This window comes from Malania oleifera, chromosome 3, assembly GCF_029873635.1.
Source record: "Malania oleifera isolate guangnan ecotype guangnan chromosome 3, ASM2987363v1, whole genome shotgun sequence".
Lineage (NCBI taxonomy): Eukaryota > Viridiplantae > Streptophyta > Magnoliopsida > Santalales > Ximeniaceae > Malania > Malania oleifera.
In genome coordinates, this window is record NC_080419.1 from 126,372,500 (window position 1) to 126,495,014 (window position 122,515).

The 122,515-nt window shown below is 35.5% G+C and overlaps 5 protein-coding genes and 1 long non-coding RNA gene across 10 annotated transcripts; 1 reads left to right on the plus strand and 5 right to left on the minus strand.

Annotated features, from left to right (window-relative positions):
* The first annotated feature begins 2,660 nt into the window (after positions 1-2,660).
* LOC131150385 (ankyrin repeat protein SKIP35-like) lies at positions 2,661-9,221 on the plus strand. The gene is made up of 4 exons (XM_058101074.1): positions 2,661-2,847; positions 3,137-4,304; positions 5,305-5,737; positions 8,315-9,221. The coding sequence occupies exons 2-4, from the start codon at positions 3,661-3,663 to the stop codon at positions 9,119-9,121; spliced, it is 1,884 nt and encodes a 627-aa protein (XP_057957057.1). The 5' UTR covers positions 2,661-2,847; positions 3,137-3,660; the 3' UTR covers positions 9,122-9,221.
* Positions 9,222-10,603: 1,382 nt separating this feature from the next.
* LOC131150386 (uncharacterized) lies at positions 10,604-12,603 on the minus strand. Its single transcript, XR_009135528.1, has 2 exons — positions 12,116-12,603; positions 10,604-11,709 (listed from the first exon to the last, which is right to left on the minus strand). It is a non-coding gene; the product is annotated as an uncharacterized LOC131150386 (long non-coding RNA).
* A 17,576-nt stretch (positions 12,604-30,179) lies between these two features.
* LOC131150387 (uncharacterized) lies at positions 30,180-39,689 on the minus strand. Of its 4 annotated transcripts, none has more exons than XM_058101078.1 (3): positions 39,366-39,689; positions 35,284-36,243; positions 30,180-30,402 (listed from the first exon to the last, which is right to left on the minus strand). In XM_058101078.1, the coding sequence occupies exons 2-3, from the start codon at positions 36,235-36,237 to the stop codon at positions 30,397-30,399; spliced, it is 960 nt and encodes a 319-aa protein (XP_057957061.1). In that variant the 5' UTR covers positions 36,238-36,243; positions 39,366-39,689; the 3' UTR covers positions 30,180-30,396. The 4 variants fall into 4 exon arrangements, with proteins under 4 accessions (XP_057957061.1, XP_057957060.1, XP_057957058.1 ...); XM_058101077.1 differs by having other exon boundaries at positions 35,284-36,239; positions 39,366-39,586; XM_058101075.1 differs by lacking the exon at positions 30,180-30,402 and having other exon boundaries at positions 35,049-36,243; positions 39,366-39,678.
* Positions 39,690-41,255: 1,566 nt separating this feature from the next.
* On the minus strand, positions 41,256-46,359 carry LOC131150388 (RAP domain-containing protein, chloroplastic). Of its 2 annotated transcripts, XM_058101081.1 has the most exons (4): positions 46,105-46,359; positions 43,992-45,632; positions 43,792-43,874; positions 41,256-41,643 (listed from the first exon to the last, which is right to left on the minus strand). In XM_058101081.1, the coding sequence occupies exons 1-4, from the start codon at positions 46,157-46,159 to the stop codon at positions 41,551-41,553; spliced, it is 1,872 nt and encodes a 623-aa protein (XP_057957064.1). In that variant the 5' UTR covers positions 46,160-46,359; the 3' UTR covers positions 41,256-41,550. The 2 variants fall into 2 exon arrangements, with proteins under 2 accessions (XP_057957064.1, XP_057957063.1); XM_058101080.1 differs by having other exon boundaries at positions 43,992-46,347.
* Positions 46,360-58,532: 12,173 nt separating this feature from the next.
* Positions 58,533-61,637, minus strand: LOC131150389 (inactive glucose-1-phosphate adenylyltransferase small subunit 2, chloroplastic). Its single transcript, XM_058101082.1, has 9 exons — positions 61,446-61,637; positions 60,911-61,201; positions 60,484-60,753; positions 60,209-60,376; positions 60,019-60,122; positions 59,817-59,928; positions 59,483-59,581; positions 59,195-59,305; positions 58,533-58,796 (listed from the first exon to the last, which is right to left on the minus strand). The coding sequence occupies exons 1-9, from the start codon at positions 61,635-61,637 to the stop codon at positions 58,680-58,682; spliced, it is 1,464 nt and encodes a 487-aa protein (XP_057957065.1). The 3' UTR covers positions 58,533-58,679.
* A 1,648-nt stretch (positions 61,638-63,285) lies between these two features.
* Positions 63,286-97,787, minus strand: LOC131150390 (6,7-dimethyl-8-ribityllumazine synthase, chloroplastic). Its single transcript, XM_058101083.1, has 9 exons — positions 97,729-97,787; positions 97,325-97,653; positions 97,098-97,216; positions 94,812-94,907; positions 91,600-91,695; positions 79,859-79,937; positions 69,525-69,571; positions 69,270-69,329; positions 63,286-63,580 (listed from the first exon to the last, which is right to left on the minus strand). The coding sequence occupies exons 2-9, from the start codon at positions 97,452-97,454 to the stop codon at positions 63,539-63,541; spliced, it is 669 nt and encodes a 222-aa protein (XP_057957066.1). The 5' UTR covers positions 97,455-97,653; positions 97,729-97,787; the 3' UTR covers positions 63,286-63,538.
* Positions 97,788-122,515: the final 24,728 nt, after the last annotated feature.

The window sequence follows — 122,515 nt, forward strand, 5'->3', positions numbered from 1 at the left end:
TCTAGCTTGGCAAGCGTGGATTGGAGAATCAAATTCAGTTTTCTTTTATTGTCTTTATTTCTGCATGTATCCTCAGGTCACTGGTTCTGAGACCTTTATTTGTACAATCTTTGTACGTATTTTATTTTCAAAATTTCTTATATCATGATACTTTGCATCATCTTACATTCATTCACTATTCTCCCATTTGTATGTTTATATGCCCATATGTGCATGTGTACATAGTACACCTATGCTCCCTTTACTGAGCCGCTAATATCACAACTCCTAGCATTGACCAATTTTGACCAACAAGTTTGACCAATAATTTTGACTTCAGAGTTGACCACCTTTGAATACCAACAAAACAATGAATATGACTTTAATGACCCAACGGGACCTATCCTAAAATTAGGACCCGATTTCAAAATAGGTTAAGATTTTGGAAACTCTTTGAAAATTCTCGGACTCTTGGAAACTTAAAGGACTCGATTAACTAATCTAATTCTTAGGCTTTGAAGTTAAAATCAAAACTAAGAGGTTGAGACTTGAACTTATTATGAAGAACACTAATTTTAAAATGAAAGGACCTTTCTTAATTTGGGGATCCCAAACTAGTTTTTGGATTTTAAGTCTAAAATTACAAACTTAGAATAAGTCCTAGGCTTATTGTGAAGAACAAAAATTCTAAAATTAAAGGGCCTCAGAGCCTAACCTGTGATGGATTTGGAAACTACAAGCTCGACTAGGGAAAATCGATTTTGAAATTAAAAGCACTCAGCTCAAAGGGACTCAATTTTCAAGCTCCTAAGACTCAAACCCAAATACCTAAAGGAAGCCGACTTTGAATTTATAGTGTCCTATATAAGAATGAAGATCAATTTTGCAACTGAAAGAGTTGATTAAAATTATCATAAATAAATCCTAACACTTGGCCTAAAACCTAAGATTTGGGCTGAATATTTATAAGACTTAACTCTCAACCATATTTTGACTTTTTAGAGACTCGAATGAAATTATAAAGACTCGATTGAAGGATTAGGGTCTTAATTCCAAAACTCAGGGTCACTCGGGGTTCAAAGACAACTCCTGTTTCGTTGGGTTTCCTTGGGTTGGTCTGGTTAAAATTGGGGTGTCAACAAATGATGTACTACTCACTAAATCTAGGTTTATTACATAAATTCAAATAATTTTCTTTAAAAGTTTTGGAATGAAAAACATAAGAAATGTCTCATCATGCTGGGCATTGAAATTTATTGTGATAGGTTTAAGAGAATAATTGATTTCTCTTTAAAAACCTATATTAAAATATATAAAAAATGTTAAAAGATTTCATATTTATAGCCCCTAATATGTATAATTAAAAAATAAAGTTTTATAATGGAAGTGAATGAGAACAAATTCAAAATATTCCATAAGCATTTTTGGTCATAAAAATGAATTTTGCTCATAAATGTACTTGCACGAGTATTTCTTAGGGCAAAAGACACTCACCTCTCATAAGGTTTGACAAAAAAAAAAAAAAAACAGAGACTTTATTCGAGGTATAAAAAATGCTACACACTTCCTCTGATGTTTCAACAATGTCACATACATTCCCTAAGGTTCGCCAAAAAAAAAAAAAAATCCTTTAACAAAGCTTGTCCTTTTGCAAAATATAAGGAGAAATTTGTATATTTTTTGACAAACTTCAAAGGAGATCTTTAGAATTTTTGAAATCTCAGAAAAGTTATTGTCTTTTAATCAAATCTCTGTGGAGGTTAGTGTCTTTTGCCCTATTTTTATGCATTGGAAGTTGGATTATATCAGGATCTCTTGATTAATTTGATTGAGGAATTTCAATTGGGACATTGAATAATGAAATTTATTTTAAGGTTCATCAAAACATTATATGATGATTTTCTCCCTAAAACAACAAATGTTTAAGAAATTCAAAATATATAAAGTTAAAATATTTTTTTGTTAGAAAGAGGGTGCCACATAAAAAGTGTTGATTGAACATATTAAGTATCAAAATGATAATAATTGACTATTAACAAGTGTCGACTTTTAAATGCATAATGAACTTGTAAATTCAAATGGGATTAAGTCAATATATATATATATATATATATATATATATATATATATATATTATGCACATTATTGAAAGATGAAAGATGATGGCAAGTGATTTTGGTGTTTTGCATTATTGTGGAATCAATATATCGAAGCAAGTTCATTTTTTCCCCATTATGATGTATTTAAATAAATACTTAATGTGTGATACATGAAAAAAATTATGTTAGATTTTTAATATAAAGCCGTTGTAATTCACATTAATTACTTGTTTAATTAAGCATATAATGAATGTTACTAATGTGTATCATCTTCATGATCACATGATCGGGATATGTATGCCACATGAAATACATGTGTATGGTTTAAGTCATATATACTTAATGTTAAATGAAAATCAAAGCGTAAAGTAAAACCAACACATTTTCTATTTTTTTACTGTACAAAAACAAAAATAGAAAATCAAAATAGAAACAATATCAAACTAAACTTATTAGTTTCAATACAAAAAAATAATTTGTACTACTCTGTAAAAAAAGCTTGTTGTTTTAATTAATTGGGACAGTACAATCCTTCCAAAGTTGTCCTAATATTATTAATTACTTCGGAAACTCAGGCAAACCATGTGGGTATCCTTTACCCCAAAATTTTGGTTTTAAAAGATTACAGAATGCTTTAACGATGAATGGAGGATGGGACACCTCCTATTTGCCTAGATATTTTTTGTCATTTCTAAAAATTGTGCAAGACGAGCAGGGTTTTTCTCTTCGCACTGCCTCTCTCTCCATCTCTCCCTTCCCAATTAATCAGGTTTGCTGCTCCTTCCCTGCACTACATCTTCTCCTCTTCCTCCTCCTCCTCCTCCTCCTTAATATTCATCCTTCATCATCATCATCATCATCATCATCTCTCTCTCTCTAAGATTTTGTACTGTTTTTATTTATTTATTTCTTTTGAATACTATTTTTATCTTCTGCAAGGGGATTCTTGGCATGCTCATCAATTAATGTCTTAATTAATAGTTAGTTCTATCATATACTTTTTGTCTTCTTGTTTTCGTATCGATTGCGTATTGATGGAAATGGGTTTGTTGGCGTAGGGTCGATTCTGGATCTTTGATATTTCGCTGCGGTTTCTGCGGATTGGATAGGGGAAAGAGGGTTCCTAGGGTTTCGTATACCGATGGATGGTACTATTTTTTGGGCTCTTGGCGCCGAGTTTGTCTGTTTTGATTATTTTATGAGGTTCCTCTAAGCCGTTTTTTTATTGATTATCCAAGAAGAGGGTTTTCAGCGCTGATGATTGAAAAGTTGTTTCCTTTCTTATGTTCTCGGATTAGGCTTTGTATATTTTTCTGTTGTTCTTCTCGGTTGAAGCATTTCAAGTAGAGGATTGCGGAAGGAGGAAAAGATTAGACTCCGAAGATTTCGTTTTATGCACCAGGACATCTGTTAGTTCCTAGTGTGGAATTGAGATTCTGGAAAGTGAGTTTGACTTTGGCGGGTTTTTTCGCCATCACCATAAAGGGTTTAGATTTAGTGTTCACAGATATGACTCGCTTGTTTGGCTGCTCGAGGGCTTTCTAAATTGTAAAGGCAAGGTGGGATTCTCAAGTGGGGTAGGATGGATAAGGACACATTTTCTGTTGATTCTCTGGATGGCTTGCATTTGGGAAATGGGAGTAGTCCCGATGATTCCTTGTGCACTGAAATGGAAATCGATGACAGTGGAATTTCAAGTTCAAAAAATGAGATTGAAGTTTTTTCTATGCAAAAGGGCGATGGGAGTAATGTGGTATTCTCCAGGGAAGCCCCCCTTTTAGGCAGAGAAGACACTAGAGTGTCCTCTGGGACCTGTGGTTGCAGTGCCAATAAGCTCAAATCCAGGATGGTTCCGACGGATTTGGAGCTCGGGAAGGAAAAAACTGGGCATGAGAAAAAACTCAGCAGACAAGACAGGATCGAGTTGGGGCGACTGTTTCAGGGTGCCGTGACTTCCCGTGATTGGGAACTCGCAGAAAATCTGATATCATTAGCAGATCCACAGACCCTTAATGATGCCTTGTGCATTTCCTTGGATTCCATATGGTTCTTGAGCACACAGCAAGACCTATATGGGCTCACCGGATTAATAAAGAAGGTCATTGTTAATGGTGCTTGTGATTTCACCAGAGCAGCTCTCAGGACCTCGTTTCTTGCTTCATGTGTGTCTGCTTGCCAGAGCCGGACAATGAGCCTTTCAGATACAGTAACCATAATGGCGCAAAGGTAAAACTCATTATTTGACTTGCAAATGCAATCTTAACTGTTGAAGAATTTATTATGTAAAGAAGGCTGAAAGATGACTTTGAGGAGTTAATAGATCAACCAATTAGTGAGAAAATCAGACCTGAGCTAGCATTATTCAGTGATAAAGACCTATTATGCATGACATAGTTCTATAGCTTATGTTAATATAATCACGTGTAGAATCCATTATGAACTGGCCTATGAAATTTTGACCTATAGTGTTATTAGGACATTTGCTTCTTCCTTTGTTCTAGTTCAATCGATTTATGGGACAAAATTATTATTTGTTGACTGCGATAAATGATCTGAGATGCCTGCATGAACCCTAATTTGATGATGAGATCTTGGTTCTGACAACTGCATTTTTTTGTTTACCCAGTGTCACAGTACCATTGGGCACTTCTTTCCATCGGACAAAGTAACATTCTTCCATCATTCTGTTTACCCGAAGCGTTATTTTTTGATGAATCTGTCAAATATTATACAAATGAAGGGAGTAATTCCATCAATTGTTTTCCATTGATTAGTGAATGAGATGATGATCTCATTTTCCCCTTTCCTTTTGTTAGTTTTGTTCCTTCTGTTAACCGAGTTAATTTTATTTGCATTTAATGAGTAATCCATCTCTCCTTTTGTGTATACAGGCACTACTAGCACTTAAAAAATACTGCATTTGTCCTCAATAAATTTGTTGGAATTCTATACAAATAGATAAAAAGAATGAAAGAAAGAAAGAAAGAAAGAAATAAAAAAAATATCTGCATTTGGCACTTCATGGCGCTTCATGGCCATACTTAAAATTCAAGTTGCAATTTTGCTAATAATTTTTTTAGTTCATGCCTTCTAATGAAATGTACATTAATGGTTGTATCTTCTTTTCTATTTTTGTTAATTGTGAGTTTGTTTGTGCTTGTTACATTAGGCAATTTAAGCATGCAGTTGATGAGCCAAACCATCAATTTTTTAATTCTGTTTTCAGGTTGCATGAGCGTCTGCAAGAATGTAATGGGGATGAGGTCTTGAAGGCAGAAGCTGGTGCCAAGGTCCAAAAATTCACTGAATGGGCTCTGAAATGTATTGGTTTTCATTCTCGTTGCCATGGGAATAGAGATAGAGTGAGTCACAGCTCGGCTGTGGAAATCCAACTCCAGCTATCTGCATTCAAGACATTCCTGGATCTTGCTGGCAACCAACTTACTGGAAAAGATTTCACCGAGGCCTTTGATGCCGCTTGCTTCCCCCTTACTCTCTTCTCTAGCTCATTTGATCCTGGTTGGGCATCTGGGATATCAGCGACTGCAGTCCAAGGATTGTTGGGTATGTTGGTAGAGGGGGGTGCAGACAATGTCAACCAATGTTTCCTTGAAGCCTCACGTTTTGGAAGCACTGAACTTGTTCGCATATTATTGCAGGTAATTTTACTGTCTGTTCATTTGGCAAGATGAAGCCTGGTTTCTGTTTTGGATTATAGTTGCTTTTCTTTTCTCAATAATATTTTGTAAGGTTAAATTATTAAATGTCCTGCATTCATCTGTCTTGAAAACTATCTTGTCTTGTCTAGTTCTTTATATGCACATGTAATTTACATGATAGTAATTCTTTTCTTAAACGATGTTATGAGAGTACATGGTGTTGGTCCATTTGGATTTGTTTTTCTTTCTATTTATTACATACTTTGCAGATGAAAGTGACCTTGTTGTTGAATATGAAAAGATTTTTCGAATTTTAGTATTAAAGAATAAAAATTATAATATATTAAATACTGAAAGGGGAAATAAATTATACATTATGCTGTCACTATTGTGTCCTGAGCGAGAATCTCCTGAATTGCCCACCTTGGTTATAGGGTGCGTGTTTGTGTTGGGAATAAAGTGTCAAAGCTGTAAACCATAGCTTGTACATGCAAGGTACATGTCTTAATGATCCTTTAAACATGTTTTCTTCACCCAAGATTGGACTCTGTGTTAAAGATGCAAGGGGTTGTCCGAGTCCAGTCTAAAGAATGACTAGGAAATGTGAGTTCAAACTTGAAGCTATTGAACCAACATATAGAAAGGATTGGTTATATTGTCTTCATGCATTTCTATGAAATACAGACATGGACATGGGGATATGACCATGAGATGATATGACATGACACTGAGCATGAAAAATTCTAAAAAACAGGACACATTCGTGCAATAAATAACTATATGTCCGTATTTATGATGTTTTTTATACTATTTATGGCATGACCCATTCAAAGAATATGTTGTAAAGGATTCTTATGACAAACCCACTGCCACTGAAGGCTTGGTTGTTGTTACTGTATTGCAATTGTTGACAAGTATATTTGCTATAAAAAATGTTGACAAGCATATTAGAATTTAAAAAACCATTATTAATTATCTTAATATTTTTCTTCAATAGAATAAAATGACACTCTGATTATAGTATGTCATTTTTTTGTTTGAAGTGTGTTGAAGAAACATATAGAAGTATCAGAGGAATGTTGGTGTTCGACACATGTTTGGATGGACAAAGCAGGGGAGATCCTAAAATTTTTCAGTGGATGCTTGTAACATGGGGGTTTAAGGGATAACATAGATTACATGGCTTTTCTTTTTTAACAGCACACCTGATTTTACCCGATGATTGGCTTTACAATCTCACATTGTGGTGGTAGTCTAAAATACTAACCTCATGGATTGTGCTGCTTGGTGCTAATGAAAATCAATTGGAGGGAGATTATAAGTGAAAAGATTATAGTTGATATTATAATTATTCATGAGTTTAACTTATAAAACTTTCACTTTTTTGTAAATTTTTTGCGGGGCGATAAAAGATAGTCTTACTGGGGTAATTGTCCAATTTATCTATTAACCTTTACACCCCAGTTTGTTTTGAACTTTTTCAGTGGGGGGCACTTGCCCTTGCTGCTTACTCCTAGATTTGCTACTGCTGGCATGGTTTGAGCACGCATAGAGATTCTACCACACAGCTGCATTGCATTTGTAGGAACATAGGACTAGTTAATGCGTCAACTGATATTTAATAGGTTTTGTTGGCCTTCTTAATGAGATCATTTGACTTTGAAATTCGACAATTGATCTCACAAAATTCACCCCCCCTTATTAGAGTATCTCATTATCTATTATTGTATAAAATTTTAAGCATATTATTTATAAAAATTGATTTGGAATATCTCATGCTTTCATCTTTTCTTTTTTAACATAGTTTTTCTTGTCTAAAAAAAATCTGCTTCCATTTCTAAGTTCATAACCATTAAGGTTAAAACATTTCAGATCCCCCTTCCTTCTGTAGAGAAACCCTTGTTTTGTGAATTTGGAAAGTGGTATGGCCATGTAAGGGATGGGTGCATGCTTTATTTGAATTCTTAGAAACTTTGCCAGGTATCTTTTGGCAGCATTAAGGGTCTACTTGCTTCATCTTCTCCTTTTTAAAAGCAAAAGCTGGGTTGCACATGCTTGGTCTACAGCAAGTTTGTTAGATGAGTCCTGAGAACAAGTACCAAAAACAAGTATGCTATTTATCTCAATTGCGTTAATTTTGTTTGCTATTATCTTATCTTAGACATGATCATTTATTTAGTACCACCTTTTCTTTTTTGTTGCTTCTCTGATGCATAATCATTCTTCTAGTGGCCAAGGCATGCCCATGCATGCAAAGAACTATGTTTGTGTTTGTTGGGGGTTGCAGTGGGATGCTGCACTTGTCTACGTAATATTTGTGATTTGTGTGTGCAATGTGTGAGAGTGAAAGTTTTGTTTGAAAATTTGTAATTTGTCTTTTGTATTCATATGCGCCATTTTTTTTCCTTTTAATTTCTCTGTGGCATTTAGTTTTGCGTCCATTGCTTGGTGAATTTCAAGGTTTAGATCATAAAGGGACCTGTGGTTTTTGGTTGTTACTAATTGGTGCTCATCATGTAGAAGTTTGTGGGTCACTTATTTCTTAATTATGTTTGAATCTGTCTTATGCCTGTTTAGATTGCCCAAAGGAACAGCTTGGACGTTGATGTTGACCTGGCTCTGGGATTTGCTTCCCATTATTGCAAGATTGGCACAATGGAGTGTCTTGTAGAAGAGGGTAATGCCATAGCTTTCTTGGGTCCTTTGATGAGAGCTGCTGAGAGGGGCTGCATGCAGGTTGTGCAATGGTTCGTGAAAAGGGGTTGCCGAGATATGGAACTCTGCCTTGCGCTGACAGCTGCCACTTCTAGCAGCCAAATTGGGATTGCAGCTTTTCTCCTCCCCCATGTCCCTCAGCATGTACTTGCAGCTTTAAGTATTGAAATTCTTAAGGCTGCAGGTGAGCGAAGTGGCGGGTCTCTAGATGGGGTGGCGTTTCTACTACATTCTGATTTCTTGGGTGATCCAGCTGCAACTTATGCAGTGGCTGACAGTATTGCTAAGTCTGAGGATGAGGCTGTTGCTCCGGAACTAAGGACTTTTCTTCGGAAAGACTGGTCCGAGGCAGCTTTCTTGGATGGGCTGAGGCAAGGAGAAGAACACTATGTAAACATGTTGAGGATTTTCAAGTGGGGTGGTTCTCCTATTTGCTTAAGCGACCTCCCAGCCCCACTGAGGGTGGCAATAGCATATCTGCCATTGTATAGGGAGTGTGCCAAGGCTGCTGGGTCTCTGTTATCCCAACGAGCAAGGGGGCAGCTTGTGGAAGCGGCGAGAAGACTTGGAAACAGGGCTTTCGAAGAGGTGAGCCAGGGCAGAGAGCTTCTCGGTGTTTTGGAACATCATCTTCCTCCATTTTTGCTCTGCTCACGCAGCCTGCCTTAGCAACATGTTTATGTTTAAGCTATTGAATTTTCACCCCCCTGTTCTCTCTATCCGGTATATGTGACAAATAATAATAACAGTTAAAGCTGGGTTTAAGCGACGAAAGCTGTAATGATTTGTGAGTTTCTCTTTTGCATCATACATCTTGGGTCTCCCTCTCCCTCCCACCCTCTTCGCATGCGCGCACGCAAACACTCTGCGCCAGTGCACATAGCATTTTGTTTTATTCGTCCCTTAAATTTCTAGGAAATTATTGAAATTTGTCAAAATTTTTAATTTACATAACCCACGAAATTGAAATGACAGTCAATTTTTATTTTACGTAAATTTTGTCAAAATTTTAACGAATTATCTTAAATTTATCGAAATCTCTAAATTTTAGTAAAATTTATCAAAATTTTAATTATAGAATGAAATTTAGTCAGAATACAAATTAGAGATTTAAGAGAAGTATTTTATTGAAACAAAAGATTGTTACAAGAGCTTTTAAAATTATATAAAAAAATAAACTTAACATTTTATTTAGTCATTTATGTTTAAATTATTATTATTTGTGTTATAAATAAAATTTAAATAATTTATAAATTTTAAGTATTAATTGAATATGTTTAATACAAATATGTTTGATACACATAATAGTTTACAATTTTTTCATCTCATATAAAACATAAATTTATTTAATTTATAATATATTAATCTTAAAACCTATATTATTATGTTTGTTAACTATTTCAAAAGTTCTACAAAAAATTTCATACTTTCCTACTATTTATTTTTTGGCGTACTTTTGGAGCTTTGAAATTGGAATTTAAGATATTAGTTTTACGTCGGATATTGCAGGAATCATGCGAGACAGAGAGCAGCTACCGTAAACATAAGAAGGGAATGCAAGAGTTTTCGGCAGTATCTCGTGTTGATATTCATTGTAATTTGCAAATCAAAACTTGCCACCCCTGAAGGAAATGGGGGTTTATTAATGATGGCTGGCTGGCTTAGTTTATTAAAAAACTAGAGTAGAAATCAAACGTATATAGAAAAATGATTTGCAGATTCCAAATTAATGATAACTGAAAGTGGATGCGATCAACTTCATTGATAATTTGGCAGATAGCTCTAGGGGTTCTACTTCTAGTGTGACGGTCCGACTAAACAGAAACAGTAATCTATTTAACCCTCCATCTCCCACTCTAACAGGAGGTTGGCGATAAGTCCAAATGAGACACTTTCCTATAATTTGGCCGATACTGGTAGGGGCTCCAATACAAAATTTAACTCTCTTCTAAATCCCTCTCAGCATTAATTGGATTATACTGTGACACCGCCAAAAATCATCTACCCAGCACCTGCACGGCTGCACCCCTGCACTGCATGACCCATGGCCATAACTCATAATTATAATATCAAAACTTGGATGACATTTCAATGAAAGAAATTTAAGAAATAAAAAAGAACTCTTCTGTTCCTTTCTTCTTCTGCTTTCCCTTTTAAAAAAAATTCTACCTTTTTTATTTTTAGTGGGGGTGGGTTTGGGGGTTGTTTGAGCTTTTGCAGTTTGAACACTAGAGGATGTGAAGGCAAGAACAAAAAATTGGTATGAAACAAGCAGTGAAGTCGCAATGAACATGAGCATTGCAGTAATGGGAGATGGGTTTACACACAGGAAGAGGTGATATCTCGAACATTGGTAGGCATGAAAGCCAATATCAGTAGCACTCCCAGAATGCCAATGGGGAGCAGAAGCAGCATGAACGGCGGCGGAGGCAGCGGCGGAAGAATCAGCGGGAGGATCAGCAACGACGCCGTCAAGCACAGCAGCAGAAGCATCGACTCCAAGCTGAAGTAGCTCGCACGTAATGCTCTCTTTCCGTTGTTCCCTTCCGATGCATATCGATCATGATTTTTATCATGATATACTTCTCTGTTCTTTCCTTCCATCACCATACCGCTGCTTCTCGAGTAGTTGTTGTTCTTCATAATGCCGCTCAAAATCAGACGGTCTCCAATTCCTCGAAAACCTTTGGGGAGGGGCAGCTCAAAATTCATTTAAAATAATTTCACGCTTAAATCAGATTCTTCGCTCTTGGCACCGATCGAAGATGTTTCGATCAACTGCATACGGTAACCCTTGCTAATTGCCAATCTCCGGAAGAATTTTAATCAGCAAAGACTAGATCCTGAACCCGCTCCGCTCCCGGCCGGTAGATTAGTTACAAAAGCTAGGCCGCAGCGACGGATGGATTGCAGAGAGTAGTTGGTGTTGGGTGATCAGGATTTACGCGCTGTAAATCCTCCTTTGAAAATGATTAAATTGGAGAGCTTGATTCCGCAGCGTTCTGATCATCTTCCATGAAAAACTGGTTGCCCATAAAAACTGAAGCGCAGAAATTAAGAAAAATGTGTCTTTAGTTTGCAGCCAGAAGAAATACGAAACCCAGGATTCGTGCGGCAGCCCCTTAAGAAAAATCAGATCCCGTATTCTGTCTCATACAACTCACTCACCTACCTTCAAATTTCAACCCAGATCCTGCGCACGCGCTTTACAATCCACCAACAAGAAGGCGCCTCTATTAAATAGTTCGTCGATCCAACTGCACTCACAAATTCAGCAGCGAGAAGAGATTTCATTACAACTTTCCATCGAACGGGAAATAAAGAAATTCCTTGTTAGGCACAGATCGACAACCCTGTTTGTCAAATGGATTATTAAGGAACTGGATCCGCCATATATGTATTTAAAGATTGGAAAGGATCGCAATGAAATAACCCGCACGAAATCAAATTCATATATACACAGGTATCGCAAAAGAAAAGAAACGAAAATGAAAATCGTCAACACATCTAATGATGAATCAAAATAAAAATACTGGGTGCTGCAGACGATGTATCGTTTGGGCGGCAATAATACAAACATACAAGAAATTCGCGAAGAGGAATTAGGGGAAGAAAGAAACAAAGAGGGTACGGACTAGGGAGAGAGGGTAAAAGGACATATACCTGTATGCAGGAGGGAGGCGAGGTAGCCCCTAGGTAACTAGGCTGCTGCTGCTGCTAGGTGGTGTGCGGGCTTCAACTTCATGCAGCAGATGGAGTACCGTACTGAGAAGGAGAGAGATCACTAGATGAGAGATAAACGGTGAAATGGGAGAGACGATGGGTGAGGAAACAAAACTCTGCGTGTTGTAGCTTGAGCTGTCTTCGTACAGAATTTTTTGGTCAATCCGATGGCTGGAGTTGGGATTGCAGTGTATTTGTATCATGACGCCGAAGATGACGAAGACGCAGCTAGCAGAAGAGAGAGAGAGAGAGAGAGAGAGAGAGGTTGGATTCAGTGAATTGGGAAATTGAGGTGGGGTAGCTGAATGCTGACATGCTGTTTACTTTGATTGTTCCGGAAAATGAAAGCGGGTGGCTCCCCACAAGGTTCACCACCCCTGACCCCCAACTCTCTCTCTCTCGTCTGACACACGCTTACGCCTCTCTTTGTTTCACGAGGGCGCGTATGGACCTAGGAACGCCCCCATCTTTTTTTAAAAAATATTTTAAGGCTTTACATAAAAAATTTAATAATAAAAAGGAGGAAAAGTTGATAGCCAGCCATCGGAGAATTTCGTCTTTTAATTTAGTAAGATTCAGCTTTCTTAGACGTACTCGATATAATATAATTTAGCAACAGATGATATTTATTTAATTTCTACTCTTGTTTTTTGGAGGTTTCCTCAGTTTTACTAGGAAGGGGAAGGGCGGCGGCACAATCGCATTGTGGTTCACTGTAAATACATTGAAATATCTCCAAACAAAATTTATTATTATTTTTTAAAATTTTAATAATTGCCACTAAAAGTTTGTCGGGACGTGATCCTTGGCTCTCTATGCGCGACACTTCTTTGTTACTTTAAATAAAGCTTCGCGGGGGTGTGTTACGGGAGTGGTACCTTTGAATGAGGTGTAAATATAATTTCATTATAATTATCATACGAGACTAGACTATATACGTATTGTAGCTGAAGATTGAAATTTCACAATAGTTTTCATTTGATAGTGAAAATTACGAAGGAGCTTTGTGGACGAAGGTATATTATCAAATCAAGTACATTCGTGTTCTTTATCTCTCTTTTTATTTTCTCTATTTGTTTATTTGTTGTATATGTGTGCGCATAATTTTTGGACGTAATTTTATAAAAATTAGTATCAAAGCACCAAGTTTGTGCTAGGTTTCCTAGGATTTGCATTTGGAACAAAATAAGGATGAGCGGGGTGAAGATTAGATTCAAAAAGTTCAATGGTAAAGGAAACTTCTGTAAAAACCCGAACCGTGATAAATGAGTTAAAATGAATAAGAGAGGGGCAAATTAAGAATTTGACATATTTCGTCAACGAAGTCCGATTTCTTCGACGAAGTCTTTGTTCTTCTCGTCGACGAAATTTAGAGACTCGTCGACGAGGAGAAGCCAAGGAGTCTCGAAAAAACCGGTGATCTCAATTTCGTCGACGAGGCCACCAATTTGTTGATGAAGGCAGTGGAAGATTCGTCGACGGAGGCACCATTTCGTCGACGAATTGGGCTGTGTCAAAGGGCTATAAATAGAAAATTTCATTACTTCCTCACTAAGAAACTTCAAAGATATCTCTCTTTCTCTCTAAAACTCTCCCTACTCTCTCTCTCTAGATTTCTTCGCCAATCGTCGATGGAATCGGAAATCTGAAGTTACCACAAGGATCATGGAAGGATTTTCTTCAACTTCTGCGGATCGGAATCTCATTTCAGAGATTTTCGAGTTCTGGAGTAAAATCGAGGTAAGGCTCGGTTTTCATTTCTGATACGGTTGTTTTATAGGTAACAGTGTCGTGAGCATATTCTGTACTGTGATTTGTAGGTTTTGGAACTCGGTTCACTATTTAGGGGCCTTGAAGTTCGGGATTTACTTTTCGGGGAAAAGGTAAGGGGAACTGTGTTTATATCGGTTATTTTTGAAATCGAACTCGGTGGAACTGTGGTTAACAGTCCTGTGTGTGTTTTGACTACTCATTTGGGAGGATCTAACGGGAAAAACTATGGGTTTTTCATTATTACAGTTTTAAAAAAAAAGGGGGCGACAAGCTGCATCCTTAGTTTTGTTGAAAATCGAGGATATATGTTGATTTATACTGGGATATTGGGATGGCTGTGTCTTGACTTGGTTAAACTGTATTTGTTTGGAAAATCATGATTTAGATTACCAAATGGGTGTGGTTTGTTTGGTTATATGAGCATGCATATGTTGTATCTTGGTGAAATAGGAACGGGGTTCCGAATTGTTCCAGGTCTGATAATTCGGCTTTTTTCGAAGAGTGCGCAATACCACTGGATTGGCCGGCTTTCGAGCTGAAGGGTGTGCGAACACCAGATCTGCACCGGTTCAACGCTGATGCTATGTCAGGTTACCGGGGGCACTGGCGTTTGCCGAAGGGTGTGAAATATCACCAGACTACTGGCATTTGCCGAAGGGTGTAAAATATCACCAGACTGCCGGCGTTTGCCGAAGGGTGTGAAATATCACCAGACTGCTGGCGTTTTCCGAAGGGTGTGAAATATCACCAGACTTCCGGCATTTGCCGAAGGGTGTGAAATACCACCAGATCACCGATTTTTACCGAAGGGTGTGAAATACCACTAGATAGTCCGGCTTTGAGCCGAAGGGTGTGACGACACCAGATTGTATTACTTGGTTTGTGAAAATACTAGATGTAACGTCCCTCATTAAAATACGACATAATAAATAAAATGGTCGACCCGAACCCGTGGGTTGCGGGGACACCTGTCAAACACAGCGAAAAACCTAGTAGCAGTAAACATAAAAATCTTAAACATCCAATCATAAAACATAATACCAGAGTTTCTATTAACATCAATGTACTGTTTATATGTACAATCTCCCAAAAGTCAAAAACATCACTAAGACCATACAACAAAAATCTCTTAGTCCTAGTTCGACGCTTACCCTTCTAGTAGGGAAGCACCAATCACTCAACGGCGGCCCTGACCCGCCAGTCTCTCTGGGTTTCCGGAAAAGTTAATTAATGTTGGGGGTGAGACACTTTTCAGTAAAGGAAAATAAACTAAATACATCTGTGTGGCAACATGAACATTTAATGTGCTTATACATATATAGTACATTTCATAATTTTAGAAATAATCATAATATCATACTGGATGATCATGTACCTTCATATTTGTTAATAAATCATAACATACATAAGCATATGTTATCATCGTAATAACATACATAAAAACATCTGTTGTAACTGTAGTACTAAAAATATACCCAGGATGAATAGCTAGTTAATGTCATGTATTACCCCCCATGACGGGTTGTGCAGCCCGAAGGCGGGACCCGACAATGGCTAGCCGATCACTGCTGAATCAAATATGTCTGTAAGTACGATGGGCTCGCCACACCCTGGTCTGGACTGCCAGGTGGACGTCCACACTCTACTGAAAGCCACGTCGACTATCCATCTCCCATCCCCTCGTGGAATGGTTAGCACTAATACGGCCTCGCGCCAAATCTGATCTACCCATAGCTACGGTACCGAGCTCTTGGTCTGAACTAAACTAACATCCTGGTTGTAATAACATATAGTACATGATCATACATAATATCATCACGACCTCGTGCTAAAAACATAGATACGGCCTCGCGAAAATCATACATATGGGCTCGTGCCAAGATCATAGTAAATACGGCCTCGCGCCGATAACATAATAAATACGGCCTCGCGTTGATAATATAAGTGTGGCTCGCGCCAAAATATAAATACGACCTCGTGCCGACAATATAATAAATACGGCCTCGCGCCGCAATCGTTTCAGGTAGTTACATTCTAAAAATACATCGTTCATCATATAATCGTCAAAACTATCACAATATACTTATCGTTTCATAATATCTGAAAATATGCTTCGCTTGTAAAATCGTTCACATCATGATTCACTTCACATAAAAGTAATGTTCATGCCACACATATGCCGTTTAAAGTCATGCTTCATGTTTTAAAATCATCATTTCTAATATCTCGTACATACATATACTTTTAATCATAATAGCAGTATTTTCCAAACATACGTTTCATATATGATAAACAAATATAACATATGCTTTTCTGAAAATAAATGTACTCATAAATTATAATAGCTTGCATGGAAAATATCTGCTTTAGTTTATTCCCTTACCTGACTACTGAGAAAGCCCCCTAAAATCCTAGCCTGACCCCCATAGGATTTCCTACTCAATACCCTGAAACTCAAAATTCCCAGTATTAAACATCCGTATTTTCATGCTTACATCAATTTCTATAACTACCTCAAAGTCTAATTTGGCTTAAAAAGCCTCACCTCAACTCTAGGATGATTTCCAACTTCGTTTTCCCGACGATCCGCTCCGGCAAACTCGCAGAGAACTTTACCAGTAGCGTCGTGGTCGCCTCAAATCTTTGATTCGACGACTGTTGGGGCCAAAATTGAAGAGAGAGAGTGAGAGAGCCGAAGGGGAGAGAGAGGAGAGAGAGAGAAGCGTGAAAAGTAATTAAAAATCGGGTTTTTATATATTTATACAGGGGATTTCATCGACGAGCCCGACCTTCGTCGACGAGTCCTTCACAAATTTCGTCGATAAAATCCACTCCTCGTCAATGAAATTTAGTCAGCTCAAAAACCCCTCTCGGCATTTCTTCGTCGACGAAGCGCTGTGTTCGTCGACGAAGTCTACGGCCTTCTTCTGTTTCTGTTTCTATTTCTCTCCTTCTTAATTGGTCCAATTCCATTTTATTCGGGTTGTTACACTGGAACTGTGTTGATTGTTTTGACTATTGATCCAAGCATGTTAGTGTATCATGATAACACTCAAATGCCACACACCGATATAACTTGTGTTCTTCCTTACTGAGAGGTGTCTCACCCTTGCTGTACGTACATTTTTATAGGTCTTTCGAGTAACCGGAACTAGCGTCCTGGTGTAGGGAGCGTAGTGACCGATGTACTGCGTTTAACGCTTGGGTAAGTGTTAGGATTGTATTTTTAGTAGGTTGCCATTTTGAGATGTGTTTGGGCACCCGTTTGTACGTTTTGATAGAGCAGTGTTCTGATCTTGTATAGACTCTCGTATGGTACTGTATATGTTGTAATAGAATGACCTTTTTCCACTGCATATATGTTGTGATTGGATGTGTTTAGGATGCCTGGGAACCCACAAGGTCGGACCCTCATCCATTGTACTGTATCTTTGGATTGTTTTATCAGATACAGGGACAGGTTGGATTATATTTTCATCCTTGCAGGTCCCATTTGGGGGTTTGGGCCGTGACAACTTCAGTCTATGGCCAATGTGGGTAACCGACCTATTAGTTCAACAAAAGGTTTATAGGGCATTGAAAAAAAGAGAAATTGGAGAAAATGGATGAAGATGATTGGGTGGAATTAGAACAGATCACCTTTAGTATTATGAGATTTTGTTTTGGCAGTTTTGTTGTATTCGATGTTATTAAGGTTAAAATTGCCAAGGATTTATGGATGAAATTAGAGAGCTCGCATGTGTCGAAGAGCAATACTAACAAATTGCTCTTGAAGAAGTTATTGATGTTTCTTCATATGCCTGAGGGTAGGGATCTAAATCAACATATGAATCAATTCAATTAGTTTTTCAACAATTTGCTCAAAATGGATATGAGGATTGAAGGTAATGATAAAGCGCTAATATTGTTATCTTCTCTTCGTTCTTCATTTGAACACTCGATTAAGATACTACTCTATAGGGAATCCACTATAGCTATGAAGAGGTTTCTAGGGTTCTCAAGTCAAAGGAGGTTAGAAGAAGACTCAACAAAGAGGAAGACAAGAAAGATTGACCATCAAGCTCTGGAAGTGTAGTGGCAAATAATTTAGATGATGAAGAACTTTTACTGGTTGCTTCATGCAACAATTCTTAAATTTTCAAGATACTTGAACTCTGGATTCTTGTTGCTCCTTTCATTGTTGTCTATATAGGGAGTGATTTGATACTTACATGGAACATGATAATGGGTCACTACACTACAAAAAAAATTGATTTTTAGTGACGAAACTATTAGTGACGGATTCAGTTTCGTTGCTAATAGTGTCGTATTAGTAATGGTTATAGTAACCATTACTAATAGGACACTATTAGTAACAAAACTGAATACATTACTAATACGACACTATTAGTAACGGAACTGAATCCATCACTAGTAGTTTCAACACTAAAAATTAGAAAAAATCAAACAAAGAATAAAAAATTATCCCGGAAAAATATTAGCAACGATTTCTATGGTATTAGTGACGAATTAAATCCGTCACTAAAAGATAAACATTAGTGACAATTAAAAAACAGTCACTACTATTATTTTAAAAAAATTACAATTTTTTAGTGCAGAATCTTAGTGATGAATTTACAAATTCGTCACTATTGGTCCATTATTAGTGACAGATTTAAAAATCGTCACTAATACTTACCCTTTTAAAAAAATAAAAAATTCTTAGAGTAACGAATTTACAAATTCGCACTATTGTCCTGTTATTAGTGACAGATTTGAAAACCGTCACTAATACTTCCCTTTAAAAAAAAAAACAAAAAAAATTTAGTTCAGAGTATTAGTGACGGATTTGAAAACCGTCACTAATACTGCCCTTTTTAAAAAAAATAAAAAAATTTTATATATTAGTGACGAATTTGTAAATGCATCACTATTGACCTATTGTGCGGCCTGTAGGCGAGATTTACCCTGACTGGCTAACCAGGAATAAATCACTATACTCCATAGTTTGATTAGCCCTTCTCAACCCATATCTGATGGGGAGTCTGTCCACTCGTGGACTCTATGCAATCGACCTTTATACCACATATTATCTGAATAGGTGGTTGCACTCTATAAACTGTATGTAGCTACGGTATCGTGCTCTATAAACTGTATGGTCCAACAGGGTCTGATACTATATAATACATCTCTATATACAACTATCTGTTTTACCATGATTCTGTAATAACTGTATAAATCATGACGCTGTAGAAAGCTGTATCTCTATATCAACTGTATTTCTGTAATTAACTATGAATCTGTTTGTCATGGTATTGTAAAACTGTATAATTATGGTATTTTTGTAATTGCTGTAAAATACATTCACTGTCTATATATTCTGTAAAACACATCTCCGAAAATACTGTTGTGATACCCCATGGATGAAAAGACTTAAAAAGATTAGATGTTACTACCTATATCAACAAGGTGCACCTTTCTTTTCGGGAGCTTTCCCATAGGAACTCCACGGTTAAACGTGCTTGCCTTGGAGCAATATTGGGATGGGTGACCTCCTGAGAAACCTGTGTGAGTGAGGACAAAACACACTGAAAAGGACACGTGTTGATATGTGGGGCTATTCATTAGTCCGATAAGGCCCGCCCCCCTGTTGTCTGGTCCAGGTGGAGGAGGAGAGATGTAGTGCTCCTTGGCAGACCCAGGTTACAGATGGTATCAGAGCCAACACCCAACCGGAAGTGTGATGAGCATGTGATACTCCATGGATGAAAAGACTTAAAAAGATTAGATGTTGCTACCTATATTAACAAGGTGCACATTTCTTTTCGGGAGCTTTCCCATAAGAACTCCACGGTTAAGCGTACTTGCCTTGGAGCAATATTAGGATGGGTGACCTCTTGGGAAGTTTTCTCAGGAAGTGTGTGAGTGAGGAAAAAACACACTGAAAATGACACGTGTTGATATGTGGGGCCATTCATTAGTCCGATAAGGCCCGCCCTCCCTGTTGTCTAGTCCAAGTGGAGGAGGAGAGATGTAGTGCTCCCTGACAGATCCAGGTTGGGGCGTTACAACTGTAAATCATGTTTTTATACTATATCTATATTCTCAAGCCACACAGTAATTTTAAAATATATTAATCACATTTGATAAATTGTATAAATCTCTACTGTAAACAATACTTTGGTGGAACATTTATAATTTCATACTGAAAACATATTCATATAACCTAGCATAACATATTTCCCTTAACTGTTTCCTGCTAAAAATTTCCTACTATAACGGGTCCAACACCCGCAGGTTCTCCACTCAACACCTTGAAAATCATAAATCTCAGAACAAAACATTAATATTTCTTGGCCTACATCATTTCCTATAACTGCTAGGAAGCCAAAAACTGAATAAAAGACCTTACCCTGGATTTGTGATGAATTCTAACTTCGTTTCACCAACGATCCATTCTGGAAAACTTGAAGAGAACTCCGTTAGGAACGTCGTGGTGGTCTTAGATCGTCAATCTGGCGACTGACGGGGCCGAAATTGAAAAGAGAAGGGAGAGAGACCGTAGGAGAGAGAGAGAGCACTGAAATTTGAATAAAAATCCGAGTTTGCACTATTTATATGTCCAGCTTCGTTGATGAGACACGTCACCTCGTTGACAAGACACGTCACCTCGTTGACGAGTCCTTCAGTAAATTCATCGATGAACCTTACCATTTGTTGACGAAATTCAGAGTAACCCAAAATCCTCGCTTAGTATTTTATCGTCGACGAAATGGGACCTCGTCGACGAGATCCTGAAGACATTCGTCGACGAATCCTTGTATTCATCGACGAACCCTAGAAATTCCTTAAAATTACATTCTCCAAAATGCAATGTCGTCGATGAAGTCTACTGCCTCCTTCCGTTATTGTTTCCATTTCTCTCACTCTTTATTATTTAAATACCATTATTTTCCGGGTCGTTACACTATTGACCCATTATTAGTGACGATTTTTAAATCCGTCACTAATACTTTTATTTTTTAAAAAAAATAAAAAAAAATTTATCTGGCTTCGTCGACGAACCCTGGAAATTTCTTGAAATTACATTCTCCAAAATGCAATGTCGTCGACGAAGTCTACTGCCTCCTTCTGTTACTGTTTCCATTTCTCTCACTCTTTATTATTTAAATACAATTATTTTCCGGGTCGTTACACTATTGACCCATTATTAGTGACGATTTTTAAATCCGTCATTAATACTTCCCTTTTTAAAAAAAAATAAAAAAAAATTTATCTAGCTTCGTCTACGAAGCTTGCTCAAATTACTATTTTTCCTTTTTTTTTTTTATTCCATATCTCACGGGTCGGGTTCTTACATGAGTACTCTTCATTGAGGATAGTCAGTTGTCCAACATACGCTCACATTTCTAGTGAACTTTGACCCAAACTAGACCTTTAATACAAGAGGTGCATTTTCATTAGTTAAGAAAAGGGGTTAAAGGGCTCAAATTGTGGGATTTAGAGGATACAAAGGTATTTATAAGTAAAGATGTGGTGTTTGACGAGACATCAATGCTGAGGTACAAAGAAGATGGACAAGACAATAAGGTCTCCCTCTCCCATATTTAATGGACATGTAATTGAACAAAAAATAAATCAAAAGCTTAATCAATTAAATTTTAAAGTAATCTTAAATTAGTTAGGTATCTTTCATAGAACGGATGTATAAGAGGCAATGTTAGACTAATCAGGTATCATTCATGTAATGGGTGTATAATAAGTGCTAATACTTTTTTCTCACATAATTATACTCTTAAGCTCAACTCTAGTAATGCAAATCTTGAGTAGGATTGATTTCCTTAATCTTAATTTTGACTTAAATACCAACTAATCAATAGTAGTAATCAGGTGATCTAAACATACTTAAATAAATAGTTAAAATAATTCCTTAAACTTTTTTGATTGAATTTCTCATAATCATCATTGTTTCTGAATACATTACCCCATATTACATATTTTTCATCATCAAGATTGCCATCTGTCTGCATCAAGGTCATTTTAGATGTGTTAATATATAATAATAATTTTATTTTTATTATTTTATATTTATATTATTTTAAAGGTAGAAGACACTCACCTCCTTTGAGGTTTGACCAAAAAGACAGAAACTTTCTTTAAGATTCCAAAAATTTTATTAACCTTTTTGAGATTTTAAAAATATCACAGACCTCTCTTGAGATTTGTAAAAAGTCACCAACCCCCTAAGAAGACTTGTCATTTGTAAAATATAAAGAAAAAATTGTATCTTTTTGACAAACTTCAGGGAGACCCTGAAATTCTTGAGGGGAGGTTTTTAAAATTTTTGAAATCTCAAGAGAGGTTATTATTTTTTTACCAAACTTAAGGAGATGTTGATTTAAGGACAAAAAAAGGGTTTAATTAAGGTTTTAATTATTTTTATTTTATAAATACTAAACAAACATATTATTGATTTTATAAAGTTGGGGATTTATTTAGTTTTAAAATTTTTAGTGTTGATTTTTGTTTGATAAAGTTTGAGAATAATGTGAAATAGTAAATGAGAAGCGGGGAATAGGAGAAGTGAGGGGACGGGGAAGGGGCGCATGGTCCACACTTGAAGGACAAGACCAGGTGGGGCCAGCTGCTGGACCAAACACGCATTTGCGTTAGATGCATGAACCCCTTACCCCTTTCCCCCCTCCCATCAACCATCATTCATGTCTCATGCCCCCACACACACACACATACCCTCTCTCTCTCTCTCACACACACACACACACCACCCCGCCCTCCCCCTCCCATCAACCATCATTCATGTCTCATGCCCCCCGCCCCCCCACACACACACACCCTCTCTCTCTCTCTCTCTCACACACACACACACACACACACACCTCTCTCTCTATCTCTCTCTCTCTCTCTCTCTCTCTCTCTCATACACACACACACACACACACACACAGAGCCTCTCTCTCTCTCTCTCCAACGCATGCTTATACATACTAATACTAAATATCTCACACACGAACACTTTTGTGCATTATTCAACGTATGAATAAAGGCACCCTCAACTTGAAAACATGCATCCCCCCCTCCTCATTAGTCAATATATATGGCCCATTTAATGCCTCATTAGTGTAGTAATTAAGTTAGCTGAATAGATGTTTTTTCATAGTGATCACAATGTTAAGTAAAACAAGAAATAATTTTATTGTACATAACAATAGTGAAAAATATTGTATAATTAGACTTATTGTTATTTTTAAAATTTATGTATATTTTTATTTTAATTATATTTAATTTTATATAATTATTATATTTTAATGGGTAAAAGACATTGACCTCTACTAGAATTTAGTAAAAAGTCAATGGCCTCCCTTTGAGATTTGTCTAAAAGATACAAATCTCCTCTTATATTTTATAAAAAACAAGTTTTTTGAAGGCATTTTTAAAATCTCAAGTAAGGTCTCTGGCATTTTTAAATTTTTACTAAAATTTAGTAAAAAGGCAATGATCTTCCTTAAGGTTTTAATAATTTCAAAAACCTTTCTTGATATTTGTCAAAAACACATAAACTTCAGTTTATGTTTTATAAAAAATAAGTCTTTTAACGGAAGGTTCGTGTCTATTTGCTAAACCTCATGGAAGATTTACGATATTTTTAAAATTTCAAGAGAGGTATCTAACATTTTTGAAATCTTAAAGGATCGAGGCGCTTTTTTAAATATTTATCAAATCTCATGAGAGGTGAGTTAGAGTAAAAATGATGTCATAGCACAAAAACTTTTACCTTATAGTGTTGGGATTATGAATTTCAAGATTTGGATTTAAAAATTGTATGTTTTCAAATTAAATTCAATGTATTTTATATTGTATTTTGTTTAAATCCATACAAATTTAAATTTAATACTTTGAAATTCAAGTTCTCAAACACATGATTGAAGGAATTTTAACTTTACTTCATTAAGGTGAAAAAGAGGTAAAAAATTAGGTCCAATGAATAAATCAAGGACAAATTAAATATTATCATATATAGTTCTTAGTTATTAAGAAAAGGATGATGTAAGAATATTGGGATGGACAAATTCTTTTTTTTTTTTTTTATCTTTTCCTTTCCCTCTCTCTCTCTCTCTCTCTCATGATTTCTGAACCCAGAGATTCAACCTAACGCCAACATGTGACATGGGATTATTTTTTCTCTTCTCTTTTTTACTATAGAAGGGTCACATGTAGACCCTACTATTTTTTTAAAAATCATTTTTCCTAGACCCAGCGTGGAAACTTGGCATTTTTTTTTAATTTAATTTAATTTTTTTTTTGTATTTTACAATAGAGAGATACATGTAGGCTCTATTATTCTCAAAAACAATTTTCCTGGCAGATGCGGGCACACGTCACCCCACAATTTAAAAACCTTTTTAGTAGGGGCTCATGCAGCCCCCACTATTTTAAAATAATTTTTAAATTTATTTTTTAAAACCTTTTTCCATTTTCTTTCATTCCACACGAGTCCCACTAAATTCCTTTCTCTCTCTCTGATTTCTAATTTTTTTAAAAATTATTTTCAAAAATATTTTCTATTTTTATGGGCAAAATTTAAAAATTCCAACATTAATGAATTTTACTAAATAAGTTTTCATAAAATAATCCAAACTCAACAACTTTCCATTAATTTCTTTTTCAATATTTTATATTATAAAATTAATTCAAATGATTAGTTTATACTTTTTTGTTATTTGTTTATATTTGAATCTACTAAAAGTATACAGATAATTTTAATTATTCTGTATGTTTCAATGTAATGTTTAGTTCCATTATAAAATAATATATTGTTGCAATTTTGTATTTTCTAAGTTCTTCGCTAACCGAGGAAGTTAGGATTGATCTATTTTTGACGTTATTTAATTGAGATTTAATCTCACTAAAAATATAAAAAAAAAATTGTACTAAAATATTTTTTGTGCTATATGTGTTTTAAAGGTACTATTTAATGAAATTTTTTATTTTAGATATACTTTTCCTATATAACTTTACTAATAGTAAGATTGTATTTACATTCAAGCTCCATGCTATAATTATATATTGTCGTAATTTTTTATTTTTAACATTAATCTTGATATTTAGATTGATTTTTTTAACTTATTTCATATGTATTTATTCTTCTTTTGTATTACCCGGCCGCAAAGCGCGGGTAATCTTTCTAGTACACATAAAATTAAATTTTTTTTTCTTCTGATAGAAAAGAAAATTTAATATTATTTTTCCAAATCAATTGTTAATTAAATAAATTCTATCTTTACATTGTTTTGTCCCTTTTTGTTTAGTGGGGCATCTTTGATATTTTATAAAATGCAGCATGTTGGGAAGAGGACCACATTAGCAATGACAAGTGTGCGTAACATATGTGATCTAATAAATCTATCCTGAGATACTTAGCACATGTCATGCATCTGACCAGACCAAGCTGCAATGAGCTGAGAACGTAATGAGAAATCACCACACATTAACGTGGGTGTGGATACTATAAAAAAATTTCTGCGCTGAAAGGATGAAGGAAAGAAGGATCGGGATTAGGTTGATACCATGAGAACGTTATGAGAAACCACCACACATTAACGTGGGTGTGGATACTATATTTATAATTACAAAGAATAATTACAATTAAATGATACCGTATGTATAATGGAAACTAATATCCTAAAATAAATGAATTTATCTACAATCATGGGGTTAATGCAGCTATATTTGGAAAGCCTCGATAGAATGAGCTGTGTGATCCTCGACTACCTACCCTGAGGTGTTTCGAGCTTACTTGAGGAGCACATGCCTCGCTAAGGTGCTCCAAGTTCACATGAGAAGCACGTGCCTCACTAAGGTGCAACTGAGCTGTTTCCTTAAAGCAGATAAAGAAGTTGACCCATGGACTTCAATAGAAGAGTAACCCAATCTTTTCACGACAATTACCTGGAAAATGAGATGAGAGGAAGCCCCCGTCGAAACTACCAAAGCAATTAAGCATGCATGTGAACCATCCACATCCAAAGGGCTGTTAGGCCATGGGAAAACAAAGAATAAAGAAAAAGGTAAGTTCACTCAATCATACTCAAAAACTTTGGCTATGATAAATCGTCCTTTCATTTTTATTCAAGATCTACTCACTAAATTAAACATTAGAGAGATCCTTGAACCTAAAGGTCACTAAGACCTATCAAGAGTCTATTCTTATTTTTACATATCAAAGAGATGATGAGTTTTTATCAACTTTCTATTCAATCGACCTTTGAAGCTGCATTCTACTTTCGAGCATCAACACAGTGGAAGGTTGATTTCTTCTCTCTCCAAATCTCTCCGCTCTTCAAGAGATTCGAAAGACTAACATCTCTATTCCTCATTTTCTCTTCCTTTCTCTTCATTCATTTTAAAAAATACGGTCCAAGCAAGTGATTTGGAGAAAATGTTTTTTTCCCCCAAAATTATTGAATCTAAAAGTGGGTAAGAACAATTTCAAACATGGCTTAGCATAAGAATTGTTCAAACTCATTCCGTGTCTGTGATTTTGAGGAACAAATGCATGCATAAAAGGTGGAATAGCAAATGACAAGATGGGTTCAGATTAAATGCTCAATTTATGTGTGCACTTTGGAAGAGAAAGTGCATACACAGATTCGTTGATTGTCTCTTTCATAGTTCTTATTATCTCTTTAAATTAGATTTCAATTAGTTGAAGCACGTTTAGATTTAAATTCTATTTACAAAAAAAATATTATATAAAGTTATACTAAATTTTATTTAAATTTCAATAAATCTTAATTCAATATTTGAAATTTATGTTCTAATAAATTATGAGATTTGAATTTGTGAATTTAATGAAATTATTTTGTTAATAGAAAAATAAAATTTCATTAATAGGGAATAATTTACGAAGGGAAAATTGTTGGAATTCTATGTGATCATGAAGATCGCATAAGCGGCTAGGTGGGTGTATATATATAAATAAATAGTAAAAATTAAGTGCTTTAATTCATGTGTATGACCAAAGTTATGTATCCTTAATGGCTAATGAAAAATCTCTCAATTAAGATACATTGAAATAATAAAGATCTCCTTTAATCTTTGCATTATTAAGGATGTATCATAATCAGTCAAGGAATATTCACCTTTTAGGAAAGAAAATGTATGAGCTTAAATAAGCCATCGATGGCATCCTAAGGTTTATGACGCTACTACTTCCTTTAACTTCAAAGAAAATAATGTTGATGAATATATATAAAGATCAGTGGGAGTAAGTTTATATTTTTTATTTCTATAAATAGATGTTCTACTACTTACTAAATCTTAGTTTGTTACACAAAATTAAAGAACTTTCTTTAAGAATTTTGATATATAAGAGATGTCTCGTCATGTTGAACATTGAAATTTGTCGTTATACATCTAAAAGAATACTAAATTTCTCTATGAAGATCTATATTGAAAAAAGTTCTTAAAAGATTTAACATTTTCATGAAACCTGACAAATTAAGTAGAAGGGGAAAATATTCCATCTGCTTTTGGTGTTGAAAGCATGGATTATGCTCATGCATTTGCTTGCCTCAATAATGCCAGGACCTCCAATGTAATTTGGTTGAGAATTTCATTTTGGGACTTCAAATATGAGAATAGAAGTAATTCAAATAAAAAAAAAAACTATGATAAAAAAATCCTTTTGTAGTGAATCCTTTAATTAAAAAAATTGATAAACTTAATTTATTTCAAGGTCTATCAAAGCATTATATGATAATATATTCTCTAAAAATAACAAGTGTTTAAGAAAGTGAAAAAAAAAAAATACATAAAATTGAGACATTTTTGTTGTTAGAGAGAGGGTGCGAGATAAAAGGTTTTGATTGAACACATTTAGCGTTAATATGATAGTATACCTATTAATTGAAGTGTTGGTGCCTAAATGTGTAATGAGCTTGTAAATTCAATAGGATTGGCCTATGTTTTAGATTTTATATATGCGCACATTATTTTTAAAAAAAAAAAAATCAAAGATGATGGTAAGTGATTATGATGTTTTGACATTATTATGGGATCAATGTATCATATCAACTTAAATGAATAACTCATATTCTTCCTAACTACAACTTGTCTAAAGCAATGCTAATCACGTGATACGTGGAAGGAATTATATCAAATAATTGACCTAAAATCATCATGATCCATATTAATTATTTAATATATAGTGAATGTTAATCTAAATAAAAGATATATAATTCTTGATGTATCATTCGATCAAATGGTAAAATGTTAGAATTTCATGTGATCTTCAAGATCACAAGCGGTTGTGTGTGTGTATAAATAAATAATTAAAATTAAGTGCTTTAATTCATGGATATATGCGCATAACTGAAATTGTGTATCTTTAATGGTTAATGAAGGGTCCCAATTGAGATATATTGAAATAATGAAAATGCATCGGCCAAAATCATGAAACTCCTCAACCAATGTATTATTAAGGATATATCATATTAAATCAAGGTTTATTCACCTTCGAGCAAGGAAAATGTCATACTCTTTGATGGATTGAATCACTTACAAAATTCTATATAAAGAGCTTTTGGTACCTCTCACCACTCCATCTAATTTATAGAAACTCCATCACTAAACCAAACATAAAAATATAAAAAAGAGAAGATCAAGTAGGTTTTGCATTATTTAAACTTGATCGTAGAAGAGATATTAACATCCAAGATTTATTGACCCAGCAGAAATGTCACGAAGTATCTCATAGTTTATTTCCATATCCTTATTTGATAATGGTTCATAAAATAAATTAAAAATCCTTTCTTATATAAATTTCTAGCAGGATAAGATATCTCCCAATAAAATTCAACACTTCAAACAAAATTCAACACAACTTTTTTATTGCATTTTATTTAAATCATAACTTTACTCCAAACAAAGGGTTAGGCTGTTCTGAAAGAACATCTCTGTAAAGAATTCATAAAAAGCAAAGCAGTTCAAATTAAGAGCTACCTTATGATGCTTTAAACTAAGAGATAATTAACATTTCATGCAGATAAATAGGAGATAAAAGAAAAGAAATCATAAGGGTTTCTTTAATGAAGAAACAGAGAATAAAGGCATGATTTTTTTTTTTTTGTGTTGTTTGATTAAATACAAATAAAAGAAAAGGAGAGGAGAATGATTTCTCTCTTTTATTGTTTGAATATTTGGATAAAAAAAGAAAATTTAAATTGTCGACTAAATTAAAGGGAGGAGAATGATTTCTCAATTAATCGTTGAATAAATTAATTCTACCCTTATATTGTTTTTTTTTTAATTTATTTTTCTTTTCGATAGTGTATTTTTAACATGTTATAATTGCATTATAAAGCTGGCTTATTCTCTCTAAATCTCTCCACTTCTCAAGAGATATGAAAATGAATGCGGTTTCTCCCTCATTTTCTCTTCCTTTCTCTTAATTCATTTTAAGAAATACAATTAAAACTATTGATTTGAAGAGAAAGGAGCCATTTTTTTTTTTTCTCTTCAAATTATTCAATCAAAAACAAAGGTAAGAACAATTTCAAACAGAGGCAGGGTAAGAATTGTTCATACTCCTTCCACCCCACCCCCACAAAAGAAAAAGTACAAAACAAGCCAAGCTAGCCTTTGCAAAAGAGCTAGTTAGCTAAAATAGTGGACGTCATGTTGGTACAAGAGTCCAAAAAAATAAATCAATAAATAAACTTTAAAGCAGAAATCATAACATTTTTTGTCATGTCATGGAAACGTCGCATCTGAGAAATAAATTAATCTTTTCCCATGGAATTTCTCGTAAAAAAGATTTTCCTCATAAAAACCATTTTTTTTAGGGGGCCCAGGTGCTGTGATGACTATAAATTTTCAAATATTTTTACCCATAAGAAAAGGGGTTTCCCACTAAGGTGCGTCCTGTATCAGCACAAAACATCACGAGACTAGCAGACAAAATTCTTGAACTTCACACTACACGCTGCTTGAAAAAATTAGGTCCTCCACCAGCAAGGTCTTCCGGTCTCGATGAAATCATTCCAATAGTCAGTCCTAATCTACATGTAAGCCCTATTGGATGGGACTCACATATCGAATTATTTCATTTGATGGGATGGTTTGACTGGAGGATCATGTTAATCCATCCGGAGGACCCGTTTATACAACAAAAAATAACCCCAAACAATCAAATCCCAAAGAAAATACCATTATCAGATCCCAAAGAAAAGAATGAATCAACACAACAGTTCTCTTTATTAGGAAAGCAGAACCAAGCACCAGCTTAATGGGGATACATATCACAGACAGTGCAACACAAAATACAGACAATCCCTTAATAGCAGCTAGCTAATAGCAATATATAAAATACCACCTGGTTTCCAAATATCACGAGCTCAGTTGCCTTACAATCTACTACTGTCACAGGCGCCATTCCAAAGCCACCGTCTCTACTCCTGCATATGATAATAGTATTGACAATTTAGATTGTTATTATTATTGTCCTTGTATACTGGGCAAAACTTTTTGTTATTATTATTGTCGTTGTATACTGGGCAAAACTTTTGAAAGTTGCGCACCAAATATAAAGAACACTGTAGGTTGCTCATTTGCAGTTGCTCAAATGATGAGTTAAGAGGGGCATGTACACAACACTTCGATTACTTGAAGAGATAACTAAGGTGTAGAGTAGTTAGGCAACTTAGGCTGCTATAAACTTAATTCAAATGGGATTTGCAGATAGACGAAATGAAAGTCCAAGCTCCGTTTGAAGCTTGGAAAACATGAAGGAAATGAGAAGAAAATATAGAACAAGTTTCTTGTTTGTTAATCGAGAAAAATTAGAGAACAAAATATATAGCAAATAACTGCAAATGTCTTATTTTAGATGCCATTAGCCTTGACTTTTCTTAATTTCAAATCATATTTACAAATTTTCAGTTCGTAAACATATTTGAGATAGAAAATAAAATGAAAATTTGATTTCCCTCTCATTTTCTTTTCCTTCCCCTTTTTCTCACAAAATCCTTAATTCAAGCCAAGAGAGGGATTATTGACCAGGGGGTTGGATCCAATTTGAAACTTGCCACTCAAATTGATGAATTGATGATGCTTACCACAATGGGGCAAAAAATTGTAAGTATTTTATAAAGAAGGGAAATTTAAATTTCCAGTCTCTGAAGTGTATGATTTGTCATTTTGTCTCAACTTGGTTACTGGTGTATTCATTAGGGCACAAACTGCCAAAGTTTTAGACTTGTCTCACAAGTAACAAAAAGAGTAGAAGAATAATGAGGTGAAGGCAGAGAAGGAAGCTACTGAATCACAGAGCCACAGTGAGCCCAATGGCTGGTGTCTGGAGACTGCTGGGCTTTCTCTGTGCCTCTACAGTGTGATATATCTTCATAAAACAAAAAAAAAAAAAAAAGAGAAAGGGGTCTTTTCCACCTCAAGATGCTATTCTTTTCTTAGAAAGCACTCCCTCTCAATATTTTAGAAAAATATCAATGATACTCAAAATGAGAGAAGAAAAAAAAAAATGACAAGGGTGAGGGGGGAGGATAGACTGCAGGTCTGGTTCTCTGGTTCGGGCATGGCAGCTCATTGCTCCCCTTCCCTGTGTGTGTAGCATGGTGAATGACTGCTGCTCTTTAGCATACACCTGTTGTTATCATTTCTATCCCCAAAAACTTTAGACAATTAAGTATGCACCTCTAGGGTGTAATAGGAGCAAAAACAGGATTTATACTTCCAGATCCTCAAATTTTTAGGTGGAAACTTTCCACAGATGGTGTGGATAGATGATAGATGGTATAATTGGGGTTCAGTGGTGCCAATAGAAGCTGGTTTAATTAGGGGAACAGTTTACAATTCTCAGCTTCTGTGTGAAAGGAGTTCTATACAGGTAATGTAGGATAAAGCCACTATGAATATCCTATGAGTATTACTATAGAATTTCCATCCTACTCGGTTATCCTGTTTTTGCAACATCAATTTTAAACAGAAGCCAAAGACAAAGGGACTTTTGGACTAGAAAGGAAAAATTCAGGTGGTTACAATTTCATTCGAACATTACAAGGATGTTTAAACATGGTGACCTTCAATAAGAGAAGATCAAATTTTATTTCATTGGAAGTTAATTGTTTTTCTTCTAAATTTTAAACTATGGGACTTAGTAACTGAAAGATTCACAGATATCTTGAAAAAAAAGAAAAAAATTTATGAGCACCCAAGTGTGGAGGTATCATTTTCTTAGTTAAAGTCGGTTGGGTAAAATGGCTACAGCATGTAGAACGAAGTTAAAATTAAAAAGAAAGTTTTCTAGGACAATTATGAGACCAGCTACATTGCATGGATTAGAATTTTAGGCAACTAAGAAGCACCAAATCCAAAATGTATGAGCAGTTAAAATGACAATGCTAAGATAGATGAATGGTTTGACGCAAGGGTAAATCAAGGAATCAAAATATTCAAGACAAGTTAAATATAGCACCTTTAAAAGATAAGGGAAGGGCAATTAAAATGGTTTTGGCACTTGAGAATTGCAACATGGGCCAAATAACGCACTAGAGAGGAGTGTGCTGTTAGTGGGGAGGAGAAAAGGTAGACATAGGATAACTTGGACCAAGATAGTGAGAAAGGATTTACCAAAATTCCAAATTCAGAAGAATATTGCTCTAGATCTCATGAAATGACGTAAACAGATTCTTTTAATGACCTCGCCTAATGGGACTTGAGGCCCGGTTGTTTTTGTTGTAATGATCCTGCATCAAGTGGCATCAGAACACTAATCCAACACACCTACTGCTGACCCACATCCCTTTCCCTCTATAACAAGTCCCCAACCGGATATTGCTCTAGATCTCATGAAATGATGACTTGGTCACAGTTGTTCTTGGTGTAATGGTCCTGCATCAAGTGGCATCAGAACACTAATCCAACACATTTGTTAGGGTTCTTGACATTGCAATTTAAACTTAAATCACTACAGTTGCTTGCGAGTTTCCACTTGAACTCCTAGAATTCAACTTAAACATAAATTCGCATGTTGCCTCTTCTTCTTCACTCCTACTGCTGACCCACATCACAGTCCTGAACCACATCTTCATCCAACATCACTGTCACCAAATCCCTTCTCTTGATCACCCCAACCATTGTTCACCGCCAGAATGGGAAATGAATCAAAGCCCAAACCCTTCAACATGCTGCCTCACAAGCCATGGTACATAGGAAAAATAATAATTCCATGCAGCATTGGAATCCCCTTACCAACCCCAACACACATCAAATCTGAACCCGTTGTTGAATTCACATTGACAAAGCCTTGAAGCAATTGAAGGCTTCATTGTCGCTTAATAAAAGTCCAAGATTCTCTACCTTGTTCAATTCAGATGAACAAAGCCTTGAAGCAATTGAAAGCTTTGTTTTCACTTAACAGAAGTTCATTATCCTCTATCCTTTTCAAGAGCTCTTGTCATCATTTGTATGAGTCACCAAATCGAACAACTTATTATCTTTGCCATCATAGATCTTACTTCGTGGACTCATTACAGCCAATTTTGTTCGCAACTGTCACCTATTAAATCATGCTACTTGGGGTGCTAAGCATCAGGATAGAACAGGCCACAAGTCCGCATATTAACAAAGCTTCACCATATTGGTAAATTACTGCGTCATCAATGAGGATCCTTCGTCACTTTTGGCAATTAGATCTCTAACAAAAGCCTTTTCCACCCTGCAAACAGTTCTCCTTCCATTTGAAGAAGTAAGCCACAAGCCTCTTTTGATCAAATGAGGGGTCATATAAAGATCTAGACCAACCAATTCAATCAAGTCAGCCCAAACTAGTATAATCAAACAAATAATTGGACTGGCCTGGGAACTGAATGATCAGAAACGAAAAAAAAAAGGTGGAAACCAGTTTGATACTGTTGCTCACAAACTAGCTCAAATGTAAGTGGGGGCAAATGAGCAAAGGCAAATTCATGCAATGGCTCCATAGGTAGCTTCTATTAACTCTCAAGCTGTTATTTTTCAAAACTATACTCTAAACCTGGATTGAAAACAAAAGGGAGTTGTCGCCCAGATAGCATCTTGCTTATGTCCATAACATTACCTACTCCTATACAAGCATCTAATACGGAATCAAGGTCACTTTGCTTAAGTTTACAAAAAGAGGGAGATCCAAAGATGCTTTTCAGTTGGTTCAATCAAACTGAAATTATCTTTATCTATGAAAGAGTCTGACCAGAAGGAAAGGTTGGTGACAACTATTTGTATCAACAGTCTAGCATGGTGGCAGTCTTGTTCATTAGCACTAGCTCCAAAGGCAAGCTCCAGCTGATGAGTAGAATCTTGTGCAGCATATGATAGAAGAAAAATTCATTTCAATCGTATATGAGCAAGCGATGTACTTCAGGTTGTGTGCATTGGATTACATGATAAAGATGTTGATACGTAAACAATAAACACTTAAATACTTGAGTTTCACAAAGTGGTTACTATCATCATCATCATCATCATAATTTATTATGGACCTATGATTATTATGACATTGCTAATTTGAGCGCCAGAAAATGTTGCCTCCCCAGCTTTATCAACAGTCTGCGTTTTCGAACCATGCTACAAAAACCGTGGTGTTGTAGTGGAGAGTGCTCAAGATCCAAAAACCAAACCTAAAATTTCTGAGAACTTCACTGATAATCAACTTGTGAATGCACTTGAGAATACTAGGGATGAAGATGAGGATAATGTTAGCTAGCGTGGCTGTCCGCTTTAAGTTGATGTCAAGTTCTTTTTTTCAGCTAAGGGGGATGGATGCAGTTGCATGGAGAATATTTTAATTTTTTTTTTTTTTTTTTTATGTTATTTTCATTGGGATCATATCTTTAAATTTTCAAGATATTGGTCATATTTTTCATACTAAAATTGAAATCTTGTCCACAGCAGCTTCATTAGCCAAAAAAGGGAAGCCTTGTTCATGTCAGGAGAAATTCAGGACAAAGGCTTAACTGAAATATGGCTTTAGCACCATTACAAGGATTCATGATAAATATCCTTGCTCATAAATAATTTTGAGGTTTGAGGAACAGCATAATATCTCCAATAACTTGTGTGAACATAATACTAACAGCTTCAAACCCCAAAATAATAATAAATTAATATAAGTTACACAGATGTGCAAGAAGCAATGGTTCTTAACACACATTGTGAGTAGGAAGATTATAATTCAAGTTCTTGATAAAATCTATAGAACAAGTGTAGAAATAAATATATAAGCATGTGCCAAAAGAGGATAAAACTTATAATCTAGCAAAAAATTAATAAAGTATATCTACCTCATCATCATCATCTTCTTCGTCACCATCTTCTTTGTTCTTCTTGAGGCGGGTAGTTCCACCCTCCCTGCTGATGGGTAGTTTCATTGCTCCAAAGGGTGTGTCAACTTGAATATACCCTTTCATGGTGTAGCCAGTACCTTTCCCTCTGATCATGTCCCAAAGTGCAGAGCCAAAGTCCTTAGGACGAAATGTGATGGGAATATCAATATAACTGATCCCATTTTTATCAATTTTAGTAGATTCAGAGAGTTCAGCACCACCAATGCTCATATTAGATAGCCAAAGCTCATAGTCCAGTCCATTTACGCCCAACTCAAAGTCGTTCTTATTCTCCAATTTCAAATGAAGAACTGCAACAGTTTCTTCAAAAGAGAACGTCTGAAAGCGTATTTTCTCTATATCAATATCAGGCTTGTAAGGTATGGGGATCTCTCCAGTTTTCTCAAGTGGCAGCGTCAGCCTGCCAAAAACGGGCACATCTGCTATGAGGTCAACCTTGATCCTATAAGGAATAATGCTTCCGGGTTTTATATCATTGTATGTATCCTTAATGTCATCATATATCAGTGTCATTGGTATCTTGATAGTCTCAGAACCATGCCCATGGATTGTCCCAGCATCAGGAATTAACCCAGAAACTAGTTTCCGTCCATCACTCTCAATTAAATAATTTATATCAACTAGAGGGATAGGAACTGGGTTTGGATTTTTTATAAGCACATCAACAACTATTTCTGCCTTCTCAAGATTTATTGATGGAATGTGAATTCCTGTAACATCTGCAGTTGGCTTCCCAAATCCAATTGCTTCCTCAATCTTCTCACCAATGTCATGAATGAAATCCTTTACCTTTTCAATGAAACCTTCCTTCCCTTCTTCCTTTTCATCTTCCTTATGATCTTTCTCCTTAACATCCCTTTCAAGTATATCCGGCTTATCAGATGATGCCATACCTAACTGGAAAGACAGAACCGATATTGAAAAGGTCAGGCTGTACAATAACTGGAATTTTTTTTTAAACATGCACACAAAGAAAGACAAAGGAGATGTGCAGGTAAATAAGACTGACAGAAGTCCAATCACTATCTCTCTCGGAATGGACCAAACTTTGCTAAGTATATATTTGTTACAAGGTGGAATTTTTTTGTCATTGTTGTTTCAAATTCATCACCTTTTGTTTACTCATCTTCCAATTATTAAGCTAACAAAGAGTATCCAAGAGTAATTAAGCAGATTAGAAATGACGATTGCTAAAGCCCAAATAGATTCTTGAAGGTAAACGATGCAAACCCAGGGGTGGTTTTGTATCTTTTTGAACTGGTTGTGAAGCATGGCATAAAGTAGCAAGGGGAGACCCTCACAGAGCTTCCCTTGGGAAGGATGGATATAGCACCCCGTAAGTTTCTGAGTTTTTTTTCCCTTAATATTAGCGTACTACAAGTATAGTATAGAAATTTTGCATGTTAGCTAAATTAAAATTAAAATTAAAATTAAAAAAAAAAAAAAAACAACACATATACATGATATATCCTTTGTCAGTTGTCGTAACTGACTGATTAGACACACAAAAATGAAGTTGTATGGAAATTTGGATAATCTTTTTTAAAATTTTTAGAACAATTTCTATATCAATCTATAGAGGTTTCAATAAAATTGAATGGCTGAAATCACACAAATAAAGACAATTCTAGTGTACAATACTACAATTGACCTAGCGAGCTCGAACTAGTAAATTAAAGTTTTTAAGTAATTTTAGATATAGGACTACAGTACTTTAGTAGGTTCAGCATCATTGCCTCACAATCCAATGCAACCATATATTTGCTTTCCTATTTGATCTAGTTGTTATTAGACAAGACAAATATCTCGCAATCCGCTTTGACAATATTTAATCCTCCACAACAAATTCGATTATTAAGATTATGCCATATTAGTCAAAAAGAAAACAAATCTGATCCAACCATATAATGGTCTTATTAATAAAAAATACTAAAAATGGAACTTTGAGATGAATTCAACAATTCAATCAAGTCCCATACACAATGAGTTGACTTTGAAAATATTTGGATGAAGAATCATCCACTAAAGTTGGAATTTTGGGATTATTTTTCTAAATCAAAGCTTGCTTCACAAAATGAACTCCGTGTATGACTCTGAAATAATGAATTCTAAAAAGTCAAATAAGTATAGGAACATTAGAAGCTAAATAAACTCTATCTTGATAACCGAAGTAATATAACTTGCTATTCAATAGAAAACATAAAAAAAAAAACACATCCAAACAAGCTGCAAGGTTGATCAAAAAGGAAATGAGTGGAAAATATAGCTGATAAAAAGGCTTAATGTCCACTTGGTTTGGTTGCTGTCTAGGTGATAATCCTTTTTAAACTGTCTCCCCCAAAAAGAAAGAACAAAGCTTCCCTTGAGAAAATTGGCTCCACCACTTATGCAAAGAACCACATCCACAGATTCCGCACATGCACATCACAGCAATATTGGCTTTTTGATTTGTTGTAGCCACATATACAAGTTAATTTACAAAAACAAATGCCACACAAGCTTTTGTTTGATCTACATAGTGTAAGATGCGTCTAAATTGTCTGTCAACCAATCCAATCAATGCGTCCGTAGGCAATTTGAAAAGATCGTATCTCCATCAGAGAATCAGCCAAATTGTTAATGCCATACTACCCAAATTGCTGACACCATCTAGCATATGGTGAATAGAAGTTCGTAATTCCAATGGCTAGGTAGAGGAGGTAGATAAGCTTATGTAACACTCTAGAGAATTTTACGGGAAAATGAAGTATCCAGTGAACTCTAAAAAAACATATTCAAAGATATCTGCTCCCTAGTTTCTCTATATGATACTCAAGCATTTAATTTATGTTGTCCTCAGTTTGGTCCATAAAAATAGGAATCCAAAAATTTTATATAGGATGTTTGAGATCCTCTTTTTTAAGAGGCGTAATCATTGAAAAAAATTTGAGAATATAGATGTGAAGCAGTGTGTTTGAATCCACCTCACGTGCACTGAGCTACTGGAACATACATGTGAACAAAGCAGTGATATTCTATGGCTTTTATACAATAAAAGGGGGAAAAATTCAATATCTTTTCTGAGCTACTAGAACATGTGAACAAGAGATCGCATATAAATCTTGGGAAGGTTGTATTGCAAACAACTGCACAACACAGTACAGAGCCTTCAGGCTGGGGATTTGCAAACAAAAATATTGAGCCATATTATCTAGTTCGATACATTGTAAAGTTTTGCCTGATTGTACTTTAATTCCTGATGTTCTAATTTGACATTTCACCGCTAGAACTTGCAACCAAATTGCAATGTGAATGCTTTAATGTTAAAATTAGATAACTGATGTTAACCCACTTGACAAACTCACCAATAGGAACTTGTAAATTATTTCTTTCCCTGTCTAAGCTGCAAAATGACCTTAGCATGAACTCCAGGCCGTGGGCCATGGAAATCATGCGGAGGGAGCAAAAGTGAGGCCGAGGTGGGACTTACAAGAGCAGAACTAGGTCTGGAGGTGGCGTGATTTAGCCAATTTTGATAGACTGATGGTATTGCAACTTGGCTGCAAGTTCAAGGAGTAGAATGCCAAAATTTAACACGAGGTGATTGAAGTGTAATCCAGCAAAATTTTAAGAACCAATTCAGCAAATTATCCAATCAGGTTTTCTGGCAAGCTTGAGATCAAGATCACGGAGTCGACAAATAGCATCATAAGATTTGACAGGAGATCCATACACTCCTAGTACTCAAGTGGCCAGATCGTTATCGTCCGAATGTATCGTATTATACTGACGCGAACAATGGCCATAGTACTGAGAAAATGTGATCTCAGTGAAAACAAATTTGTAGTAATTTCCTAACCTTATTTCAAAAAAAATAAAAGGAGGAGAAAAGCAGATCGATGAACAGGAATCGTACAAATAATTGAAAAGCAAGTGCATCAAACAGAAGAAGAAGAGAATCTGGAACACATCAATACATACAACTTACAAGTCATAAAACACAAAAAAAAAAAAAAAAGGAATAAGAAATTGAAAAGTACCTGAAAGTAGAAGGGAATGAAACAGAATAGAAAGCGAGAGAGAGCGAGAGAGAATGGCTACAGGCGATCCGACGACGGAGGTAGTACAGGGGATTATTTCCTAATCCCAATATAAGTTCTTTCTTCTTCGTCTCACTTTCTGTAGAACTGCAACTGCCAATGGTTGAAGGGGCGTCAGACTCCAAGCTTATGGCTGATATATTTATTTATAGACGCAGGATTGATGGGCCCCTCCCCACCGCCCCTTATTAAAAACCAACGCCTTCTCCGATCTGAACCCCCTCCCTAATCCTTCTCTCCAATAATTCGAAGTTTCTTTTTTTTTAATGGAAATAAAATATTAATCATGCGTAAAATTAAAATATTATTGATATATATTATTTATTATTTATTATTTATTTTTTTTAATAACCAAATATAAAATGCGTACATTTCTTGATATTTTTCTTTTTCTAATATTTTTTGGGCTCCAAACAAGGCCTAAGGGATAGTTTGTATAAAAAATTTTATTTGAGAAAAGGAAAAAAAAATATTAAAAACTATTTTATGCTATCTTTTTTCTTTATATCAAATATTACTAAAAGTAAAAACTTTTTATTTTATGGTAAAAATTAAGAAAAATCAACATTAAGGATTTATGAAATTAAAATTTTAATCACTGGTTTAATTTATTTTTTATTTTCTTTCTCACTTTCCTGGATAACCAAATACAAAAAAGTGCAATCCTTCTTACTTTCCTTTCCTTTCATTTTCTTATTATTTTCCTAATCCCAAATGTACTGTAAAAGTGCTTAAGATGAGTTGTACCCCGACTTTTTTCTTTTCAAAAGTAAAAATTAAATTTTAATTATTCGGTAATTTTTCTAAGTTTTAAAAGTTAATTTTTAACTTTCTGATAAGTTTATAAAATTTATAAATTTGAAACTTTTAAAGTAAAAAGGTAATTTTTTCTCCAATAAATTATTTAATTTTATTATTTTTCTTAATTTTTTTCAAATATGAAAAAATTATCAAAGCATTAATTATATTTTCTAAAAATACATATTTATTTTAAATTTTTAGACACTTTACAACTTTTTGACCAAATACTTGATCAATTTTTTCTTTTAAACAACTTTTTTTTTCCAGGGTAATGGTCAAACATTTTTAAAATAATATTAAAAAACTCCTTTTCATTAGTCCTTTTTTAAAAGTTTCTTTTAAAAAGCCATAGAAGGATTAAACTAAACCTTAAAACACCCTATAATTATTATTTACAATTTTTTAAACATTTTCAATTATTCATAACTTCCCGAAATATCCTTATAATAAACATTAATTGCTCTTTCTTTATGGTAAATTTAAAACCTCTACCATTTAAAAAGGAATTTCACTTTTTTTAAGTGGTTTTTGAACTATATAAAATGCCCCTAAAAGTCTAGATGGTTAACAATTTTCTTAAAACATCCCTATTCAAAATAATCCTATGAACACTCACAATTACTCATAAAATGCCCCAAAGCCGTAAAACACGCACAAAATATAAAAAGAGTGCATGTCCACGACTACTCTAGAGAAATTATTACTAATCGTATAAAATATGGCGTGGTTAGACTTAATAATTTCTCCCAAATTCAATGAATGGTGCTATTGTTGTATTGTAAGAGACACCTCCCTTGTCAAAGTTCGAAACATCTTTATTAAAATATTTTGGTTTAACCCATTTTCTTTTCTTTTCTTTTCTTTTCTTTTCTTTTTTGGGATTAAATAACCAAATGCACAATTTGTGATGAGAGAAAATTAATACCTCCAAGCATGACAAATCTTGTTTTGGTAAAGCAGGCCATAGTACAAGTGTACAACTCTTGATGCCACTCAAAAAGACTCATATTCACTCGATGGGAAGGAATGTTCATCCAAAATATAGGCACTTGGTAATTATGAACTGTTTCAATAGGATTTGTTTTGGTTTGGCTAGAGTTTACATTTTAAACAAAATGGTGCACACACCCTTGTTTTCTATAAAAGCAAACCAATGGTGGCCTGAAGGGCAGAGCAGATGAAGAAATATTGGATAACTTTATAATATATCCGTAACGGCTAACATGAAGCTTATTAAAAAAAGATTAATTGAGAGTTGGACAAGCCTAAGCTTGGATGTCAGTAGGGAAGTAAACTCATCCCTCTCCTGTTGCTGTCTTCAATTTTATACAGTGCTAGAACTGCCTGTGTCCACATAGTCTTTCAGGACTTCTCTGAGGTAGTCTAGCTGCTCGAACTCCCCTTGACGCTCCTCCCACTGCAAATCCACAAGAGAGAAAAGGTCAATATATCAGGATTCCTTTTAAGCAAATATGAGATAGATGCAAATTTAAAAAAAAAAGAAAAAATGATATCACTATCATCCAGATTTAGATGTCAATGGAGCATCCGACCACACCCTCTCTCAGAGAGATCCAACAAATTACATATGGTGCTGCTAGGGTTAATTTGCGACCTAAACTTGGCCTCCACTGTTTTACAGATACTATCGTGACAGAAAAGGAATATTGAAGCAGTGTCTACCATGGTCTGCATGAGGTATTAACTTATCACATTTGATCTGTGAAGGCATGCTCAACATATAGTCACATTGCTCATGGCAAGAGGCAAATCTCTTGCATATCATGGCACCTGGCCTCTAATGAGAATTATCTCTTCTGCCATAATATGGAAAATTGGAAATAAGAGATCATTCCATATGAATGCTCTATAGGTATCATGTTACAATCTACTCGGATATTGACGCACATGGAAATGGTACATGTATATTGATATGATGTGGGAATTACTTTGTCCCTTCATCTTCAAATGGCCCCCAACTAACTTATCGTTACCGTGTGAGAAACATCCCCAGTTCAACTTGTTGCCTCAGCCTAATCTGTTCCGCTACCTAATGTGAAGGCTTATAGGTTCAGTTGTAAACAGGAGAAAAATAAAGGCCATATCCAAATCATAGTAAACTACTGCTTCAGTGACCTTATCCTGCTACTGAATATTCAATGTTCCATGCTTGACAGAAATTTTGAAAAGATTGAGAATCAGTTCTCCCATTCATCACCAACATAACCACTTTCTTTGGGTAATGGACCAACATATTAACAGCAGTTCCCCGAAAGTTATAATTTTTGCTGTAACCAAACAAAATTAACTTGGTCTTTGAAGATGTTTAGCAACACCCCCCCCCCCCTCCCCCCGGGGCGCCATCAGCATCCAAATTTGCCCAGTTTTGGATCCAAATTTAACTTCTATGATTTGATACTCCATTAGTGTGTCATTCAGTTGTACTACAAAGCATGCTAATAAAACTTGGAAATCTTGGATCCATTTTATTGGCATGGAAATATGCTCCATTGTCTTGTCATTCTTTCAAGTTCACACCAAAACATGCATTGGAAGCAACATACTTGGGGTCTGGCACAATTTTGGACAGGAATTTTCCCATTCTAATCCAATTTTTTCCGGTTGGCAAAGCAGGGTGGACAAGGAGATCGGAGAAAATGGGGAGAGGGGGCTTGCAGGCAAAAAGATGGTATGGGATTGGGGTTACACATGCTTGCCATGAAAAAATAACACTAAAAAATTCTGCTTATGCACATAGGACATGTAATATATGCTTTTTGATGAGGATTTAAACCTTTACAGATATACATGTAAGAAGTTTTACGATTTATTCAACACTGTAAATCCTTCTGATATCATGAAAGTCAGTGGATTTGTTTTCCATGTGTCCGTGCACTTTTCCAAGACAAACACTAAGAACAGTAGTATCTGTGCTCTTTGATGAGGAACTATTTCACATGAGAGGTTACGATGGCATATCCATCAAAAAACTCATTATACACATCAGCTAAAAATCCTTCCAAATTGCACCATATAAAGGTTCCAAGCCTGCCTTCCATGAATCAATAAGGTAATGTGGATACCTCATAGAATAGAACATAACGTATGATAACACCCCTACCACTCCACCCCCACCAACCCAGCCAAAAAGAAAATGAAGTGTCACGAATCCTCTCCTTTCCAATTAGCTATTCATTTTCTATGGACCAACTCAATTTGCATAACTTCAAGGTCCACAAACAAAAACTCAAAAATCATAATATGTCAACAACTTTCTAAGGAATTTCTGTCATAAAAAGTAAATGACAAATGCCTTCAAAGCATGGAGCTAAATCACAAACCATACGAAGCTAACTTTTAGAAGTCCAAGTAAAAACAAAGAAGATGTAAATATTGTAAATAGAAACACTTCCACTTGTGGGATGGAAAAATTAGTGGAGATGCTTCAGGCGCCAGAAAATGTTGAGTCTCTTGATTCCAACTAAATCTAGGAGAGCAAAACTACCCTTTCTGGGTAAAAGTGCTCTTTAGAAATTACTAAAGAATGTGAGCTGTGGGAATTCACCTCTTGATGAGATACAGATATGAGCTTCCAACCAGCAGCAGTGATGTAGCGGCGCTTTAGCATGGTATGTCCTAAAGGGACCCCTGTAAAGACAAGGAAGAGAGTGTTAATTCAGAGCCACAGAAGAGTGGTCACTCAGATACAAGTCAGCTTCAACACGCCAGAGACAATATAATACAGTGAGACTAAAGGATACCAACCAGAATTCCTTGAGAAGTGAGTTGGTCCATCAATCTCCAAGGCAACTTTCTGGTCAATCAAGACCGCATCCAAAGAGTATCCATCTACAACATGTTCTCTGACCCAATTGAGACCAGTGCTAACAAGAAGACGGGCCACCTCTTTCTGGAATGATGAGGTCTTTTTCTGATTAAACCTCTTTGTTTTTCCAGCACGAGCAATTCTCTCCTCTAGATCACTATTCAGAGACAACTGAAGATGTGGGTACTCAAGCTTCAAGCACTGGTTCACAAGATGAACCTGGGAAGCAAACATTATGTGCTCCCTATACTGCTCTGAAAGCTTGTACTCCTCAAACTGGCTGAGAGTTTTCCAAACATGGGAAAAGAATACCCGATCCATTTCCCCCAGAACAGAATAAGACCAGGCTATATTTCCTAGCTGATCCCTATTGAAATTGAGTGCAGGAGATCCTAAAGCTCCTTCCACTCCGGTGGTCTCCTCACTGCATTTTTCATTGTGATTTGACATTTTTTCATCTAAGCAGCATTTTAATTGGTCTACATCTTTGAAAGTATTATCCAAAGACTCAAGCAAAGGGTCAGCTGGCTCAAACAAAGAAGCAAAAGCCCACAACACCTGAGCAACCTCTTGCTCCTGAAAGGTGTGAATTATATTTGATGCCCTTTTTGATAATTCTGCAAAGAGATTGGGGGCAGAATGCTTCATTGAAGCAAAAGCACCCGCCAAATTAGCAACATTCTGAGAATTGAAATCCACAACCTTGGTCAGGGCCACCTCTGCAATTCTATCCATCTCAGATAAATAAAGGAGCTCCCCTCCAATCTTGGACAATGCCCAAGAAATATTTGATATGCCTTGAGCAGAGCACTCCGGTAAAGTAGTCATCGCAATAGCCACAAGCATAGACATCTCTCTTTGACGGGCAAATGCCAACCTATGAGTCGTCATCATTGAAACTTTGTCCATGTTTTTAGCAATTCGATGAAGTGCAGTGGCAATGTTCAATGGAGAGAGTGGAGATGGGCTCAAGCCTTTCCCCACGGCCATAATTGTCTCAGCAACAACCTCCAAGACTTCTTCTGCACTTTGTGCTTCAACAATTGCTTTGTTCAAGTTGATTTCTTTCCTACGGTCTGAAGATCCAGAGAATTGTGAGAGCCTATGAACAAAAGTTTCCATAGTTTTCTCTTTCCTTTCTTCGAGCATGCCACCCACAAACATACCAACGGTCTTTCTAAGCTGTCCAGTACCATCGAGAGGGTTCATATCTTCGAATTGACTTTCTTCCTCCAGATCAAAATCCAAATCTTCCCCACCTACTTCCCTATTCTCAATAATGTCCTTATTGGCTAGTTTTTTCTTGTTCTTGTTTTTCTTTTTCTTCTTTACAGTAATCAAGTCTTCCATGTTACCAGTCAAGCCCCTCGCCTCGATTGACTTAAGAGCAATCCTCCTTGCCCTGACACACCAATCCATTGTATCAGTGTCTCGTAGCAACCTCGACTTGGGCTGCTTTTTCTTCTTTTTCTCAGGGGGCTGAACAACCAACGGTTCAAGTTCCCCGAGGAATTCCAACTTCCATCTTTCCTCATTTGATTGCTTTTCGTTGTTATCATTTTCTGAACTTTTTCTATAACCTGAATCTCCAACTTTCACACAATTAGTCTGAAGAAAGCCCAGATCAAGTTTTGAGTTAAGAAACCCAGTTGCTATGGCATTTTTAATTGGAGTGTTCTGAAAGGTTTTGTCATTGAAAGTGAAGGGCCCGACCCAAGTACGAGGAGGGAATATGTTCAAAGAAACCACCATTCTTTTTTCTTTCTTTTTTTGCTTTTTAAATTCCTATCTATCAATCTTGATGGTAAATGGGTACGAAAGCAATCCAACTTCTGTGTACTGGAACAAAGGAACGGGATAGAGTTGGTCTATTGTGATAGCTACTGCGCACACAGAAAATCCTAAATTTTGGCGAGAAAAAGAGAACACCCATTAAGAGAATACGGAGGATGGAGCTAAGAAATAGGAGAATGCTCCAAGGGGTTTAGCATACGACAGGGCAGTTTGTAAGTAAGATACAAAAAATATAATTGAGAGAGAGAGAGAGCTAACCGGCGAGCAGTGAAAAACCCTCTCCGCGGATTTGGCAGGAGGTTTGGAGTAACATGAAAATGGAGAGGTGGGAAAAGAAGGATGGGAGGGGAGGAGTGATCTGTGTGCTGGGCGGGGGCTGGGAATGGGGGAATCAACTATTCAGGGGGGCAACGACGTCGTTTTGAGTACGGAGTGGATCCACGGACGGATCGATTGGCCGTCGTTTGGTTTCCAAAAGAAAACGACGCCGTCCTGTTCCGAACCAACTGTTCCAAAAGTGTTGGTCCTTCAGCAGAACACTCCCATTAGTTTGTTCCGCAAATGAGAGAGAGACAGCTGGAGAAGAGAATATGAGATGGAGTTGCGCAACAGAACTGCACCCTCAGATGGGAGCATATTGTTCCTATTAATATATTTGCTACGAATATGAGCTCCTATTACACTTCTTAGCATAATCTCTGACTTATTAAGTCGAGGGAAATATAATTTGACTTCCATTTTAAGTTTTTGAAATAACCATAAAGGCATCAGAATATTTTTTAATGTTTCAAATTTTGTATTAAAGAAGTGGAAAAAGAATAATCAATGAATATCGATTAGCCAAAAAAAAAAAACCGATTAATCACCACTTTGTCCAATCTCAAACCCAATGTCTTTTCCTTTTATTTGAATTGGGCATTTGCTCTTTTAGGATTTTATGTAATTTCTCCTTTTAACAAATTTGTTTTATTTTGATTGTATATGTGTGTGTACGTATAATTTAGTGTATAATCTATACAATCATTTGTTCTTTATGATACAATGACTTTATTATTATTATTATTATTATTATTATTATTATTATTATTATTATTATACAATTTTAATCAACAACTTCATAAGGGCTGGTCACTAGAAGAAAAAAATATTAGCATACATAAGTATAAAAATAATGTTATGAGTATATTAAGATTATTTATTATCTATGATGGTATTTACATTTTAGTAATTAACTAGCCATGGGCATACATTATGTGTATGCTCCATGAGTCTTTTAAAAAAATTTTAAAATATTACAAAGAAAATAGTCAAGAATAAAAGAATATTTTTAATTTTAATTTTATATTTATTATATATATATTTTTTAAAACTGTAAGGGCGTTTTTTTATAGTTATGATTAAATGTATGGGTATTTTGGATAATTATGACTAATTATGGGAATAAATTTGACATAAACGTAAGGGCATTTTGGAATGTTTATAGGTGATTGTAGGCTATTTTGCAATAATTATGAGTAATTATATGAATAAATTTGATAATTTTAAATTAGACAAAACAGCAAAGAGAAATCTCTTTATAGTATTAGAGATTATATTTATAGTTACAAGAATAAATTTAACATAATTATGAAGTCATTTTTTGAGATAATTATAAATAGTCATAAGGGTATTTTGAGATAGTTATAGAGAGCTATATGGATAAATTTTCTATTTTTGAAAAAAGATACCAACAGAGGAATCCTGTACTAGTCAATATATCACATGTGTTGCATGTGATTGTCAATAATATTGTGTAAAATATTTTAATAAATATTAAATATATTTTTAAAATAAATTAATGATTCATTGTCATAAATTAGTTTACAAATATTAAAGTGAAATATCCAAATTCATTTAAAAAAGTAACTAGCCACGGGCACGTGCACGTGCTTCACAACTTTTGAGTGATGATTATGATAAAATTAAAATAATAATAAATATATATATTTTTAAAAAATATTATTTTAGAAAAATTAGGGGTGATTAGGAGTACTTCTTTTGAATAATTATGGGTGGTTATAGGATAGTTTTAAAATATACATCTACGGACTTTTTTGAAATTTTTATGGGTAATTATATAGGTATTTTGGGACCAAATCGTAAAAAATCTGACAAAAAATAGGGAATTCCCTTTCTTATAGTAGAGATACTTTATTTAAAAATTATGAAATACAGGCATGCACATTAGAATTGTGTTTTTTCATTATTTTTCATAAGATACAATATGACTTGAATAGTCTCGTTAAAATTATGACACCTTGTTAATCTCTCTGTAGTCGATGCACATCCTCATTGATCCATCCTTCTTCTTCACAAACAACACCAGTGCTCCCCATGGTGAAACACTCGATCGGATGTAGCCCTTATCAAGTAACTCCTGTAACTGCTCCTTCAATTCCCTCAGTTCTGTTGGAGTCATTTGATACCGAGCTTTCGATATTGGTGCTGTCCCTGAAGTCAACTCAATAGCGAACTCCACCTCGCGGTCAGGAGGCAATCCCAGTAAGTCCTCTAGGAACACATCTGAGAACTCCCTTACTACTGGAATATTTTCCAATCTAAGCTTCTCCCTTGGTGTTTCTATCACAAACGCAAAGTACCCTTAGCATCCCTCCAGAAGTAACATCCTCACCTGAATGGCTAAAAGGATCCGTGGTGCAGAGCGCACACACGACCCCACATACTTGAATTCATGTTCCCCGGGAGGCTTGAATACTACCTCCTTCCTAGGACCATCGATACTTGCATAACTGGCTACTAGTCAATCCATTCTCAGAATGATATCGAAATCGTGCATATCAAACACAATTAAATTAACTGGAAGTACACTCCCCTGAATCTCTATTGGAAAATCTCAAATCACCCTACTACATATGACTACTAACCCTGATAGTGTAGCCACGACTAATTCATCATCTAATAGATGTACCTTTAACCCACATAGTTTGACAAATCCCTAGGAAATGAAGGAATGTGTCACTCCTAAATCAAATAGTACAATAGTTTTATTTGAAATCATATAAATATTACCCGTCACCACTTCTCCTGCGTTCTCAGCGTCACCATGAGTTAAGGAATATACCCTCGCCTGAGTCTTACCTTTATGATATCCACCTTGTGGTGCTTGATAGCCTCCCCGATATAACTGTTGTGGGGGTGCGTTGCTCCCTAGCATGCCACAATCTCGCGCCAAATGCCCTGACCTACCACACCTGTAGCAAACACCTAAACCCATCATACACTTCCCTACAGGTCGCTTGCCACAAGCAGGACAAGTAGAGGAAGATGTGGTACCTTGAGATGTACCACCACCCGTCTCTTGCCGCTGGCCTTCGTCACCACCATATTTCTTCCAAGGACCCTGCCTCGCACCTGAGTAAGAACTGGAAGGTCTCGACCTCTTCTTCGGGTTCTGGACCTCCGTATCTCCCTGCAAGCTCTCCTTTGCCACAGTGGCTTTATTCACCAAAGTAGCAAAGTCTTGTATCTGCAGTATCGCCACCTGCTTCAGGATTTCCTTCTTCAGACCCCTCTCAAACTTACAAGCTTTCCTCGCCTCATCCGGTACCATAAAAGAAGCAAAGCGGGATAACTCCATGAATCAGACGACGTACTACTAAACTGTCAACTGCCTCTAAGTCAGGATCATGAAATCCTCCATCTTTGCATTCCTGACAGAGGCCGAAAAGTACCGCTCAAAGAACACCTCTCTAAAACGGTTCCACGTCATTGCCACTGGTATCAGTCTCTGCTCCTTTAGCATCCTTACCGATTCCCACCACCTCTCATCTTCTCCAATCAACTTAAACGTCATGTAGAGCACTTTCTTCTCATCCGTACAACAAAAAACAGCTATGATTTTCTTAATCTCCTGAATCCAGTTCTCAGCACGAATCAGGTTGGTACTCCCTGCAAAGGTAGGGGCTTTGAGTCAAGTGAACTGTTCAATAGAACCTCCTAACTCAACTGTGGGATGGTCCTACCCCCTAGAATTTTGCATGATCTTCGCCATAAACTGCTGGGCGAAGTCCCAAAGTACCACTGTAGTGTCACTACCAGCCTCATGGCCAGCTCCCTCACTACTATTCCCTCTAGAATTAGCAATGTTATCCCTGGACTCCATCCTAAAGAGGTAATCGAGAAAGTTGTTAAGAATCTTGGTACCCTACATATCTGCTACAACTATAATACCATAAGACTTACTTTAATAACTTAACATCCCTAATTATGACATACTCTACCAACTTATTACTCCCATTCTAGCTCAAGTTCCGTCTCTCCACTTGGAAACAAAATCGTCAATAGATTGCCGTGATTTTCTGAACCTATCGACTGATCTAGAAAAACACAAAAGTCTGCCAATGGATTTATGTTTCCAGGCTTACGAAACTAAACTCAAAAGTCCTATCATACCATTCCTATCCTTATTCTACTCTGACTCCCATACTCTGGTAAGACCATCTAACTTAGTCTGCAGAACCTAACAACTTAGGACTTTAATACCACCTATAACGCCCCAACCCTCTAGGTGGGCCCGGAATGCTACTAAACATAAATAACATACATTTCTCTAATACCATACATATACGACCCGCCCCAATAAGGGAAACGGGTGTTCCATACTAATATGTATAAGCATACACAGTGAAAAAACATACATCCTCTAAAATTTATCAAAGTTTCTAACTGTTTACCAACACACATACATACATACTACATCCATACTTTGCTATTACAATCCCCAAAAAGGAACATAGTTACTGTCTATGACTCACCAGCTCTGAAAAAAAAAAATCAATGATCAAAAACCAGCCCATTGGTATGCTAAACTTGATCCCTCGAAGGACCTGAAACATGATTTGTATGATAGGGTGAGACACCTCTCGGTAAGACGGATTATATTATCATCAGTGTGTGGTTAACATAAGATTTTGTATGTCCATATTATTGCTAACTTTTAAATCATTTAACTAGCATTTTAAAACTATACTGAACTGTATATCTGAAAATACATATTGTTGGCTCAATATAGTCCTTTCTATAGTAAATATGCCCATATATGCCTAGAAGCTACAACATGTACTGTTGAATTAGCGTCATCACGATAAACATATCATACGACATGCTTCCCCCCATGATGGGTTGTGCAGCCCGGAGGCTGGACCTAGCATATACTCAGCTGATTATAGCAAAGTCAAACATAAAGTAGAACGATGGTGCCTACCCTATGCCCAAAGGCAAGGTCACCCGAAATTACTACATTAGGGAGTACTTTACTCGGGCTACTAGTCGCCTTTCCCATATCCACACTTTATCTAAGACGTGTGGTTGCACCCTTACAATATATATATAGCTACGGTACCGTGTTCATAACATAACATCATATCAACAGGGTTCTACAGTCATATATGGCAATTTACATCATATAAAACTGAAATCATAATTCATTTTCATGAAACTACATAAAACATAAGTTGTTCGTAGTTCTGTAAAAATATATGTTGTATACTATCTTAGTAAAAATCGGCATATCATAAACTCAGCATCTAGTTGTCATATCACATATCGACATATAGTCGTCGTATCATATCAATATTACACAAAACCTGCTCATTTATGCCAATTAAAACTGTACTCATGCCACACAATTTTTCATCAAGTAATTCATAAATACACACTGCTTTAGAAAATAAATACTACACTGACAATAGGGGTATGAGTATCTCCAAGTTGTTATTATACTAAAAATATAGAAATATAACTAAATATAGGAAAAAAACAGAGATAATCAACCCTACCGCCTTTGGTTCGTTGTAAAATACCCCTATGGTTTCAAATCCCAAATTCCTAACCGGTGAAAACGTTCAAAAAGTCAAGTACTTTAATCTAAAAATATCATATTTGAATTTAATTGGTTGGTTTTGAAAATAAAGTCGGTTAACCGAACCCTAGGATTGGAAACCCTAGAAAAACTATAATTTTACACATATAAACATTTCCAACATTTTAAATCGGTAAAATCTGTAAGATTAGCTAACATAATATAATTCGTTTACCTGTTTTCCTAAAAAACGCTACAAAAGGCCGAAAGCCTAGATTTTTGGAGTGGGACCCAAAATTCTTAGATCAAAAATCCACTTTACTAGACTTGTAGAGAAATACTCCTAGATCTTAGTGATAACTTCTGATCGTTAAATCTGGCGACGATCAGCAAGAAAATCGAGGAGAGAGAGAATGGTTCATAGGTTAGAGAGAGAAAGAGAGAGATATTTATTTTTCAAAATATCTTATGTTTCTTCTCCTTTAAGTGTTTGACCCGACCGTCCTCGTTGACGAAGTGGAGCATTCATCAACAAGCCGCAAAAGGTCGTTCGTCGATGACCACAAGGCTTCGTTGATAAACTTGAAGCCTGAAATTATTCCAGACTCTCGGTATCCCTTCATCGACAAGGACCTGAACTTCGTCGACGATCCCTACAAAGGCACTCGTCAACGAAAAACTAGGATTCATTGACAAGGCCATGTTGTCCCTGTTTCTAAATTTTCCATCCCTCTCTTTTATTTATTTATTTCTTTATTTCCTGGGTTGGGTTACTATAGGCTTAGTTTAGTTTCAGAGCACGGTACCATAGCTATCAATTCAGGTAGTGCGACCACACGTCTCAGATAGAGTGTGGGAGTTGGATAGTCGATTGAGCAAGTGTAGTAATGTGCCCCCCTAGCAGTCCAGACCAGGCTGGGTAGGCCGATTGTACTAACAGACAAATCTATTTTGGCTTAACATGGTAGGCCAACCATAGCTAGGTCCCACCTACTGGCCGCACAATCCAGTCATGTGGGGGTAATACATGACATCAGCTTGCTATCCATCCAAGGTATAATTTTAGTATTATATAGAAATAACATACGATTTACATGTATACAGAAATTTATTATGACTCACTATGTTATGTTGAACTATGATTTCTTCAGATTTAACTTATTTATCAGGAGCAATAAATTATGTACAGATTTTCCTTATTTATCAAATACCATTAAATATGTTACAGAGAACTATGTACAGAATATGATTATAACACAATAGAATTCATGTGTCACACACTGATGTTAGTCTATCCCACTTACTGAGAGGTGTCTCACCTCAGAAATTCAAACATTTCAGGAAACCCAGACAGATGAGTGGAGCAATGAAACGACCTGCTTATTTTACCATTTTTTTTCTTTTCCATAATAATATTCTATATAATAACCCTGGAAAATCATAATCAACTTGGTAAATCATAATCTACCTGGACCCAAGGGTACCAAGGATATACCTGAAATACAATACTAATAACTAAGCAGCAGGAAACTTAAAATCTTATACATATCAAATTACTAGTCAACACAATACCAGAGTTTACTACAACCGTCATATGAATACACACAACCCAAAATATCCAAAAAGTATCCTAGGGTCGCCACCCAAAAATCCATCTGACCCTAGCAAAAGACTTACCCTTCAGATAGGGTAGAACAATCGAATTCTAATGCTGCAGAACTCTATCTGCTCTTCTATCTAGGGCTCCTAAAATGTTTATATAATTTGGGGTGAGACACCTCTCATAAAGGGAAATAAACTAATATCAATGTGTGGCAAGATGAGTATTTTCGTGTTATTTATATAATAGTACATAAACATACTTGATATAACTGTTTGTATCATATCTAAGAGAAACATGTTTTATTATATCATGGTATAACATACTGAATTTCTATACACATAAATCATCTTATATAACTGTACATATTTTTGTAATGACCCAAAGAATAATGGTATTAAATAATAAAGAGGGAGGGAAATGGAAATAGTAACAGAAGGATTCGCGTTCGTTGACGACATTGCACTTTGGGATGCAATGACCTGAGAAAATTTATCAGGTCCTCGTTGACAAACACAGGGGATTCGTCAATGAGGGTACAAGAGGGCCTCGTCGACGAAGACAAGTTTCATCGACGAGAAGATACCGAGAGACTGTGTTCAAGTTCTGAATTTCGTCAACGAGGTGATGGTGTTCGTCGACGAACCTCCTTCTTGGCCTCGTCGATGAGATGACATGGCTTGTCGACAAATCTCGCAGTATAAATAGTGTGAAACTCAGTTTTTTTACGCAGAAACTGCCGAAATTCACTCTCCCTCTCTCTCTTACAGCTCCACCTCCATCTCTCTTCGATTTTGGCCCCTTTGTTCACCGGATCGACGATCTGAGGCCACCACGACGCTCTTGGAAAAGTTCTCTCCAAGTCTGCTGAAGCGGATCATCCGTGGGACGAAGTTGGATTTCATCCCAAATTCAGGGTAAGACTTTTTTGTTGAAATTTGACTTTCCAAAAGTAGTAGGAAATGTTGTAAACATAGAAATAGTAATATTTTGTTATGAGATATATGGTTTTCAGGGTGTTGAATGGAGAACCCTGCAGGTGTAGGACCCGTAATAGTAAGGGAATTTTAGTAGGAATCGGGTAAGGGAAATATGCTATGCTAGGCAATTCTAGTATGTTTTCAATATAAATTATATGTTTTTATCATATTATTATTCACGGCAGAAATTTATACAGTTTATCAAGTATGTTTAATATGCTTCAAATTACTATGTGGCTTGAGAATATAGATATAGACAGAAACATGCTTTATAGTATTTTTCAGAGTTATATTTTACAGAATATACAGACAATGGATATGTTTTATAGCAATTACAGAATACCATGATTATACAGTTTACAGTACAATGAAATACAAATTTACAGTTAATTTCAGAAACACGGTTGATATAGATACAGTTTACTACAGTGTCATGGTTAATACAGTCATTACAGAATCATGGTAAAACAGATAATTGTATATAGAGATGTATTATATAGTATTAGATCCTGATGGACCATTACAGATACAATTTACAGAGCACGGTACCGTTGCTATATACAGAATAGAGTTCAACCACCTATTTAGATAATACGTGGTAGGTATATCAATCGTGCCCACGTGTAGACAGGCTCCCCATTAGATATGGGTTGAGGAGTGCTGATCAGACTGACGGAGTATAGTTGTCTATCCTGACTGACCAGGATAGATCCCGCCTACAGGCCGCACAACCCTGTTATGAGGGGTTAAATCATGACATACAGTTATCCATCCAGGGAAGTTTTCAGTTATTATTGTGTATGTACAGTTTCACAGAAATAGGGAATATACGTATATATATTAAAAGTATTATATATAGAAACCTAAAACACAGATATGTTAAGCAACATGGTAAAAGGTGGTGGTTTATATTACTTGTACTGTATTTACAGATTCAGTTATACACGATTATATAGAAACAGATTTTCAGAGTATTGTAACTTATTTGCCACACACTAGTAATAGCATATTTCGTCTTACTGAACTTCGTCTCATCCCATTAAATTAATATTTTTTAGGTGATCCAACTAGGCGAGCAGATCAGGCTCGCAGATAGAAGAGGTTACATTTTAGGTCTGTCAATAGAGTGAGTATTTTAGGAAGGTTACTCAGTTGAGGGTATTTGGGAAATAGTCGTATATGTATATTTTGGAAACATTTTAGCACTCTGGTATTGTATATTTTCTTGATTGTGTTTATATGAATTCCACTTCTCGCTGCTTAGGTTGATGGTTTGGTTTAATCTAGTAGGTATTAGAGCATTATAAATTTCATAGTATTAAAAAAAAAAAAAAAAACTGAACTAGAAAAAAATAGCAGGTCATTACAGAAAACATTCTGGATGGTTAGCTGGTTGGTATCATGTCTTACCCCCACATGACTGGGTTGTGCGGCCCGAAGGCAAGACCTTGCGCTAGACGACCATGTTAGAGCAACATAAGTCTGTAAGTACGATAAGTCTGCCCCTCTTAGTCCGGACTCTAGAGGGACGTCTGCGCTATAATAAACCACATCGACTGCTGATCTCCCACTGCCCTGTATGGCAAGCAGTAACATTAACATAAACATGATCGTGATCATATAGCTACGGTACTGTGCTTCGTGAAAGCCTAAACCAAGTCAACCAGGTTCTGATAACATATAACATATTTCCAAATAATGATACATGGCTATTTCATAATCATATATGTCATGTTAATATTTTCATACATTTTTGCATAACATATCATATAAAATTTACGACTCTTACGCCAAAATTTTGTATTTTATAAATCACGGCCCGTATACTGGTATTGCTTATCTTAAAAACCTTCGGCCCTTGCGCCTGTATTTCATATAAATGTTTGGCCCTTACGCCGGAATATCATGTAGAATCCTCGGCCCTTACGCCGACATATCATATAAAATTCCTTAGTCTGAAAAATCTCTGTATCATTTTAACATTTTTTTGAAAGCAGTAATAACATACCTATTTTGTAAACATAATATTTCATCATTATAATTTCCGTGGTAAATATTACTCATGCCACACAAAAGAGATAATAAACTTATTTCTGATATTATACATGAAATCCATATTTCTGATCAACAACATTATTTCCAACATAATTATTCAATATACATATTTATCTAAAATTAAATGTTGTAAAGTAATAAATACATTTTCATGAAATCCTGACTTAGTTTATCTCCTTACCTGACTTTTGGAAAGCCCCTAAAATCACTAGTCCTACACCCGCAGAGTTTCTCGTTCAACACCCTGAAAACAACATTGCCCTAAACAAAACTTTAATATTTCTTCGAGTACTACATTTTCTACAACTGTAGGAGAGCCAAATACTAAATAAAAGGTCTTATCCTGAATTTGGGATGGAGTCCAAGTTAACCCCACTAACGATCCACTCCAGTAGACTTGAAGAGAAACTTCTTAGGAGTGTCGTGACGGCCTCGGATCGTCGATCCGACGAAGAATGGACCAAAAATCTTAGAGAGAATAGAGAGGGGACGAACAGGAGAGAGAGAGAGAGAGAGAGAGAGAGAGAGAGAGAGAGAGAGAGAGAGAGAGAGAGTGAGTGATCCTTCGTGTAATTTTTGCAAAAAAATCGAGTTTAGGCTATTTATACACTTGCACTCGTCGACGAGCCATGTCACTTCGTCAATGAGGCCACGAAGGAAGTTCATCGACGAATTCTTATTCCTTATCGACCAAATTCAGAGCTGAAAATAGTCTCTCAGTAACTTCTCATTGACGAGACACGTGTCCCCGTCAACGATCCCAATAAGCAATTTCGTCGACAAACGCGAGGACCTGCAATGATCCCCTTTACAATTTCCTTTTTCTCCCTCTTTATTATTTAAATACCATAATTCTTTGAGTTTCTACAAGCGAGCTACTAGATAGAGGAGATTGTTAGTACTACTCCAGTTACAGGGTAAGTAGTTGAGTTGAGATCAGGATGGTTTTTGGGTATGACCCTAGAATATTTGTGGTTTTTCGTTGGGGTTGTATATGTGTATTTATGGATACAGTAGAACTCTGGTATTATATATAAGGTTGGGTAAATCATGATTTTCGCTGCATAGTTGACATGTATGTATGGATAGGTTTATCCTTGGTATCCCATGGGGTCCAGGTTGACTTTGTTTATGTTTTATAGTATCAGAGATATTATTATTATTATTATGTGGAAAAATATATATATATATATATATATAGCAGGATTTTGGGGTTGTGACAGTAAGTCCAAGCAATGTTTGAACTTCTCAGAAGTAACTAATTTCGTTAGAATATCCACTGCATTTTCAAACATGTGAACTTTCTCCAACACAAGCTCACCCGAAGCAATCAATTCCCGAACTCTATGAAATCTCACATCAATGTACTTGGTTCTAGCATGGTATATCTGATTCTTCGCCAAGTAAATGGCACTCTGACTATCACAATGCGGCACCACTCCATCTTGTTGTAACCCCAACTATCTGACTAAACCGGTAAGTCATAAGGCTTCCTTTGCAATTTCGGCATATGCCATATATTCCGCCTCAGTTGTGGATGGTTGGGTAATTGGAGGGAAACCTCCAAAAGACTATTATATATATGTCATTTTGGGTATGTATTGAGAGTGTGTGATCATTTTGAGAAGTGTATTGTGTACTTTGAGATTTTCTTAGTAAAATTCTTGTGTCATTGCTTCTGTGAATGTAAGCTTTACAGAACCACGTAAATCTTATTCTTGCTCTTATTGTTGTGTTTCTTTTACTTTTTGTATTTATTCCACTGTGTTTAGTATTTATCTCATCCATATCACAACAAATTGGTATCAAAGCGATTATTGTTATGGCATCGGGATCATCTTCTGCAAGATACGACATCGTTAAATTTGATGGAATCGGAAACTTTGATTTATGGCAAAGGAGAGTGAAAGATATTCTTGTACAACAAGGAATGGAAAAAGCATTACTTGGTGTGATCATTTTGAGAAGTGTATTGTGTAATTTAAGATTTCCTTAGTGAAATTCTTGTGTCATTGCTTCCGTGGATGTAGGCTTTGCCGAATCACATAAATCTTATTGTTGTTCTTGTTGTTTGTCATTTTCTGGTTGTTTTTTTTTTTTTTTACTTCTTGTACTTATTCCACTATACTTAATATTTATCCCATCCATATCACAACAAGAAAAAACAACGAACAAACGGACAAAAAACCAATAATCAACGTACATCAATTTTGAATCCCTAAATAAAGCTACACTCAATCTGTTTTTTTTTTTTTTTTAATCTCTTTTTTTTGCTTCTTTTTTGGTTATTGTACAACAAAAGAATGAATCATGTATTGTTGATACATAACATTGTAGGTCATAAGATGCTACCATCAGGGATGACTGCGCCCCTGAGAACAACCACTATTCCATCTCTGATCACGTACCCATTAGCTTCTCTGTTCCCTTCTTCCACCTTGTCTTTATTTATAATCTGTATCAACACATTCACACCCAAAGTGGCAATCCTTCATCTCCATATAATTGAATGAAAACTGTAAACTAATAAATTTAATTAGTTTTCAGTATACAGAATTAATTTATATACTGAAAACTGTAAAACACTCCACCCCTCACCCCCAAAAACAAGAAATAAGTTGGGCAAATGTTGTATATTTGCAGCTCTCTTAGTAGAAAATTTAGCTTTGCCCCCGGGAGAGATGGTGTGTTTTGTGTGTGAGGGTGCTCTCACATATGCATTTAAATGTGATCCCACATCCAATTTTACTTGGCAGCATGAAAAAGAAAAACATAATAATAAATCCTACATCCCAAAATCCTAATGCCCATGTGTTTCCCTGACATTTTGTATACTGTTTTATTCAGCAGTACCATGACATTTTTGCCAATCCTCGCATTCTTATCTACTATAGCCTTCCTTATGTGAGAGTTCTCCCCAACTCCGATTGGAATGCTCTTGTCCCTCCCTTGAACGTCATCTATCTGTTGAGCATATGCTTCCATGAGAGAAGAAGATAAGAACTGTTGGCAGTTTTAAATGCTTCAAGGTGAGGAGAAAATGAAAAAGAAAAAATAAATCACTTTCATGCATTTTTAAAAAAATAATAATGATAATGGCACATCAGTAATTGAAGATGAAATGTTTTTTAGGTTTCTTACCTGATAAATATCAGAACCCAAGATCACTGAATCCTCAATCACAGCCCCCTCCCCAATCTTTGTTTTTATGCCAACTACAGTCCTCTTGATGTTGCACCTCTACTCTTAGAAAGGCCAAAAAAATATTTCCCAGAAACAAATAATGACAAAGATATAACAAAATTACTTATGAGAATAATGAGACGCACTCTTCATAATGTAGATGCATAAATTTAACTTTGCGTTTTAAAGTATTTTATGTGTTTTTGCACTTTTGTATATATGCAGTAAAAGGTTTCTGCTAAACTTTTAGGGACTGATTTTTTAATGAAAAAATAAAAAGGAAACTTCTTACATGAAGAATGCAACCATCTCCAATGACACTATCTGTTATTGCAGCATCAGTTATTAGAGTTGGAGGCAGATGCCGAGGCAAAGTGTAGATGGGAAATTCTTTGTCATATAAGCTGCTACCAAAGGATGAAGAATGTGTTAGTTGTTTGAGACCATTATAATTGAAAAATTTTCAGCCTTTCCTGGTATTTGAGATTACTGACTTAAATCCCATGCTTTTTCCCTTTGTGCTTTCCAAATTTGCCTGGTAAAATGCTTCAATGCTCCTCATGTCCTCCCAATATCCATCAAACAGGTAAGCTTGAACCTGCAACCTTGTACAAAAGGAACTGGACTTCTAGAAACTAAAGGAAGGGAAGGAAATATGAATACTCATAATCAGAAAATGCTGACCTTCATTCCTGAGGATATTGCACCTGGTATTACTTCGCTCTTGAAGTCATTTGCTCTGGGGAAATATTCTGTGAGAAGTTTTGTCATCGTATCCCTGTTAATGACGTAGATCCCCATACTAGCAAAATTATTGTAGGCAATATCCTTTGGTGTTTTTGCAACTTTTACCTGATTTGCAGATCAAAGCTTCTTTAGGTCTGTTCTCTCTGTCGCTTTTTCAACTTCCAGCAAAGCCATAAATTCAAAATTAAGAAGAGTAACTTAAGACAACTTACAGAAGCAAAATTCACCAATTTGTTGTCTAACTTCTCTACAAACTCGAGAACATTATTCTCAGAATTTACTTTTAAATACCCAAAACCTGGGTCTTGATTTTTCACAGCACTCAAAGCTGCAATTGTTATTTCTGCTTTGCTGTTTCGATGGGCCTCTATGAGGTTCTGATAGTCCATTCTGTAGAGATGGTGCCCGGGAAGGACCAAATACTCAACCACAGGGCACTCTTCTAGCAACCACAAACATCTCCTTACTGCATCAGCTGTTCCCTGATATTGAGAAAGCATAATCAAAAGCCATGTAAATAACCTTTAGAATCACGTTTATATTGCTACGAGCCAGATTAGTTCAATTAAGCACATAATATAATATGAACTTGAAACAAAGATTACACGATATAATTCAACATAAATATCTTAGTCTCACCTGAAACCAGCCTTGGTCTTCAGGGCTCTGGTATGCTGCAATCACTTCAACAAATCCTTCTTTCCCAAGACCTGCTCCAGAATAAGCTCTTGAAAGGTGGGAATTGAGAGATGTTGAGTTGAATTGTGTGAATGCATATATCTTGTTTATGTTACTGTTAATGCAGTTGCTCATGACTGCATCAATGAGTCTGTAATTTGCTCCTATAGGAATGGCCCCTTCAGATCTTCTCTTTGTCAATGGATAGAGCCGTGACTCTGATCCATCTCCAAATACTATCCCTGCTACACTCTGACATGAATCAATTCATGAGTATAATTTTAAGTATGGGGTGCCACAAGCTTTTTACCATTTTTTTTCTCTTTAAAACTGGATTTCTCTGTTTAAGGTCAGGTTTATAAACAGCACAAAGTTATGGCAAACCAAACATAAGAGCAGGAGATGAACCATGTATAAACTCATTGCCACTTGTGTGTATAAAATGTTCTCCTTTAGAAAAAAATTTTACAGGTCTAATGAGTGGAGAAATTTGAACCTGATTTATTGGGGGAAACACCGAAATGAGATGTTCATGTGGCATTGAATTGTGCACAGACAAGTTTGGAGGAACTGCAGGAGGAAGCTTCAATGCAGGTTTCCCGCGTCTATGAACCATTTCAGGGACCAGGTGCTTTACTGGTATTGGAAGGCTTACAGGAGAGGGGAGAGAGAACTGCAAAATCACCATGTCTAGAAAGAGATACAGATTAATGTATGCAGCTTTTCTTATATTATTTGAATCGCTGTATGTTATATGCTTGAACTCTTCCCATATGCATTTGGTGGCTGGGGAATTTAAGAGGAATAAGAGGAGAATATAAAGGTTTCTTCTTCATGATGGCTACTACCACAGCCCATAGGGATCCTTCTTGCATGGCTAGCTTCAGTAACTGTCAATCAAGTACCATCTTACCTTGCGTAAACGGTATAGCCTATGAAATACATTATATAATGATGCATAGGTCTATAGGCATGGAGGAGCTATGCAAATATTCCTTCTGTTAGCAGTGATCTCTGTTTATTTGCTGTGCCATAAACTTCGATTCTAAGCTTCTTAATGCCTTTTTTTTTCTTCTTTTTCTTTTATTTGAGATGCAGTTTTGTTCACTTTGTTTCATAGGAATTTAAAGTGCAACAAGTGTCTCTTAAGGGACTCAAAAGTGCATCATAATTGCCTATTTCAAAGGAAAAAGGAAAATAAAAAATTAAATAAGTGGAACATAGTTTAACAGATCGACAAGGCAACTCCAAGAGATGGCTTGTTCAGTTCAAAATTCTTTTTGCAAAATTCTTGTTTTGGAAGATTTAGCTTTGTAGAATAATGCAGGGAAAAGTAGTCTCCTTAAAGTTTCGCAAAATTAAAATGGAAAGTTAGTGAGCACTGCTCTCAGGTATTTTGGAATGGATTAGTGTTGAAGGTAGGCACTGTCCCAGCTTTTACGGATTGTGCTGCCGTCATTGAAAATGCGTTTGGATTTGGTATAATTTAAGGTATATTGTGTGTGTATGTGTCTGTGTCTGTGTGAGTGTGTGTGGGTGGATGGGCGGGCGGTTGGTCCGCATTCGCGAACTATGGATTCCTTGTTTCTGTGCAGAGTTGCAATCCCACGAGAAAAAGGTCCTTCTTAACTTCATCTGCAGATGACACGAAATGTGAATGTGATACAAGCAGTTTGCGCCAGTGGGTCAAAACGAAGGATGTGCTAGAGCATACCCTCTCGTGATGAAGGCTTCAGGTGTTACCATGACCCCACTCATTGAGTGAAAAGTACTCTTTTATCATCTTCTGCTTAAACCCCGCACAAATAGGGAAAAAAAAAAACGAAAAATAAAAGTTCAATTTCCTATCTTTTTTTTTTTTTTTTTAGGTCTGATGGTGGCAATACAAATGGGGCCAGTCCATAGGACCCTAGCTATCTTCATAAAAAAAAAAAAAAAAACCAGCGAAACACAGTATAAGGTCACTTGAGCCAGCCGAGTTGACTCAAGTGGTAGGCGACCTGTGACTTTGGTGATCCCAAAGGTCACGAGTTTGATTCTCTCTTAAAAGTTTACCCCGGTGAATTACTAGGGATGCGTCAATGGACGGGCAGCTTTCACTCCCTCGGATATGGTGTCACACCATAATGTCTAAAGTGACGCAATGATGGTTCGAGTCCTCGAGTCATCAAAAAAAAAAAAACACAATACAAAAAACCCTGGAGAAATATGATGATCAAAGCTATAGCATATCCAGCCAACTCAAACGAAGTATGGGGACTTAAATCATGGTGAAATACTATGGGTGTGTGATACTCCATTCCGCCTGAAGAACTAAAACATAACAAAAAAAGTCATTGGGAAAATTCAAGCAATTTATTACACGAGAAACAAAATTATTCTCATACGTCACGGGTAGGACTTGTTTGGATAAACATTTTGAAGTATTCTCCATTCATGGTTGGGTGGTTTCGACACTAACAGCATCTAGAAAACCAAAAATGAAACAACAGACAGATGCCAGGTACTCTTTGCACTTTGTTCTGTTGACCTCTGATAGCAACATTCTGGCTTGTATGCGTAAGTACAAGATCAAGGCCATGATCATCCCTACTGCTTCAGATGGTGCTCAAACAAAGATGCCATTTCAATCTGCAGTGTAAACGAGAACAACCATAAAAACAAAAGAATTCATGTAAGATAATCTTCTCTTTTTGCTTCATCAAGACATCCACATTGAGGAATTAATAAGTCTGCACGACGTGAATGCCAAGTAATTGTATATTTGCCAAATACCCTTCAATGTGAAAGGAACAGAGTTGAAGACAGCACAACCTCAGCAATGTATCAAATGGCTACTTAGAGCAAATCAAATTAAAATTTTAGAACATAGGTGGGCATTGCCATAGAGTGGATTGCAAATCCTGCCTAAGCAAAAGATGTTAAATGGTGACCATTATTAACTATCTTCAACATAAGGTCCAAATAAGCTCTTACCTTCAATGTTGTGCAGTCAGAAAATAGAACTGCAAACATGTCACTGTTGCCACACCACTGGAAATGTTAAACATGATTTTTCCTATTAGATAGATCTACATCGCATGTCAGGGGACACACCCTAATATTTCCTCCAAAACCCTGTTAAACATTTTAGAAGTAATAACTGATGAGAGAAATTTTGTGCAATAAGGGATACCTGCAAATATGTCACTCTGTTCTCACATCACTCGATCACTGAAAACGGCTAGACATGACTTTTCCCATTATATGGCTCCACATTTCTGGGACCCACCCCATTATCTCTTCCAAAACTCTTAAACTTTCTAGAAGTAATAATGATAGGCGAAAAGGGTTAAACCAACGCACAAAACAATAAAGCAGGCAAAAACCAACCAAACTAAAAATAAGACAGCCCATAAAACATTAGAAAGTGAATTTGTCCAACCATGACCTTTCAGCTTAGGATCAAAAAGCCTAAAGTCATCAAAGATTTTCCTTCTTTTATCAGTTTGATTTTTATATTTCTAATAAGAAAGATCAATGAAAAACTTTATGGAAAAGAAGAGGAGCTTGCACAATATTTTTATTGACCTAGACAAAGCCTGTGATAGGATAAGGGAAGTTCTATGGCAGGTTCTAGGAAAAAAACTCAGGATTTTGTTTTAGGTGTATAGATGTCAATACGGCTATACACACACACACACACATATGATAGAGTAATGACTAGTATTTTAACTATGTTTGGAGAGTCTAAGGAATTTCCCATCAAAACAAAGGTCTGCTTTAAGTCCTTATGATTTTGCATTAGAGATGGATCAACTTGCTAAAAGCATCCAAAATGAAGTTTCTTGGTGTACCTTGTATACCGATGATAGTCTTAATATATGAAACTAGAGGTGAAGCAGAATTTAAGTAAGAATTTTGGAAGAGGTTTTAGAATACAGAAGTTTTAACATAAGCAGAAATACGATATGATATATATAATATGTAATTTTAATCATGTTGGAGGAATATAAGAGAAACTTGATGGTCAAGAAATAATAGCATTAATTTCGTTACCTTATTTCTATTATACAATAAAGAAGAAATTGAAGAAGATGTAATACATATAAAGAAAGCAAGTTAGGTAAAATGGAGGCGTGTTTTGGGGATGTCATGTTGTTATAGAACATTCTTAAAATTAAAAGGGAAGGGGTGTTCTATGTGTTATAGAACACTTAAAATTAAGAGGAAAGTTCTCTACAACAGCCATAAGACCAACAATGCTAGATGGATCACAATATTGAGCAACAAAGAAATAGCATATCTGAAAAGTAAAAGTTGTCAAAAGAAAATGATAAAATGTATGTCTAACACAATTGTAAAAAATAAATTAAGGAATGAACACATTTTTGGTAAGTTGGGCATAGTACCTATAGAAGACAAGGCAAAGAAGGAGCATCTAAAACGGTTAGGACACCAACAAATAGGCCAAATAACACACTGGTGAGGAGTGACTCAGTAGTAGTAAGTGGCGTACGGTAGAACTAGAATAACAGAGTGAGTGGGTGGTAGCAGGTGGAGGAGGGGTAGAACTCTTGGACTAATTAAGCAATTGACAGCCCTCCATTTGCCAGAGGGGGAGGAGTAGAACAGGAAAACAGGGTGACATGTTTTTAGTTCTTTTTTTTTTTTTTATAGAAAAAGAAGTTCATTAGATTAAGAAAGAATGTACAAACGGGAGAAAAGACATCTCCTTAACAAAATCTGGGAAACCCCAAAAAACAAAACAAAAAAAGGAAAACACAAAACAACAGCAAGCTCAAATCAGCAAGCCCTTAGAAGTGACTTCCAATCCCGCTGAACATCTATCAGACACCCTTAAAATTTCCATTGCCCACACACCACAAAGAAGCCATAAAAAGCACTCTCTCACACCAACCAATGTGGGATCTTCTTCCCTGAAAAAATATATAGATTACGTTCCTTCCACAGTCCCATAACACTACAAACAAAGCATAATTCCATAATGCAATACCTTCCTTCCTCCTCCCAAACCCCACAAAAGATATTGCCAAGAACTCCTCCAGTGTTCTCGGACAAACCCAGCTTTCTTCAAAATAATTAAAAACTCATTCCAAACCTTCCATGCAAAATTGCAATGCAATAGAATATGAGAAACAGATACTGAGGTGAACTGAGAATAGAAAATGAAAATAATTTTCCATGAAAAATGTACCCTCAATATTTCCACCAGTGGCTAACCTGGCATGCACAACTGATACCGCACAAACTAAAATTTCAATATCCATTATAATGATCCTAAAAAAAGATGGTTTTTCAACCACTACAAAAATAACTTTTACAAACATCTTGGGTCAATGGCATCATATCATTAAGCAACTAACACAGGAAATAGACACGGCACAAGAAGGAATAGATAATTAATATAAGTTCTTTCTGTGCTCCTTTTTTTCTAATTTTTTTTATAATAAAAGAAGAATTTCATTAACAGAATAAGAATATACAACTAAGAGAATAAGACATCTCCTTAACATAGACTGGAAAATCCAAATAGAAAACACACAGAAACAACCTAAAAACTACAAAACAAAAGAGACAAAAACCAACATAAACTAACACTCCAACACAAAACGCCAATCATGCTGAATATCTGACAAGCTCACCCCCTTTAAATTCCCCTGCTCTACACACCAAAGAGAAGCCAAATAGTGTATCTTTTCCAAAACCAGTGACAGAGATGACTTCTTCCCTAGAAAAATACACACATTACACCCTATCCACAGCCCCCAAAAGACTGCAAAAAAGAAAATAAAAATAAAAAATACACATCTCCAGAGCACTGCCTTTTCCTTTTTCCTGCCAAAACCAGCAAAAGACACTGCCAAAAAGTCCTCCACTGTCTTGGAACACACCCAACATCACCAAAAATACCAAATAATTTGTTCCACGCCCTCCAAGCATAGTCACAATGAATGAACAAATGCAAAGAAGATCCTGAACAATTAAAACAAACACAGATGTCTGGAGAAATAGCCTTCAAAGGTCTCCTAACCTATAGCAAGTTATTGGTATTAACTCTATCAAGTGCAACCAACCAGATAAAAGCCTTGATTTTAAAGGGGATTTTGGCCCTCCAAATGGAACTATAGAGAGGAAAAGGTAAATTAGACCAATTCAAAAAATCACAAAAATATTTGCAAGAGTATAACCCCGAAGGATTCAAAAACCAAGACCGCCTATCCTCCTCTAAAGAAAAACAACAGATTTTCAACAAAACTAGCAAAGAGGATAGCTCTACAATTTCCCTATCATTTAACGATCTACGAAAGTGGAAATCCCAATAAGGCAAAGGTCCACCTGGAATAAAATATTGACCTAATCCTTTGGCTTTAGAATAAAATATTGACAAAAATTATGCACGCAACTTTTCATAAATGAAAATGCAACATGTAGTACACAAGGCACCAATGCAGCCACGCCATGTTGGGGTCCAGGAAGGGCATGGTGTACAATATGGTGTGCCCATGTGGGAGGCTGGGATCCTTATGTACCAGGTGTTATGTTTCTATTTATGAAAGTCATCTGCATACCTTTTGTCAATATTTTATTACTCATTGTAAAGCCAAAGAATACTAAGAAATTGAAGAATCTTTGTAAACATTACATGCATCTATAATAATAAAATTAAAGTGCTATGATAAATACACATGCACACATACATACACACATAGATGCATATGCCTTGACAGGAAAAATATATATTTTATATTAGGGAAAATATCAAGTTCCAATATTCATGATGACAGTTTTTTTTTTAGATCAAAAAAGAAGCTACCTTAGATAGAAAGAAAGGAAGATACAAAGTGCAGGGACAAGGAGTCCACCAATAAAACAAGAAGAAGAAAAAATAAATAAATAAATAAAAATAAAACACTAGATAACCCCCTTTCACATAAAACACTAGACAACATTAACAAAGGAAACCCATTTTCAACCCCTTCCCATCATAAATTACTGAGCTCTTCAAATTCACTAATTCCCTTTGTCCCTTCATCTTTCGAATTTTGCCACCATCCCTCTGCACTTATTTCCTCTAAAAGCAGTCAACTTTAAGTCCATTTTAGCCAAAAGATCTTGAGCTTCTAAATCCTCCTTAGGAAGCTCCTTCCCAAATGTAGGCAAAATCCCATCCCTTCGCTGTAAATTGTTAACATAGACCATCATTATCGAAAGAAACTCCCTGAAGACCTTCTAATAGGGGTGGGTGGACATAAGATAAATCCTCCATCTCTTCACAGGAATCTGAAGCATACCCATTTTGTTCTCAAATCTCATCCAACAACAGCCTCCCCACCACAATCAAACTCACTAATATCATCACTTCTGAATCTAAGAAGTCCCCTCATTTCTTTTTTTCTCTTTTTCTTTACTTAACCCTTTACTACACCCAACCTCCTCCTTAGCATGGGAATCTTCCACTATACTAAGCTCTCCTTTAAAATCTCTCTTCAATAACTTTTCCACTTACTCACCAGATTTTTCTCTCTCATCTTCAAACAACTTCCTCATTTCAGCACCCATACATACCGCCCTCCAATAAGCATAAACCTTTTTCCCTCCAATCTGTTATAATTAAGACAAAAAAGCATCAGACTTCCTCCCCCCAAAAAACCTTCTAATTTTTTACTCTTTTCCACATCAATTTATGTTCCCTCTTCAGAACTTGTTGCATTTTTAACACCACAATCTTGTTTTGGATCTTCTCTGCTGCCATTCTGAGCTTGTTCTGAAACTTGAGCAAATTGACTCATAGCTTGGAAATTTGTAGACTGGGAATGGAGTGTACCATCAGAGGATACAATGTCCTTCCCAGCACTTCTGGAGAGGGGGCGAGAGAGAAAGCGAGACATTCCATGCTATAAGCCTTAACACACGTTATACCATGCTACATCTGAACTACACCTGCCCCCAATGCTAGGACCACTTTGGAATTGTTTTCCATCTTGATAACAGGGAGCGTCCTAAACTTACATTTTTGCTATTCCTCTTTCCACTGTAATTTTCATTGTTCTTCCATTAATGAATTTTTTTTCTGTTATCTAAAAAAATAAATGCAATGTTATCCGTCTTCAACAAAAGTGGACATGCAAGAACAAGAAACAACCCCGTCAACAAACAACTAAATACAGCAACTGGGGTTGGGGAGATTGAGAAAACAAGAATAAAGCAAACTCCAAATGAAGTTTAATTGAGAAGAAACTCAAAAGGTGGCAAAAAACCACCATCACACTACTTAGAAATAAGCTTGTCTTCTAGCATTCCTTTAACATCAACTTACAGCTGTCAAGGCAGCCTCAGAACCTTTATTCCCAGATTTTCCTCCAGCTCGATTTAAAGCCTGCAATGATCATGGAGACAACAGTAAGCAGTCGCATAATTTGGTGCCATATAAGAAAATAACTCCAACAAGTTTCATATCTTGCATAGCTGTGAGTTTTAACAGTAAGACATGAAGAAGTGCCTAGCAAGAAATAAGGACAGAGAGAAGCTGTTTGCAAAGTGTAGAAAAGTAATGCACACACTAGGAGGGTACCTGCTCCATGTTATCACAAGTCAAGACGCCAAATATGCATGGAACTCCTACAAAAATGTTAAGTGCTTCAGTTTTCACTAAAAAACCAGATCCAAGCCTAATAGGAGAAATGGTTATAATGGAATAATATTAATAACAATTTCAAAAATAAATAATAAATGCAAATAGAAAATGAAGTCCATAAGACTACGTGCAAGCAAACAAAAAGTTCTTTTTTATCATGATATGGAATTCTTTTTGTATGAGCAATAAAGTATCCTTAAGAAAGGCCAAAAGGGGTGCACATGCAGCCAACGTACACAAGATGGATACAAAAATTACCCTGTCAAAGCCAAAAGGCTGAGCAGCAAGGGAGGGGAAGATCTACAACTGGTGTGCACTATTTAGTTTCAAACCGAAATATCATTTTTTTTTTTTATTTGTTCAATCTATTATTATTGTTTTGATAGAAAAAGAAACTTCACTAAGAGAATAAAGAATATACAAGGAGGGAAACAATCTTCTTGAGAAAAACATAAAAAAATGAAAAATAAAGGATAAAAAAAAATACAAGTAATAAAAGGACAACAATATCAAGGTAACAAATCCATCCAATTTTGCTAAATACCACAAAACCACATTCACAAAGCAACTAGACGAAAAAATCCGCAGCAAAGCAAAATATACAATCTGATCCCATATCAAATCAATAGAAAAAACCTAGTCTCGAAAAATACTAGCATTTAACTTCAGACAAAGCACCCACAAGATAGCAAAAACTGCACACCATCACAATGACTTTGCATCATTATGCCTCTCAAACCCTCTAAAAGCAGTCATCAGAAAATCCTCCGAGAACAAGGGGGCACACAACACTCTCAGAAGAGATTAAAAAGCTTGTTCCATAAAACAAAGTCACAAAACAATGAAGAAATACATTGACATGTGTCGGCATCACTTACACATTGTGAGACATAGCCTTATAAGGCATTCTAACTAAAACAGATTGTTGGTGTTAACGCTATTAAGAGTGGCCATCAATACAAAATAATCTTTAAAGGAACCTTAACTTTCCGAAAAAAAAAATAGCAAGAGGGAAATATGCGAGGATTGAATAATTGCAAGAGAAAACCCTAGAAGCATCCAAACCACAAACTTTGGCATCCCTACAATGGGAATAATCAAAGGAAGCCAACAAAGCAAGAAATAAAGAAAGCTCCTCAGCTTCCCCTTTGGTTTGCATAATGAAATTGAAGCAAGAAAGGAATTGAGAGAGGATTGGAATCAAGGTCAGAGTGGAATTGCTTTTGGAATGCAATTACTAGATTTGGTTAGTAATATGTAATGACTGTAGGAATCCAATTTCAATTTCTTTCCAACATTTGGTGTTCTTCAATGACTTTTATAAGGGAACGAAAAATAAGTCATTTTTTATAAAAACCCCTAATACATAATTATCTAATTTCATACTATTATTTTTATTTCGTAGTAGTGATATTCATTTGTGTTAATATTATCTTATACTGTTTTTATTATTTTTTTATACTAATTATTATCCTTAAAATAATTATTATTATTTTTCCTTTTTATTATTATTTTTATAGTAATAAATATTATTGTCATTGTAATTATTATTAGTAGTTATTATTATTTTTTGTTGTTTTTATAATAATTATTGTCTTTAAATAATAATTACTATTTGTTTCCTTTTTACTATTATTGTTCTTTTTGTTATTATTATTTTTATAGTAATAAATATTGTAGCCATTGTAATTATTATTAGTTTTTATTATCATTTTTTACTGTTTTTATAATAATTATTATTTTTTGCATTTTTTATTATTATTGTTCTTGTTGTTATTATTATTTTAATACTAATAAATATTATTATTAGTTGTTCTTATTGTAATTATTATTAGTTGTTTTTTTATAATAATAATAACAATTAATATTATTTGTTGTTTTTTTATTATTATTATTTTATTTTTTTTCATAATAACGAATATTATTAGAGTAATTACTATTTTTTTATTGGTGCTATTACTATTTTTTTATAATTTTTATAATAAGTATTATCCTTAAAATAGTAACTATTATTATTTTTATCCTTAAATAATAACTATTATTAATATTTTGGCCTTTTATTATTAAAATTGTTCTTGTCATTATTATTATTTGTATAACAATAAACATTATTGCAATTATTATTAGTTGTTATTATTTTTATTATAATAGTAATAATAGCTAAGTATTATTAGTATTTGTTGTTGTTTTTAGAATATTTTTTTATTATAAAATAAGTTTGATTGGAATGAAGAACAATTCAAGCCCATCTATACTGGAACCACAATTCACCATTCACACCCTTGATTCCGCAGACCAAACACAGGAATGTGATTCCATTCCTGGAATTTGATTTCATTCCAGGCCTGATTCTGCAATTCAAATAAGGGATAAGAATTCTATAAAAAATGAAAAAATCCCAAGAAACCAGGTCACTGTCAACAATAATAAAATAAGAGATAGGTGCATCATGATGCACACACATATATATGATAAGACGGAGAGAAAAGGAAAAAGGCAACCCGGAGTTTTGAAAGGAGATACCTACTTTCCTCCTTGTACATTCCTATTTTATCAATGAAATTCATTTGTTATCAAAGAAAGAAAAAGGGGTAAATGCTTGCAAAATTAATTTCCATAGGCTTTCATAAATAGCTCTAGATTCCAAACATTAGCATCCCACCAATTCGCTTGCAAGCCAAATTTACTCTCGATTACTTTATGCCAAAATTAAATTAATTTCCAAATGAAAATGTCCTTACCATTTAGCAAAGCAATATTTTAAGAGACCAAATTACCAAGACTGAGGCCCCCTCAGTTTTAACCTCCCTATAACCCTCCCAACTCACAAGATGATCCCTCTTCTCACCCACCCATGACCAAAGAAAATTCCTCGTAATTCTCTCCAAAATAATCACAATGTGTACCAAAATCTTAAAACAAAAGTAGATTCCATAAAAGACAAGCCCGAGTTAGAAAAATATGACCACCCAAGGAGGAAGAAAAAGACACCCTTCCAGTCATCAAGGCATTTAGAAATCTTAGGAAAATCTCAAAATCTCACCAAGTGAGAAATACCATATAAAGGAACTCCTAAAAAGTCATAGGCCACTCTAACAACCTACAAACTGCAAGCATAACAAAGCTAGAAAAAACATCTCTGGACACAAATTAAAAGCATGGAAAAACCACACAAAAATTAATCTTAAGCACCAAAAAATCATCACACAAAAATAAAATAGTATCATCAGTATCTGGAACAACCACGTTTCACTTATAACTCGGATTCAGCTCACAATATTCAAGTACTAAATAATTCTTGCAATTATATATTTATAGGCCTAATATGCTTGGGAATCAAGGAATTAATTACAAAACCTAATAACAACTAGGATATTTTTTCCTAAATCCAAATAAAATATAAACCTCTACATGACCATATTCTAGCTCACTGAACTCTTTGAAGGATGCCTTGACTAGATATGGCAGCAGTTTAAAAGCACATGCACTTGCACCTAATTTTTAATCAATAGGAAGAATCCTTTTGTTGTTTAGCTCCACAAAGCCGAGACTGTTACATGGAAAACATATTTTTACCATGGCAATAGACACCAGCTCTCAATGAGACTTAACCTTCGCCATGTTTCAAGAATGGAGATCTGCTTGTTGTATAGACGACTAGACCTGTCATGAAAATATTTAAAAGTTAAAATGATAGACTCAAAACATTTCTTTCAATTTGCTTGGTGTATAGACGATTAGACCTGTCCTGAATATCTTTAAAAGTTAACATGATCGCCTCAATCATCTCTTTCAATTTGGCATCAGGATAAGAACATCTAGAGCAGCGATTCTCATAACTTCACCAGCAACAGCTACCCCAATATCTGTAACCAAGTGCTTCATCATCATTGTCTAATGCCCAAATTAAAAGAGAGACTTCATCCTTAAAGCAAGTCTGATGAAAATTGCACTGCTTGACTTAAGAAGAGCAAAATATCATCAACTGAAGATGGAAGGAATTGGAAATCATTCCCAACCGTTTATGAGCTGCTGCTCTTGGAGTTCCTTTATTGTAGCCTGTGGAGTTTTAGCAAAGCATCTATTCCTTTTTTTCTGCTTTGTTTTTGTTTTTTTTTTTTTTGGGGGGGGGGAGGTGTTGAATCTGACCTAAATCAGGATTTAAAGGAATGGAAGCTGGGTTAGTCCTGATTAGTTGTGCTTGGGTTGACACTTGAAAAGATTCCCATGCTCTCATAGATGACCAACTCAACCATGATGTGAAAAAACCAAAGTTAACAATTACGCCTATTGTGCAAAGCAAGAGGGAAAGGAAAACCATGTTGGGTTCATTACTGAGTTGAACACAATAACTTTAACATTTGGGATGTGTTTACTTTTCCAGCATCCTTGGATAATCTAACACAAGGTGTCACTGAGGAAAAATGAGCTTCCATCATGTAGCCCATATTGCGCCGTTTGGAACTCCAATCATTTTTATTTCTATTTTGGAGCATGTGGAAAGAAGAAATGGGAGGATTTTAAGTGTAATGTTTGACAGATGTCAGCTATTGGATGGATTGATTTGATGCAATTTGGAGGCTGCCTAAAGAATAGGGTCAAGGGGAGGCTGCCTGAAGAATAGGGTCAAGGGTTCGTTGGGTCATAAACACAAATTATTACCTTTAATTGAATAGCAGAATTCGTTTTAGCCTTTTAAGTAGGAGTTTGTTTGTAAATAAGCATGTTGAGGAGTTAGTTTGCAATTTTCTTAATTTTAGTTTCCCTCATACATTAGGCGATTTTAATGTTCTAAACAGTTGGCTAGTTTAAGATTGAGTTCAAAGTAACACAATTTTCTGTCCCTTCTACATTCCTCTCGCTCCTCTTTTCACTCTTCTGTCTCTCTCCTTAGTCCTTAATTCTACATCACTGCAGATATAAGCTTCATTAGAGGGGCATGTGGATATGGAAGGCTTTCATCGTCTCTACTGTTTTTTAATAGATAAACATGGAAGCTTCATGTAGAAGAACCAACAAAAGCGGCAACCGTGGCATACATGTGAAGCACAAAAGTACTGAACTACATCAATTTAGCTTGCATTCGCTCAATCAAGTTGGTATTATAAGGATGTTGTGCCTTTCATTGTTTTCCCATCTCATTTTTTGTTTGCATAAACATGGGCTTATACTCTTCTCTTTCCTTCAGTTCCCAAAAAAAAAGACATCAATTTAGCTTGTATTCGCTTGATCACGTTGATATTTTAAGGATGTTGCTTCTTTCGTTGTTTTTGCTTCTCATTTTGTGCCTGCATAAACACATGGGCTTATACTCTTCTCTTTCGTGTGAGCTTTATCTTCTAAGGCTAACGCAATGAAGAAGAATAAGAAGGGACAATCACACGTTAACTTCTCAATTCAAATTCATCAACAAAACTACTCCTATATGGCTTTCACACACTGTTTTTAAGAAAGCCACTAACACATGAAATTACACACACCTTTAAAACTACACAAAATTACAAATAAACCCTAAAATGCACAAATATTACAAACAAGCCCCAAATACACATAATGCTATACTAAGTAAACTAAACACACATAGTAAACTAATTAATTAAACACAAAAACCCTTGTCTAATTCTTATCAATTAATCTCCAACAAGGATTAACCCAAGGTTTGGCTTCTAGTCCTACATTAAATCCCCCCCACCAGAAAAAATTTGGCCTCAAATTTGGAAATGTTGGAAGATCAGAAGTAAAAAAGCACACTAGACTCTTCAAAAGCCAGCGCTTGAATGATACAAAAAATCATGTTCCATTGACAGCACCATAGACTTGAATTGAGAATTGGCATCAATGAACACATCAGGAATGACAAACTCAACAATAAGAATGTTTGAAAGACTTAAGATGTTTTCAAAGACATGTATTTCCTTGCTTGTATTGTCCTCAAGCGACAGCAACTCAAGCATGATTGATGATCGCAGATTATTTGTCTTGGTGGGTTGGTAAAGCAGGCTTCAAAATGATCTTCTTACCATTATAGTGGAAGATGTATGTGTTCTCATGTCCTTGAATCACACCCAAATCATCAAACCAAGCAGAACCAAGGAGTACACAGCCATTATTCATGGCTATGATATCGCGCCAAACATTATCAAAATAGTCACTCATTTAGATAGAAACCAAACATCTTTCACAAACATGCAGAGTTATCAGCCCAAGATATCTCACAACGTTTTGGGTCAGGTTCCGAACAAAGTTGCATACGAATGACCCATTTATAGAAACCACATTCATAGACCATCAATGATGATTTTCAAACATTTTCTCCAGACGCAAGTAATGTGTGAAAAAACTTGAAATTGTACACAAAATATGATAAATGGCACAATAATTTGTCACCATATTGCTGGATTTATGCATATATCCATTGCAACTATGTATTACCAAAAATTCTTAACACAATTTGACACAATTCTCGATCTAATCATATATATTCACAAGTTTGACTCTCAATTTTCAAAAACCATCTTCAGGTCACCTTTAATCTAGAGTATGACATAGAGTGAAATAAATTCACTTAGAAAACTCTCAAATTGCTGCAATAAAGCATTAAAACCGGTTTTTTATGTTAGTAGTGACAATTTCTGCAATAACTCCAAAAAGGGATATAGAAGATTAGTGGAATGATTTCCCAAAACAAAAAAATAATAATAATAATTGAAACATGGCGTGTATAGAAAGATCCTTAGGGTGGCCATGAGTTACAGACACGATGTTGGTATTTGATACCGAAGATACTCATGAGCCGGAAAGTAAAATGGAAACGAAAAGTTAAAGAATGATAAAATTGAGAAATGGAACCGTGTGAGTTAATAATATAAATAATTAAGGCGAAGTGAAACTCTCCGCCTGAGGGCTTACTGAGTAAGGTGAGTGCCCTGACAGGTATCAGATGTGGTCATACCCGACTGCATAACGTGTTAGGGCAAAGGGAAGCTACCTGTATGGGTGGGTAATCTTCCTTATTCTCAGGAACTTCGCAGGTAAAAATGTGTTGGAATGATTGATTTTGCGAAATGATTTTTAAAGCTTATAAAAGCTTGTGTTGTATATCTATACAATTATGAGAATGTGTATATTAGTGTATTTACTCAGATAAAACGGTGATTTGAAAAGTAAGTGTATTATAATTGTACTCATATGGCCACACACTGTAAATAATTTATTTCTTCTTACTGAGATGTGTCTCACCCAAATTATCTAAATTTTTCAGGGGACAGAGATAGGTCAGGTGGTAGAGCTCCGTGATCATAGGGAGCTGGGACCCTGATATACAGGGTAAGTTTGGACTAGGGAGGTGTGATTCCCTAGGATTGTATTATTTTTGGATATGAGGTAGTATTGTGTATATGTGTATATGCATACTCTGGGTATTGTATTCTGACTAATATGTGTATATTGTCTTCCGCTGTTAGGTTGTATAATAAAATAACTTTCTACCCGATACCTAATGCGGGTCGGGTCGTATGAATGGTAGTAGGATTGTTGACGTGGTCGATTTGTGGATTTATGACGTAATTATTTATTTATTTATTATGGATATAGAAAAAAAAAATTGCACGAAAATCGGGGCATCACAATCTCTATCTTCCATATCAAGTTATCCCACTTGATTGCAATATATCATGTCTGCAATCAAAATATCATGCTGTAGTTCAACATATAATGGAGAAAACCAAAAATATCATGGTTGGAGCAATTTCTCACGAGATTAGAAAATTCAGAACAAACTGTCAAGGTTGCTCAGCGCGTTGCCAACACGTGGGGCGTGTGAGCCTCCAGCAAGGGTCATCTAATGATGAGATTTCAGGCGAAGGTAGATCAGAGGATTCCAAGTTCAATGGCAGTGGCTGTGTGACAAAAAAAACACAGGAAACTAGAGATTTTGGAAGGCTAACGTTGGGAAATCTTCTTCGGCATGTAGGACCAGAGTCATGGTTGAACAGCAATGAAATTTTGCAGGTATGCCTCTCAGTGGTTTCTGTTTTTGATGGTGTTGGAGGTGCTGTGAAAATCTCCCAGGAAAAGGGCATCCAAAAAATGAGAACGCGACTGGAATTTTTTTAAGAAGTTCATAACTCTTTTGAGTTTCTTTTTTTCAAAATCTAGGACTGATAATTGGTGTAGAACAGGGGTAGAAAGTTAGAAATAGAGAGAGTAGAAAGAATAACGAAAATGAGGAGAGAAGAAGAAGAAAATGGAAGAAGGAAAAGAGAAGAAAACAGCAATGCAGAGCAGAGAATCAGAATAGAAAAGAGAGTTCAGATCAGGAAACAGGATGGGAAGAGAATTGAGAAAATTAGGGGAATTATGGGGGGAGAAATAGAAGAAGAGAAGGAGAATTACGGAAATAAAGAGGGATAGAAACAGAAAGGCAGAATTACAGGGTGGAAATTAGAAGGCAGCAGAGAGTTAGAGAAAGAACAGAGAAGAACAGGAGGTGAAAGAAGAAGAAAAGAAAGGGGAGACTGGGGATTGAAGTGGAAGAACAGAGATCGATATTGGGCTCTGATACCAATGATGCAGCACAGTATAGAAGGAAGAAGGAAGAGGGAAGTGGAGAGAGAGGAGATACAAGTGGAGAATCACACTTTAACTTCTCAGTTCAAATTCATCAACTAAACTACTCTTGCATGAAGAAGAAGAAGAAGAAGAAGAAGAAGAAGAAGAGGGAAGAGGGAAGAGGGAAGATACAAGGCGGAATCGCAAGTTAACTTCTCCATTCAAATTTATCAACAAACTCCGCTACATGGCTTTCACACTATTTATAAGAAAGCCACTGACATGTGAAATAACACATATATCCCTAAAACTACATGAAATTACAAACAACCCCTAAAAAAAATGCACAAATATTACAAACAAGCCCCCCAAATATGCATAATACTATTCTAAATAACTTAAACACACAAAATAAACTAGTTAATTAAACACAACCACCCTTGCCCAATTCTTCTCCATTAACTCCAAAAAGGGTCAACCCCTGGTTTGGCTTCTTGTCCTGCATCAGATATGCACCTAATATTGGCACTGAGATTAAGAATTACTGTTTTTCATAAATAAATACATCTTTGTCAGATCTTCCCCATGAATCTTCAGGTTGCTCTAGTTTCTTTTAATAATTTTTATTCATGAAAATAAAATTTTCTTTGACGAAACCTAACCAACCTCTTTATTTAGTGCAAATAAGTCAATTTTCCATATTTAGAAAATCTGGTTGAAAAGAAGTTGCACAATCAGAGCAAATTATAGATCACTTATGCTCAATGTCACTAAGCCACACAGTGGACCTAAAATGAACTTCCAAGGCAAGGTCATCAACTCGTGTTCTCCGCTTTAACCACAATTTCTTAGCAAAAATACAAACACGATAAGACATCAAGACCAAGAAAGAAATCTTCAACAAACAAATATGTTTACTTGCAAACATATTAAACATATTTATAAATTATTCCAGGAATGTTGCCCTAAGCTACAGGCTCACAGTGAAACAGATGATAAAATGCTTGCTATTTTGTAGCTGCAGCAAACATATGTCAAGTGTCTCTGTCACACACACGTGCACAATAATTCACTACAAATGAAAGGAAAATTCCTATTTATTTACTTGTTACAGAATTGACCACAGACCAAACCCCTTTTTATTTAACAGTATTGTATCCATAATTCTGGGCTTCATGTTACTCTCCTAAAAGACATGTCAGAATCAGGGATGCCGATTGGATTGAATGGGATGACAGTTTCTCATTCTGAGGCACATTTCTAGAGACACGATATCTAATACAGAGCCTCTTGACTCTTTTTGCTCTCTTTATCCTCTCTCTTAAATATCTGCTTTCCCAAACAAAATAGAAGCCTTAGGGTATTTGGAATCCAAGAAAACCAATTTTATTGGCACGGAAGCCAGGGGCAAATAAGCTCAAGTCAACGCAAAAGGTGATTATAGTCTGGTGTTGGTGAGACTTCTTACTCTGACACTTGTTAATATATGGCAGTCCTACGGTAAGGCCATGTACCAAATGAAGAAAATGCACATAAAATACCTCTGTACAAGAAGATAAACACCTAAATAAACAAAAAGCAAGACAGATGTAATTGTAATAAGCAAACTATAGCAGAAACATTTTTGCTAACTAATGCAGCTTTTGATTTTATGGGCTATTATTTCTGTGATAGGGCAAAACAAAAGCAGATTAACAATTAAAACAAATATTGATACCCACCTGAGTTCAAACCAGCTGAAAGCACCCCAGAGGCCGCTGAATTAACAACAGCATCATAGTGAGAAGTATCACCTCTTATCTACTGACATATAAAGAAGGATTATAAATCAAGGCACAAAAGCAGGCATACACTTCAGTACTTAACTAACCAACAGTGGGGTTGAATCAACAGATATGACAGCATGCTATGCCCTGGAGAAAAGGCTTTCTTTCAAAAGTTGGATAAGTAGGCATATTAGCAGGAATTGGAACACAGATGATAACTCAAAACAAGAACGCAAAGTATCTAACATGATGTAGAAATGAGAAGCTGAAGTGGAGATAGAACCCATAGTAAGAATCCATAAAATAGAATGTGAAAGGAGCAGAGCTGATATAAAATTCCAACATGATGAAAAGTCTTACATGCATAATAATGCAGAGCATAATTAACAAGGAAAAGTCACTTAAGTTCACCAGGTATCTCGCATCCTTGGATTTGAAAGAAAAAAAAAATCTATAAAAATGCATTAACAAAAAGTAGTTGGATAGCTTTTCAGGCCTAATCTATTAGATGCCAAAATTCTCAGGTCCTCAATCATCAGCCTTTTGTTGTTTAGGTTTGTTCACATCTTTCTTTTTCCTTTGGTACAACTGAAAAGAAGGAAACAAAACAAAACAGCCTAGAAGCCCCTAGGCATTGCCATACCACTGCTATCCCTGAACAGGCATGACCTAGCTGTTGGGGAAAGGGGAGATAAAACGTGTGAAGGACAAAAGGCAAGTAGATTCCAATATTGGGTAACCATATGCATTCCCCCTTGGAGAATACTGAAGTTAAAAAGACCAGATTCATTCCAAGAAGCTTTTGCAATTGGTAATCAAGCTGGCATTTGGATCAGCAGATGGACTTGAGCTCAAAGGTAATGTGATGGCCTTTAGCATAATCTTTACAGATCACCTGCTTGAACCCTTCACTCCAATCATGGAAAGGCCAAATACCAAAACTTCAAGCTTGGCCAATATGTTATCCCAATTACCAACTGGCCAAAAATTCTCTTCACCTGCAAGGATTTTAGGGGGAGTATAGCCCAGAATAAAGTTTGTGGATCTTTTTCTACAAGAAAATATTTTCCTTCTTTGGATAGGAGTATGAAATTGTTTAAATAGGATACTATTTATGAAAAGGAACAGAGGGCAGAATCCAAATCCTATGGCACTTTGTATAAACAAAAACTTACTTGTAGCATCATATCTTACAAATGATCAATAAGAATTCTCTGCAGATATTTGCATTCTTTTAATGGTGAGACTTCACAATGTTTTTCAGGTGAGACTTGTATACAGCCTTAAATGAGTTGATTCTGTGTTCAACTAAGACTCGGCAGCAACCCCTCTCTGTCTCTCAAGTGAGCTCACATCTGATTCTCTTCATCACACTCTCTGATCTAAGGAGTATCGGCAATGCATGACAACAGATGTAGCATTCAAATTTACATATTGGATTCAGAAATCACAACTGGTTCAGTGATTCAGAAGCTTACTAACTTTTTTTACTAGAAAAAGAAGATGCATTCATTGTCGAGGAAAGAATGTACAAAGAGGAGAATAAGATCCACTCATAAAAAATAAAAACCAAAATAGATTAGAAAACAATCAAAATTAAACCACCTTCCACTCTATCCGAACATTTGAGAAAGGCACCCCTTTAAAACAGGCTTTTGAAGTTGATGCAGTTACGAGGGCGGGTTTTAAAATGGAAAGGATAAAGCTCCATGTCTTGACGGCTGCGCAATGTCTTTTTTGCAGGATAGTAGGGAAATTTTGCAGGATGATATTATGACTTTTTTTGGGGAATATATCATAGTTATGGGTTGACAGGAAATAGTGTCAATTCAACCTTTATAGCCCTGCTAAGAGGTTGAGAGATATTAGGCCTATTAGTCTGGCAACTAATTTTTACAAGATTTTAATCAAGGTCTTATTTGTGAGACTTAGAGAGGCGTTGGGGGATTAGTGACAAGTGCGCTTTGCTTTTATCAAAGACAAGCAAATCTTAGACACTACTGTAGTGGCTAACGAGGTGGTTGAGGATGTGAGGAGGACAAGTAAGAGGGGTGTGATTCTCAATTTGGATTTTGAAAAGGCTTATGACATCGTGGATTGAGTTTCTTATACCATGTGATGGATTAAAAAAGGATTTTGGATCAGTATGGAGGAATTGGATAAAAGGGTGACTTAGTTGTACAAATATATAGATGATTATAAATGGACCTCCTACGGAGTGGGTTAAGGCCTCACGGAGGTTACGGCAAGCAGATCCTATGTCTGCTTTCTTGTTCACATTGGTAGTTATGGTTTAAGATGATAAGAGATTTCTTGTGGTTAGGAAGTGGGGAGAATAAGAAGGATCCTCTTGTAGGTTGGGATGTGCTTAGGAGACCTAAGTCTTGGGGCTTGGTGATGTGATAACTTATTCTTAATATATGGAGATGCCCCTTAGAGGCTGATTTCCCATACCATCAGGTTGTTAAAAGCAAGTATGGAGTTCATCAAATGGGTGGGATAATATAGGGTGCCATGTTTCCCAAGCGAGACCTTGGAAGTTTGTTTCCCAAGTTGCTAATATTTTCTTTCCTAAATACATTTCAAAGTGATAGCAATAAAATCCAGTTTTGGGAAGATTTTTAGGTTGGTGAGACTTCGTTGGAGCTGTTTGTGCCTCCCCTGTTTAGATTATCTACGGTTCACAACGCACCAGTAACGGCTTTTTCCTCTTCTTAGGCACGTGCATAGCGGGAGGAGGGGGGGATTCACTCTTGAGATTCCACTTCGTTAGGAGTTAACGAACAGAGGTTGATAAACTTAGCTTTTATTCAGTGTGTTGGATTCTTGTGCTCATTGTGAGAGGGAAGATGTTCGAATCTAGATAGGGGATTCTTCAAGTTACATTTTTTTCTTTTCTCATCTTTGTAGACATGCAATACCTTATGTCATCTAGGAGGCTAAGGTTCCTTCTAAGGTCTGGGCTTTCACTAGGGCATCCCCTATGAGTGACCGGTTGCACTAAAATCACCTGGGTGTAACGAAAAATGGAAAAAGGTGGAATAGGTCGGGGCATTCTAGATGGGAAAGGGGTAAAAAGTTAGTGCAAGAAACCAAGATCAGACTAGCAACTTGGAATATAGGGGCTCTAATGGGTAAATGCATGGGAATAGTGAACATAATGATAAGAAGAAAAATTAACATTATCTGTCTTCGAGAAACTAAGTGGGTAGTGGAGAAAACTAAAGAAATTGATAGATCAGGATTCAAACCTTGGTATACTAGAAAAGAAAAATATAAGAATAGGGAGGGAATCATTATAGACAAAGACCTAAAAGATAATATGGTAGACATTAGAGAATAGGAGACAGGATTACAAAAATAAAGATAATTTTAGGCTTAGGGATTATAAAAGTCAGTGCGGATACTCCTTAAATAGGATCAGCAGAAAACCTCCAAAAACAATTTTGGGAAGATATGGATGGTGTTATACAGGGGATATTAAGGTCTGAAAAATCTTTCATAGGAGCTTATTTGAATGGACACATTGGAAAGGACAATAAAGGATATAAGAGGATACATGAAGGGCATGGATATGGAGATAAAAAAGAGCCTACTAATTCGATTTTAGATTTGCCTGGTCTTATAATTAGGTTATATTGAATACATATTTTACGAAAAGAAAACACTTAACAACCTTCAAGAGTGGATCAAATAAAAGTCAAATTGATTTTTTCCTAAGTAGGATGGGGGATTGTTTATCTTTTAAGGATTGTAAAGTTAATCCAGGTGAAAACTTGTCTACACAACATATAATCCTATTATTAGATATATGTACTAGGAAGTGGAAGAGAATGAACAAAATAAATTAGGGCAAGAGGACTAGGTAGTGGAGTTGAAAGGTGAAAATATAGAAAATTGTAAAGATAAAATGATCAAATAGGGAGATCGGATATTAGGGGATAAGGGAGATGCAAACAATAGGTGGAATAGGATGGCTAAGTCTATTAAAAAATAGCAAAAGAGATTTTAGGCAAATATGGAGGAAGATTCTCAGACAATAGAGAAAGTTGGTGGTGGGATCAAAATGTCCAAAAAATTGTAAAGATAAAAGAATTTGGTACAAAATATGGCAAAAATGTAGAAACATAGAAAACTATGAAAAGTATAAAGAGACAAGAAAAGATGCTTAGAAGACCGTTAGTGAACCTAAACATAGGGCTTGCAATAATTTATATACGATGCTAGATACAAATTACAAATGAAGGAGAAAGAGACATATATAAACTTGCCAAAGCTAGAGAAAGAAAGTGCAAAGACTTAGGTAAGGTAAAATGTACAAAGGACGAGATTGATAATGTCTTGGTTAAAGAAGAAGAAATAAAAGAGAGGTGGTATAGATGCTTTGATAAGTTGTTTAATGAAAACCAAATTGAAAACTTGAACGTCAAATTGACAAACTAGAAAATGACTAAAAATATGAGATTTACCCGTAAAATAGAGACAATGAAGCAAAGATGGCATTTAAAAAATGAAAATTAGGGAATCTATAGGACCAAATAACATCCCAATTGAATTTTGGAGGTCTCTAGGGGCTATTGGAAGTGTATGGTTAACAAATCTTTTCAGCACCATATTAAAAACCAAGAGAATGCCAAAGGAATGAAGGAAAAGCATAATAATATCTTCATAAAAAACAAAGGAAATATTTAAAATTGTAACCCCCATCTGGTGTGCAATGAATTTGAAGTAGGAAAGGAACCAAGAGAGGAATGGAATCAAGGTAGAAATGGAATTGCTTTTGGAATGCAATTACTATGTTTGGTTAGTAACATTGAATGACTGTAGTAATCTAGTTTCAATTTCTTTCCAACATTTCGCATTTTGTAATGGCTTTTATAATGGAATGAAAAATAAGTCATCTTTTATTAAAAATCCCCAATACATAATTATTTAATTATGTATTATTGTTTTTATTTTATAAGAGCGATTTTTATAAATTTTAATATTATTTTTATTGTTATTATTTTTTTTATACTAATTATTATCCTTAAAATTATTATTATTTTTTCCCTTATTATTATTATTGTTCTTTTTGTCACTATTATTTTATATTAATAATTATTATTACCATTGTAATTATTATCAGTTGTTATCATTATTTTCAATTATTTTTGTAATAATTATTGTCCTTAAAATAGCAATAATTATTATTATTTTTTGCATTTTTTTATTATTATTTTCCTTGTTGTTATTATTATTTTAATAGTAATAAATATTATAATTAGTTGTTATTGTTATTATAAGCATTATTAGTTGTTATTGTTTTCATAATAATAATAATAGCAATAGCAATTAGCATTATAATTATTTGTTGTTTTTTCGTTTGATTATTATTTTTTTATTATCTTCATAATAGTGATTATTATTAGTGTAATTATTATCTTTTTCTTGTGTTACTACTATTTTTTATTATTTTTATACAATTATTATGCTTGAAAATAATTTTTTTATTATTTTATATTTTTTTTTTTATTGTTCATGTTGTTATTATTATTTTACAATAATAAATATTATATTGATTGTAGTTATTATTAGTTGTTATTATTTTTTATTATTTTCATAATAATAATTACCCTCAAATTATTTTGGCCCGTTTTATTTTTAATATTGCTTTTGTTGTTATAATTGTTTTTAATTATTATTTTAATAGTAATAATTATTATTAGTTGTTATTATTGTTATTGTAATTACTATAAGTTGTTTTTTTTATAATAATATCAATTAGTGTTATTATTATTATTATTATTATTATTATTATTATTATTATTATTATTATTGTTGATGTTGTTGTTTGATTCTTATTTTTTATTATTTTCATAACAGCGACTACTATTAGGGTAATTAATATTTTTTATTGTTGTTATTACTATTTTTTATTATTTTTATAATAATATTTATTATTATTGTTTTTTTATTATTATTGCCATTGTAATTATTATTTGTAGATATTATTGTTATTTATTATTTTTTAATAATTATTGTCTTTAAAATTGTAATAATTATTATTTTTTTCATTTTTTATCATTACTGTCCTTGTCATTATTATTATTTTAACAGTAATATATAGTATTATTAGTTGTTATTACTGTTATTGTAATTATTATTAGTTGTTATTGTTTTTATAATAATAGAAATGGTCCATGATCGCATAAATTGGCGGAAAAGGATTCATATAGCTGACCCCACTTAGTGAGACTAAGGCTTGGTTTTGTTGTTGTTGTTGTTATTATTTTTTTATAATAATAATAATAATAACAATTCGTATTATTATTTGTTGTTGTTTTTGTTTGATTATTTTTTTATTATTTTCATAATAGTGATTATTATTTTATATTGTTGTTATTACTATTTTTATTATTTTTATAATAATTGTTATTCTTATAATAAGTATTATTTTTATTTTTTCCTTTTTTGATTATTATTGCTCTTTCTTGTTATTATTATTTTACTTTAATAAATATTTTCTCTTTTTTTCTTTTTTTCTTTTTTTTTTTAAATTATGCACCGGGTATCCACGTGTCCATTTTACGGTCCACGTGACTAATCCTGCGCCCCTTGAAGTTGACCCCACAACTCCAAAGGGAAGGTAAATTCAGGAATTCAGGGGCGGAAATGAGCTCAGGAGGGTTTGAACACCTGACCTCATGAGAGGCACTCCCGCAGCCCACACTACCACCTGAACCACACCCTGGGGGTAAATATTGTAGCCACTATTAGTTGTTATTGTTTTTATTATTTTTATAATAATTATTAACCTTAAATTAATAATTATTATTATTTTGGCTTTTTTATTATAAATATTGTTCTTGTTGTTATTATTATTTTTATAATAATAAAAATTATTTATTGTAATTACAATTATCATTAGTTGTCATTATTTTTATTATAATACTAATAATAATTAGTATTATTAGCATTTGTTGATGTTTTTAGAATTTTAAATGAGTCTAATTCCATGAAATGAAGATTGATTCCAGCGTATTTGGATTGGAATCATGATTCCCCCATTTGTAGGAATCATATTTCAGCTGAAATACAATTCCGTTATTGATTCTGCAAACCAAACGCAAGAATGTGATACCATCGCTGAGATTTGATTCCATTTCAGGCTGACTCCACAAACAAAAAGGGGGTCATAAATACCCAGAATCAAACTTATGATTCAAATGATGAGAATGTTAGAAAGGTTAATTGAACAAAGAATAAAGTTAGAAACGAGGGTCCCGGAGAATCAATTTGGTTTTATGCCTGGGACGCCAACAACAGAAGCTATCCATCTTTTAAGAAGGTTGACGGAAAAGTTTAGGACAAAGATGAGGTATTTACATATTGTTTCGATTGACCTAGAAAAAGCATATGATAGAGTACCAAGGGAAGTCCTTTTGGGGGTTTGGGAAAAGAAAGAAGTATGTAGATGATCAATGATATGCGCGATAGAGTAATGATCAATGTTAGGACTAAAGGAGGAGAGACTAAAGAGTTTCCAATCACAATAGGAGCACATCAGGGTTCTACTTTTAGTTCATATCTTTTTGCTTTAGTGATTGATGAACCCACTAAAAATATCCAAAATGTTGTTTGCAGATGACATTGTTCTAATTCATGAAAGTAGAAATGGAGTAGAATATAAGTTAGAACTTTGGAGAAAAACTTTAAAGTCTAGAGGCTTGTAAATATAAAAACAGAATATATGAAATGTAACTTTAGCCAAGTAGAGGGGAATATTGGAGATAAGAGAAAATCGATATTCAAAAAATTAATTGCATTAGTAGATTTTGGTAATACATAGAGTTAAAGCAGGTTGGCTAAAATGGAGGAGTGCTTCAGGCGTGCTATGAGATGGTAGAATACCTTTAAAATTAAAAGAAAAGTTTAATAGAACAGTTATAAGACCAATCATGCTATATGGTACAGAACGTTATGCAACTAAGAAGTAACATTCACAAAAAGTAAAAGTTGCAGAAATGCAGAAGCTAAGTTGGATGAGTGGTGCAACTTCAAAAGATAAATTAAGGAACTAAGATCTTTGTACTAAGGTAGGCATAGCTCCAGCAGAAGATAAGAGATGGCTATAAGACCAGTCATGCTATATCAAATAGAATGTTAAGGGACTGAAAAAAAGCAACATATACAAAAAGTAAAAGTTGTAGAAGTGTGGAGCTAAGGTAGATGAGTGGTGTAACCTTAAAAGATAGATTAAGGAACAAACATTTTCACAATAAGGTAGGCATAGCTCTAGTAGAAGATAAGAAAAGAGAGGGGCAACTTAGATGGTTTGGGCATTTGAAGCGTAAGCCAAGTAGTGCTCCAGTGAGAAGGAGTTAGTTATTGTTAGAGGTTGTAAAGGGACAGAGATAGGCCTAAAATAACCCTAAACAAGGTAGTGTGAAAGGATCTTATAGCCCTTAAGCTGGCAGAGGAAAGTGCCCTGGATTGGGTGAATTGGCGGAAAAGAATTCATATCCAACCCAACCTAGTGGGACTTAAGGCTGCTTCTTGTTCTTCTTCTTGTTGTTGTACTTGTTACATATAAGGAGACCCTATAAGGCGCTCAGCCAAGAGATTTGTGTGTCGGGCCATGAGTCCAGTGAGACTGATATGCATCTTTTTTTTCTATTGCCAAGTGGCAAGGAATCTTCGGGCTGTTCTTTTTTCCTGTTTAGATGAAGTATGGGGCCTCCACAAAATTTGAATGAGTTCTTGCTTGTGAGATATCAGGGTTTTGGGAAGAGTAGAAGAGTGAGCGCATTTTGGTTATGTGCAGCGCATGCAATTTTCTGGATGCTATGGTTTGAGAGGAACGCAAATAATCTTCAAAACTTAATCAACCCTATGCCCAGCTATGGGATAGGATTACGTTTTTTTGGCTTCTTTTTGGGCATTTTCCTTCAGAATTTTTTGAGGGTATTGCATTCTGATCTTGAATGAGATTGGAGGATAGAGCTTTGTAATTAGATACCTTGTGGAGGATGTCTTATCCTCCTCCTGTACTTTTGTTTAGTTATTAATGAATTTTTTGTTATCTAAAACAGCAAGATGCAGAAGACCAGAGAGGATCCAAATGCTGAATCATATACCAAGGCAAAGTACCATAATTCCCTCTTCCTTGAAAAGATACAAGCATTCCTTTCCATACAAAGTCCCCATACAACTGCAAATATACCACAAGTCCACAAGACTAAACCATCACTACTCTTCCCAAACTCTCTAAAACAAATATGTAATAACTCCTCCATCGAACTTGAGCAAGCTCAATTCCCCCTAAACAGCAAGTAACTCATTCCAGATCCCCCAAGAGAAAGAGCAATGCAAAAATGGTTGAAATGCATATTCTAAGATATCAAAGCACAACAAAAAAACCTCCCACAAAGGCCTCCTACTCTGCAACAGTTGTTGGTGTTAACTCTACAACAACAAAACAAAAAAACCAAGCCTTAAGTCCCACTAGGTGGGGTCGGCCATATAAATCATTTTCCACCAATTTATGCGATCACGGACCATTTCTTTTGACAGATTCATGGATATTAAATCCTTACTCACTATCTCCTCCCAAGTTATTTTAGGTCTACCCCTACCCCTTCTACTACTCCCCACAGTAACTAACTCGCTCTTCCTCACTGGCGCACTATGCGGCCTACATTGTAAGTGTCCAAACCATCTGAGTCGTCACTCCCTTATCTTATCTTCTATAGGAGCTATACCTAACTCATTGCGAATATGTTCATTCCTTAATTTATCTTTCAATGTTATACCACTTGTCCATCTAAGCGTTCTCATCTCGGCAACTTTAACTTTTTGGATATTCTATTTCTTCGTCACCCAACATTCTGATCCATATAGCATAGCTGGTCTTATAGCTGTCTTATAAAACCTCCCTTTTAATTTTAAGGGTATTCTACGATCACAAAGCACACTTGAAGCACTTCTCCATTTTACCCTAGTTTTATCAAAATGCCCCTTAATGAGACTTAAGGTTATGTTTTCTGTAAAATCTTAAGGTTCATCTTCTGTTCTTTTTCAGTGAGATTTTAAGATTCATCTTCTCTTTCTTCTTCTTTATATTTTTTTCAGCACTGTTGTTCATATCCTAAAATAAAACCCAATCATTTAGGGACTGTTTGGTACCGTTGCTGTTTTTTATTTTCTATTTTCATTGCTCTACAGTGCAGAAACAGATAATACAATGAGTTTGTTTGAGTTGCTAGTTTTCTATTTTTTATGTCAATTTTCAATTGTTAACAGAAAAACTGAAGAACAGATTTTGTGATTTTATTTTGCAATGTGTCACCACAATACTTTGGTATCAAAAATTAAAATTTGTGGATTAAATCATTCATTTTACACAATATTTTAGTATCAAGAAGTAACTTTGTGGATTAAATCATTCATTTTAATAATAATTTTTAATTAAAATCAAAATAAAAGGGCAAGTTAAAATATAATTAAAATAAAATATCCATAAAAACAATAAAAGAAAGCCATTTCAAAAATATTTTTACTTTGTTTTCATTGTCATGTACAATAGAATTGTTCTTGTAGCACTAATGAGTTTTGAAATATAATATATAAGTAAATAATTATAGTCACTTCATTCTTAGTTCTAATATTTGTAATTTGTATTCTTTTGCATTTCATTATTGTTATTTTTTAATTGTTACTAGATTCAAGGACAAAAATGTGCATTTGTTCAATCATGTCTTTAATTTGTTTTAGTTTTGGAAAAATTAGCCACACGTTGCTAGTTTTCAGTTTTTTGTTTTTGGTTTCTTGTTTCTAGCTTTGTCTTCTGGTTTTTTTTATTTACATTGATACCAAACAGCCTTTAGTAAATCAATTTAATTCCCAAGTTCTAGTCATTTGAACCCAAAACCTTAACCCTATTATAACTATCATTTGAATGTTAAAGCCACTTGTGCTTACAATCCAAAAAATCCATAAAAACCACCTTTCATTCCATGTTACAGCCAATATACCTAAACCCCCAGTCATTCCATAATTCACCCAGTAACAACAAAAAGACTTCTCTCCTAGTCTCCTATTAACCTATGACTGTAGGCAACCTTATTCTTTACTTTTAGGGAGGAGGCACCATGACAGTAAAACCCTACCCATTAAGAACCAATGCCAAGAGGGTCTAGACCACATAAGCAAACAATGGCCCTTCCTTAGGGTTATTCACCAAAATCACAAGGGAGCCAGCCATAGGCTATGGCATAACCTAGCCCCATCAAGGACAAAGGGGCATAGAGTCAAAAGCCCAAAATTAGAGGTGTGAATAAAAATCACTCATACAACCAGCCCCCAGGGATTCAAACCCAACACCTCCCATCCTCCAAACCAACCATACTACAACATGCTAACTATGCTCCACCTGGTTATGAATGATAAAAGCTAGCCATCTAAAAAACAACTCTAGGAAAATTGGATAAAGCTCAAACACTTAGTATAGAAAATTGGATAAAGCTCAAAATAGGTCATAAGTAGCTATTTGAATGTCTCAATATGAATATACTCCAACAGCTAATAAGCTATACAACCATATATCGGCTAATAACAAGACAAAAACACACCTTCGCAAACAATGATTAAAAGAAAACCCAAATAACAAGCAAACTATTTCAAAGTTTATTAGCTTCTGGGGAGGAAAACCTTACCACAGCTCCAATACATAAAATTGCTTGATATTTCTGTGACTTCCCAAGCCTTTCAGCAACAACACCAATTTCAAAACTACCGGGAACCCAAACAACCTGGTGGAGAATAACAAAAATAATTATGCCCTACAAAAATTTCCCCATTCAAAATTATAAATTCTAACCAAATTAAAAATCAAAAAACATGAAAAGCATGAAACCTCTGCATGCTTTTTAAGCTTCATCTATCTTTAAGGCCCATCTCAGCAACCTTTAAACTACAGTGGTAGGCATATGCTGACCTTGTGGTGTGGTGCCAGGTGTGCCACATGGTTGCCTGAGGGACACCACTGGTCAAGAAAAGGCATTGTAGACAAGAAGCGGAATGCATCAAGCCTCAATTTGAACAGGTGACTATTACCCAGTGGCAATCAAATAAGAGAAGATGGATCATAGTGAGCCTCGAAACAAAAGGAGTCAATGTCCACAACAAATTGAATAGAGAGGCACAAATGTGGGTGGCAAAGAATTGTGAAGCACGTGAATGAACTGTCTAGCATGTCATGGGAAGGAGAAAGAAAGTGGTTTATAATATATTGGCCCTAATAAGAACATTAATTTGATCTTTAATTTTTATGTCATTTCAGTGAGCATGGTTAATGACTTATTCTAGACTTCTTGGTAAGGGCATATGACAGAATAATACATTGTTTTAAAACCCTGACCAATGACCAAACCTGATAAAGTCACTGAGTTGGTTTAACTGGGCAGTTTGGTGAGTCAAACAAGTAGTGGAATTGATGATATTAGATTATATGTGTGGGTTATATGTGTGGGTGTTTGTCTGTTTCTGCTACAAGAGGTTTTAATGATGTTGATGCTTATTATTATCATTAAACGTTAGATAAATAACTATTAGTTTTAGAGGAATTTATAGAATAAAAATTTACTTACGGATAAAAGAGTTCAATTAATTCATAAATATTAAATAAGAGTTGGAGAGAGTTTCATTTAATTAAGGAAAAAGAGTTTATTTGATTTACCGCCAATCCCATGAAGGGGTTATAAGTGTCCTGGAAATCCAATATCCAGGGAGGCTTGTGAGATTTTTTTAAAAAACATCAGGAGGGGACACATGTGTCTTTTCACCAAACTCTAGGGGCAGTTTAGATTCATGTCTTTTTGCCAAAACTCAAGGAAAGTCAATGTCTTTTGCCGCATTTAATTAAAAAAATTGTAAGGTAAAAGAGTTCAATATTTTATTAATGCTATATATTTATATATGTAAGCGTACATGTATATAAATTACATATCTATATAGATGTTGTGATTATATATATTATTTGTTCATTGAGTTATTACAAAAATGAATCCTTGTATCGGTAGTCTTTGCTTTACAATGTGGAGATCCGGAGTTCTATCAGCACCAACTACAAAATATAGCATTTTTTTTGGGTGAGGGGCGGGCAGGTCACCGAGCCTGCCCAGTTAAGCTTAGTCACTCGAGACCAGACTCCAGTTCACATCATTTCCAGTTTAATGACATTATCTAGACCAGTAAGATGCCCATTCCAGTCCGACCAACCAGCCAGTATGGTCTGGGTTTTAAAACCATGGAATGGTATCAAAGCCCGAGGGGAGTTAAAAACTGCACTGGGATATGCGGAGGCTGATGAGATTGTAAAACTCTGAATCCAGAGAAGTGGTGGGTTACACCAACTGTGATGTTTTCTCTTGACTAATCAAAGAAAAGGCACCATAGGGTGTAGACAAGGAACAGCAAAGGACATAATCAAACAAAGGAGATGGATCCAAATCCTGCATCATGGAACTAGTGATCGAATTGTCCCACATCGGACAGAAAGGAGAAAAGCAAGTAAATTATGATATGGATACAATAAGTATCTTAAAATGAGCGTCAGCTCTTAGCTTGCTGGACAAATACTTAACATGTTAATGAGTTAGGGACTTCCGAGTTATAGCATGATACAACAACCAAAAAGCCCCATCAATTGGTGATTCACGTCTTATGAGTCCAAAAAAGATGGCACCCTAAAATGATGTAAAGTTGTAAACCACGCAATTATAAACATCCTAAAATAATGTAAAGTTGTAAACCACACAATCGTAAGTTTTTAGTAAAGAAGTCCCCTTTCTTCTAGTAGCTAATCAAGATATTTCTCTAGGTCATGGCAAAAAAGCAGTACTCTAATTATACGATACACGGTAAAACATATCAACCATCAAGGAATCCAATTGCAACATATAAAGAAAACCAAGCCCAATAGTCAGCTTCAACACTTAAGGAAAGTAAGAATTTGAACAAAATGAATTGCAAAAGACTAACAGATCATAAGTTTAACTAAATGGACAACATATTTAAAGTTGAAATGTTCATAGACATATAGACCTCCTCATGTCTAAGGACGTTGGTAATGATCCAACTCAACAAAAAGGTTAAATAGTATATTTTATTCCATTCATAAAGGCTATTGTGCTCTTTCAATTAGACAGTTTCTCACAATGAAGTTGGTTCTTCTGTCTCGATTAATCCCTACAAATCTTCCTCTTTGACAGAAATACAACAACTAATATCATATGCAATGGTCCGCTTGACAGTCATGGTGAACTTCTTTGGTGAAGTAAAGAAGAAAGCACACTCATCCAATGAACTGATTTCACTGAATAAAATTATTCATTGACTAATAAATGATGCAAGTATAATGTGATATAAAATTTAATATATAGCAGTAGGAGAAATGCACGATGCACACATAAAGGAAATGTAGATATTATTATTTTAGATTATTTTGTTTTAAAGATTACACAAGAAATAAGGATAGGGTTTTGAAATTTTAATAAGAGTTTATAAATTAATTAGTACATAGAATAAAACTTAAAAATAGTATCCTTAGTACACATGAGTTATGAAAATAAATTAAGAAATGTAAGGCCATATAGGCAATGGAGTACAATGACTTTTTTTTCTTTTTATTTTTTTTCATTTTTTTTTTTTTTGGTTAGGGGGGTGTGAAAGGGGTAAGGAGTCAAGACTGAGGGAGTACCAAAATAATATAAAAATTTTCTACTCAAATCCTACTAAAGAATTCAAGAAGAAACGCAGGAAAAAAAAAGGCTTGCACATAGTCACACAAACAGAGATTTATCATAAATAGCCAATAAGTTACCCAATATAGTTGTTAGTGATGTGAAGATTTAGGGTAGCAACATACATCAATGTCGTCTTCTCTAACTGAATATTTAGCAAAGGTTTCCAAAGCTCCTTCCAACAACCGCTTCGTCACAATCTCGTTAAACCGTGCTACAACCTTCATATGTAGAAAATGATACATACCCAATAAATTATAATAAGTTGATCAACAAGGCAAGTATTAGAAGCCAATAAATTATGTCTATGAGACAAAATCAAATTGACAAGTGAAGCTACAATCATAATCCAGAGAAACCATTTTCTAGAACCACTGTATCTCAGACATGGGCAAAAAACTCCAGAACTTCCTTGAGGAAACCATAAGCAATAGCCAATAAATCTCAAAGAAAATTCAAATGGGCGGTATTTTTGTGTGCATAAAATATACATATAAAACTGATTTATCAAAAAGAAATGTGCAAATGAAGCTAAGCAAAGTATAGGTTTTGTGCGTCTACTTCACTTAAACACCAATGCATCAAATTGCTCCACAGAGTACATTCACAAGATTAATTTTTATTTTTATATAATTATATTTGGCACATTATGAAAGCATAAAATGGAATTGGATTCTGCTTCAAAAAAAAATTTAACACACAAATTTAAAAGGGCAAATTAAAACATAAACGACTAAATTTTTTTATTTTAGAAAAAATATAGAAGATTGCATTGACCAAGAAAGAGAGAATATACCAAGAACACACACGGAGTATGCTAAAAGAACAGGGGAAAGAGAAAAAGAGAAGATCAGCAACTCAATGAACATCAAGCAAGACAGCTCGAGCAAAGCATGAATTTTTCAAAATAGATCCTGCGGAATTCTCTAGTAGTTTTAATGCGCCAGAAGATATTCCACAAAATCCTTTAGATTATAATTTCTACTTGATTTTGTTCATTGGAGAAAACTCCATGATTTCTTTCATTCCATATTACCCATATAATTGCAAGGGGAATTGCATTCCTAATGAGGCATTGACCTCTATTAAGGTCTTTGAATCTCCAGCTCCATGGCATATATATAACAGAATCAAGCATAACCCATGTGCATTGCAACAGCCATAGGAAGCAATTCCAAACATTGGATGAGTAGGGGCAGTGAGGCAGCAGATGGTTTGTGTGGTCTTCATCTCTTGACAAAAGAAACACAGATTGGCAAAAGCCCATCCTCTTTTCTTCAAGTTATCTAATGTTAGGACTTTCCCAATGATGCTGTGCATGCTAAGAAGCAGATCTTAGATAGAACAGTAGGGTGCCAAATCTGCTTCAGAGAGAACCTTTCGAACATACCTACATTGTTGAAGGCATATTGAGTAAGCAAATAGTTGTAGAAGGATTGCACCAAAAATACACCGTTTGTACTAAGGTTCCAGCAAACATGGTCAGAACTGATCTAGAGATTGTTGTATCATACAGCTCCCTCAAAAACATTTCAGATTGTTGTATCAGCGCTGCAGTTGTGTTACTTTAAAAGCAAGGGTTCCATGAGTGTATGAAAGGCCCCTCAAATTGTTGTATTCCACAAACAAGAGTGTGGACAGCAAAAATAGGCCCTTGTACTTCTCTTTAGAGATGAGGTTTCCCGCCCAATAATCCTCCTATAATCTAGTTTGAAGCACTATCGTAATTTTAATTTCTAGCTTCCTGCCAGAAGGGTTTCAACTTTGTTTTTATCACTCTCCAATGACTGTGGGAGGGAGATCCTTTGGAAGAGGCTGGGCAATGGGAAATAGTACTGTAGCCATATTTGCAACAAATAACATTTCGGCGCATGCTATCTTTTTCCACAATAAACCTCCATTACCACTTTGCTAATAAAGCCTCATTCAGCGAGTGAGCTACTTTGATGCCCTGCAACCCTTTAATTTCAATAGAAGACTGGACTCCCAATAAGTGGATGTATCCCCCCCCCCCCCACTCCCCGCCCCAACAAAAGTTGTTTTTGAATTGGTTTGATTAAAGGGATTGAAGTTTAAAATTTTGCAATTCACGTAAGTACAGAAATTTATTGGAAGTCTGACATGGATAACACACCGGCAAGAAGCAGTTAGCATAAGGATATTCTATGTGAAGAGATGCTGTGGAAGTGAGCAATTTGTGTGTGTTGAATAATTGAACTCCTTTATTTAATAATTTTAAAGCTTGAAAATGAAGAGCAATTTGCCTATGCTCAATTGAATGCCTTTTTTCTTGCTGGGCCTATGTTAAATTGAACTAAGACACTGGACAGAGATCTTGAAATCAATGTAGAGGAGAGAGAGAGAGAGAGAGAGAGAGAGAGAGAGAGAGAGAGAGAGAGAGAGAGATTGACCACAGCAAAGCGAAATCCCTCAGTTTTGGTAAGGGATCCCGTGAGATGTCGAACAGCCGCAGTCTGTGCAAATGACGAACGATCCTTGGTCCGCTCAACGGCAATGTTGGAAGGAAACCCTGGAAGAAGAAGAAGAAAAATTTATAAAAAAGTAACGGCTCCAAACGCGTATCCATGGGAAAAAAGACGAGAAAAATCGAGGGAAGCAAGAGAAGAATGAAACTGACCTTGCTTGGACGTAGATGAAGATGAAGATGAAAATGAGAAGATCGTTGACCTGTAGGAAACGGCGGGATGAAGCTGATGCGGCAGCGAGCCGGCGAAGAAGCAACTCTGGTTCGCAGCAAACGAAGCCATTCGTTATTATTAATCCAAGGGGGAGGCTGGCGAATGGAAGAAGACGACTTGGGTAATGAACAAGCGAAGATGAGCAAGCGTCAATGAGCTTTTCACTACTTAGCTAGTCTTCTGCTACCACCGGCAGCAAAGATTGCGCTGTTAGTCGTCGCCTCAGACATCGCGATGCCTAGAAAAAAACTAGCACTAGCATGTATAACTGCAAAAATCAAAATAAATAAGTTTAAACAGTAGCATTTAACTTGTAATTTTGATAGTATAATTTTGATCATACTTTTTTCTAAAAAAACTAAACTAATTATTCAACTTCAGACAATCAGGGCTATGATCAGCATTATAAAACGAAGTACAAATATTTGACTTATTTATAAAAATTGGAGAGCCCCTATTTGAGACTACTCTAAAAAAAAAATACTTATAACACTTATTATTTATAATAAGTACTTTTACAAAAAAAAAAATAGCATTTAACTTATATTACTATAAACACTTGCTATAAAAAGTGTTTTGCATAACCACTTCTTTGAAAATTGTCTAAGTAAATTTTGATAACAATCTAAGATAACTTTTTTTTGGCACCTATAAGTCACGTTATTTATTGATGAGGTCAGTTTTGTAAATATAAAAAAATTTAGCATCAGTTTATAATTTAAAAATAATTATTATGTATTATTTTATCAAATGAGTGTCCAAATAGCACTTATTTCAAATACAACCGAATTATAGCGCCCGAACCCAGTGAGGCCTAGAGTGCAAATATTTCATAATTATATCTCTGTAAAATTTTGATACCACAATATCAACATCCATAATTAATATAAACATACAGCCAACGGAAGTACCATATACTTATACAACCATACATACCAAAGGACTACTCTCAACCAATCTTACAAAAATTTTCCCAAAACATTATATAACCCATAATGTTCGAAAACAACTAAATATAACAAAATAATATTCTACCAAGCCCACTCTCGGCTAGATCGTCTAGGTCCCGGCCCAGAGCTCCTATACTCGATTTCCTGTATATCCAAAAAAATTTATATATTCGCTAGGGTGAGATACTTTTCAGTAAGATAAAATAAATTATTATCAGTGTGTGGCTAGCATGAGTTTCAGTGAAATCATACATAATATAAAATAGTTTGATAACTAACCATCTTTACATAAATTCACATATATGCGTAGAAGAAATTCCCTTTTAGACATACAATATCATCATGTATAAACCCCCATGATCGGGTTGTGCGGTCCGAATACTAGACCTAACCCTAGCTGGCCCACCACCAGGCTAAGTCAAACCTCATGTCTGCAAGTCTGATTTGTCTACCCAAACTGGTCTAAACTCTAGAGGGTACACAACCATTATGTGGCCAAATCGACTTTTCATTACCAACACTTCTATCCAGAACAGTGTGGTTGCACTATCTCAAATACTAGCTACGGTACCATGCTTTCATCATATCTGGTCCTCATGGTTCTTAAATTATATAATGCAATTTAAGTAATAAAAACTATTATATAACTCATTTCGTTATTCAATATGAAATCTGTCATGTCAAAACCTGGCGTACAGTCGTCACATCAAAACCCGGCATACAGTTGTCATATAAAACCCCGGCATATAGTCGTCATATCAAACCCGGCATACAGCCGTCATGTCACAATTTTCACATCATTTTCAGTATTTCCATCAATCAATACAAATCACATTTTCACTGTATATTACCATAAAATACTCAAATTCGATTGTACCGAAAAGTATAGATAAATCTCATGCCACATGATTTTTGACTAATAAATCATAATATACTGAACTACCCAAGAAAAATATGTTTTTGTTGTAAAACTAGGTCTAACCATCTTCATAATTTAATTTAACTCAAAATACCATTTTTATATGAAAAGAAGATGATCAACCCTATTCACTTTGGTTTTTCCCCAAACACTAATAATAATCAAAACCATAAACTTCATATGCCTGAATCATTCAGAAAATCTTATACAACGTACAAGAATCCATATACTCAATTTTAATCGCTTCAAATTCAACAAAAAACTAACATAATTCATTCCCCTTACCTGATCCTGAAAATATACCTAACAGATTCCTGAACTAAAATCCCAACTTCTGTTACTCGCCACGGGAAGTGAGCTGGCAAGCTAAGAAAGAAAAAGAGACAATCGAAGGTTGTTGAGGGAGAGAGACACGCGCAGGAGGTGAAAGGGAGAGAGAGAGTTTCGAAACCCTAGCAGAGAGAGAGAAATAAATAAAATTTCTAGAAAAAAATGAGCTAACTTCTATTTATAAGTGAGCTAGCTCGTGGGAAATCGTCGATGGTTTTCCTGAGGTTGACAAAACCGTCGATGGTTTGGCACTTAAAATGCTCTCGATTGTTGTAACCATCGACGTTTTTCTGAGATGGCCTCAAACCATCGATGATTTGGTGCTGAATCAAACCATTTCCATTATTTCCTTGTTTCTCCTTCTCTTTTATTTATTTTCTTTTTCTTGCTTCGGGTTCCTGCATCCCCCCTCCCTTTCAAAATTTTGTTCCTTAAAATTTGTTAACTCATACTTATCATCACTCCTAGAATTACCGATTTGATCACTCGACTCTAAGAAGAGTCGGTAGCCACCCACATGGTAGTCCCGTCCCAAATTTATTAATTACCCTCACTTATGGCGAGGGGAATACCATGGTTACAATAACGGTCATTGGGAGATTACAAGTAGATCAACAAAATTTTCCCAATACCACTCAAACATTAAACCTGTGACACCCTGATTTTCATACCTTTTTTTTCAATAAATAAATAAATATTAATCAAACGCTAGTCACATCAAAACTCTTATACCATTTAAACATAACCCGACCCGAAGTGGGGTACAGGATAATCAGTTCACCATATACACACTGTAACGACCTGCTCTTTTTTCACATATTTTTTTTTATATAAATAAATTATCATCACATCATACATTCCAGCTCAACAGGTCACAATCCACCTGGGCCCGTGGACACCAGAGATATAACAAAACATACAGCAGAAGCCTACGCAGCAGAAAGTATAAAATCATATACATCTCATCATAATGTGCATAACACATACCAGAGTCACTACAATTACTATCTCACAGTATATACATCTCAAAAATGAAATCTAGGGACAATTCCCACAAAACCTAACTATCCCTACCAAAAACTTACCCTTCCAAAGAGGGCAAACAACTGATCTAGATCAGCGGGGCTTTTCCCGCTCTCCTATTAGGAGCTCCTGAAAAGTTAATAAGATTTAGGGGTGAGACACCTCTCAGTAAGGGAAATAAACTAGTACCAGTGTGTGGCAACATGAGTATTCTGTGTTCTACATATACCATACATAACATATTCAATACTGTTTATCAAATCTGGGAAAACATACATATATATCAACACATAGCAGAATATACTGCATTTTCATAAACATATCTCATCTCATACACTAATAATAACATAAAACAATCCTGGTAGGTTAGCTGGCTGTTGTCATGTATTACCCCCACATGACTAGGTTGTGTGGCCCTAAGGCGGGACCTGACAATGGTTGGCCGACCACTGCCAAGTCAAACAGTAGTCTGTAGGTCCGATGGGTCTACCCAGACTGGTCCGTATACCAGGGGCAATAACAGCACACTTCTTGAAAATAACCACATCGACCATCCAATCTCACACCACTCCGTACAGCGGCGTTAACACAGATATCATGATCACGAGGACCATGGATACATAGCAACGGTACCGTGCAAGTGTTAGCCTAGACCAATCCAACCAGGTTCTGATATCATATACATATACTAAAACCGTGATACATAAATATCTCATATCATTTATTTTCACATCAATCATATCATTTCACATATATACGTGTATCATGAAAATCATCGGCCCGTACGCTGGCATTACACATTTTATCATAGCTCGGCCCGTACGCCGGCAAATCACATAGCACAGCCCGTATGCTGGCAAACCACATAGCACGGCCCGTACGCCGGCAAATCACATAGCACAGCCCGTACGCTGGTAAATCACATAGCACGGCCCGTACGCCGGCAAATCACATAGCACAGCCCGTACGCTGGCAAATCACATAACATGGCCCGTACGCCGGCAAATCACATATACAAATAAAAATATCTCGGCCCGTACGCCGGTTTTCCATCATAGAAATCCATATCGTCCCCATTCCAAAAAAAAAAAGTATTTCACAACATTTTTATACTCATGCCACACTAAACAAATTTTCTACGTATTCAACATATCATCATTTAAACAATATTTTCCACATATAAATCATATATATAAATATATTTATTTTTCCTGAAACCAGATGCTACACATATATACATACATTTTATCAAAACAAAACTAGTTTAGTTTATCCCCTTACCTGAATCCTGAAAAGCCCCTAAGAAAATCTTCCCCGTACCCACAAGGTTCTCAACTCAACACCCTGAAAATGAAAACTCGCAAAATTAAAGTTTCGTATTTTCGTACGTACAACATTTTCTATAACTACCACTAAGTCAAATTTGACTTAAAAAATCTTACCTCAACTTAGGGATGATTCCCAACGTTCCCAATCAACACCTTGGAACTGAAAATTTTCAGTCTTAAAGTTCAGTATTTTTACGCGTATATCACTTTCTTCAACTGTCAAAAATCCAAATATTGAATATAAAGCCTTACCTTGGATTTGGGATGAAATCCAACTTCGTTTCCCTGGCGATTCGCTCCGACAGACTTGTAGAGAACTTCGCCAGGAGCGTCGTGGTGGCTTTGGTTTGTCGATCCGACGTAAAACTAGCCCGGAATCGAAGAGAGAGAGAGTCGTAGGAGAGAGAGAGAGAGAAAGAGCACTTCCAAAAAAAATATCTAAGCAAGCTTCTTGAAGAAGCTTGCACACCATTTTGTATATATATATATTAATATCATAATAATCATTAATTAAAGTAAAGCTTCTTGAAGAAGCTTTCACACTTATATATATATATATATATATATACACACACACACACACACACACACATATATATATATATATATATATTTGTTCCTTATCATACTATTCATTTTACTTGTTAATTTAATTAATTAATTTTATTTTATTATTTTATTATTATATTTTTTTTAAATTTTATTTTTTTCCCGGTCACTACATTCCTCCCCCCTTAAAAGAATTTCGTTCTCGAAATTTACTGTTTCCGTAACTCGCCATCCTTCAATCAGGAAAAAGGGTCTACTCATTTTATTACCTACCCTCACTTATGGCGGAGGAATACCGTGGTTACATTTCGAGTCTTAGAAGATTACATATACAAAAGAAAATTATTCTCCCAAAACTAAAGTACTACACTATTCAACCATTACATGTACCTGCAACAGAAAACTACTTAACTATTTACATTTATTCACTCAGACTTCTTGAAATAAATGCGGATACCTCTACTTCATCTGCTCCTCAGACTCCCAAGAAGCCTCTTCTACTGCATGATTCCTCCATAAGACTTTTACTTGAGAAATTGTCCTGTTACGTAGCTCTTGCACTTTCCTATCCAGAATCTGTACTGGTACCTCCTCATATCCGAGTGAATCACTAAGCTCCAACTCATCATAATTGATGACCTGAGAAGGGTCTGGGACGTATTTCCTCAACATAGCAACATGAAATACGTTGTGAATCTTGGACAATACAGGTGGCAAAGCTAGCCTGTAGGCTACCGGTCCCACTTTATCTAGAATCTCAAATGGACCGATAAACCTAGGACTAAGTTTACCCTTCCTCCCAAATCGCATAACCCCTTTCATCGGAGCTATTTTCAAAAATACGTGATCACCTACGTCAAACTCTAAATTCCTGCACCGATGGTCGGCATAACTTTTCTGTCGACTCTGAGCTGCACTGATTCTGTCCCTGATAAGACAAACTTTATCACATGCCTGCTGAACCAGCTCTGGGCCCACTACTCGCCGCTCACCCACTTCATCCTAGAACAAAGGAGAACGACATCTCCTATCGTACAGAGCCTCAAATGGTGCCATGCCAATGCTAGACTGATAACTGTTATTATACGCAAATTCTACTAATGGTATGAACTGAGTCCAACTACCCCCAAAGTCTAGTACACACGCTCTGAGCATGTCCTCTAATATCTGTATCGTCCTCTCAGTCTGCCCGTCTGACTGAGGATGGAATGTTGTACTAAACGATAACTGAGACCCCAGAGCCTCCTGCAAACTCCTCCAAAATCGTGATGTGAATCGTGGGTCTCGATCCAACACAATAGATACAGGCACCCCATAAGAACGTACTATCTCCTGAATGTAAATCTCCGCTAAACGGCTGAGGGAGTAGCTGATCTTGATGGGAATAAAGTGGGCGGTCTTCGTCAATCGATCAACAATCACCTAGATGACATTATGACCATGTAACGTCGTCGGCAGTCCTAACACGAAGTCCATTGATATGTGATCCCACTTCCACTCCGGGATGAATAACGGCTGCAACTGCCCTACCGGTCTCTGGTGCTCAGCCTTTACTTGTTGGCACGTCAAACACTGCGCTACATACTCGGCAATCTCTCTCTTCATACCACTCCACCAGTATGACTCTCGCAGATCTCTGTACATCTTCGTACTATCGAGATGAACTGTATACAAAGATCTGTGAGCCTCCTTTAGAATAGTCTTCCTGATCTTAGTATCAGCAGGAACACATAATCTGGAATGGAACCGCAAAGCTCCGTCATCTGCGATACTGAACTCCTCCCCCTGCCCACTCTGTACTCTGTCTATCACCTCCACTAGCTCTGGATCTTCCTTCTGGGCAGCTTTAATTCTCTCCTGCAGGGTAGGCTGTACCACTAGGTTTGCAATACATACTGGGAGATCACTCTCCACCAACTCTATGCCAAGTCTTTCTAGATCCATTATGATCGGATGCTGGATCCCCATAGCCGCCAACACTGGCTCCCTGGATTTCCTACTCAACGCATCAGCTACCACGTTTGCTTTCCCTGGGTGATAACTGATGGTACAATCAAAATCCTTAATCAGTTCCAACCACATTCTCTGCCTCATATTCAGTTCTTTCTGTGTAAAGAAATACTTCAAACTTTTATGATTAGAGAAGATCTCACACTGCCCACCGTACAGGTAATGCCTCCAAATCTTCAGTGCGTGTACCACTGTAGCCAACTCAAGATCATGGGTAGGGTAGTTCTTCTCATATTCTTTCAACTGCCTGGATGCATACGCCACTACCCTGCCATGCTGCATCAATACACAGCCAAGTCCTTTCAAGGACGCATCACTGTAAATGGTATACCCCTCACCCCCAGACGGAATGATCAACACTGGTGCTGTGACTAGTCTTTGCTTCAGCTTCTGAAAACTTTGCTCACAGCTATCATCCCACTCAAATTTGACATTCTTCCTCGTCAGTCGTGTTAAAGGCCCTAACAAAGCTGAGAATCCCTCAACAAAACGACGGTAATAGCCTGTTAGCCCCAAGAAACTCCTGATCTTATGGACATTTCTCGGTCTAGCCCAATTCACTACAGCCTCAATCTTGTTAGGATCCACAGAAATATCGTCTCCAGATACAATATGCCCCAAGAACACGACCTTCTCCAGCCAAAATTCACATTTACTGAACTTGGCGTACAACTTCTTTTCCCGAAGTGTCTGCAAAACCTGCCTCAAGTGCGTCTCATGCTCCTCATAGTTCCTAGAATAGACCGGTACATCATCAATAAAAACAACAACAAACTGGTCTAGGTATTGGTGGAAGACTCTATTCATCAAGTCCATAAATACCGCAGGAGCATTTGTCAAACCAAACGGCATCACTAGAAACTCGTAATGCCCATACCTAGTCCTGAAGGCCGTCTTTGAGACGTCTTCTGCTTTCACCTTCACCTGATGGTAGTCAGATCTAAGGTCAATCTTCGAATACACCCGTGTACCCTGGAGCTGGTCAAACAAATCATCGATACGGGGTAAAGGATACCTATTCTTGATTGTTACTTTATTTATCTCCCTATAGTCTATACACATCCTCATAGTCCCGTCTTTCTTTTTCACAAAAAAAAACTGGAGCTCCCCACGGAGATACACTGGGCCGTATGAAGCCCTTATCTAGCAGATCTTGCAACTGATTCTTCAATTCTGCTAACTCCACTAGCGCCATTCGATAAGGTACTTTAGAAATCGGCGCTGTACCGGAAGGTAGATCAATAGAGAAATCCACCTCACGGTCGGGCGGCAAGCCTGGTAACTCATCTGGAAAAACATCCACAAACTCCTTCACTACAAGCGTGCTAGTAAGTTTCGACTCATTCTCTGACATCTCTTTCACAACCGCCACAAACCCCCGACAACCACTCAGCAGTAGTCTCCTGACCTGAATAGTTGAAACTAGATGAGGCGGGGATTGTACATGTGACCCTACAAACTTGAATTCTGCTTCCCCCGAGGGTCTAAATATCACCTCTCGTGCACGATAATCTATGCTGGCAAAATTAGCTACTAGCCAATTCATGTCAAATATAACGTCAAACCCATGCATGTCTAACACTATCAAATCAGTAGACAATGTTTCCCCCTGAATCTCTACTGGGCAGTCGCGGAGTACCCTACCACACCTTACTACCGACCCAGTCGGTGTAGATACCAACAGTTCAGCATCTAATGATTGTGTTTCAGCCTCACATAATTTAATACACCCCAAGGATACAAACGAGTGTGTAGCTCCTGAATCAAATAATGCAATAACTTTAAAAGAAAGCATAATGACCATACCTGTCACCACGTCACCTGACGCCTCAGCCTCACCCGTCGTCAGAGTAAGCACCTTAACTGGAGCCGTATTCCTCTACTGGCCCCCCGTGGTGCTTGATAACCTCCCCGGTATGGTCTAGGAGCTGGAACTGCATCTGGTGGAGTAGGAATCCATATCGTCCCCATTCCCAAAAAAAATAGTATTTCACAACATTTTTATACTCATGCCACACTAAACAAATTTTCTACGTATTCAACATATCATCATTTAAATAATATTTTCCAAATATAAATCATATATATAAATATATTTATTTTTCCTGAAACCAGATGCTACATATATATACATACATTTTCTCAAAACAAAACTAATTTAGTTTATCCCCTTACCTGAATCCTGAAAAGCCCCTAAGAAAATCTTCCCCGTACCCACAAGGTTCTCAACTCAACACCCTGAAAATGAAAACTCGCAAAATTAAAGTTTAGTATTTTCGTACGTACAACATTTTCTATAACTACCACTAAGTCAAATTTGACTTAAAAAGTCTTACCTCAACTTAGGGATGATTCCCAATGTTCCTAATCAACACCTTGAAACTGAAAATTTCCAGTATTAAAGTTTAGTATTTTTACGCGTATATCACTTTCTAAAACTGTCAAAAATCCAAATATTGAATATAAAGCCTTACCTTGGATTTGGGATGAAATCCAACTTCGTTTCCCTAGCGATCCGCTCCGACAGACTTGTAGAGAACTTCGCCAGGAGCGTCGTGGTGGCTTTGGTTTGTCGATCCGACGTAAAATTAGCCCGGAATCGAAGAGAGAGAGAGTCGTAGGAGAGAGAGAGAGAGAGAGAAAGAGCACTTCCAAAAAAAATATCTAAGCAAGCTTCTTGAAGAAGCTTGCACACCATTTTGTATATATATATATATATATATATTAATATCATAATAATCATTAATTAAAGTAAAGCTTCTTGAAGAAGCTTTCACACTTATATATATACCTTTAACCTATATATTAAATGTATATCATAATAACTTATATATATATATATATATATATATATATATATATATACACACACACCCACACACACACACATATATATATATACATGCTTTAATATTTATATATATATATGTATATATATATATTTGTTCCTTATCATACTATTCATTTTACTTGTTAATTTAATTAATTTATTTTATTTTATTATTTTATTATTATATTTTTTTAAAATTTTATTTTTTTCCCAGTTACTATACACACATTCCTAACAGCGGAAGTCAATATTTACAAACCATCTAGAATACAAATACCCATAGTACTATACAACCATACTCGTCCCCAAAAACCCACAACATACCCTAGTAATCATATATCCCTAAACAAAACACTCACCCTGACTATCAGAGTACTGGCTCCTCTCTATCACGGAGCTCTATCAGTCGGTCTATCTTGGTTTCCTAAAATATAAGATATTTGGGTGAGACACATTTCAGTAAGACGGAATAAATTATTTATAGTGTGTGGCAATATGAGTTTCGTTATATCATAATATACTTATTGTAGTGATAATACCATATGAGAAAATATACAAAATTCGTATTCATAATCATATAGATATAAAACACAATCTTTTATAAGCTTTATTCTATTTCTCAAATTCATGCACATGCAACCCATATTTATCAAAGAAAGTTCCCAATGATAGGGGAGATTACGCGTCCATACATATAGCTCCCCTCTGCTCTAATATCGTTTGTAACCTTACCCGAATAGTTCGGGTGCAACTACAATTGATACTTATCAGGGCACTCACCTTATTTAGTAAGCCCTCAGGCAGAGAGTTTTACTTTGCCCTAATTATTTATGTTATTAAACTCATGCTCTTTCATTTCTCATTTCCATTTCACATCTAGCTCATGAGTGTCTTCGGTAACCAATCCATGTACGGTCTGTAACTTATGGCTGTCTTGAGAATATTCTCCACGCTATGCTTCCCCCCATGGTCGAGGTTGTGCGGCCCGATGGTTGGATCTAAACTGCAGTTGGCCTACCCGGTTAGATCAAAATAGGAAATCCATCAATGCATTTGTAGTATGATTGGCCTACCATAACCCTAGTCTGGACCTAGGAGGCAAAACTACCCTTTTGACTGGCTCAATTGACCGTCAACACCACACTCACCACGAGACCGTGTGGTTGCACTAACACCTCACTAGCAATGGTACTGTGCTCTTTATCAATAACCGTCCATGAGGGTTCTAATTTCATATTTCATTATTCACATTTCGTATTCATGTTACAGTATTCACATTGCAATATCCACATTTCCATAATCACATTCCAGTATTCACATTTCAACATTAACATTTCAGTATTCACATTTCAACATTCATGTTGCAGTATTCACATTGCAATATTCACATTTTCACATTCATATTTCAGTATTCTTATATCATCTCGTAATGGTATATATCACATTTCAATATTCTCATCATTTTCTATTTCTTTCTCATATTTCTAATACACATTCCATTCTTATAATAGTATATTTCTCATTTCACGTATTTCAACATTTCTCAATAAAACAGTTTTGTAGACCACTTTTCAATATTTCCCATATTTTTAATCTCATATTATCCTAGTTCAGCATATAAAACATAATTGGTTTTCATTATCTTTATTTCTGCATAAAACCTTTCAATAAATATATATCATTGTAACAACCCTGACCTGCTGCGTGGGCCCGGAGTGCTACTTTAGTGACGTTAGTGTACCTAATACCTTATTCATCAAATATAAAATACATATACACAGCAGAAATAAAATATAAAATCCCCAAATTACATTACCAGAGTTCTAACTATCTTTATACACAAATATATCCATCCTCACGTAATTACATCCCATAAAACTAAACAAAAATTAAATATCTATCTACACACTACCTACATAAATTTACGCCTCTAGCCCGCTAGACCCGATCTCTAGGATTTCCTGAAAATATAGTTTGTAAAGTAGGGGTGAGACACAGCTCAGTAAGGGAAAAACTAAATTAATGTTAGTGTGTGGCCAACATACATTTAGTGTACAGAAAATAACCAGTTCACTAAGCAGATAAACACATTTATGAAAACATTCCTATTTACACTCACACACACAATTAGCCGAGGATAGGGAAGATTACCCGCCCATACAAGTAACTTCCCTTTACTATAGTATCATTACTGCTACCAGGACACTCACCTTTCTCAGTAAGCCCTTGAAGTTATCTTATTAATTAACCATATTCACATAAATTAACAAATATGCATATAAGACACTCCCTGTGACAAACATGTCATTTACATCCCCATAGTGGGGCCCGAAAGCTGGACTAATGTCTTAGGGGATCCACCTAGACAGTAGTCATCTATACTTTCCGCTAACATACTCCGCGGGTACACGCAGCTCCAACTACTAGTCCGATTGCCCTCACCCAGGGGTGCATTCTCCTCACGTAAGCAAATCGGACAAGACCACCCCACACCTCTTAGCACAGGTGTGGGCGCACATGGCCACATAACAAATCTCTAGCAACGGTATTGTGCTCACACTACACTAGTCCTCAGGGTTCCTAAAGCATATCATGCAATTTAGATAATAGAAAATACCATTTAAAACGTTAATTCACATATATTTCATGTATTCCAAAAATCTGGCCCTTGGCCACAAAATACAATCTGACATATAGTCATCAATTAAAACTCGGCTCTCGATCGTCAAATAATAATCCTGACCCATGGCCAATCGAAAAAATACCTGGCCACTGGCCATTAGTTCAAGCACCTGCATTTCACAAACAGTTCCAATATTTTCACAAGCATTTATAGTATTTCTCAAACAATTCAGTATTTCAAAATCCCAAATCCAGATATACAATAATCTATACAAATTAAATCATCTGCCACATGATTTTCTACTTTTAACATATCCCTATAAACAAACAAACTTTCCAACATTCACTTTATTAAAAAATACCATACTATATATCCTAAGTTTGTAAAATCCATTTCGAACGGTTGGTTTTCAAAATAACCTTAGAATTCCCAAATTAATGAATAAATAAATAAATAAAAATATTTAGATAAACATAATAGCTAATTTGATTTGAGTTTAATAAAATTACTGACTTAACTTAATCCCCATACCTGATTCCTAAAAAAGCCCGCTAATACTTCGACCTACGCCCCAGGCGTTAAAAAATCCCTGAACCTTGAAATTCAAAATTCACTATATTATTCGTCATAATTCTTAAAGTAACTTCCCTAATATTTTCCTAGGTTCTGAATACCCAAAATAGTCTAATAAAAGCCTAAATTATTAAATTTACCCCCGATTTAGGATTGGTACCCCGGAGCTCCAATTCGAAAACTCGCTCCAGTTAGATTGTAGAGAATCTCCCCACGAGTCTCCTGACAATTTTTGTTCGTCAATGGGACTTATAGTTTAAGAGAAATTGAGGTAAGTTTGAGATTTGACCTTACCCCAAGAAATATGCCTACGCCGCTCCTACGACAAATTCGCTCCAGTAGAAATGTTGGTGGCGACGAGCAAAGTCCAACGGTATTTTCAGATTTCTGATCGGCCGAATAACAGAGACGAGATGAAGGAGAGTGGGAGAGAGAGAACGAGGAGAACAGAGAAATCCTTTGCTCCTTTTCTTACGCCTAAAGGATCCTAATTTGTTATATATATATATATATATATATATATTTATATCATTATAATATTATATTATATTATATTATATAATTAATAATAATTAATTATTATTATTATTTTTTGAAATTTTAATTTTAATGTAATTTTTTAATAATAAAATTTTAAATTTTTTATTTTAAAATTTTTTATTTTTTTTTAAAGGATTACTACAATCATAGTCTTATTATTCTCAGTACAAATCACACACTTAGTTTTAAACGCATTTCCAGTATAAATCATATGCCACACAATTTCATCTGATATTCGTATTATAATAATTTCAGACAAAATATCATATTCTCATTTTCATATATTAATTCAACTAGTAGTTCTCAAAATAATTGTAACAATTTATTCTCCTTACTTGGCTTAATGAGATCTCACTAAAATACTCAAATTCTACGCTTGCGGCGTTCGACGTTCAAAACCATGAAATTCACATTTTTCCCAGATTAATCAACACAACTTCCAAAATAATAATTACTGTAATATTTTCTAGGCCCACGCACTCCCAATAGCCAATTAAACTTTAACAATAATTAGCGAATATATTTCCACTATCCTACCCTAGCCTTGGAGTGGTATCTAAGAAACCCAAAATAAAAATATGCTTCGGCCAACATGACGAGAATCGGAGCTAGGACTCCGTGGTGGTGTCCAATCGTCGATTTGGTTGAAGATTTAGGGAAAAATTGAGAAGAGAGAGAGATGTTACCTTACCCCAAAAGTGGTGCCTACGTCGCTCGTATGATAAATTCACTCTGGTGAAACGGTGAATTGTAACCGTAAAGACTTGAAAAATAATAGTAATAAATAAAGAGGGAAAGGAAATTTTAAGGAGGTAAAGTAGGGTTCGTTGATGAATAACCTAGCTTCATCGACGAACTCCCTTATACGGTTCGTGGACGAAGTTCAGTGCCTCGTCAACGAAGTGATACTGAGAGGGGGACAAGCAGAGCCTTTGGTTCATCGACGAACTCATCATCCTTGTCGAAGAACTTCTTCTTCAACTCGTTGATGAGTCCACGTCTCTCGTCGACGAAGCCACGTGGCAGCATTCTATATATATACGCAAAATCGAATTTTGGGCAAAATTTTAGCTAACTCTCTCTCTCTCTCTCTCTCTCACTAGATTTCGGTTTCTCTCACTTCTCTCTAGATTTTCGGCTCCCTTTCTCCCCGGTTCGACGATCAGAAGCTACCACGATGATCCTGGGGAGATTCTCTACAACTTAACCATAGCAAAATTTCGATTTGAGAAGTTTGAGAACCATCCCAAAATCAGGGTAAGTAGGTTATTTAAGGGTTATTTGGTTTGTATGTTTTTCTGAACCCAGATTTGGTTTTAGATGTTGTTATACTGGTGTTTGGGATGATTGAATTTGGGTGTTGTGAATTCAGGGTTTGGGGGTTTTTACTAAAAGCACGTTAGAGAACCTAGTGGATGTTCCTAGGAATCTAGGTAAGATGATGAATAGTTTATAATTTAGGCAATGTAGGTATGGAAATTATCATGAGAATTCATTTATTTGATAGGAATATATATATATATATATATATATATATATATATATGTGTGTGTGTGTGTGTGTGTGTGTGTGTGTGTGTGTGTGTAATTTCAAGATTATGGAATTATGAACATCGTGGGCGTGAGTTAGAATTAGTAGAAGAGCCTATTTTGTCAGGTAAGGAAAATATACCGTGCTAGGAATTTTAGAAATTTTATGAGTAATATATATGTGTTTTAAGGTATATTCCATTGAGTATAAATTATCTTTGTTATCAGAAAATACATATTTCGGTACAGGGGTTTTTATTTAGTTGTGTGGCATGAGTTAATATCATAACAGTTCAGAATTTATGCAGTTTTCAGAATAACATGATTTACAGTATTTTTGCACTGAAATATGTTTTACTAGATTTTACAGAACTATGAATTACAGTGTATATACAAACAGATATTTTACAGATAGATATTTTATAGTATTTATAGAATACCATGATTTCCAAAATTACAAAACCATAACACTCAGATGTTTAGATATTACATATAAGATATTTTAGTTTATTCAATCAGATACTACAGATAAGATATTACAGTATTCAGTCGGATATCACAATATTTTCATATTAGTTTTATAGTGTTATGGTTATTTTGGAATCATGATGAAACAGTAAGATGATTATATATGTTAATATTATATAGTATCAGACCCCGACGAATTATTTCAATTAGATTCAGTCAGCAGAGCATAGTACCATTGCTATTTCAGATCAGAGTGCAACCATATATCTCATATAGTGTATGAAGTTTCATCAACCGTGCCTTGGAGGGATTGCAGGCTCCCTAGAATTCTGGGTAGAGGTGGCCGGTTTGACAAGGGTGAGGTCAGTTCCCGAGCCTTTGGAGGGATTGCAGAATGGCAGGTCTGATGATTGATAGAGTTTCACTTGACTTATTCTGGTGGGCCAACCAGAGTTAAGTCCTGCCTACGGGTCGCACAACCCTGTCATGAGGGATTAAATCATGACATACAGTTTTCCAAGGTAGTTTTCACATATACATATGTATATATATATATATATATATATATATATATATATACATACAAATTTACAGGATAACAATAGATATATTATAATATTAACAGTATGAATAAATAGAAAGCTCAGATAATGTCGTTGTATTTTAAGCCATATAGGTGTGAGTTACACAGTATTATATTTTACATGAAATCTCAGTTTAGTTATTTACCAGTAAATTATTTGTGTAAACTCAGTTGCCACACACTAGTAATAACATATTTCGTTTTGTTGAGCGTTGTCTCATTTCAGTGATTTAACATTTTTCAGGTGATCCAATTAGACGAGCAGATCAGACTCGCAGGTAGAGAGGTCGTCTACACTACCCTGTTTGTAGGATAAGTGTTATCAGGGGATTGTATTTTTGAGCAGCATTCAGGAGTTTTTGGGTTGAAGATGCTAGGATGATGCGTAATTATGTATGTATGTTTTGGGAAAAATACTGGATTCTGGTATTGTAAACATTGATGGATGATTTTATGTGTTCCGTTGCATAGGTATGTTATTTTGTGAACAAGATTTTCCTCAGTGCCCTCCTGGGCTTGAGATGTTATAGTAGATAATATAGGGGTATCAGGGTATTTTATTTTGTAGTATATTTTATGAAAAAAAAAAAAAGATGGTATGAATTTTTGAGGTTGTTACAGTAATTGTAATACTTATATATATACGCTTTTTTTTTTACTTGTTCTATAAAACAACCCTTAGCCCTATAAATTGTGGGTCATATTTTCCCCTATGGCAGGGTTGTGTGGTCCGAAATAGCCGATGGCCAACCAAACTAGGTCAAACTTTAATTGTAAACTGCAAGTGAGTTTTTTCCCTATTAAGTTATGGTATGGAACTAGGTGTCCACTTAGGAGAAATACACTGCTCTGAAAACTACTATGTAAAACAGCGTGAGTGCACTCTAATATTTGTAACTGTAAACTTTAAGCTACAATACCGAAGGTTTTTAAAATATACTAATATATAAATCATGCAATAAAAAATGCTTCATAAAAATATCATCATTGCTCATTGTTTCATAAAACATGTAATGCAATTTAATAAAAATAAGCTCATACTACACGGTTTTTGTACTGAAAACATTTATTTTCAATATAATATCATAATGCTATAAATTACCCGAGAGAGTCAAAATATTTAAAAAAAAAAAAAACTCGAGTACATTTTACAAAAAATTGACATAATCAAACCCACTTACCTTGATCTCCTCTAGAATCAAAACTTTCTAGTAATCCTTATTCCATCACAAGATAACCACAAATCCACGATTTAGAAAATGAATTATAATTTCGCTTTGAACCCTCTCAAAGGTCTAATTCTAAATTTGGTTGTACTTTAATAAACCACTATTCGTAAAAATATGATACTTATCTTGAAATGATCTTATGTTCATGCTTATAATTTAGAGATAAATTTTGTATCCATACAACATCGTTTGATCACTACACTTGATTTTCTTGAAATTAACTTTCAATTATGCTAATTGAAATCGGTATCTCAGAATTCAACACTTATTTTGAAAAATCAAAAAGCCATTTTCTCAAATTTTAAAAATTACCGAATTAAATCCATATGTTCCTATATATGTTATATATGTAACGACCTACTTAATTACCATATATATTTTTTTATACAATAATATTCTACATGCTCTGATACCATGCTGGAGGTAAACCCAATCATTAACCTAAGCAGCGAGAAGCATAAATCACATAGACATAACCATATGAAAATATATACAAAATACAAAACCAATACCAAAGTACTACATGTTTTCCAAAATATACACATAACACTGTTCCTAAAACACCCTCAACTAGCTAGGGTATACAAAATCATTCCCAAAAATATACTTACTCTTCACTAACAGGGCACTACTGAAACCCCTCTATTTGCGAGCCTGGTCTGCTCGCCTATCTGAATCACCTGAAAAATGATTCAACGCTGGGATGAGTCAACGCTCAGTAAGACGAAATATGTTATTACTAGTATGTGGCAAATGAGCTACTATATCATGAAAATCTATTTTCAAATAAACATATATAACTGAATATATAAATAAAGTATAAGTGATAAAATCCACCACCCTTGTCTCTATTGCTTAACATGACAGTATTGAAGAATATTATTCAAAATACTTCTAATATAAATAAGTATGTTCCCTGTTTCAACAAATCTATACATACGTAATAATAACTGAAAATGTTCCCTGTGGATATCTGTGTGTCATGACTTACCCCCTCATGACAGGGTTGTGCGGCTCGTAGGCGGGATTTTCTCTAGCTGACCAACCAGGAATAAATCACTATACTCCATCGGTCAATATGCTCACCTTAACCCATATCTAGATGGGGAGCATTTCCTCGTCAAGGGCCTACATGATCGACCTACTACCACGTATTATCTAAATAGGTGGTTGCACTCATAAAGTAACATAATATCTGTAGCAATGTTACTGTGCTCTGTAACTCCATAGTCCAATAGGGTCTGATACTATATAATGTATTTCTATATACAACTATCTAATTTACCATGATTATGGAATAATCGAAATAACCATGATGCTGCATAAAACTATATTGTAATTCATACATCGTAATACTGAGAACTGTATAATCATAACACTGAAATTGCGTAATCATAATATTGATATTCGTATAATCATGGTACTGAGACTCATAAAATCATCGTACTGAAATATCGTAAAATCAGAATACTGAAATATCGTAAAACATATTTTCGTACTATATTCATATTCACAAGCCACGCGATATTGTAATACATAATTTTCATCATTTAATAATCTGTATAATATTTTAAAAATACCTAGCATAGCATATTTCCCTTACCTGACTACTGGAAAGCTCCTATGGTATACTAGACTAACACCCACAGGGCTTCCTACAAAACACCCTGAAAATAATATTTGCTAGAACATAATATCAATATTTCTCCGCCTACATCATTTCTTATAACTACCATAAGGCCAAAAATAGGTTAAAAGGTCTTACTCTGAATTTGGGACGAAATCCTACTTCGTTTTCCCAACGATTCGCTCCGGCAGACTTGTAGAGGACTTCGCCAGGAGCGTCGTGGTGGCTTCAGATCATCGATCCGGTGACTGGAGAGGCCAAAATCGAAGAGAGAAGGGAGAGAGTGACGTAGAGAGAGAGAGGAGAGAGAGAGAAGCGTTGAAAGTGAATAAAAATACGATTTTTAGCTATTTATAGGGCGAGATTCGTCGATGAGACACGTCACCTCGTCGACGAGTCCTTCATTAAATTCGTCGACGAAACCCTGTATTTCATCGACGAAATTCAGAGCAGCCAAAAGTCTCGCTCGGTATTATTCTCGTCAACGAAATCTTGTCTTCATCGACGAATTTCCTTATGCACTCGTTGACGAACCCTTGTATTCATCAATGAGTCATGGCAATTTCCTTGAAATTATTATTATCCCCCAAAATGTAATGTCGTCGACGAACACGGAACATTTGTCGACGAATTCTACGGCCTCCTTCTGTTTCTGTTTATATTTCTCTCCCTCTTATTATTTAAATAATATCATTCTTCGGGTCACTACAATATATGAGTCTTCTTGGTTTAATTTGAAGTAGAAGTTATAAAATAAATTCAAAACCTAAGTCTAGTTGTAGCTCTAACAGCATACTGATAGCATACCGACTGTAGTTTCAAAAAAAAAAATCATATCAAATGACTTCATAAAATCTCGAAATTTAATCCTCAAGAATATTGATATATTAATTAGTAGCCCACCAAATTTCTAAATTTTTGGGTATAACTTCGGCTCCAGCAAAATTCTCATCTTTTAGACATTCAATGTTCAAAGTATAAATCTTGAAAATTCTAAAGACCGTACTAGGATACCTCTAAAATTTAGAAATTGAACAACTAAGATAATGTTTACACCATAATAAAAATAAAAGTATACCACCAAAATTTGATTTAAAAACATACCTTGATTCAACTCTTCATGCTACAATTTTTTGGGATTCAAAATTATAATCCTCAAAATTTTGGACTCTCTTATTTTCTCTCTTTCGCCTTTTCTCCCTCTCTTTCTCTCCTTCTCTTTTTCTTCCTCCCCCTTTTGCAATTCCTACACATGACACCCCTCCTGTAGTGATCCTAAAATTTTTAAAAAATAAAAATAAAAATAACAAAATTTTAAATTTAATTAATTGTTATTATTAATTAAATAATATAATATAATAATAATAATAATAATATAATATTATGATGATATAAATAAATATATATATATATATATATATATATATATATATATATATATAACATATCCTAAAAGATCTCAGGATCCTTCAGGCAGAAGAAAGGAGCAGAGAGTGCCCACCCTTCAGTTCCTCCGTCTCCTCTCTCCCACTCTCTTCCATCTCGCCTCCGATTTCGGTCAATCGAAAATCTGGAAATACCATTGGGCTCTACTCGTCGCCACCGACATTTCTATTGAAGAGGATTTATCGTGGGAGTGGTGTAGGCATATCTCCTGGGGTAAGGTCAATTTTCAAACTTATCTCAATTTCTCTTAAACTATAAGCCCAATTAACAAACGGAAATTGTTAGAAGATTCGTGGGGAGATTCTCTACAATCTAGCTGGAGCGGGTTTTCGAATTGGGGCTCCGGGGTACCAATCCTAAATCGGGGGTAAGTTTAATAATTTAGACTTTATTAGGTTATTTAGGGTTTTTAAAGCCTAGGAGAATTTTAGGGAAAGTTACTCTAGGGATTGTGATGAGTAATGTAGTGAAAATTGAATTTCAGGGTTTCAGGTATTTTGAACGCCGTGGGGCGTAGGTCGAGGTGTTAGCGGGGTTTTTTAAGAATCAGGTAAGGGGATTAAGTTAAGTCAGTAATTTTATGAAATTTGAATCAATTTAGTTGTTATGTTTATATAAATATATTTATTTATTCATTTGAAAATTTAAAGGTTATTTTGAAAACCAACCGTTCAAAATGAATTTTACAAACTTAGGATATATGGTATGGTATTTTTGAATAAAATGAACGGTGGAAAGCTTGTTTGTTCATATGGATATATTAAAATGTGAAAAATCGTATAGCAGGTGATTTAATTTGTATGAATTATTGTATATTTAGATTTGAGATTTTGAAATACTGAATTATTTATGAAATATTGAATTGTTTGAGAAATGCTGGAATTGTTGTGAAAAATACTGGAACTGCTTGTGAAAAATGCAGGACTTTGATTTGACAGTCGAGGGCCGGGGTTTTGTTTAAACGACTTTGAGCCGGGTTGTATTTTGTGCTCGAGGGCCAGGTTTAGGAATAATAAGGAATATACGTGAATTGATGTTTTAAATGGTGATTTTTATTATCTAAATTGCATGATATGCTTTAGGAACCCTAGAGACCAGTGTATTGTGAACACGGTACCGTTACTAGTGACTTGTTATGTGGTCGTTGCGCCCACACCTGTGTTGAGAGGTGTGGGATGGTCTTGTCCAATTTGCCTACGTGAGGTGAATGCACCCCCCTGGGTGAGGGCAATTAGACTAGTAGTTGGAGCTGCGTGTACCCGCGGAGTATATTAGCAGAGAGTATAGATGACTACTATTTGGGTGGATCCTCAGGACACTAGTCCAGCCTTCGGGCTGCACAACCCGTGCCATGGGGAAGTAAATAGCGTGTTTGTCACAGTGAGTATCTTATATGCATATCTGTTAATTTATGTGAATACGGTTAATTAATAAGATAACTTCAAGGGCTTACTGAGAAAGGTGAGTGCCCTGGTAGCAGTAATGGTACTATAATAGAGGGAGCTACTTATATGTGCGGGTAATCTTCCCTATCCTCGGCCAATTGTGTGTGTGAGTGTAAAATAATAATGTTTTCATAAATGTGTTTATCTACTTAGTGTACTACTTATTTTTTGTACACTAAATGCATGCTGACCACACACTGACATTAACTTAGTATTTCCCTTACTGAGTTGTGCCTCACCCCTACTTTACAAAATATCTTTTCGGGAAATCCTAGAGATCGAGTCTAGAAGGCTAGAGGAGTCGGGCTAGAGGCGTGAATTTTATACAGGTAGTGTGTAACGACCTGCTATTTAATTTGGGTTATTTTTTATTATTTTATTTTATACTATAACATTTATAATACTTTGATACCAAACTGGATTAAACCCAACCATCAACCTAACCAGCAAGAAGCGAAAATCAAATAAACATATCCATATATAATTATATACAATACCAGAGTGCTAAAACGTTCCCAAAATATACATGTATGGATGTTCCCCAAAATACCCTCAACTGGGTTAGGGCTATACAGAAATACTCCAAAAACATACTCACTCTCTATTGACAGAGTGGTACTGAGGCCCCTCTATCTGTGAGCTTGGTCTGCTCGCTTACTTAGATCACTTGAAAAATGTTAAAGTAATTGGATGAGTCAATGCTCAGTAAGACGAAATATGCGATTGCTAGTGTGTGGCAAATGAGTTACAATACTATGAAAATTTGTTACTATATAATCATGTATCACTGAAACTATAAAATACAATACCAGTAATATAATCATCACCTTTCTCCTGTTGCTTAACATTTATGTACTTTAGGTTTCTACTCCAAATACTACTAATATATATATATATATATGTCTCTGTAAATCTGTATAAACATAGTAATAATTGAAAACTTCCCTGTTGATAACTGTGTGTCATGATTTAACCCCTCATGACAGGATTGTGCGGCCCATAGGCGGGATCTACCCTGGCTGACCAACCAGGAATAAATCACTATACTCCATAGGTCTGATCAGCCCTCCTCAACCTATATCCGATGGGGAGCCTGTCCACTCGTGGGCTCTATACGATCGACCTTTATACCACGTATTATCTGAATAGGTGGTTGCACTCTATATATTGTATGTAGATACAGTACCGTGCTTTGTAAACTGTATGGTCTAATAGGTTGTGATACTATATAATACATCTCTATATATAACTATCTGTTTTACCATGATTTTGTAATAACTGTATAAACCATGACGTTGTGATAAACTGTATCTGTATCAACTGTAATTCAGAAATGAACTGTAAAACTGTATGTCATGGTACTATAACTGTATCTATATCAACTGTATTTTTGTAATAAACTATAAAACCGTATAATCATGGTATTCTGAAGATGCTGTAAAACATATTCACTTTCTATATATTCTGTATAACATACTCTGAAAATACTGTAAAACATAGTTCTGTACTATATTTATATTCTCAAGTCACACAGTAATTTAAAACATATTAAATATACTTGATAAACTGTATTAATCCCTGCTGTGAATAATAATCTGGTATAAATATATATACTACACTGAAAATCATACTGAATTTACCTAGTATAACATATTTCCCTTACCTGACTATTAAAAGCCCTTATCGTATACCGGTCCTACCCCTGCAGGGCTTCCTACACGACACCCTGAAAACAACATTCGCCATAACAGAATATCAATATTTATTTGCCTATATCATTTCCTACAACTGCCAAAAGACCAAAAATTGACTAAAAGACCTTACCTTGAATTTTGGATGAAATCCAACTTCGTTCCACCGACGATCCACTCTAGCAGTCTTAGAGAGAACTTCCCAGGAGCGTCGTGGTGGCCTCAGATCGTCGATTCGGTTCGGCGACTGACGGGGCCGAAATCGACGAGAGATAGAGGTGGAGCCGTAAGAGAGAGAGAGAGAGAGAGAGAGAGAGAGAGAGAGAGAGAGAGAGAGAGAGAGAGAGAGAGAGAGAATTCGGTGAATTTCTACGCAATAAAATGAGCTCAGCACTATTTTTTTTGTGACCTTCGTCGACGAGCCACGTCTTCTCGTCGATGAGTCCTGTAGAAAGTTCGTCAACGAACCTGCACCCTCGTCGATGAATTTCAGACTTCCAAAAATCCTCTCTCGGTATCTTCTCGTCGACAAAATGTGCCCTCGTCGACGAGACCCTTTTGTACCCTCATCGACGAATCCCCCGTGTTCGTCGACAAGGCCATGAGAAAATTCCCTGGGTTATTATATTCAAAATGCAATGTCGTTGACGAAGTCGACTACCTCCTTTTGTTACTGTTTCAATTTTTTTTTCTCTTTATTATTTAAATACCATTACTCTTTGGGTTGTAACATAGTGTGTAGATAGAGATTTTATTTTTGTTTTATTTTATGGGGTGCAATTATGTGATAATGAATGTATTTGTGTATAAAGATAGTTAAAACTCTAGTAATGTAATTTGAAGATTTTATATTTTATTTCTGCTGCGTATGTGTGTTTTATATTTGATGAATAAGGTATCAGGTACACTGACGTCACTAAAGTAGCACTCTGGGCCCACGTGGCGAGTCGGGGTGTTACACCTCCCCCCTTTATATAAATGTGCTAAGACACATGAATGGGGGGATAAGACACATGGATGAAGGGGTAAGACACATTAATGAGAGGATAAGACACATTAGTAAGAGGATAATGCACATTAGTGAGGGTATAAGTATAAGACATATTAATGAGAGGATAAGACACATTAATGAGAGGACATGTGCCAACTATTCCTCAATTAAGGGGACCCATATTAACCTTGTATCAATTATTTCATATATATATATATATATATAGATATATATATTGGGATCATTACAATAAATTAAGGTTTTATTGATGGTCGATGTAACAATCAAAGCATGACAGTACACTAAGTCAAAAAAACACTACTACCAAACAAAAATACTGAAGTGCATGTATTGCGGGTGGCCGTGGTTAGTGAGCATAATATGGGATAATTAGTTTTGGGTTATATTTATAGAATAAACATTATGAGGGTTTTTTTTTGGTTGGC

What these genes read in the sequence shown, in the direction of transcription:
- LOC131150390 (XM_058101083.1), bottom strand. Translation starts at nt 97,454, where the DNA reads ATGGCTTCGTTTGCTGCGAACCAGAGTTGCTTCTTCGCCGGCTCGCTG. An exon ending in AGGGATTTCGCTTTGCTGTG is followed by an intron (nt 94,908 to 97,097) that starts GTCAATCTCTCT and finishes CTACATATGAAG; the next exon opens with GTTGTAGCACGGTTTAACGA. An exon ending in TTTTATGTATTGGAGCTGTG is followed by an intron (nt 79,938 to 91,599) that starts GTAAGGTTTTCC and finishes ATATGTCAGTAG; the next exon opens with ATAAGAGGTGATACTTCTCA.
- LOC131150385 (XM_058101074.1), top strand. Translation starts at nt 3,661, where the DNA reads ATGGATAAGGACACATTTTCTGTTGATTCTCTGGATGGCTTGCATTTG. An exon ending in GTAACCATAATGGCGCAAAG is followed by an intron (nt 4,305 to 5,304) that starts GTAAAACTCATT and finishes TTCTGTTTTCAG; the next exon opens with GTTGCATGAGCGTCTGCAAG. An exon ending in TTGTTCGCATATTATTGCAG is followed by an intron (nt 5,738 to 8,314) that starts GTAATTTTACTG and finishes ATGCCTGTTTAG; the next exon opens with ATTGCCCAAAGGAACAGCTT.
- LOC131150389 (XM_058101082.1), bottom strand. Translation starts at nt 61,637, where the DNA reads ATGGTGATTTTGCAGTTCTCTCTCCCCTCTCCTGTAAGCCTTCCAATA. An exon ending in TGTTTCCCCCAATAAATCAG is followed by an intron (nt 61,202 to 61,445) that starts GTTCAAATTTCT and finishes GATTCATGTCAG; the next exon opens with AGTGTAGCAGGGATAGTATT. An exon ending in GGAAAAAGCATGGGATTTAA is followed by an intron (nt 59,929 to 60,018) that starts GTCAGTAATCTC and finishes CTTTGGTAGCAG; the next exon opens with CTTATATGACAAAGAATTTC.
- LOC131150387 (XM_058101075.1), bottom strand. Translation starts at nt 36,237, where the DNA reads ATGGCATCATCTGATAAGCCGGATATACTTGAAAGGGATGTTAAGGAG.
- LOC131150388 (XM_058101080.1), bottom strand. Translation starts at nt 45,804, where the DNA reads ATGGTGGTTTCTTTGAACATATTCCCTCCTCGTACTTGGGTCGGGCCC. An exon ending in TCACTTCTCAAGGAATTCTG is followed by an intron (nt 43,875 to 43,991) that starts GTTGGTATCCTT and finishes TTGTCTTTACAG; the next exon opens with GGGTCCCTTTAGGACATACC. An exon ending in TATCTGTATCTCATCAAGAG is followed by an intron (nt 41,644 to 43,791) that starts GTGAATTCCCAC and finishes GTGGATTTGCAG; the next exon opens with TGGGAGGAGCGTCAAGGGGA.